The 113,244-nt window shown below is 40.4% G+C and overlaps 3 protein-coding genes across 6 annotated transcripts; all 3 read left to right on the top strand.

Moving 5' to 3' along the window:
• Window positions 1-1,734: 1,734 nt before the first annotated feature.
• trpa1b (transient receptor potential cation channel, subfamily A, member 1b) lies at window positions 1,735-19,302 on the top strand. Its single transcript, XM_085362410.1, has 27 exons — window positions 1,735-1,830; window positions 2,251-2,413; window positions 2,583-2,758; window positions 3,298-3,405; window positions 3,563-3,671; window positions 4,122-4,267; window positions 4,994-5,130; window positions 6,558-6,606; window positions 9,403-9,502; window positions 9,602-9,702; window positions 10,854-11,029; window positions 13,150-13,314; window positions 13,462-13,576; window positions 13,782-13,948; window positions 14,366-14,456; window positions 14,624-14,683; window positions 14,766-14,858; window positions 16,095-16,165; window positions 16,292-16,448; window positions 16,600-16,689; window positions 16,928-17,097; window positions 17,178-17,307; window positions 17,765-17,947; window positions 18,130-18,198; window positions 18,422-18,523; window positions 18,637-18,755; window positions 19,089-19,302. Exons 1-27 carry the CDS (start codon window positions 1,735-1,737, stop codon window positions 19,300-19,302), a joined length of 3,357 nt encoding a protein of 1,118 aa, XP_085218536.1.
• A 3,101-nt stretch (window positions 19,303-22,403) lies between these two features.
• On the top strand, window positions 22,404-23,134 carry msc (musculin (activated B-cell factor-1)). Its single transcript, XM_085362409.1, has 2 exons — window positions 22,404-22,826; window positions 23,057-23,134. The coding sequence occupies exons 1-2, from the start codon at window positions 22,404-22,406 to the stop codon at window positions 23,132-23,134; spliced, it is 501 nt and encodes a 166-aa protein (XP_085218535.1).
• Window positions 23,135-49,345: 26,211 nt separating this feature from the next.
• On the top strand, window positions 49,346-112,051 carry eya1 (EYA transcriptional coactivator and phosphatase 1). Of its 4 annotated transcripts, none has more exons than XM_085362954.1 (18): window positions 49,346-49,572; window positions 79,560-79,687; window positions 80,314-80,379; window positions 81,706-81,783; window positions 84,276-84,342; window positions 84,723-84,868; window positions 85,750-85,872; window positions 90,056-90,138; window positions 91,693-91,879; window positions 92,508-92,650; window positions 93,378-93,461; window positions 96,675-96,764; window positions 105,526-105,584; window positions 105,694-105,854; window positions 106,081-106,195; window positions 106,541-106,662; window positions 107,445-107,545; window positions 109,851-112,051. In XM_085362954.1, exons 2-18 carry the CDS (start codon window positions 79,564-79,566, stop codon window positions 109,929-109,931), a joined length of 1,830 nt encoding a protein of 609 aa, XP_085219080.1. In that variant the 5' UTR covers window positions 49,346-49,572; window positions 79,560-79,563; the 3' UTR covers window positions 109,932-112,051. The 4 variants fall into 4 exon arrangements, with proteins under 4 accessions (XP_085219080.1, XP_085219081.1, XP_085219079.1 ...); XM_085362955.1 differs by lacking the exon at window positions 49,346-49,572 and adding an exon at window positions 71,904-72,227 and having other exon boundaries at window positions 84,726-84,868; XM_085362953.1 differs by lacking the exon at window positions 49,346-49,572 and adding an exon at window positions 71,904-72,227.
• Window positions 112,052-113,244: the final 1,193 nt, after the last annotated feature.

Raw genomic sequence — 113,244 nt, 5'->3', positions numbered from 1 at the left:
GAAAATGTGTTTACCAGTGCCTATTAGTGCACTTCCTGAAAACCATCTGCAAACTAAATAAGCAAATCAATTAGAGAAACCAATGGCACTTATTTACCGCAGTTGCCGTGGGGTCGTTATCTAAGTCGCCAAATTAGAAGGAAATGAGGTGATGCTGTCTTGGACTGTAATATGATGTTTTATCAGGACCACAGACCACAAGACATGAAATATCAATGACTTGTATGGTAGAGGTAATGGACTCAAGTATTCAGATCAGTGAAGGTAGTGCTGAAATATTGATGGGCGATCATGACTCATAATGCAAACTGCAAATCTGCCAATAAATGCAAATCCAAGTGTTGGATGTTTCGAGCATTACTTTACAACCCCCAGAATAAAAAGTCTTCATTAGCCTTCAATTTCATAAAGAGACTAGTTTAGTATGTTAGTAGCATCTTTCATTGATTAAGTGCATGCGATGTTACTTTAGTGCTTTAGTTAAACACAAATTATACTCATGTTGTTAAAAATCATCACAGGTGGTGTGACATGTTTTCCAGAAACAGTTGCACTTACAGTACTTTTATGTATGTAAAGAATTTAAACTAAACCTTTACCGTGATGTAAATATGCTTGCGCTTTGGAATGCATGCTTTTTAAAAAATATTTGAATAATAAAAAAACAAAACAAATGCAAGTAACGAATAGAAGACCATATTATTAAATATGATTAAATATGCATACATATGCTAAGTGTGTCTTAAGTACAGCATCTTAGACACTCATCCTTTCATCCACCCATTAGTCCGGCTTGAAGCTATCCCAGCAGCCAAAGGACAAGAGGCCAGTCCATCACAGGCCTACGCGATTTAAGTGTTTATTTATTATTATATTGCTCTAATGATATATCAATAGCATACTAAGGGCATTATTAGTGTACCAAACTATACTAACTAAAAGCTGTAAATTAAATTAAACCCTATAAATAACCTATAAAAATTAACTCAGTGATCATTTTTGACTTGCTGATATTTGAAGTGGTGTCTTTATGTTTTAGTGCTTAAACTTTTGGATCAGGTTGTTACTGACTGAGCATTAGTCAGTGTGTATAAAACACCAACAAAATGTGCAAATCAAACAGTAAAACGTAGCTGCTGCTCTGACCCGAGGAACAACATCAGCGCACGGCAAATAACGTAGGTGAAGGAGATTTGCAGTGAAGATTCTCAATAGTAGTTTGCTCACCAGAAAAAAGATGCCATTTACTGTTTGGCCTTTCGATGGGACTGAAGGCAATAAAATTACAAGGTCTATCTCAATCTCACTCACCCAGGACCACGCGAGGACACCTGGGACTGGCTCAAACAAGCTGACCTGCAGCTGCGGAGGACATAATTGCTTTCTTCAAGTGCAGGGCTTCAACCCCCGCCACAAAGACTCAACGGATGTGAATGCCCTTCTGGGTAAAGACAATGTCCTGTGCCCATGTCCCCTCTAAACATTAGAAGCCTGTGCATTAAGGTTTTATTTGCGCTATCTATCACATTACGCTCTAAGTTCTTCTAGCTTGCTAAGTAGGCTTGCTCATCTGTGGCTTGATTGAAATTATGGCATATTTCTATCTGTGTTTTCAATCTGCTGCTGTCATGTGCATCAGCTTGCACAGGTGTGAGCGCTGGGGTTCACATGCACACATGTCACTGCTTTCTTTGTTTTTATTAGGGCTCATGTCCACAGAGTCTCAGCTAAGTGATGAACTTCAGCAGGGATGTGGCACGGCAAAACAGTTGTTATACATATGTGATAGAGGATGACGATCCAGGCCTGGCAAATCGAAATATATTTGAGGTGAGGGGAAAAAACTTACTGAAAAAAATATGCATGTCTGTAAAAAACGTTTTCAAAAACTTACTTATTTCTGCCACAAGTATTCACAATATGAGAAGGTTTATGTAACTCGGATTAATCCCAGCCCAGTGTATCCTTAAGGAGGAGGTTAAGGAGGCCTAAACAATTCTAGTATTACATAATAATAATATTACATGAGTTTTCAACGAATTGGATTGTAAAGTCTGTTTTTATACAAAACTAACAAATGGCCGTTATATCATACTCCAGTGATTATATCAGAAGGCACACAAGAATAGTTTGAAATGCCTTCTAGCATAGTGTGTTCTTTGGTAAAACACACTTTGAACAAACTGGAAAGCAGAAAAATCAACTGTTCTGTATTCTTTGTGTTATATTACTCTATATAATATCATCTAGTTGGCTGAGAAGGGTGACCTAGCTCTCCTGGAGAACCTAGTGAAGAAGAGCCCAGAGGTCCTCAGTGAAAAAGATGAATGTGGAGCCAGTCCCCTTCATCACGCTGCTGCAGGGGGACACATCACCCTCATTCAATTCATCTCCACTGTCACAGATGCACAGGGTAAGTGCACCTAAGTCATCGATCACAAGACGCAACACAACATGTTTTGTGACTCGGCGTAATTTCATTTCTAAAGTTACTGCATGGAAGAGGGACATTATTTTTGCATATTATATCTGATACATACACATACGAACCTTTCTGCATATGCTCTTGTATCGTCTCTTAGTCCTGAACAGCTGTGATGAGCAGGGCAATGTGCCCCTTCACTGGGCAGTGGAGAGGAACAAGGCAGAGAGCTGCAAGGCTCTTTTGGACCTGGGGGCTAACCCCAACATCCTCAACACTGCCCTCCTGTCCCCCCTGCACTTGGCTGTCAGCCATGGACACAGCAACCTGGTGGGGGTGAGAAGGCTGATACGGCACAGTTGATGTAATAATTTAAAGGACAGGAAGTGTGTTTTTCTCTTGAATTCCTGTAGTCAACAAGGTCAACGCAGAGCATTCTAGCACTTTATTATACAGCACTCAACTAAGGGTGTAAATCCCCTGTGATGTGATTAAATGTAATTTCTGTGTATGTTATTATATTTAGATGCAAATAGTTAAAGGTAGGTAAACTACAATAAACAGTAAAAAAAAATTGTTGTTTTTTTGCAGGAATTAAAGTAAATTTAAGTAGTGTGATAATTTTAATTACAGTATAAACAAATTTTAAAAAATTTAGCTGGTAATTTAGTCAAATAACAAACAATATTTTCCCACATTACATCTTATGTACTGTACTTTTTGGGGCATTGTGGAATGGCTAAACCTTGTCTTTTTGTGTCTTTATTTAATCTTTATTACGTTGATGTGCTTGATGGATTTTCTATTATTCAATTGCCCGTTTTTACTTATGCTGTACTTTAATTAGTTACTGTTTTTATATCTCTTTCATGAAGGTGCTGTTGTCCTACAGCAGTACAGACTGCAATCTAAAGGGAGACCTTGGAAACACCCCACTGATGCTGGCTTGTTCCCTTAATAACTGTGAGGCTCTTAGCATGTTGGTATGTACGAGGCTCCACATTGTACCGCGTACCTACACCTTACTGCAAATGATAACTGTGAACTCATCATGTAGCTTCCTTTTGCTGCAGCTTTGCTTCTGACAAAAGACCATGTCTCTTTGTTTTGCCTTCTCATCCATTCATATATCCATCAAAGTTAAAGCATGGAGCAAAGCTTTGCCAACAGAACAAGCTTGGCCATTTCGCCATGCACGCTGCTGCCTTCGCAGGTGCGAAGAAAGCCATGGAAGTCATTCTCAAGGCTGGTATGATGAAAGAAAAATGCTATCATCAAAAACTCAAAGTGCTGACAGCAATGAAAATGTTTTTTACAAGGCCAAGCAGCATATTAAGCTGGTAGATTACCCCCCCCCTCCAGATAAGCACTTGGGGTATTTTCTGTAGGCTAGACATCACAAATGATAGTATGTTTATCCACAGTGGGAGGTCTGTTTGGTAACTTTGGTGCTTTTGGACAAAGTTTAGCAAGACCTTAAAATATTTAGGACATTTGTGTGCTGTCTTTTTTTTTTTTTTTTTTGCACAGCCCATGTTAAATATACACATTACTCATTACATCTGCCTGCTAAAAACAAAACAAGAAAGCCACTAAAAGTCAAAGACGGAGTTGGTCATAAGAAACTGCCATTATGGACATTTTCACTGCATTTCACGTTCAAGATATAAAAACAATTTATTGAATTCTGTCCTGACAGGAGAGGAGTTAGGCCACTCGGCTGTGTGCCACATGAACTATTTAGACAAGACCAAGAGCAGCCCCCTGCATCTGGCTGTACGTGGTGGGAATATCGAGACCATCCGCCTCTGCATTGCTACTGGAGCTAAAGTTGACCAGCAACAGGTACTTCTATTATAAAAGATAACAAGATGTAAATCACTACATGGCCTTTTCATAAACCGTCTCAAAAAGACTGGGCATACATTCATTTGATTTTCACCACTGTTTTTACCTACTACTCAGAATGCCATAGCCAGATCACACATTTTGGTTTTCACTCCTACTCTGCCAGATTTGCATTGCTTTTTAAACAAACCTGGATTCCAACACTTGTAAAACACGTTGTCACCAGAGGGTCGCCTTCTTTGTACTGTTAGAACCCGTCAGTCTTATCACACCCATCTGGGAGTGATCGTTATGTCTTGCCCTGGGCTAGTGGCCAGAGCTACATCAGCAGTAGCGAGTACAGTAATAGCTTCGGTTGGCCAAATTGATACAAATTACATCCACTTACACTGTGAAGCTGAGTGGAGTGATCACTGGCCTCCTCCTGCCAGTCCTGGTTATCTCATTAAAGGCTTGTGTTACAGTCCCCAGTGTTCAGCCAAGAAGTCTGGGACTTACTTTGCTAATGTTACACAGAGGAAACTTGCAGGATTTCTTTGTGTGAATCACGCATGAGTATACTTATTCATATTCTGTTTGTGCCAGTTTACATCGCTGCAGGTTTATAAAAATCTCCGCAGGGTTTCTGTATGCAGCAGACATAACTGTGTGTGATGAACTTGTAAATTTGCATCATATTCCGCATTCATCACTTGTAATGTATCCATGTTTGTCGGACTCTAGAACGACAGGTCTACACCGCTTCATTTGGCCTGCACCCAGGGTGCTCTTGAGGTCATCAAACTGATGCTGTCTTCTGTTGAGCGAGTTGAAGATATCATCAATCTCACTGATGGTGCATGTCAGACCCCTCTACACAGGTGGGTCTCTCCTTGTCATTCATTTCCGATGCGGAAATTAGTGCACGGAACAATCCCCCCAGTGTATTTAATCAAATAATTAATCATTAAGGAGAATATACTCAGTATAAACTAAATCAATACTGATCAAGTAAATTTCATTTGACCAGATTCTTTAAGTCTAATGTTTTACATTGTACTTATGTAACAAAATTACATAGAACATTTAAATCGATTCAGATTATTTAAAGTCAGCATTTGGGGCATAAATATTTTTTGAGTGTGTTGATAAAACTTAATAATGCAGCTGCATGTGGTTATGTAGACTTTGTAGGCTGATAGTAGCCATCACAAACTGTCAAAGATGGGCATAGGCATCATAACCACACTCAGTGAGGGGTAGAAACCAAAGGCGCTCGGCCAGAAGACTGTGACAGCAACTTCTTTGCAAATTGCTTTTCTGTAGAATTCAAAATTGGTGCCTTTTTGAAATGCAAATTTCATTGTTGACAAAATGCAAAGCATCCTGACCATGCTGACCCGTGAGAGAGCAGAGAGTTGCTGAGACTCCAGAATGGAAAATAAACAATATCTTATTAACTGTATCTCAGCATTCAATTTTAAATTAATCTCCATAGACAAGAGCACATATATATTCTGTTCCTTGTGCTGAACAGTCAGTGACCGAGAGCACAAAAGGGCAAGTTTCCACTATTTCCTAATTCTAGTTCATAATTTTATTGGTGGACATTGTTTTAATTAAAATGATCTTTGTTGCGATACCAATGAAGTTGTGTAGATATGCAATATTGCAATTGCTACTCATTTGCTTGCTCATGCTATATAAAGACCACTTTATCTGCATCATATCAACAGTAAAACACATCTGCAAACAAGATAATTAGATATAAACTCCTTATGCTTGGCAACGACAAGCCTGAGGAAAGCGATAATGATATAATTACATAATAAAGATTTGCTTCCCATCCACATAGATTTTATCTAAAAGCTATTTGTGTTGGCACTGACAGTAGCAGAACAAAGGACAAAGGTCCTCCCTCTGTGTTTTCATTCTTATTTGGACGCCATTGCTGTGATGTGGAGTGAAATAATACCACAAAAGGCCTTTTAAGCACAATAGAAATATGTCGTCTGGTATCTGGATGATCAAGTATACTTCAGTCCATCATTTAGTTGTGGGGGAAATCATCCACATAAGTCTCTTTCTTAATGGAGAACACAAACACTTAGTCATTAAAGTGTGTCAACAAAGGGAAGCCGTACAACCCTGAAGATAAAAGTGTGACAATAAAGGGAAATCTGGCTATTATGTTGCCGAATGAGAACTAAATCATCCTCACTGCTTATCTGACAGCATGAGTAAGACCTTGACTCACAAAGTAGTGCGCTGAACGGCTGGTTTACAACAACTGTGTTTACTTTTCCAGGGCAACAATATTTGATCACACGGAGCTGGCGGAGTACCTAATTTCTCTGGTAAATAAGACACACATGAATACACACAAATGCCACGCAGCTGTTACACACATGACATGTCCGGTTTTATTATCAGATACAGTGGGGCAAAAAAGTATTTAGTCAGCCACCGATTGTGCAAGTTCCCCCACCTAAAATGATGACAGAGGTCAGTAATTTGCACCAGAGGTACACTTCAACTGTGAGAGACAGAATGTGAAAAAAAAATCCATGAATCCACATGGTAGGATTTGTAAAGAATTTATTCGTAAATCAGGGTGGAAAATAAGTATTTGGTCAATAACAAAAATACAACTCAATACTTTGTAACATAACCTTTGTTGGCAATAACAGAGGTCAAACGTTTACTATAGGTCTTTACCAGGTTTGCACACACAGTAGCTGGTATTTTGGCCCATTCCTCCATGCAGATCTTCTCGAGAGCAGTGATGTTTTGGGGCTGTCGCCGAGCAACACGGACTTTCAACTCCCGCCACAGATTTTCTATGGGGTTGAGGTCTGGAGACTGGCTAGGCCACTCCAGGACTTTCAAATGCTTCTTACGGAGCCACTCCTTTGTTGCCCGGGCGGTGTGTTTTGGATCATTGTCATGTTGGAAGACCCAGCCTCGTTTCATCTTCAAAGTTCTCACTGATGGAAGGAGGTTTTAGCTCAAAATCTCACGATACATGGCCCCATTCATTCTGTCCTTAACAAGGATCAGTCGTCCTGTCCCCTTGGCAGAAAAACAGCCCCATAGCATGATGTTTCCACCCCCATGCTTCACAGTAGGTATGGTGTTCTTGGGATGCAACTCAGTATTCTTCTTCCTCCAAACACGACGAGTTGAGTTTATACCAAAAAGTTCTACTTTGGTTTCATCTGACCACATGACGTTCTCCCAATCCTCTGCTGTATCATCCATGTGCTCTCTGGCAAACTTCAGACGGGCCTGGACATGCACTGGCTTCAGCAGCGGAGCACGTCTGGCACTGCGGGATTTGATTCCCTGCCGTTGTAGTGTGTTACTGATGGTGACCTTTGTTACTTTGGTCCCAGCTCTCTGCAGGTCATTCACCAGGTCCCCCCGTGTGGTTCTGGGATCTTTGCTCACCGTTCTCATGATCATTTTGACCCCACGGGATGAGATCTTGTGTGGAGCCCCAGATCGAGGGAGATTATCAGTGGTCTTGTATGTCTTCCATTTTCTGATGATTGCTCCCACAGTTGATTTTTTCACACCAAGCTGCTTGCCTATTGTAGATTCACTCTTCCCAGTCTGATGCAGGTCTACAATACTTTTCCTGGTGTCCTTCGAAAGCTCTTTGGTCTTGGCCATGGCGGAGTTTGGAGTCTGACTGTTTGAGGCTGTGGACAGGTGTCTTTTATACAGATGATGAGTTCAAACAGGTGCCATTCATACAGGTAACGAGTGGGGGACAGAAAAGCTTCTTACAGAAGACGTTACAGGTCTGTGAGAGCCAGAGATTTTCCTTGTTTGAGGTGACCAAATACTTATTTTCCACCCTGATTTACGAATAAATTCTTTACAAATCCTACCATGTGAATTCATGGATTTTTTTTTCACATTCTGTCTCTCACAGTTGAAGTGTACCTCTGGTGCAAATTACTGACCTCTGTCATCATTTTAAGTGGGGGAACTTGCACAATCGGTGGCTGACTAAATACTTTTTTGCCCCACTGTATCATCAATCCATCTTTGATGTTCTGGCTGAGGGACGGAGGTTCATGGCCCGGTCCATTTGTCCGTCAATGCAGTTAAATTGTCCTGTACCCTTAGCAGAAAAACCAAAGCATAATGCTTCCACCTCCGTGCTTGACTGTGATGTTCTTTGAGTCATACTCAGCATTTCTCCTCCTCCAAACATGGTGTTTATAGTTGATGGCATAGAGCTCGAATTTGTTTTCATCTGACAACACCACTTTCAATCACTAGAAAACTTAAAACGAGGCCATTCATGTAGCTTCTCGAGCAGGGGGACCTTGCAGGTAGTGTGTTACCGTTGATGTTTTTGGTGACTGTGGTCCCAGCTCCCTTTAGATCATTAACCAGTCCCTGATCCAGCACCTTTCTCGTGATCATCCTCACCCCACGAGGCAAGATCTTGCATGCAGTTACAGACCAAGGGTGACTGATGGTTATTTTATATTTCTCCCTTTTCTGAATAATAGCACTGATGGTTTTGTGGCCCATTCAGCCTTGTGCAGGTCTACAATCTTGTCCCTGATATCCTTTGGCAGCTGTTTGGTCTTGTCTATGTTGGTGGAGAAGCTGAAATGGAAGAAAGTAATTCTGTGGAGAGTTGTGCTCTATATACATAACGCATTCAGGAGTATCCGTAATTGTTGGATTGCTGGATTGATTTATTGTTGTTTTTGTGCCAGATGGGTGGCACACAGCCAATCGTATTGCACTCAGTTAGATTCAAATCAATTTATATCTTTTATGTTACTTGTTTGTTCTTGAGTTTTGGTTGATAGTTTGCCTCTCTCAATTAAAATGAGACTACCATCATTTCTTTGTAATTTACTTCATTTAAAATTCAGCATGGGATCAAATTGTTTCCCCACTGTTTACTTCTTCTGCTATCATTACAAAATATCACCTGTTGGTCTGATTTGATGAAGCTAAGTTAATGAAATTTGTTTAAAAGGACTTTTAAATGTGTTCGCTGATCCTCTTAAAACTGAGAATACTGTGGGGGTGTATTCATTGCTAATGTGCACACAATGCTTTTCATTTGTGTGCTAAAATTAAAGAGGTAACTTTAAAGCTATAATGCATTCTATCTTCAGGGTGCAGACATTAACAGCACCGACTGCAAGGGAAACTCTCCTTTGCTGCTGGCTACGAGCTGTGGAGCATGGAAAACTGTGGCTCTGCTGCTGTCAAAAGGTGAGCTAAAGTAAATGACTTCTCCACCAGTAGTGCTCATATAATTTGCCTGATAATAAAGGTTGTAAACACTTATGCAAATGTTAATGATTTTTTTAGGAGCCAACGTTAACGTGAGAGACAAATGTGGCTGTAACTTTCTCCACCTGGCCATTCTGCAGCCAAAGGGCCTGAAAAACCTCCCGGAAGAAGTACTGCAGGTACTGCCAATCAGTCGGTAGCTTATTAAATGCACTGAATGCTGCTTAAACAAAAATGTCATTAAGTGGCTGGAATCTAATTACTGCACTGTCCTTGATCAGCTTGCCTGGAGCCTTCAAAAGTTGCGTGCTTTCAAAGCCAGCTGATCGAAGTTCATTACACTCTCGCCAAAGCCATATAGTCCTTTAAACACTGTGAGCTTTTTCCTGAAGCTACATCACTGTTAAAGACATAAAGACAGACAGTGTGAGAATAGCAGATCACAATAATTTTGTAGTTTCTGTTCGAGTATGGATAACTGTCAATTTTGTCATGTGCATAAAATATAGCATTTCAATTTTTTGCATTGCTTAGTATGCACGTGTTGGCCACTTTGTTAGGTACAGTTTCTAGATTCAACAAGGTGCTGGAAACATTCATCAGAGATCTGGGTCCATATTGACATGACAGCATTACACAGTTTCCGCAGATCTGCTCCCTTCCTCTCACAAATTCTCGACTCTACCATCAAAATACTGCGGAAGAAATTGATATTCATTAGATGTTTTTTCACTCTTCTCTTGTCCAATTTTTGTTGAGCCTGTGTAAATTATATCCTCAGTTTCCTGTGCTTAGCTGACAGGAGTGGGACCCGATGTGGTCCTCTGCTGCTGTAGCTCACCTGCTTGAAGGCTCAACACAAACATACCTCACTTGTAACAAATGATTATTTGAGTTATTGTCACCTTCCTATCATCTCAAAGAAGTCTAGCTATTCTCCTCTGACCTCTGCCATCAACATGGCATTTTCTCTCAGAGAACTGTCATTCACCAGATATTTTCTCTCTTCTCTGTAAAACCTAGAGATGCTTGTGCGGGGAAAATCCCAGTAGTTCATCTGTCTCTGAAACACTCAAACCAGCCCGCCTGGCACCAAAAAACTCATTCAAAATCACTTAAATCACATTTCTTCCCCATTTCTGATGCTTAGTTTGAACTTCAGCAGGTTACCTTGGTCATGTCTACATGACTGAATGTGCTGAGTTGTTGCTATGTGGTTGGCTGATTAGATATGTCGAATAATAAGCAGTTGAACAGGTGTACCTAAGTGGTCGCCTGTGATTGTACAGTAAGAATGAAGTAGATGTGTTCATAATGCATTGGATTTTAGCTCAACAGTGTGAAGGCACTTTTAAGCTGTGAGGATAACGATGGCTGCACCCCACTCCACTACGCCTGCAGACTGGGAATCCACGACTCAGTGAAGAACATGCTGGGCCTCTCGGGGCAACTTGGACTCGCATGCAAGTCCAAGGACAAGAAGTCTGCCCTGCACTTCGCTGCTCAGTAAGACTTAACATAGCATAGATTTTCACTCAGTTACACAAACTTTGGAAATGGATTTGTTCAAACAAATGCAAAGTCATGGCTGTTGAAATTAATCAGATGATATTGACCACTGTATGATGGATGATGTGTAGCATATAAATCATTTCTGTTTGTTAATTTCAAGTACAATTTTTAGCTGTAATATCACCTAGTGCTGTGTGCCAGTGTAACTCCAGTGTTATTGTAAAACACTATATGCAGCTGTTACATCCACACAGAATTTCAAAGGTAGCTATCCATCCATCTGTCCATGCATGTATAAACAAGTATTGGCCTCTTTCCTGCTTTCTTAGTGTTTTGCATATTTGTCACGCTTACATGTTTCAGGTCATCAAGCAAATTTTAATACTAGACAAAGATCATTTGAGTAAATACAAAATGCAGTTTTTAAATAATGATTTTTTTATTAAGGGAAAGAAAAAAGGTATCCAAACCTGTGCTGTGAAAAAGTAATTTTCCTCTAAACCTAATAACTGGATGTCTGTGAAGGTTCTCAGTCATCCAGGTCATCGTAGTCAAAGGAGCTTGCTAAGAAAAGCATCTGGACTTTTCTTTGCAAGCTCCTTTGACTAATAACTGGATGTGCAAGAACTGCAAGAACTGTCTTTCACATCACTGTGGAGGAATTTTGGATCACTCTTTTTTACAGACCTTTTTTAATTCAGTCGCATTGGACACTACCAGCGCCTCGTTTAACTGTGGGTATGATGTTCTTTTTATCAAGTGCAGTATTCATTTTACATATGGGACAAAAACTTTCCAAGAAGTTCATCTTCTGTCTCGTCAGTCCTCAAATAGTCTGGGGGATCACAAAGATGTTTTTTGGCAAATGTGAGACGAGCGTTTGTGTTATTTTTGGTTAGCAGTGGTTTTCACCTTTGAAACCTTTTGCCCAATCTTATTGTTGAATCATGAACTCTGACCCTAACTTAGGCAAGTGAGATCTTCAGTTCTTTAGTTGTTGTTTTGGATTCTTATCTGACCTCCTGGATGAGTAATCAGTGCACCCTTGGAGTAATTCTATTAGGCTAGGCACTCCTGGGAAGATCACCCAGTGTTCCAGGTTTTCTCCATTTGATTGGCTTTGTATTCCTTTCCAAACTGAAGAAGTCAGTGACTTTGTTTCTTGTCTGTTCTTGAGTTTCCTTGGATCGTAGCATGATATGTTGCTTTTTGAGATCACTTTGTCAGACAGGCTCTCTTTAAGTGATGATTTGATTCACTAGTTCTGGCAATAATCAGTCCTGTGTGTAGTTAGGACAATTACTCTTTCCACACAGGGCCAGTTTGGTTTGGATAACTCCCCCCCCCCCCCCCACACACACCTAATAATTGAAATTATCATTTAAAAAGTGCATTTTGTATTTATTCAGGTTATCATTCTCTAATATTTACATTTGTCTTATGATCTGGAACTAAACATAAGCAAAAAACTAAGAAACTTGGAAGGATGGAAATTCTTGTTGGCAGTGTATGTCCATTTGATTTGTAGTCAATCAAATGGACAGACGGATAATAAAACACCATTCCTTACTGTTCAGCTGTATAAAACCTCAATACATTCATGCCCCTAAAAGCTTTTAGAAGATTAATTCAAGTAACATACCTTAAATATTATGTAGTGACCCAAAGGAGCTGTCACAGGAACAGCATTTAATTAGTGAGCCACATGTGAACAAAATGTTACTCACAGTGTTTAATGGGTGGATTTTCAACATTATTATTATAGATTTTTCTATCATGAACACCCATTTCATTAGAACTAGAGGGCAGATGAAGGCCATGCTATGATATCATACCTTAACTCTTACAGAAGCCTCATTCTCTACTGTACAGACAATACTGCTGACCTGCTTAAAAGGTTCAGAGACAACAAAACATAATCTCCCAACTAAATATGTCACTTCTACTTTGTTCTTCTTACCGCTCCTAGCATTTTAAGCCTTTATTGCTACCTAGCCTACAGCCACAGATTCAAACCTGCAACAGTTGCCATGAGTGTCTTACAATAAAATTGTCTACAGGTATGGAGCTCTACCATTTCCCGACAATACAGTGATTTTACTTTTTTTTTTAAGGTATGGCCGCATCAATACATGTCACCGATTATTAGAGTCCATTACTGACTCTCGTCTGCTAAATGAAGGCGATGAGCGTGGCCTGACTCCACTCCATCTGGCCTCAAAAGAGGGACACACAAAAGTGGTGCAACTGTTGCTGCGCAAAGGAGCTCTCTTCCACAGGTAAAGCCAAACACACGTTGTGTGCACAGAAGCATGTACATGTGCAAGCATAAAAAATACACTGCTCAAAAACATTAAAGGAACGTGATGGTTTGAGTGATCGTTTTTTACAGTATACTAACCTGTAGCGAAATGTCCTGTTGACAGTGATTACAAGGGCTGGACTTGTCTGCACCACGCTGCTTCTGAAGGATACACACAAACGATGGATATCCTACTGGCAGCCAATCTCAAGCTGCTGGATAAAACAGATGAGGATGGGGTATTGCTTCCTGTTACTCCAAAACAATTTCACTGTGATCTGTGATATTTATTCTTGAACTAATTAATTTGTCCTGGCGATTTTTATACTAGGGTTATTTTTCCAGTTTAAACGTTAAAACACAAATAATTGCCATTCACTCCGAATAAGTCATCCGCCCCACACTGTAATGAATCTGAGAAGGTGTGTTCTGTTGTACTGACAGAACTCGGCACTCCACATCGCAGCGAGAGGTGGACACGTGGCTGCGGTCAGGCTGTTGCTGGCCAGGGGGGCGGAGATCATCTTAAACAAGAACCACACTTCATTCCTCCATGAGGCTTTGCAAAATGGGAGAAAAGACGTGGTCAATGCTGTAATTGACTGTGAAAGGTATTTTGTCAATAAAAAAACAAATAGAGCATATTAAAGAGCAAAAAGCTTAAATAATTTTTTCATTTATCCGTGCAATATTTAACTCTTTCTTGGATCTGTAAAAACTATGAATCTCCCAAATGTCAGCTACTGATTAGTGGGTTTGTGACAATGAATTTTTTCAGATAGCCCAATCTAATTAGTGAAAGAGGTAGGATAGATTTCTCAAGCTATAAGGGAGCATTTAATCCTCAAGTGACAAACTCACAATCATCAATCACTATTAGGAGTCATGCCATGCCACACAATAAAATGTGGGTAGTAGTGTGAATTGCTATCTGCAGCTGCCTGCAATGTGCCACTGAGAAATATTAAAGTGACTCTACAATCCAGTGGTTATAGTCGTGTCTGTGATCTTATTATTTTTTCTTGCAGGTGTGCTGAAGCTGTAAGTCTGTTCAATCCCGAAAGTAGTCAGCGATGCCCCATACTAGACATGATTGAGTTTCTGCCTGAAACTTACAAGGTTTGCTGCTGGCAAAATAAAGAAATAATAAAATAAAATAAAATCCATGTCATAAATCACTGTATACGGTCATCATAACTCACATCTTTCAGCATTTTTGTGTTGTGTGATCTGTTGTTACTTACTAAAGATTTAATTCCTCGTCACTGTGCCGCTTCTGTCAACAGCATCTTTTGGACCGCAGCATGAGGGAATCTGATGATGACCACAACAGCCCCGATTACCACGTAATCACACAAAACACGCATTAAACATATTGTTTGAAACACTGATCGGGAAAAAGATTAAACAACTCTTTTTGTGGCCTAGATTGAATATGACTTCAAATGGCTCCAAGCTCCGATTGAAGTGAAAGGGCAGATTTACAATGGGAATAAGGTTCAGCCACTGGCCGCTCTCAACGTAAGCAAACCTTTTTGTTACTCTTTTAACAGCTTCAGAATCCAAATGTTGTACTTCCACATGATTCACAAGCACTCAAGCTCTATTTCTGTCATGCATCAGCATCTAATGAGGCTCTGTAGACTTCACCGCTTGCCTTGATAACTTATGGGATCAGGATTGGCCTGTCCCTCCTCAGGGGCAGTGATGACACTTCCTCTATTAATCATTGGAAAGTGACAGTGACAACTACATAGACGCAGTGTGTGGCCTATTCAGAAATGTTTTTAATTTCTCTACATAGTTTAGTGACGATGACACTTTTATAACGACGTTCATTGTGCCTTTTTCCCCCACTCTCTTCCTGCCTTGAAAAATCACAAAAGAACATTCAAGCATCCCTGCTGTGATGCCACCACCAGCACTCTGCCCTTAGCACTCATCAGGAATCAAACTTGTCTGATTGGTTGTTGGCAAACAAATAATAGGCTTCTCCTCTGTTCTTGCTACAACCTCCATGTGTTGTTAACATGGTTTCACCATTACAGACATTCAGCCCACCCTTATCGATATAAATATTGTGAACTAAAAGCTTTTGAGTATGTTACAAGAGAACAGGTCAAGAGAAACACTAGCTGTAGCCTCTAAAATGGCCAAAAAACAGTTCACCTCTGCAAAACATTTTCATCAGGAAACAGAAAATTGCCACCTCCATAAAGGTTGGACATATTATTACAGTGTTACATCTGCATCAATTTCAGCTCGTTGTGCTACCTAAATTGCCAGCAGAGGGTAGTTCAAGCGGGGTTTAATCTGCATGCAAATGTTCACAAATTTGGTGAGTGGCCAAGTCTACCGAGACCTAATAACAGCTTGTGGCAAATCACTGAAGCCAAGATACATTGTGCAATCTTTCCTCCAGTCCTCCGCACAGCAGCCACCCCTTCTTTTCTCGATAGCTTCGCACTATTTGGAAAATTACGACATCTTTCTGTAAATGTTTTAAAAAAATACAGCACCAGTTTACTCCTGCTGATGTCATCGTTTGTTAGGCCGTCAATAACTTGCTGTCAATAAAGAACAGTCAGGGTCAAGAGTCAAGTTTCTCACTGTCTCCGCCCTAAACCCAAACAACAGAGCGGTGGAGCTGGACTATTTCCAGCGCAACCCCTTTGGTTCTGCAGTGAGTACCACTGCTTGTGCAAAATGTGCTGTGTGTACTGACTGTGGGTCATTATTCTGTTACACCTCCTGCAGGCGATGGTGCAGTACAACCGCATCGAGCTCCTCAACCATCCCGTCTGCAAAAAGTATCTGGCAATGAAGTGGTGAGTATTCAGGAGGACTTGGCCCATGACCCATATTTATTTTTACAGATTTATTCACCCTAGTCCAGCTCCAGTTAACATTTTACCTTGACCGTTGGTCCATGGTGTCCTCTGTTTTGTCCACAGGGTTGCTTATGGGAGCATAGCTCATGTGCTCAACATGTTTCTCTATCTGTTGGGCTTGCTGCCCTTAACTCACCTTATAGTGACTCTGAGACCCTCCGTGAACACTAGTGACACGGGCGAGCACAATATCATCATGGTTCCAGTATCTTTCACAGAGGTACTAATGGCTGTTGTGATGAGTAATAATGACTCTGACAGCATTATGAGGAAATTGTGATTGAAAACAAATGATCTGTCGTTCAAATTACTAGAAAAATACATCTTTACAAATGTGCCATTCAAAGTACGTCTCAACATTTGTTTCACAGCAACGTGTGTCCTTGTCCTTCTGCATGGTGATGGTATTGGTTATGAATATCTACTCGATAGGAAAGGAAGTGGTGCAGATATCACAGCAGGTACTGTCCTCTTATGGAAGTGTCATTACCTCACATAAAACATGTGCCCATAAATCTGTGCAGCACTGGGTCTGTGTGGACACACAGGCAATCAAGTGTGATGAATGCGTGCCCCCAGATTTAGATTTACAGCCCCTACTGAATAGCAAAAAGTCAGAATGTCACCTCCATGCTTAAGCTTAGCTGTTAAATTTGAAAAAAAAAAAACCCTGATTTTATTCATCTCGTTGCTTCAAAGCGCTGGAAATACTTCACGGATTACTCCAACCAGAGCGACTGGATTTCAGCCATCTTCTCTATACTGTTCGTCGTCCCCCTCATGATCAATGCAGAGGGTTCTTTACACTGGCAAGCGGGGGCCATAGCAGTTTTAAATTCCTGGGTTGGATTTCTCCTTTATCTCCAGAGGTACTATTCACTCTGACTTAAATCCTCCACTTTCTCATAAAGTTGAGGTCACCAACCTGTTTATTCTCCTGATTCCTCAGGTTTGAGGGAGTTGGCATCTATGTTGTGATGTTCGGGGAGATTATGAAGACACTGGTCCGTATTGTATTGCTGTTCTTCTACCTGATGTTGGCTTTCAGTTTGGCCTTCCATGCCCTGATGCTCAATCAGGTATTAAAAGAACGCAGTGATGCATATAACCATACAATTCCTGCAGGATGAAAGGGTATCATCAGATTTTCAAAATTTTGCATGTATATCAATGATCTCCAGAGGATTCCTTCAGTAACACGCAGACCTTTTTAATAACATCAGGTCACAATTTTTGTAAGAACAGTCCCCTCACCCTTTCTTGTACCATCACACACACCTTAGAAAGCCACCAGAACGCTGTGTTCATGCACCACTGCATATTTTATTGACATGGCTGCTAAAGTCACCTAACTTTAAAACTTCACTGTTGTTCAAAGTTTAGGCCTGCACAAAACACTTGTGGGGATAGAACAATTCTTTAGTGTCCAGGCTGGGTACAGAAATGATTAAAACCTAGGCCATCTGGATGTCTGTTATAATAAAGTGTTTATTGCTAACATGCAATCACACGTTGCTGTTCTTTTTGTATCATTAGAGGGAGTTTAACAGCGTGCCGCTCTCTGTGGTACAAACCTTTGTGATGATGGTCGGGGAACTGAACTACCAGAACAACTTCCTGGATGAGTATCTGAATCATCGACTACCTTTTGGTATCCTGACATACGTCATTTTTGTGGTCTTTGTTCTGTTCATGCCAATCCTGCTCGTGAACCTGATGGTAAGCACACCCTGATCCCCAGCTGCATCTTAAAGTAGTTTATGTGGCTATACATTTGGCTTGTATGTTACTATAATAATTTCTGTTCTAGTGCTTTGACAGCAATTTTATCTAATCATGCTCTTGTCATAAGCTTTGTATTTTTAAAGGTCCTAACCAAAGATTCTTTGATTGTGTTGTAGATTGGTTTAGCAGTTGGAGACATTGCTGAAGTTCAAAGAAATGCTGCGCTGAAACGGATAGCCATGCAGGTTTGTATTAAACCAGGTTAATTTTTTTTAGCATAAAAATTACTTTGGATTTTTTTTTTAATTTGCCTTGTTCTTTTTTTGATGTTGTGGTGTTTTGCTCTTGAGCCATTTTAACAACATGCATGGAACACTGACACATAACAAGATGATATATATGATATCAATGATATATTCCTCGCCCAAAATCGAACCCTTGACTAAATACCAGCCCTTCTGACCCCAGATTGATCTGCACACCGCTCTGGAAGATAAGCTCCCTTATTGGTTTATGAAACGAGTTGACAAAAACTCCATTACCATCTATCCCAATCACAGGTGTTCCAGGGTAAGCTAAAAAAAAAAGAAGAAACAGATGATGTGCAACATGATGATTTATGTCTATAACTTATAGCAGCGAAAGTTTTCTCCTTTATTAAACCTTCACATTTTTGATTGCAGCACTTTCTGAAGAAATTTTTCTATGGTGAAGAGGAAACCAATGAAGTCTGGAATCATCTGCAAGCCAAATCAAAGGCATGCACTTTGATCGAGAATGAGCTCAAAAAGCAGAAGACCAGGTAATGCATGCACATGAAAGTCAGTTTTCATGTTTCTAAAATCATAAAAGTGTGCAAGCTTATTATTGAGGTAATGGATGAGTATTACAGGTACAATGATCTAGACTGTGCATGCTGAAAGCTAAAGTGGGAATTAAGAAAAAGTAGTTTTTGATGCATGAGCGACCCCTACAGATCCCACTCTGTATCTCTGTTTCTATAGTAAGCGCATCAAGTCACCCAGGAGTCTGACCTTCCAGCAGTCTCATTATAAATCTAGGCAAGAGTGAATGAAGTCTGTCACTAAGTGACATGAATTGATTGTTTTGTCTTTGTTTTTCTTTTTCCCTGCAGAATGAAAGAGATGTCATGCCTGCTAGAGAAGCAGCACTGCCTCGTAAAGCTCATCATCCAGAAAATGGAGATCGCCTCTGAGGCTGACGAATATGACGGCCCCGTGAACGTCAGAGGGAGCACGTGGCCCGCTTTAGGTCAGGCTAAACCAAGCAGAGAGACTACATCTCGGTGGGTCCCACTGATGAAGGCCATCGAGGCCAGGCGAAAATGAAGACGATGAAACAACACAAAGTGACAACTAAACTCACTGCAAAGTGAATTGTCTCAAAAGACTAGATCTATATGGCATAAAAAGATATTAAATAGGTATAAATGTAATCACTTATATTCCAATTTAACAGCAGCGTTCACTATTTCCATGTTGTAACAGTAGTAACAGTTAATTATATTGTTATTAACAGACTTGTCCTAACTTGTATGTGGTTCTTGAGACGTTAAATACTTAAAACGATAATATTAATGGTATTATTGCAAAATCCTTCATTGTTGGGTAAAAAAATAACATTTCTTGTCCTGTAGGCTACTTTTAAGTTATACCAGTGAGCTACTGATAAATGATTTTTATAGTGTGCAAGCAGTACTGGCATATTTCTATTACACACTTTTTGTAAAGTGGCTTGAAGTCCAACTCCTGTTCTTTTACTCTATAGATAAGAAGGTTCATCAAACCTAATTTAAGTCTAATTTTTCATTAGATTGACATAATAAACATAGAATTTGTAGCTACAATAACAGTGTGCTTGCATCTATGTATCGTCCATCTGAAATGTGTGCTGTTGCGCCATCTTCTTTGGCTTGTTTCTGTCATTATTATGATGCACTTTGTCACATCTGCTCTTGTAAAATGGTACACAAATAAACATCATGACATCAACAGAAGCCTACATCGTATATTTTGTCATAAAATTCCAGCACACTGTTGGGCACAACTTGCCAAATAGCATAAAACAATAATAAATACATAAATTAAAAAGGTTATAGAAGTTGATGGTTATAGTCTCTGATTTGTGCGCTTTTCACTCAGCAGCTTAATGTGCTGCAGGCTTCTTCAAAGGCAATCATGGGAATCATAAGTGGCTGGGAGGGAAACTGAGTCAGGCCTGTGACATCATGAGCCCGCACCTGTCTCTCTGGTTTTCCCAGCTTAGGGCTGTGATAGAGGTTAAGACCCCTGAAAGTCTTTGCTGACGGACAGATGCTTGCTCTCCCTTCAAGTCAAGTTTTCAGTGTTATTTATTATCGCTGGCCCTGAATCTGATTATTCCCAAGGCAAATACAATAACCATGTAGCCACTTATTTTTTGGACAATATGTTCTTCTTCTTCTCGCTTTCTTTCTTTTTATTGAAGCACAACATGCACAAAATGACAAACGAGCAAAGTTTTATCTCAACCTGTTTCTCGGTGACAGTGAATGAAGCAGCAATGTGAAATATGCGTCATACAGCCAATATCTTTCACTGTTAGTTTTTTTTTTTTTTTTTTTTAAAAAAAAGAGAAACACTGTAAAAAGAAAATTAAATCAGTCAGCAGGATCCTATAACTCGCACCTTCAAGAGTGTCACTCACCTTGCTGACGAATGCAGTGATGGAGGACAAGTTGGCAGCATGCCTGAAGCTCTGACTGTCATACCAGCACAAGTAGAACCTAATATTTCAGAGTCGTGACATATCCAAGGGTGTGCTGAGCAGAGGGATCCCTCAAAGCAGCAGCTGAGCTCTGCTTTTGTGAAAATTGCTTGGAAAAGCAGGATTACAGGAAGCAGAGGAATGTGTCCTTGGATTAAGGAAACATTCTTGCATTATTATTCTTCTATGACAGAGGAAAATTGTTGGAACTGGTAACAATCAATCATATTACAACTGAGGTTTTTAGTTGTTCAGAAAGGTGTGACTTGAAGCCAACATGCTGGAATAAAGCTTAACTGTCGGGGTACAAGGCGGCATCGGGCCCAGTGCCATACAGTAATTTCCTTATTTTCTCTCATGGCCCCTGGGTGGCTGCAGGGGCTGAGATGTATGCTTGGCCAAAATCAAGCATACATCTCAGCTGCTGTTAAGTAATCCTTGGCAATGCCTGGCTATTGTCATAAAAAATATAAAATTTCACACATATTACGTGGCGTAATAGCAAACAGGGACCTGGGATTTTCTGGGAATATCTTTCTTGACAGACAAAGAGACGGCGCGAGCAGAGAAAGTATGAATCAAAACTTGAAGAGAAAGTGTGGCCATTCAAGTTTCTTCCAAATATTTGTTTGCATTTTTGAAAAGTGTTTGCATCACACTGGAACACAAGTGGTCTTTTTAGTGTTGCACAAAAGACAGCTTCCCATGGGATCTCAGCAGAGACACTTCTGTCCCTCTTCCCCTCTGATCTACAGCTCAGTCCTCATATCACTGATTAAACCACCAAACCAACGCACAAAAGAAATGCAAATATGGCCGAGACACCCAGTAAAAATATTTGTGATACTACAAGAATGAAGATGGTGCCTCCTTGCCTCTGCCACACCCATGTCATGCCAACGCTCCAGATGTCATGGGAACCAATAACAGCTGGGCTGGTACACACAGGCTGCGTGTGAAGCGCTGCTCCATCTGCAGAAACCCAATCCCTCTGTGAACGCAGCAAAGGATTAAACACTTTTGATAAGGTCCTCGAGACCAAAACACATCTGTGAGACCACAAACCGGAGGACTTTTTACTGAATATAATGTAGTTGTAATTGTTGCAATGGACTGAACCTAAATCAGGGAATTCATGCTCTCCAATAAATTTAGAATGTTTAAGGAATTTGCAAAAAAAAAAGAAAAAAGGGTAAATTTATTGCACAAACAGCTTTGGATGAACTTCATTGCATCTTTTGCTTTAACTATCTCTGAGGGCAAATAGTTGACAGGACTTAACTTTTTTAAAAAAAATTAAGATGCAAATGAGCAACATGTGTCTTTAACAGTTTACACAACGAGATGGAGTTGTGGTCCCACTGAGGTCATGGTCGCTCGGACAAAAAAGGGGGAGGAGAAATGCTCAGCAAAAAAACTGTGCAGATGCCAAGTCCATGACACTTAAATTAGAGGGATAGCTAGGCCATGTCTCTTTAGACAGAGCTGTCTTTAGTTGGTGCAGATGGTACTGTAGTGAATCAAGGGTTGACGTTTTAGCGCTTCTGTGGGAAATAAGTTCCAGGGTTACCAAATGGAAACTGCAAGGAGGTGCTGACTTGCAGCTTCTCGTCATTTACTTCACTGTTGTCTGTCGTCCACAGTGCCACTCCGGTCTGTTTCCCCAGGCGCAGGTGGAGCAGCCATGTCCACTGGCTCTGCTGCAAGTGATGCCGAGGACGACGAGACACGCCACAAAAGGACTACCGCTGCCTTGGAGGCCACCGCGCGGAAAGTCACCTGCTATAATCCCAGCCGGTACTCGGAGGAGGAGTTGGAAGACGAAGGTGTTGAGGGGAGGATCAAGCAGGAGCACAGACTTTCCAAAGCGCACCAGAGGGAAACGCGACAGTCGCAGAGGAACGCGGCTAACGCCAGGGAGAGGGCGAGGATGAGTGTGCTGAGCAAAGCTTTCTCCAGACTGAAAACCAGCCTGCCCTGGGTGCCAGCGGATACCAAACTTTCCAAACTGGACACCCTTCGTCTCGCTTCTAGCTACATTTCCCACCTTAGGCAGCTTCTGCAGGATGACCGATTCGAGAGCAGATTTGCACACCCTGTCAGTCTGGTATGAATGCCAAACTTTTACAGCCATGACAGAAATCAACTTTTGCTTTTATACTTTTACACATTGCTTCAGCAACTATAAAACTAACTGTCCTCTGCTTCTGGCTTTCAGTATGAACCCTATTGTCATCTTTGCTGACATAACAGAATGCATGATTTTTCCAAAATGAAAGCAATTCTGAATTAACCATTGTCATTCTGAGCAAATGAATTTGTATTCTTCTCCAACAGACCTGGCCATTTATGATGACAGGAAGGTCAGAGGAAGACATCTCATCATCTATGAGACTTTGTGGAGCAACAGCTTAGGCGACACGTCTTCACCCACCAAGCTCAAGCTCTTCTGCTAAAACCTGAAAACAACAACAACAATAAAAACAAAAAGGAGGGGCATCAGTTTGACCCCGTTTTAACCACATGCCCTAAACAATGACTGTGAATTTAAAACTATTATGTTTTACTGTGTGCATGTTTGCTGAAATCAGTATTATGTCACATTTACACTGAGTGTAACATCTAATCTTCATTTATGCTTGATTTTTTTTGTGTGTAAAATTTGGATTTAGCAAACGTCTTTAATATCTTTCACCCCATCAGTCTGTGCACAGCATAAACTGTTATATGGCTGAACACACTTTTGATACATTAAACAGTTTCGGCAGCTCGGCCTGTGCATGATGTCCAGTTGCAGTTTGATTCTTTCATTCTGCTCTATGAGCGAATTTTAAAAAAACAAAACAAAAGACCTCACAACTTAAAATACTTTCTGCTTTTTGCTAGTTTGGCTTGACACTATGACAGTAACCACAATAATTCACCTGTATTGTAGATCTATTTATTGTATTTGTGTTTTAAAGTCTTTGCATTTGAGACAATGTGAGAATCTGTCTGCATTTATTGTTTCCATAGAAGTTCACCATTTAGCCATATGCATGTATCCATGCATTGAGAACTGCTGGATAATTCGGCACATCTGCAGGAGATGAACATCAGAAAGTGCTCACACGATAAAAAGTAAATTAGAAATGTGAATATCTGTGCTACTTGCGTAAACAAAACATGTTTTAGAAAGACATGAAAACCTTTTAATTATCAGTGTGTACACACTCTTGATAGATGCACTGAAACTATAAAGCCAGGGCAAATATTGGACCCGTCACACACATACAGGCTCTGTAATGAACTCTAAATGTGACAAAATCTCCAGCGTTGTCACAAAAGGTCCAAATAAGTGGCTCAACCAAACCAAAATGCTAAATTTGTGGTGGTCACAAGGTTAAAGAAATTCTTCTAAGTCCTCATATCAGCTGCTTGGAGCCGCCACACATGACTTCTCATTTTTGGCAGCAGGAGGTTGGAAATCTTGAACACCACACCACACAGTGATAATATTCACATTCATATAAGAGTGGTGAAAAGTTCAGCAAAAAAATCAATAGTCACTGGTAGAATTCCTCAGTAACCTTCTGCACCCCTCCATACATTGCATATCCCTCTTGCGGGAGCACACACACTCATCCAACTCCATGCTTAGTTGGCAGAGAGAATGGATAACGGTGATCTCTTGATCTGGGAGTCATTTTATCCAGTTAAACCCCCCAAAATGATGTGAGTACAGATGGGCTGAGATCCAAGCCCGGGCAGTCTGGTGGGACAGACTGACAAAACTTTTAAATGAAAGAGAAAGAGAGAGGGGAGAGGATGAGTTTTCATCAGGTTCATGTAGAGCTGCAGCTGTTGCTGCGTTGGTGAGTTTCCCAGAACTCTGAACTGCTCTCCTGGGAGAAACTGGTCACTCTCTTGGACCCGGACAGCTAATGAGCTGCCTTCTCACACTCACTCCGCCTGTTGTCGTACCATCTACTTAAAAATGTGGCACTGAGGGACAGCATCTTGTAAATGTCTGATGTGCAACTTGACTGCACTGCAAATGAGGTGCCATTAATCAAAGCGTGGCACGTCAACAGAATGATGATATTTGGGCAGTGAGCTGATTCCTTTCCTGAAGTTCCTGAAGGACTGAAGGTTTTTTGGGGTTTTTTGTGTGTTTTTTCACAAACCAAACAATTTGTCTCGGTTTATGTCAACACTGGCCAGAACAAATGAAGACGCCTAATGAGACTTAAGCTGTGTTTTAGAGCTCATGCATTTTGTAAATGTTGCATGAGTGGCATCTAGTGGTGAGGACTGTGAACAAAACACGCAGACGTTTAATTTAATCGCATTTATGAGAGGAAAAAATATTTAAATGTATATTTAAATTTCCATAACTTTGTAGATTGGGTATGAAAGACTCTTTTAGAAAAAGAAAGTCCACAGTTTCCAGGTAAAAATGCTTCTTCTATTGTTGATTTAAATTTACAACCATACACGCACACAGTGACAGTCATTTCTAAGTAAATGGACAATGTCAATTTGCTTCTTCTGGTTTAATATTGTTAAAAGAAGTGAAATGATTTCATCTCAGCATACAGGATTTGTACGTATTTTAAGAAAAGCAACTCTTTATTAAAGCCATGTCATCTAGTATTGGAGAATAGAATAGAACAGAATAATTCTTTAAGTTCCCACAAGGGGAAATTTGGTTGTAACAGCAGCAAGAAAAACACATATACAAACAAACAGGACACAGGACACAGAACAGAAACATGCACAATATTACATATTTACATCAAGGAAATTAGTTACCAAAAACAGAGTTCTGTACAGTTATTAAAATTAATAAAAATTTAATACAGATAAGAGGCAAACCCAGGTTGTAGTGTGAATCGGTTGATAAAATAGTGCAAGTTACAGTGCTGATGTAAACATGTATGTTTGTTGGGAGCAGTTTTGATTGTACAGTCTGACAGCTGCAGGAAGGAAGGACCTGCGGAAACGCTCCTTCATGCATCGAGGATGCAGCAGTTTGTCACTGAAGGAGCTCTGCAGTTCAGCAGCATTTGCATGCATGGGGTGGGAGACTGTCTATCAGAGACGTTATTTTGGTCAGAGTCCTTCTGTCTCCCACCATCTGCACTGGGTCCAGGTAACAAAAGCAGAGACATCAGGGAACATTTTTTGTATGGTGTAAAACTAGAGCTGTCAGTTATAACAATAGTGACAGGCTTTAGCTGCCTCTGCGTTGTGTTCATGCGGGCACTTGGGCTTTAAAAAGCCACAGTTAATACTGAACCATTTCTGTTCTATCTATTCTAATGGAGTCAGAAGAAGAAGTTAGAAGAGGTAGTTTGTACTTGTTTGTACTAAATCCAAGTGTGTAGAAGTCAATTAAAAAAACAAAAAACAACAAAAAAAGACCTCAATTTCAATCACCCCTAATTTAATAAAACATCCTAGAAACAGTTAAAGTGACAATACTTTCAATCCTAGAGTGTTCTCGGTAGTCCTTTGCTTTTATAGTTTTTTTTTTCAGTCTTTTCTTTTCTTTTCTTATTGCAAAGCAGGAAACCCTAAACGGTTCCTCATCTGATAAAGGGTTAAAAATCCAAATGTTGAGCTGTAAGGTCAGCTGAATCAGAAATCAAATGAGTCTACTGTCAATCAGAGACTTTTAAATGCATTTATTGTAAACAAAATGTTTGAATATTTATCACCAGCAGAGGTCAGCACATCTTCACGTAAGTCATCAGGGTAAGGCCAGACTGAAAGTCTGACTACCCTCCTAAAATTGTACAGCGTATTTAGAATGATGTTAAATTGATATTACATTGATTTTCAGTGATTTTTCCTTTATTGGTTATTTATTTATTTATTTTTAACAATAATTTGAATGAGAATACACCAGCAGCTCATTTCCTCTCTTGGTTCTCGTTTCCATTCTACACTGAAATATGTACTTCTTCTTTGTCTTATATATATATATTTAATTTAATTTATAATTCTTTAAAATATATCATTAGAATGAACACACTGTTTTGATATAAAATTACCTAATCAGCCATCAAGGCTCAGCACGATCGAGTTTTTTTCTTCTTCTTTTTTACTTTTTTTGTACGTCTGAATTTTTTTTTTTTATTATTTGTAGAAGAATTTCCATGAACAGGAAGGAAGTGTAGGTCCAAAGCCAACATCGGGGGGTTCAGGAAGGCTGCCGTTGTAACTACCCCAAAAACACTGACTTTAGGCCTGCAGACTGCGGGAATCCAGCCTACATGCTTTGACCTTTTCATAACCACAGTCAGCATGTTTGTTGTTCAGAATCAAGTACGCCAATACTGCTAATGAGAAAAGGCATATGCTAATCCCCAACTGTTTAAATCATGCTAATGTACCTGCTTCTCCATGGGGAGATTAGTTCCTCTCCTGTGTCCAAGCTTAATTTAAAAAACAAACCTACAATTGATTAGTTGAGGTGATTTCTGTAATAAAAAATTTAAAAAAAGTAGTATTTTGTATTATCGGTAATTAGTTCTTAAGATAACTTGCTGTATTCTCATTAGCTTTGATGGTATGCCTATATATGCCTACATCTCTATGAATACGGATGTGATCTCAGCAACTTCCTTTTTTAAGGTAGTCTCTAAAGTGAGGGAGAAAAACAGTGTATCTGTTTTCTCTGGTGCGTGAGTGTGAGAGATAGGGGCAGACGCAGCGAGGCGATCTGTCTGGTGCACAAGACTTCCTGTTACTCTGTGGAGATGACACACTCTTGTGTCAGATGATTGGGTTACAGCGCAGGGCTGGTAGACTCCTCTCAGGAGAGGATTCAGGCTCTTTGTGGCAAGACGAGGTGGACGCGCTGAAAGGGAAGGCAGACGCAAGTGAATAATAAAAGAGCAGAAGAACATGGCAGAGAAGATGCACAAACAAGGAGGGACGAAGAGAGCTGAAGGTGAGACGGATTGACAAAAAATAAAAACAACATCCACGCAAGCCTCCAGGCCCTTGCTTGGCCTGATTTGCCATTGTCTCCCTAACTGGGTGACAGGACAGGAGTATCAGCCTTGCACGGCTGTCTGTTGACTGGGTAAGCTGCTGAGCTTCTTGGGTGGCGTCCTGGTTCCAGTGTTCCTGCAAACAGGAGCCAGAAGAAACAGATATTTGCGTTTGCTCTCAGGGCATGTGAAACAGTCCAAGCCATGTTTACAAGGATTGGGCGGTGCCCCTCGGGCTTATTATCTTGTCCTCACCTTTCTTTGTCTCTCACAAAGAGATTCACACCAACAGGTTTTTCCCCCCCACTATGCTTGCTTTATGTTCACACTGACTGCACATTTTCACCCACTGTCTCTGAGTTCCTGCTGGTTTTGGTTCTGCAGATATGTAAATTACTGTGTTGCAATAAACAAGCTATGAATCACGCCATTTGTGCCCAGGTGCACATTAAAAAAGAATGAAAGAAATCCCAAATGCAAAGTTTTACCTAAACACTCTTTTTAGGTTGAAAAGAAAATCCATAAATTCATTATTAAATGGAATATAAATGACACAAAAACATGTTTTAAAAAGATGACTCCTTTGGCATTAACACATAACCCTAATGAAGGATTTGCACTAAAATCCTCGCCACTAGACCGAATAGCTTTCACACTTTCTAAGCTGGTACCATCGTCATTCCAGTTCGCCCTCCGGTGGCATATTCTCCCTGAGTTCATCTTCTGATGTTACAAAGATGGCCACAACCTGACAATGGAGATAATATTTTCCTTTACAATGGCTCCCACTATCTGCTCAGGGCGAGGGCTCAGTAAGTAGCCCGGGTTTTCCCATCCCTGTCAGACAGCAGCCCAGCCCAGTGGAGAAATGAGTCCCCAGGTTGCTTAAAGGGCTAACCTGTCAGCGGTCCAGAGGGATTAGCCATTCACAGCCTCCATATTGTTCTCGAGGCCACAATAGGCTGCATGGGGCCCGACCCTTTGTCATCAACTCTGTTGTGAACCTTTGCTGGGGCAACAAAAATGTAACACACCTGCAACTGTGGATTAGAACTTTTTTCCACATTCTTCTCCTCTTGTTTTCTCTTGTCTTTTCTTTCTTTTTTCTTCTTTCCGGGCACTTTGCCCGTGGCTGTGCTGTCCACATCAAAAGGCATCTTTAAGATGCCAAAAAACACAACCCCCAAAATCCTTAATTCACGAAGGAATAGTGGGGAATACAGGCAGAGGTTTTAAAGTGCAATTTCAAAAAGAGAAAATAAATATTTTGGATGATACGTATCTATACAATTTTTGAAATCATTTATATTGTTTCACAAAATTGCTCTAATGAAACCATTTACGTGCCCTGAGTGTTTTCACAAGATCAAATAAATGTCAGGAGGGCTATCTTTTTCAGGCATCAGTCTTATTTTGACATCCCTGCATCACCTTTAACCTTAAGGAGAAAATATTCTGTCAAGGGTCTCTGACTGCCACATCCCAGCAACTAAATCCCAAATCCAACCTTTTTTCCTAAGAGCCTTGAACTTTCCATGACCACATCAGAAATCAAAGCGTTTGCACGGTTATCATGTGGAACGTGATGTCTTAAAAAAAAAAGTGGAAGAGAAACATTTATTGTAATATTTTCTTCTTTAATGCCTCTGAGGAGGGCTTAGTCTGCACAGGTGCAACACAAAAGTTTTAGTTTTTTTTTAGAGAGAGATTAATATCTGAATTTTGTGTTACAGTAGAAGTACATTAACACAAAGCAGTGATAAAGTTGTCTCACTTTGTACTTTAAATGTTGGTCAAATTGTTTCCCATCATCAGCCAATTGTTACTCAGTTTTGAGGGATTTTTTAAAAAGTTTTTACACTCATTTAAATTTTGCTGAAGCTTTTTTTTTTTTTTTTTCAAAATAATAGCGTCTTTTCATTTTTTAACTTGAAAATTGATTCAGATTGGAAAGTTTTTCAAAGGAAACTCAGTTTGACTCTGAACTGGAACGTCAAATAGTTCCCTGTAACCAAATTATTCACATTGTATAAGTGCCAGAGATCTTCATCATCACCATACATTTGGGATCATTTTTTATGATACATCCAGAGCCAAATTGCTGGAGCGGGGATTATCATTACTGCACAAAATGATCTCTTTGGGCGAACCCTGGGGTCACCGTCATACATAAGACACAGCTGACAGTGACACTTGGCCAGTTAACACTGTGTGATTGATTACCTGTAGGCTTGCAAGTGCGCATGCAGGGTTGTCTGTGCGTGTATGAGATGCACGTGTGTCTATGTGAATGCGTGCGTGTCTGCAAACCCCCTCCCTACCCAAGAGAGCCTCTATGGCCGGATGGTGTATCAGATGGCACGTTAATTACTCAGCCTTCAAAAGGGGGCTGTCCTGGGTAGAAGTGAGTAGAGGACTGATGGCTGTGCGGTGGTCAGGAGAGGCTGCCTGTAGGGAAAAGGTGCAGAGATGAGGGGCACATGTGGAGATCTACATGTGTATCCCCCCGGATCACACAGATGGGTGAGTGCTTGCACAGGTGAGCGGTGAGGTTATCATAATGAGAAGACAGATGTGAAAAACTGCCACTCTTTCTCTCCCTGCTATGTTGTGTCTTTTGGAAATTGAATTGAGTGGTGGCAGTTTCAGAAATGTATGCAATACAGCTTGTGCTGGCACATATGACGTGTAAAGTGGCAGCTCTTTACACATCTGAACATCAGCAATTGTTATTTGTAGTACTTCCTTTACTACCCAACTAATTTTGGATCAAAAGTGAATTATTCTGCTTTTAAATGTGTTTTGGTTGCCACACCTACCAATAAAGAATACATGCAATGTGTAAATGTTAAACACTCTGCTATATTCACCAGCTAGACACTGAGTTTGTTTGAGAGTGCTTTAGAGATGGGCTTCTGTGGGTAAATATGATGATAACGGTATAAATTAACACAATTAACGGCTGGAAAACCAAAGTAGCAATTTGAAAGATGCTGTGGAGAGCACCTGGAAACAGGTGATCGTTCTTTCTATGTTTTTTCAGCATAAATCTAAAAAATTATAAAAATTATTGATCAAAAACACTTGTTTGTCTTTACATATTTGTAAGCACGTGTTTGTCTGTGCGCTTGAGTGTGTGCGAGAGCAGTCCACAGCCAACAAACAGGAGGACAGTGGAGATGGGCACTGGCCTTTGACCCCACCTGACCCTAACCATCCCCCTGGCTTTCAGTCTACTACCCCATCACACTCATAGACAGAGCTTATAGTTCCCAAAGCCCTCTCAGACCCCCTTCTTCTGTCGGTCAGATCAAAGACCCCGGGAGTTGAGAGGGACCTGACCCGTGGGAGAGGTGGAGGATCCTGCTGTTTGGCTAGTCGGTGGTGTGGAAAGAGGCAAACAGGCAGCTTCAAGGACAGACTGATGGAGCCCTAAATCCATAGAGGTTTTTCAAGGCCATGCATGACAGAGGAGCCCGTTTGTTCTGTCGTCATATAGAGACATAGTCGCAGACTTGAAAAGACACACAATCAGTGTTTCTCTCACTATCTCTTCCTCCCTCGCAACAACGGAAAGGCACCCACTCAGACGCTCACGCACATTCTGTATCTCAGCTTTCTCTTTGCACATGTAGGCGTCTTTCTTCATATTCTGGGCCTGTCACTCTGATTAATTGGTGCCTAATAACAGACACACAGCTAATATTAGGGAACCTGTTTTTATCATTTTCTGATGTGTCATATTTTAATTCTCTCATCTATATCAAAGCTCAGAGTGTAGATGCAGCTCAGCAATATTAAAACACAGTTCCCTCAAAATGATTATGCTGTATCTAAACTAATACATTATTATTTATGACTGAATGCTGATATTTTGGAAAGAAAGTCATGCAAAAGGCCTGCTGCCTCAGCCCGTGGCTTTGATTAATCTGTGCGATAATGACGACACGTCACAAACCCTGGTGGGTGTGTAATCACCACAATCATTTAATAATTATGTTGTATTCATAAGGACTGAATGTTTAATGATGTGTTTACTCACTTCATCCTCACTTGATTAGATCTAATAACACCTCAGAAACAGAGAGTAGTTCTTTTGTTTGTTTTTTTAATAATAATTACTTGCGGCTCTGGTGGATTTGTAATTGGCCTTTTTTTACGCATTGAAATGTACAAACAGTGATGGCTCATTTGCATCTATATTGCAAATGAGAAAACGTAATAATATCTAATGTCAACAATCATAGGCTTGAATTTCACAATCTCTCATAGCTGAGGACCATAAAATACAGTTTTGTAGCATGAAATTTCCTTTGAAATCCCAGTGACACCTGATGCTTGTTTGAGCTACTCCATGCGTCTCAAACCAGCCTCCTCCACGTTTTTATTAAGCACCCTGCAATTTCAGATCACCGTGTTCCCCTCCCGGTTTCCTCACCCTCTGGTGTGCAACAAAAAGACACACCGCAACGCCGCTCGCCGACTCCCTCGCGCTTCTCTGTCTCTCCTTTTTCATTTACAAGGTGACAAAGCTCGCTGCAGTGTCTCTGTGCAGCTGGCATCTCCAGTTAACAGGGAGCTCCCATGCGATCTATCTGCACAGTGCTCATGTTATCTCCAGCGAGGGCATTTAAAGCTCTATGTCTTTTCCACATGGCCCAGACTAGTTTAATTACTCAGCTTTGCCTCAGCTGTAACTGTTGCACGCCCACCCCTCTGTCTGACTGTGTGGGAACTAGAACGGAGGTGGACAGGGTCTGTATATAATACAGTGATATAGTACGTTAACATACAGGCATATAGTGTGCACACTAAAACAGGTGACTAATAAAAGGAAATCCACAAGTTGATCACTGCAATGAAGGAATCCGGTGGCTGTGGCTATGGTCTTTGGGGGGCATTTTTTCCACTTGTTCTGTTTGATGAAACAATAACTGCACAACCAACACAAAAAAACCAACACATGGGATGATTCCTATCCTCAAGGGAGTGTGGCATGCCAATGTTGCAATCTGGAGATCACAAGGGGTTACTGGATAATTTGATGAGCTTAAAAATGATGTAGATAATTCAGTACGGCCTTCACAGCAAGAGAAGTGAGCAGACTTCTCCCCAGCAGACTTCCAGAGACTCCAAGCATCAATGTGAAGGTGGCTCAACACTTTACTAAGACACTTTACAGGGTTTTCCCCCTTTATATCTCTTCCATTGGCGCCTTGATGGACAAGTACTTAGATTTTTATCTTCTAATATAATTATTATTCTAGTATTATTATTGATTTAAACAGTTCTTACTGAGTTACATTAAATCACTCTATGTTTTAACTATACTTCAAAAGAAGTTCCCACTCTTATTCTTGATTCTTCCACAAAAAAAGAAAAAAGACAGCTATGCCATTCATGAATTCTCCCAGCCCCATAACAGAATCTGACACTCTACAGCCCACCCCATAATTGGGGGGGGGGGGGGGGGGGGGGGGGGTGTCACTATGATCTAAATATGTAAGTTTTACTGTTGGCAGAGATGCACGCAGGGTACTTATTCTTTTTTAGATCTTTTCACCCCAACATGAAAGCATTTTTTTAACTGTTTATTTGTTAATACTCATCTTCAGTGATGTGCAGTAATAGAAAGCTTTGCCTTGTGACCAGCAACGAGATATAAATTCTGATTTGACCGAGTTTAAATTTAATCTTGGGTTATTCCAAGAGGTTATTCCCATAATTCAACATTGTATAAAATAATGTAATTTGCCCGTACAAAAACTAGCCAGAGTTGCGTTCATGTGATACTGCGGGCGGACTGGGTCAGGATTCTCTGGCTCTGAGCAGTGCGAGAAGTTGAGACACTCTGATAGGATCAGCTCGAATGACCTTTTCACTCCTCTCCTCTCCTCATCCCCCCCTTTGCTCCATTCCCTCTTGGCACCACTGGCGCTGGGTGGCACCCAAGAGCTGCTCGGCCCGAGGGGTAGGATTGCAACAACCAGGGCCTTGACTCACACGTTTTAACAATTTCCTCCATTCGCAGCAAAATTATGCAAATATTTTAGTCCAGTTTCCTTGAGTCTGGAACACCAATTAAGAGTGTCTGTTTGGTTTTCATGACAGCTGTTGAGGAGACTTGCAGACAGGCAGGCCCTTACGCTGGAGGTGAAGGGCCCCCCGGCATGGAGGCTTGGACCCAGATGTAAGACATGCAGATACACAGGAGGCTGCACACAGCGAAGCGCTACTGATGAAGTGAGAGTGGAGCATAAAAAGCAGGAGAGTATTGAGATAAAGAGGCTGAAAATGAAGTCTGAGAGGCGGAAGATTAAAGCTCACAAGTGGGAGAAAACATAGCAAAGACAGATAGGAAGATATTAAGAAGATGTTAAGATAATATAAGTAGGATTTCAAAGATATTAGTATACATGGTAGGGTTACTGTTATTTTCCAAAGCCAATATAGATTTTAGAAGAATAGCAGACCTTTGGCTTGGTATTTATTTAAAGAAAACCTCCTTTCTAACTTCCTTTTGGCTTTCAATGCACCAACATAATTGAGGCTTATCAATCTGTTGAGATGAACTTACAAAACTGCTCTTTCAGCAGCCAGTAAAGTCTAAGTAGTGTGCTATTCCCACCATTTAAAACTAACAACATCGGCAGGTCACAATTTTAAAATGAATTCAGTGCTTGTTTCTAATCAACCCTGCTTGCTCTGTGATTGATTTTTTTATGCTGTCCCTTATTTTCCCTTTCTATCTCTGGCACGTCCACCCTTAATATGCTTAAAAAAGGATACAAAGTCCACTCTAACGCTCTGGAAACCCAGCGTTGCTTTGAAGGAATGATGGCCCAACAAACTCTCCAGCATGGTGAAGGTTTTAATCGAGGGGATTGTGCTGTCTGGATAAAAGTTCCCTGTGCTCTCCAAGGGGGGGATGGATTGAGGTCATGGCATTAAAGTATCTCCTTCAGTTCAAAGGTGCGCATGAACGAGAGTCCAGGAGAGAGATTCATCTTGGTTAGGAGAAAACCTCTTGAAAGCAGGGCATGTAATTGCACTATGGGGCGTGACGGACCATATCGTTATTAAACGGTATTGTTAAAGGAAATAGGAGAAAGGGGTCAATTTTGATGTAAGTCACTTTATTGTGACATTTGATACGAGCCCGTCACAGATGCTGGTGATAGATTTAGGTTTAGCTTTGATGAGCCTATCAATCATTAGAAAAAACAACATGAAAGTTGATGTCATTTGGGGGGAAGGAGGTATTTTATATAATTTATGTGATATTGCTTTCTAAAAGGGTGAGATGAAAGGTCTAAAAACATTTTTTAGGTCAATATTGCTATTTTATTATAGCGGGATTTCCCTCAATACGCCATAACAATTAAACATTTTGGCACACAACTTATTTCTTTTTGTCTTTATCTATGATTGTGTGCAATTTACCTGAAAGGAGTTGCTGAGAGTTAAATGAGAGAATTAACATCACTCTCACATTTTCTCACAGTCCACCAACTGATTTATAGCTCAGCACAAAGACTGAAAAGGCGACAAAGGGTGTTACTTAGCTCTGGCCAAAGTTGTTTGTTTCAGCACACACACTGTTTTATTCCATATAAAACGATGTATACAGCTACTGTGATTCAAAGAGGTTGTGATACCTGCTGCTGGGAGAATTTGCTGCCTTCAAATAACGTTAGTGGTTTATCTCTTTCTACTAAGCTTAGCCAACTGGCGGCTACCTGGTTTTATTTCTCTTATCAAGTCTTGAGAGGACGCTCAAGCAAGTAAATGGTACAAAAATGTGCTGAGTATTTTAAAAGCCCACAATAGGAAAAGGTGAAATCATTTAGTGTCACCCGCCAGTTGTGTCTACTCCTTTTATCTCATTCAGAGTAATGGACTTCTTCATCTCTCACTCTGCAAAGTCTCCCTCTGTATTTTCTCTTTCCCCTGTTTCCACACTCCCCCCTCTGTGGTGTCTCCCAGAGTTCTTAGCGTGGCTGGGCCTTCCTGCTCCAGGTGGTCTGCAGCCAGCCACCTGTGTTGTCTTTGTGGCCCTGTCATCTGTCTCCGGGCAGGCTTTGTGGGCTTGCCAGTGTGAGGACAGGCCTGGTGAGCGCCGATGATGGAGATAGTTCTTTCTGCTGCTGCTTCTCCCAGATTCTCCCAGGACTCCAGTGTTGCTGGACACAAGGAGCTATGTGTACACTCCCAGCCAGGACCAAAGAGAAATCCTGGGAAAGTGTCTGAATTGTCTTCAATCTTCTAATGTTGTAAGGGATAAGTCTAAATGCTGACGTTCATCCAAAGGATGGATTCACAAGTTTGCACATTTAGATTTTAAATAATGGATTAAAGTTGATTTTGGGTCACCTCCGGCTTTATACAGTAAGTATCATTAGATGGCATTTTACTTGTTAAGATGGCCTAATCTGGTTTCTGTGAGTTTTTCTCTTTTAAGAAAGTAAAAAAACAAAATCAAGCTCTGACTCACAAGCTTTCTAAGCCATTGCCTTTCCATAACACTTGTATACAGGTACTAAAATAACACAGCATCAGAAACACAAGCTGTAATGTGCTTTACCAGGATAATGCAATTTTCTTAATTTCCAACTGAGAGAAACATGATTCAGCCTTGGCGCCTATTTTTTTCTCTCTCTCTCTACAAAACACCACAGAATAAAAACCCAGGTGAAGAGGAAAGAGCTTTGTAAAGTTTTATATGAAGCAATTCTGGTTTGTCTGGCAATTATTATCTCAGTTAACAAATTCATTTATTTATTAATCATTTAATAGCTGACAGGTGAACTAGTCACATTTCAACTACAAAAAATACAAAAAAAATGTTGTTTGTAAGAAATGTATTGAAATGGGCCCCAGAAAGCCATTAAACCCAGTCAAATGATTGTTAGTTCTCTCATGTACCTCTTTGATCAGGGCCGTCACACAGTATGGGCTTTATTGAAGTGGCAAAAGAATGCCGTTAATTTACCGTACAGTCACGTAAAAGTAACCAGGAAGGACGTGATTTAGGAGCAAACACTCAACAAATAAACAAAATAAACTGATGACTGCTGTGAGGTCATAGTTTAGTTACTTCTTTATTTACCATTACACCAATACGTATGCTCAACATCCCGGGTAACCCTCCCCACTTCTTCTTCCCTCCATTTCCCCTCCGTTACATATTCAGAGTTTTATTTACTCCTCATCCGGAGGGGAGAGTGTTGATAAATGACGGCGCGGCGCCCTGGGACTCTCCTGTTTAAGGAGCGCCGAGGCGATTTATGAGCGCGCTCTCGCAGGCTTCACCGTGATTAATCGACGCCGTCCTTCGCGGCCACAGGCGGGGCAGGGGCAGCCGGCCCTCCACTGTTTGGATAGGGAGATAACATCAAAGCAGCCTGCTGCTTGTGTTAAGAAAATACTACATTCTGGGTCAGTGCAAATGAATCCAGGAGGAGCCTGAAACTGTTTTTAATGGCGTTCCCATCGATATATTATCACTCTGCACAATTTGGGCGTATAGGTCCTTAAATGACATGTGCAAATGTCTTTGTACCTTCAACCCCAGATGGTGCTTGAGGCTAGGCTTGACTTTGATGATCTAACTGTTTATGGCATGCTAAATTTATGAGTGATGTGTGATTACCCTTAATTACTAAGTAATAATATATTAGGGTTTTTTTTAATAGCTAATTAGATTGTGGTCTAATAGTAATAATAATCTTAAGAAGAAGAAGAATTGAAGTGGTAATAAAAACATCAGTTAAATTTGCACACCTGCATCGTTGCTCAAAGGTCAGGGTGATGAGCTGGATGCTTCAGGGCTGCTCTTGCTGCAGCTCTTTTGATCTCTTCAAAATGACCTGCGCACCACAAGGCTAGAAAGCCCTCTTGACTCACGTTGGCCTAAAAATAAGAGTTTGTCCTCGGGAAATGACACTCAGTGCTGAAATCTCGGTTCACTAATTTGCCCACACAGAGACCACACATGAATCAAAAATGTTTTTTGTTTTTGAATGCAATGAATACATTAATTAGCCAGGTCTCTTCCACAGTATGCAACAAAGTAAAACAATCCCTGCTAAGTCCTCCTCTATTTCTTATCTCATTTACACATCAAAATAGTTTCTTTCCTTTCCCATTGTGAGAACACCGTACTCCTCAAGTCAGCTGGGAATCACTGGGCGAATTTCCGCTCTTTATTTTCTACTTCCAACTGCTTCCCCAAGTTCCTAAAAGGATGCCAATTTAGCTGAAATCGGGCTGAATTGAAAGGCGCACTGTTACCTGTCCGCTGGGGTAGAACCTCTGCGGTGGCTGCCCTTTCCCATGCTTCTACCGCAGGACCTCAACCGCAGGCAGACAGAGGGGACACCTGTTTCCTCAGAGAGGTTGGCTTGCATCTGAAATCTTAGTGTCGGCCCTGCCTATTGAGAGTGGGCAGTGTGATAAGGCCCTTGCACTGTGATGGGGTGGAGGAAACCTGAGGAGAGAGCAGGAAAGGGGATGCCTATAGCCAGATGAATCTGGTGCAATTTGCCAAAACACTGTGCCTCCTTCCCCAAGACGATTACCCACACTTGCAATAGAAAAGCCTTTGTCTGCTATGAGTCTCCACTTATCTATTCTTTATCGTAATGCAAAGGGAATAATGGTCTACCTGTGCTGCGGTAAAGGACAAAGTTTAGTGCAAAAGGGAGGAGGTGAAATTTAATGTGTCTGTAGCTGCTGGTGTAAATCAGCGCAGTTATAGTCTGGTAGGAAAAAACATTGGCCTCTTCTAGAAATACCTTTGACTCAAAATCATAAATTGTTGGCACAAAAAGCCCATCAAACTTTACTTTCTTTGAACTGTTTGTGTATTTTTGGCTCCACTCTGCCACCATTCAGCTCCTATAGAAACAAAAGAAGCACAGAGGTTGATTTGAGACCCAAGAACTCGTGCAACGGCCCATTGAACATACTAACTTTTTAAACATGTGGTAAAAACAGTGAAAGACTTGAAGATGAATGTGATCTCTGTCTCTTTTTTCTTTTTTCTTTTTTTAATCCCTCATGGTTACAGCATAAACTAAGCCCACTGCTATTTCCTGACTTTGTTCCGACTACAGCTTCTGAGCATCTTTTGTGAGGAAAAGCAACAACATCTTTCTTTCTTTCTTGACTGAATGTTGCCTGGAACATATGGGTCACAAGGGCAAACACATTCCAGCGAGAGTTTGTCCAAAATGTTTCCGCATGAGCCCCTCAATGAGGCTCATACTGCCTGTCTTCTCACACCATATATCATCAACCTTTCCCACTGAGCTTGTGTCACCTTCCCCACACCCCTCCCCTTTGATGTCATGAGATACTGGAGTACAATTTGTAATCACTGTTGAACCAAGCTTTGGCGCAGCCTCAGGCAGGCCCCAGTTGATCGCGCTATGTTTTTATGTTTTCTTTTTTCCCCCTGCACTTCCGTAATATCTCAGGGCACCCCCGCTGATATGCCTCAATTGCATAAAAATGTCATGCGCCTCAGTCCTCAATTATGTTGAAGATGTACCCTAAAAGACTAGATGGGCAACAAGGGGCTTATAAGAGAGGCCCAGGTCAATGTCTTTCTGCTGCCTTTCGGGGAAGAAGAAAAAAAAAAACCCAGCAGGCAGCTCTGCTAAAGGAAGTGAATAGTCTGAGGAGCAAAGATGCAGACTCCTGACATTTTTAAAGATTTATTTTTTGCCTTTGATTTTCACTTTTAAAAAAAGAGCACGGTGAGAATATTTTACCTTTAAACCACGGTAATGTTTAAATGATCGTTATGTTTGTGTATATATCTCATGGAAAGCACAAGAGGTGATTTTAAAGTAGGGCAGTTTTGTTGTTTCTTATCACAGTCTCCATAGAAGCTGCTTTTCGTGTACTAATGTTTAAAGAGCTTGAAAACAAGGTGACCAGACTTCTACAAGTTTTGTTTTTGTAGTTATTTATTTTGATTATGATTTATCTCTCATTGAAGAAGAAGCTTCAGTTCTAAAACCAAATGGTGGAGGGTCCCAGGTATTTAAACCCTAGTGGAGGTTGCCCCTTACGAGGTGGTACTGAAAGTCGTTGATCCTCTATTAATCATGTGTGTCACAAAATGTGTATTTATAAGCAGAGCTATATACACAAAGCTCCATAGAGTAGTGGTTTCCATGTTCACCTAATAGATGAGAGAACTCTGCTTCAGTTCTAGATGGAGCCACAAATCCCTTTGGGGTTGCATCAGGAAGGGCAACTAGTACCTGCTGTGGCAGCTTCTTGTGAGTAAGGGAACAGCTGCAAAAGTAATTGCCTCTGCCTGATTGCTTAGTTTTGTTTTGTTTTTTATTTCATATTTTTTACACTTGCATTTTTGTAGATCAAATAAATGTTAATATTAGACAAAGTTAACCCGTGTTTTGCAGGTTTTACAAGATAATTTCATTTATTAAGTGAAAAAAGATATCTAAACCTGCCTGGCTCTGTGTGAAAAAGTGATTGCCACTCTTGATAAATCATGAATTAAGGGTGATTTACCAGATTTTTTGGAACACTTTTACAAGCCACAGAGGCCTGATTACTGCCAGGCCAGTTGAATCAAGAAATCGCTTAAATAGAACCTGTCTTACAAAGTGAAGTGGGCTAAAAGATCTCAAAAAGCAACACATCATGCTACAATCTAAAGAAACAGCAGAGAATCAAAGTATTTGACATGTATTAGTCTGGAAAGGATCACAAAGCCATTTCTAAAGCTTTGGGACTCCAGTGAACCACACTGACAGCCATTATCCACAAATGGAGGATATTTTAATAGCAGAGAACCTTCCCAGGAATGGCCAGCCCACCAAAGGTTCTCCAAGAGTGCAGAAACATCTCATCCAGGAGGTCACAAAATAACTCAGAGCATTACCTAAAGAACTGCAGGCTTCACTTATGTCAGTTTAGGGTCAGAGTTCATGATTCAACAATACAAAAGAGATTTTATTTGCTATAAATTAAGTCCTGATGATCCCCAAGACTTCTGGAAAAACATTCTGTGGACTGATTAGACAAATGTTGTATTTTGTGGAGCGTTTGAGTCCCATCTGGCACACAACTAACAGAACATTTCATAAAGAGCGCATACCAGCAATCAAACATGGTGTTGGTAATATGATGATCTGGGGCTGTTTTGCTGCTTCAGGATTTGGACGACTTGTTGTAATTGATGGTAAAGCTCAAGCACACCCGGGTTATGCAGCAGGACCACCAGCAAGTCCATCTCTGAATGGCCAATAAAAAACAAAACGAGAGTTTTTGGAGTGGCCTAGTCAAAGAATGGACTTAAACCCAAATTAAATCCTCTGGCATGACCTTAAACAGTCCGTCCATGCTCGAAAACCCTCCAATGTATCTGAATTAAAACAATTCTGCACAGAGGAGTGGGCCAAAATTCCTCCAGAGTGATGTGAAAGACTCATTGCCATTTACTGGAAATGCTTGATTGCAGTTCTCGCTGCCAAGGGTGGCACAACCAGTTATTATGCTTAGGGTGCAATTACTTTTTCCACACAGGACCAGGTAGATTTGGATAGCTTGTTTCACTTAATAAATAAAATCATCATTTAAAAACTGTGTTTTGTATTTTAGCAGGTTATCTTTGTCTAATATCAAATTTGTTTGATGATCTAAATTTGCAAAGAATCAAGAAAGGGGCAAATTTTTTTTTTTTACAACACTGTAGCTGCTGCATACAGTTTTTTTTTTTTAAATTACATTTTAATTAATTATTTTCTCAGGTCATTATGGTAAATTTTCTTTTTGTACAACAAAAAATCAACATACCTTATTAAAAAATAACCCACATCAGTTTTACTTCAGGCTGAAGCGTGCATTAAAGCTGCACAAATAGCTCACATGTCTTTCTGTGAAAAGTCAGTATGTGTTCAAAGTCTTGGGTAACACCTTAGTATGGCTTCCTAATTTATTTCCCCACCCATCCTGTGGCTCAGGAGCAAATGGGGAAAAAAACCTCTTTTGTGAAAACAATAGAAGACGGCGTGTTATTGGGGACAGTCCGTTAAGCTGTCCTCACCTCTTCACCTGACCCGAGATTGCCTGAGATGCTTTCTGGCCGAGGCATCCTTCCTGCCGGAGAAGAGCCGAGGGGTGATTTATGGACCAACATGTTGAGAGGGAAGTGTAAGGGCACCGGTCGAGAGTTATTGATCCTGGGAATTATGAGTGAGGAAGAAGAGATGAAGAAACAATGAGAGAGACAGAGGCTGATAAAGAGAGGGAGGAGAGGGCAGCACTGTGTGCAGCTGAGGCCATTAGCCTCTTCCCCTGTGCAGGACAGACCAGGCAGTGATGGGTGCTCTCCTGCAGAAAAGGAGTGGAGCACAGGAGGGGCTCTAATAGGATAACTCCCCCATTAACGCAGGGGAGCTGCCTTTCAGAGATGCTATCACTCCAAGCCTATGTCTTGTGGAGCAGGGAAATTATTTTACTGCTATTGTTAAATAATCATCATTACCATTGCATTAATAATAGAATCTGCAGCATTAATATTGTATTCAGAGGTTTGAACAGTGTGTGTGTTTTAGAAAGAATAAGTTGCAGGCTGACAGGAAGTTGCAGAGAGTTTGCAGAAGGGAAAGCAGAAGTGAAAGCAGAGTCTAAGTTATTCTGAGCAGGTTAGACGAGGCTATTTGAATTACTAGGTTATTCAAATTGTCTGTTATACTTTTATATTCTTTTATTAAGCTCTTAGTAGAGGTTCTTGATTAAAACATTTATTCAACATAGTACATATAGTTTCAGTTAGGTTATTACACATAAGGATGAGCCTCTGGTCTGGTAAAAGGTCAGAAGTGCAACGGGTGAGATGAGAGGGCATGTAGGGTCAACACATACACACACACACATTAGTAGACTCATTTATAGGTGAGAAGTTGGTCATGTTTGTCTCTGGAAAGAGGAACAGCGTCTGGCAGGATGTGGGGCTCGTGTTCCAGACGAGACGAAGACAACGTTCTTTTAAACTGTGTTAAAAGTCATTGTGGTTTTGATATTGACGTATGTGTATATATCCTGTCTGTGACGCATGAAGGGGCGTCAGTAAATCAAGCCCTGACGGTATAAAATCTGTGTATGCTTTGAGGAAGTCGAAGATTAATTCCTGTCTGTGTACAGATTATTCTTCCCACACGTGTGTATTCATTAAAATCATTGTTTGACCAAGACCTTCTGGACCAAGGGTGGTTTGTACTCTCCCTCCTCAATTTTGAACCTTAACAGTCTCCATCATGCCTGCCTGTGTCGCCATGCAATACAAGAAATGCTGCATATATCTATCTTTCAATCAGGGAACATATGGTGTATGTCAAATCTGCCAAGGGGAACACATTAAAATGGAGCAAAATTAGCTTCACTGTAAATCTTAGATACTACAAATAAAAAAGCAAAGTAGTGTAGGTGGTAAGTGGCTGCAGACCTTTCTTCATATCTGGGTTCATGCCATTCTAATACTCACTATGTTTACAGTACAAGCATCTGTGCAGAGTTGCTAAGCACTTAAGGAATTGTGCATTTAACAGCTAAATGTTTTCTTAAAGTAAACATAATTGTCATGGTGACTGTTTTTTTTTTCTAAGGCAACTGACAGCATTCATAAAACTTCACACGATGCCATTGTAGCCCCCATTTGAAAAAATATGATGTAATCGGTGTCTAATTTGGTGTGTTTACTCTTCACTAGCATTCAGCGAGGATCTGTTTTTGCCAGACGAACCAAACTGCTAAAAAGGGAGGTGGGGGGGGGGGAGCTACTTTGATTGCGCAGTGAGAGAGAGAGAGAAAGTAGGAGAAACTGTTAAATCCAATTTACCATATCAGCATAACAAATGAAAAATACACCTTTTCTTGCCAGATATGTGAACTTGTTTTTCTTAATGTTGCAATGTTGGACAGGTTCTTTGCTTTTTGAATGCGGTACCCGCTTTGACTGAATAAGGCCGGCACTCAGTGTATGAAGAATGAGTGCCTCCGGACACCTTGAGTGGATAACCATATGCTGTCACAGTAGACCAGACGCGCCTCATATTGGGAGCTCTGTTGAACTGGGAATTGTGTGGGAGGTGGGGAGTGGGGGTGGAGGGGCACAGGGGACTTGTGAGAGTTTTGAGAGGTACAAATCAAGGATTTAACTGCTCTTGCTCCGTCCAACTCAGACTGGTATAGACCAATGTTCGATTTGGGGTTGTTGTTTTTTTGTTGTTGTCTTTTATTGGGCTGTCAGTGGCTCGCAAATTACTGACATGAACAGTAAGGAGAAGAATCAAGAAATCGTAAAGTACAGAGTCATGTGGTGGCTATGATGGTCTTTAAATAAAGAGAAAGAGTGAGAAAAAGTCTGAGGGAGAATCTAGGAGGAGACAGAGAATCGGAGGAAGGCAGATTTTGCACCAGCACCACGGCTCTTTATTGGGCCCACTCATTAAATCAAAGGCAGATGTTCATTCCCTTCGACCTAACCACATCAGCTGTCGCTTTCCTTGTTTCCTCCAGCCTCCTCAATTTTTTCTCAAAAGGGAAAAACCAAAACTAACTATCAGTAAACATGCAGACTCCTCAGATTCCATGAATGTCAAGCAGCACAGGAAACAAGTCAGTCGGCATCCGTTTGTATATAGCTGGGAAACCCCGCTCTGGTTCTGACGCAGGGGCTGAGTCTAGCACGCTAGTTTGCGGGGGGAGTGTTATTATGGTTTAACATGCCAGAAGTTCTCCCTCATCATGAAACAAACCCACCAGTCTGTCAAACAACTGTTGACTTCCTAGGAAAGCATGTTATCATTTGCTGCTGAAGTCCTGTTTGTGATCGGTGGAAAAGAATCACTTTTTTGTGAATAATCAACGCAACTGAGCAAAATACAAATGCGCCTTTGTAATTCAAAGCGAGCAGGCAGCAGTGTGCTGGAGTTAAGGATTTGCAACTTGGAAATGTGTCATTCTAAAGTAAAGAAAATAGATCTCACAGGCATTTGACAGCAGAGTGACGCTGCTCTATTAGAGGTGAACCGAAAAAACATGGCAAAATCTTTCACTGGTCCATTTCTGCTTTAAGTTTCATAGGAGATACAACGCGTTCCCTTTCATTACTTAGACTGTACATGAAAATGAAACATTTCAGAGTGATGCATATTCAGCCCTTGCTTGCCTTAATGGTGCCCAATCAGTTCCACCAGGTCCTTTCCAATGGGGTAGGCGGCCTCTACCCCTGATTACACTGAATTGTGGGTATTTCCTGCCTCTAAGCCTTGCATATGGATTGAGTAAGGCAGTGGCTGAGGGACTACTGTTTCTCTCCACTACATCTTCCTTTCTTTCTCTCTCACTTTTTTTTTCAATGGGAAAAGCAAAACACTTTTGTTTTTTCTGGCTCTGCTGTCAAAATACTGAGCTGGGCCTTGGCTCAGTGTCTGCTTGCATGTAGCCAAGGAAAATCCCATGAGACAAGTGTGGCTAAATGCAGTTTAATCCACATGATCACTATCCGTCTGCAGGACTCAGCCACACCTATTGCTGACCTATTGCTATGAGGCACATTTCTAGCCAGCATTTTTCCCAGTTTTGGATATAGATGTTTTCAGTACACCCAAAGTAAAAAGTTGATGTGATTAAGTCAGTCCCACCATATGTCTGTGGTCTTTTTTCGTCAAAAAAAAGAGAAAAGATGCATTTCCCACTCAAACGAAAATTATAATATAATCATGAAATACAACCTTCTGGCGCAAATGCCATGGTAGGACCAATAAGCGACTATTCTTGGAATTTACCAGTTATTGTATTAGCAGCACACATATGTAAGGCAAACCTGAAGGAAAATGGTGTCTGCATAAAGGAAAGGAGTGAGATTTAAGAATAGCACATCAGTGGAATCATATTATATCCAAGGAGAGTCAATAAGGTTACCCCTCTCTGGAATTCCTTATGACATTTTTAACCTTCAAGTACATTATTTCTTCCAAATGTGGTTTCTACTAGAAGCCAAAAAGACTCAAGGCAAGGTGATAATTCAAATAGGGTAACATATCTCCTCCCTGAGCTGGTGAAGTTTCATCTCTATATGATGAAACTTTGCCAGCTTTGGCAAAGTTTAAGAGATCCTTGTTTAATTTGAAAAGGATGTCTCATCAACAATCAAGGAGTAAATGGGGAGGGAGAAGATTTGGCATTTGTTGCTAGTTTACTTTATGACATATTAAAAAGAATCCGCACATACCAAATATTTGTACCAAACAGTTTTGGAGGATTTCCCCTGACTGCAAGTTTCCCTTACTTTATGTTCTTCCACTGGACCGCTGCTTTGTAAGCTCTTTCTGTGGAAGATTCTGGCATTTGATGCCAGTGCTTGTATGTTTGCCTTGAATGTTTTTTTGGAACAGACAGCTCATTATTTGGCACTGTGCTTTCAAACCCCGGGCACGCGTCTTCTCAAATAACGCCTCTGATAGAAGGCAGGTTGAACTGTGCTTTTTTTTGCATACTAGCAGGGGTATTTGATTTGGCAAATGAACAGCTTTTACATCGAAGCCATATCAGACACCAGAGCCATGAATCAAAGTATTTGGGTTGTTTATATATATATTTTTTTTTATATTTGGAGGCCGATCAAGTCCAACATATACAAATTCGCCGATGGCAATTAATTACTCTTTCTGGAGTACTTTTGCATGGGTGGTTGAAAAGCCTCTCCTCTAAAGGCACAATTTATGATCTGAAGCTGAAGCATGCAGGCTCAAAAAAGGAATTCAGTGATTGGATCTTCAATTTGAATAGTGGCTACCATATATTAGCAGTACCCATAGAAACCATGCACCACATTCCTTAGTTTTAAAGCATAAAAATGCATTGCTGTCCTAAACTGTGCATAAATTGTTACTCTTTTCAGTTATTTATAAAAACTGCAGGGTTTGTTCCATAATCTGATTTTGGGAGATTTCCAAAAAGGCATTTTGTTGTTTCTTCCTTCTGTGAACTCACCCTGCCGTCCTGTGGCTAACAAAAGAGATAGTGTGACACCTACTGAATTACTGCTGCGCACAGTGTGATTGATTGACTTGTTGTCGGCCTGCCACGACCACTGGAATGCACCTCGTGTGAAAGGTAGGTGCCTCCAACAAACACACTGGCGCATACCTCCTCAGGTTACCTGGGTGGCACTCGGGGTACTATAAATTTCATTGTGTGCTTAAAGGACAGAAGACAGAAAAACAAAAATCAAGAAAATGTGCGCTTTTCTTCAGGTGTAGGTTATTTCACTTTACCTGTAATCTGATAGGAGAATAATACAAAACACCTGACCTCAAAATGAAATGCTGCATATAATGTAATAAAGTACATTGTCTGATTGGTTATGGTAATTCTTCATTTAGTCACAATAGACCTAACCTCAACCGCCTCGCGTCCAGTGAAATCACTTAAAACAGATGTGGCTGACGTGCGGTTCTAGATGGATCCATGAAAACTGTGTCTCACAAAAATGAGGTTGCACCAAAAAAACCCTCAAAAACGGGTCCTCAAATGTGCAGGAGAGTGTCCCCGTGAAGACAAAGCACGGGTGCATTGTTATATTTTACAGTCTTGCGTAAATCAAAAATTATAGAGGTGCTGAGAATAAAAAGCATCTGACATTTTTAGCGTGACAGTTCCGCCATTCCTGCGTTTAAGTGGCGGTGGGAGCTTTGTGGCGCTAGGCCGAGATCTCCTCCTGTTAAGTACACATCCTGTAAGCTTTGTCCCATGGCAGTGACCTGATCCAGCAGAAGGAAGCAACCAATCAGGAAGATATTAGATCAGCTCCAGGAAAAATTAATAAAATTCTCTCAAGTCGGCCTCACCTACTGTACTGAGCCCTGAGATTCATACGCAAGACTGAAGGCGTTCACTTTATATGCTTTCATCAGAGTGACTCCATTAAACTCCCCTCTCTCCAGGTTCTAATGATCTATGGGCATCATGATATGCCTCTGGAAGGTGTTGTGTTCCTTACAGCTGATGTCCAGACAAGGGTGGTCTGTGCAACCGGATCCTTTGACATCACAGAGAACATGAAAACATGAAACATAGTTATTGATCACAGAGTCCACGCTAATCAAATAGCACCCTGGTTTGTTTGAAGTTAAAAATGGTTACAGTGGGTGTTTACCATTGCACTTCAGGACCCTCCAGCCGCACCCCTCTTAAACATACACAGACAGAAGTGTTATTTGTATTGTTAAATTTACATTAAGTCCATTTTAATTGCATCAACCCACTAAACAGATCTTACAATAATGGGCCTGACAGAGAAAATTGCAATCATCTGTGAAGAGCCTGTGGCGGTATAATGGACAAACCTGATTAATTTAATCTTGTTGCACTCCATTATAGCTGCACTTTATCATTTCAACAGATGGAGCACTAAGAAATTAAAAAATGCTCTCAAGGATATGTGGCACTCTCTCATCCACTCGCATCCCTTTATCTGAAGGTGTGTTGGCTGCTGTGCTAAAATGAAGGCCTGGACTGGAACCTTTGGATGAGTGCATTTTCAGACCCAAATGAGATTATGTGAACAGTCAATTGATGCAACAAATCATCAGAATTGTCTTGTGATGTATTGCTGAAGGCTGTTAGAGGCTGTCCATCCAATCATCTAGCTCAATTACTTGATATTATCAAAGTAGCAGAATGACAATCGCTTTACTATATGGAGGCTTTTCACGCAAGAATGAATGCCGCATTCATTCAGCTGCTGTTTCAAATTGAAACGGTTTTTATAGTGCAGGAAAAACATATTCCTGATATTGCCAGTGAACTGGAATTTTGTAACACTCAATTAAAAGTGAAAACTGCAGCAACACAAACAGAATAAAGAGCAAATTTATTATTATTAATTTACATTACAGATGTTTCTAGAATTTATCCTAGTAGTTTATACAATAAAGTTGTTTTTCTTTTTACAGGTGGCCCCCTTGATATGTATTCTTGTTATAGTGTATACATCCTCTATAGATTACTCAGTTTGACTTGTTTTACAAGCCTTGAAAGGAACAATATCAGAAGAAAAGAGCATAAATCAGTTTGAAAAGAAATCCTCATAAACAGAATTTGTTGTTCTTATTTCCTCCTCGTCATCGTCTAAAACTATGCTATACTAAAATGCTAAAAAAGAAAAAAAAAACTAGGAAGCATTCATACACACACTAACAGCCAAAAACCGATAACTAAACAATGGCCCCCGTAGGTGGCGCTCTAATTCATATCCAAAAATTGCGAGACATGAGGATTACTGTAACTACAAATAATCATATTATGACTCACCAGAGCAAATGTCATTTAAAAAAGTGGATTTTTGTTTTCAAAAGGCAATTGAATGATTTTCTTTTCTGACTAATTATAAAACTATGCTATCAAACCAAAATGGTGGTGTGGGCTAATCTTACTGATAACAACTGCGGTTAAAATATATATATTAAATTATATGACACCGACAAGTAACAGCCTCTTGTTGAAGCCAAAAGTGAAGTGAATTATACCCTGGGTAAGCTTTCCTCGTGCCTGCCACATTTGATACCAGCGAGCAGCGCTCGCGCACAGACGCATGCGGATATCTTGCCAATTCACTGGAACCTTCCGACTCCGCTGCCATGAAAACGTTTAGCTTTAATGACGGACAATGATAAGCATTTTTACGTGATTGAAACCCCCTCCCTATTTTCCAGTCAGCAAAAGAAAGAAAAAAACGTTGACGGGCCAGCCGACTCTGGCGTTAATCTTTATGGACATGGATACTTGTTGCATGTGGTGACAGCGGCGGTACATAACAGCAAGGTAGGCAGCAGTCAAACCACTCGTTTCGCCTCGTCTTTGTTCTGTTGGCCATTTCTGCGCAGTTGTTCGGTATTTGTTTGACTTGTGTGGCGAATTTGACAGCGTGATATTGAGCCATTTCCAGAATGGGCGGGGACAGCGGGGTTACTTTCAGCGGGGCAGCCTCACAGTCCTCTGAATCACAGGATCGGTGCTCAGTGAGAAATTAAAGCTCCCTAAACTGCGCCTTTTTCTTTTAGGGTGACTGTGAATCGGTTTGTTTATTTTAGTTACGTCATTGTAAACGTTTTAATTGCAATTCAGTGTTTTGAAGTTTTCTTTGAATTTCTTTTATTTCAAGCGGTTTATCCTTCTGTAAAATTGACAATGCGTCAAAGAGTATGAACACTTCTGAACTTTTTTAATTGAATTTGTAAAAAAGCAGCACCAAGCCACATTTTGCAATAAAGAAGACCTATGCCTGCCCCTGCACTACACTGTGATTCATTACATGTGTTGACTCACCTCAATAACATATATAAAAACGTGTTTTTACACCCAGAAATGCAGTGATCTACGTACCAGTTGTGTAAGAGACATTTGTCAAAATATCATTTGCTCAAGTTGACAGGAGCTGTACCTGAGTTTCGCTCTCATCCATTCTGCCCCAGACTGCAGTCATTTTTCTGCTTAATTATTTCCCCCTTTTTTTAACCGTGCACCGCATTTGACAGTGATGGATAACAGGTTAAAAATGGACATTTTCTCCTCACTTAGTGCATGTTGGATTGGCTCAAGTATGCATGGTGTTCTTCCCTCAGACCAAAAGTCCTTGGAAAGATTGTGTTCCCCCTCTGTTTTCCCCATTCCTGTATGATACAGTTTGTCTTCATTTTCTCATGCTTCAGAGTTTTTGTGATGTATGGCTGAATCACATCAGCAAGACAGAAGTGTAGGTTATGTCAAAGTTATGCCATCACGATTCAAATTTTGCGCTGGTAGGCCCTCTGCTAGCCCTGCACTGCTAATTAAGCAGCTCTCTGGACCTACTGTGTAAAGGCGGTGGTTCCCTGATTCCCACCAATCAGTGTCATGCGTGCAGGCTCTTGATGTTCATAATCAAGCTGAATTTCTTCACCAGTATCCTGAATTTTAGATGTTTTGTTGTATTTTAGCCTTCAGTGCACAGACATGAGCATCCATTTATTTCCAAACTTGGTTTTATTTTATTTTTATGGTTAAACATTAAACATTGTTAAACAGCATTAACATCATTTATGATGTGGTAAAAATGTTTGAACCAATACACAGTTAAACACTCAATATTTAGTTGAAGAAAAGCAGCAAATCCTCACATATGAAATAATAAAAAAGAAGTAGCATTTGGTATTTTTTGCTTCAAAATATCCTAAATAATTAAAACAATCAACCTGTTATCAAAATAGCTGCCATTCCTTTTGATTAATTGATTCATTGTTATAAGATTATTCTGTAATAGTCTTCTCATTCTGATTACGTCATTTGACAAAGCCACAGTTTAATGTTCCTTTCCGTGGACTGCCCTTCAGAAATATCATCTATTATAAGAGGGGTCTGGAACATGGTCAAAATCCACAACATTGTAAATGACATATTTATTGTGACTTGTGGTCAATACTTTTTATAGCTTTTTATATTTCATAGGGTGATCTCACATCCTCTGAATACCGTATTTTATGGACACATTTATTGAAATTGTGGAATATCTTGTTTTGTTTTGACCCAATTTCTTTTCTTTTCTGTTGTGTGTGTGTGTGTGTGTGTGGGGGGGGGGGGGGTGTATCCTCAGTGGCCTGAGGTGGAACAGCTGCAACCCAAAGATCTGAGTTCAGAAATCCATCACTTTTTTAAAGTGTGGCTGTGCAGTAGAAATACTGCAATGTATCATGTCTGCAGCAATGAGGAGAACAATTTTCATTCACACATGTACTAGATTCCCTACTGTACTGTACATATGCTTCACGTTTTCTTTAAGACTTGACTTCAGAGGAAAGTTCTCCAGTCTGTTCTCCTTACTTTTGAAGTTACATGCTCCTCCTATTACTGGGGCCATGCAGTCTCCCCCATGGTGTCCTTGGACAGCTCTTTGAGTGCCTGAAAATGTTGCGGACCATTAATTCTGGATTGTCTTCATCTGTTTGCATAATTTTTCCTCCGTAACCGTTTTCCTCCCTCATTTTCACAGTCTGTGCTCTCAGGTTTATATTATTCTCTTTTACATATGTTTGAGGCTTCGGCAGATTTCAGTTTTATATCATTTTTTTTCAATACCACTGACAGTTGTTAAAGTTTTACATGAGTCTGTTTTATGGTATACAGCCTGTCAGCTGTGTACTGTACACAGTATGCTTTACAGCCTCTGTGCTGATGCTGACTGTTGAAACTCTTCACCTGCCAGCAGATAGGTTTACAGATATCTTCAACAATATTTTTTGTTCTTTTATTAAAAATTTCCAGAAACATGTAAAAGCATGAGTGCAACAGAGCTGTCAGTAAACAAGCAGAAAAAAAGAAAAAAAAGTGGGTGTTCTCTTTAACTTTATATATTTTCTATTTTTTTCTGTTAGACTAATTTGCTGTCAGGCAGGAGGTTGTTTTTGCAACTCAGGCAGACTCCAGAAATTAATTTATCCAAATAACCAAGTCCTCCTGGGCCGTGGAGGTTGGGACACTGAAATGGCCCTGGTAGGCAAAGCCGTCTTTTGAAGTCTGGAATGTTTTGGCTGACTTAGAGCAGGCGACTGGAGTGGAGGGATCATTTTCACTGACCCATGGGATTTTTAACCATTTTCATATACCAAGAACAAAACAAAGTGAGGAAAAATGCCTGAGCTGATTTGCATTGACTTTGCTATCAAAAACCAAGGGGAAAAAATTAAGTGAGACTGATTTAGCGGGGCAGTAGATTTTCCTTCTTTTTTAAAAAAAAGTAATTTCTGGACTATGCTGGCGATGGTGTATGTTACTTCATGGCTTAAAAAGTTTGACATATATTAAAAAAAAGAAAATGTAACTTAATGTGAGATGCCTGGTTGTCATGTTTCCATTCGTTCCATTCCTTTTCAAGACTACAGACTTTTTGCTGGTGGGATTGTTCTGTGATTTATTAAAAAAAACAAAAAACAGATCTAATAACAATCACCCTTATTAATGCATTGCATTAGTGCTAATTAGGTGGTCATTTGGACCGAGGGCAGAACAAATACAGGGCACATCCTAATAATCCAAACACTTTAATTGTAAATAAATGTTCTCATTAAGAGCATGCACTGGCAGTAATTTATTATATCCATTATATGAAATCAGCAAAATAGTCACATTAATAAAATTAATTTCTGTTTTTATACTCTATCCTATTAAAGACTTTAATAACAGCACCTAAATGGTATGCTTTTATTTAACAAGCCCAAGAAAAGGGAAGTGCAGTAAACCAAGCGGCATGGAGTAAAGGGGCACTTGAGTTTCCAGAGTAATAAATAATTCACAGGTCCTGTGTGATGAGCTGCTGAGGACAGAAATCCCTAATGACAGCTTTTTATAACCTATGACTCAGCTCCCCATTATGCTTCTGACATCCCTACATAGACCACATCCCCTCTGCTTGCCCAGTGCTCACTCTTCTCTCGCCCTCCGCTGCTTCGTCTACTGCACTGACTAAAAGGAGTTATATTACACACTACTATGTGCAGTCACTTAATGAAAGAAACTGAAATGGGAAAACATATAATTTTTTTAGAAGCTAAATGTATGTAATTCATATAGCACATCCTAATGAAATTGTTAGCATTTAATTTATTTTACTTTATGTTGGAAACGTTTTTTGTTTGTGTTTTGGGGTTTTTTGTTCTTTCCCATATGCGCTGGAGTCACTTGCTAACTTCTTGAAGTGTAATGTAACCGTATTAGTCAACTGGCCTAATTAAATCTGTATGTGTATATTTTAATGTTGTAACAGTTATTTGTTTGTGTTCACAGGAAGAGAGAAAAAAGTATCTTTGTTGAATCAATATCTGCCTGTCTTGCTAGCTTTTTACTGAAATAGTTTGTCAAAGGATTTTAGTAAAAACAGCAGTTGTACTTGGAAATGTGTCCAAGTTCATGCGTGGTTATTCATTTCTTTCTTGTGCTTTGCTGCCTTAGGTGAATGCTGGAAGAACTAAGCTAAACTCAATACCCATTGCTACTGCTTTGTATGTGTGAGGTAAGAACCTGAATAATTGAGTTTCTCCAGTCCAACTTAGGTCTGTGACTTAAAGTGCTGCAGTGTGTGATTGGCATAATGGCACCATACCCCCCCAGGTAAGGTCAGTGCGAGCAACATCTGGCTCTATTGTGCATAATGCAGCTCCCAGTATGAAAGGCAAGGCCTCATATGGTTTTGGTTGATATCATTATTGTTATCATTTCCAAACTCCAGTTCTCACTAAGAATAGGTGGTTAATTTAGATGCAAAAAAAAAAAAAAAAAATCCAATTACTCAGACCTGCTTGCAGTTGTCCCCAGAGTTAGTGCATGGAAATAAATCTGGTGGCCTTGATTAAGTACCTGAGAATAGAGTTAGCACAGTGCTAGTAGTTTATAGTAACACAGTGGACATGGGCAATTAAGCCCACCAAGTAATTTACAGTACTGCTTGCAGGTGGTGACCAGGTACGAGCTGGGGACCACCTCAGTAACAAATTAGATCATATAGGCAAGGAGAGTAGAGGCTCTGTAGGACTGCCAAATAAAGTAAAGCAATCAAAGATTTTAAAAAGCTTGGCACGTATTTCAAATTTGTTATGATTTTGGTTTCTTTTTTTAAAGGAACAACATAGGGCACTGGGGTTTTTTTGTCTGTGATTTTCTGGAGAATGAATGATCACTTTTATACGTTGTTGATCTTTTTACGTCAACGTGGACTGTTCTCCTCTCACTGCTGCCTATTAATTATGAAATACTGTAGACCTTTCCCATTTAATTTTACTGCTTCTTCCTGCTGAACTTGGTGTGAAAGGCTGCTGTTCTTAAATAGGTGTATAAAAGTAGGAGCGGAGCGTTTCCCGAGTACCAGCTCTCCCCACAGCATTATGTCATCAGAGTCAAAAAGGCACAGCTAAAGAAAAATAGCTTGTTTCACACATAATAGACACCTTAACACGTGGAGCAAATGGAGCGCGTACAGAGCTACTTTTCTTTCTGGTCACAGGACAGACAGTGGCCGCCTTGATAAGAAAAGCATGTTTGAATGCATCAAATTTAACACTGCAGAAAGACGTGAATTTTGGAAAAAATAATATAAATTTTAAAAAAAATTTAACTCTAGGTGAATTTGTTCAGTGATGCCTTTATGATTGTACTGTACTCTGTGTACTCTATGTAACAGTGTTGAAAACAGTGCCCTCTTCTGCCTGCTTGCCAGTGTCTGTGCTGTTTGTCCACAAACTGAATGACTTGCTGTATTCCACAGTGCTGAGATGCACTCTGTGTGGCACCTTATCTGTCATTTATCAACCTTTTGTAGAGGTAATGACTAGGCTGTTCAGCCTTGGAAAAACTTCGACTACGTTGAGCTCTACTGTCAGCATCCTGGCCTTAGTGCGGGGGGATTTCATCAAGGCCAACACAGTATGATGGCCCTGCTCCCTGTAAGTGTCCACTGCTGGGCTGGTTTCCTCAGTAAGGCCATTTCACTTAACAGTCCAGTTCCCCCATGGCCCCTCTTATACTTTAGGTGTTTCATAAAACCCTCATAGTTGTATTTTTGTAGTATTTTGTGTTGTATTTTCGCAGCAGGAATAAAGTAGTAATAAAAAAACTTAGCTGCTTTAAAAAAAACTGTAAGTGATTTGCCTCTATTTTTATTTATATCTTTTAAACCTTCATAAATACATGTACATGTTTATTGCCAGTCATACCAAGCACAGTGGTTGGTGAGTAGCTTTGAAGGATGGACCATCTATTTTCATTTATGACCAACACCCTGCAAATAGTCTTAACAGCTAATTGGCATAAACTCCAATGATGTGAGCAGAACCCCAGCACCAGCAGCTGTGTGTGGTCCACAAATGCTTGCACAGCTATTTTAGAACCCCAGTCCAAAAGAAATATACAGTGTGTTCATGCTTCGCTTGCAGTGCAACTCAGAACATTTCGCCTTTTCTCCAAGCAGAGAAGTCTTATTTCTGTAATCTTCTTTAATATTGATATTTAAAGCATTCATCATGCAAGTAAGCATCAGATATATTTTTTAATGTGCATGTTCTCTTTGTAAATAAAAAAAATATCCTGAGTAGTCTTATAATAATAATTGATACTTTTAATGGAACATTTCCAAAGGTATGGGTTTGTTGGATATGTTGCGGGGCTACTGAGCAATAATTAGCATTTTGGCTGCTGATGTTTAATCTCTTATTAGCCTTCAGGTGACATGAAACAGCATCGGCTTCATTCTAGCGTTTGCCATTCAGATGCAGGTTGAGTGACAGCCACAGAACAGCACGTCTCTTATGTAAACCTTCCCTCTACTGCCACGAAATTAGAGTGCCTGTTGCTACACACTGCTGCCTCCTGCTTCTGCACAAATGAGAAGTAAGCACTGTGGTTCAGAAGTTCACATTTTGGATGCATGCCGGAACTACTTAAAACCAGTGACGTTTTCAGGGAACAGGTGGTCCGGGTGACATAATTCTGGCTTACTGTTATGATCCCTAGAAATTAGGTCCTGATACGCTGCCAGAAGGGTTATTACGCTGTCATTTTCTATAAGTTTTAGTGTATCTGTCTTGTTATTAATGGAAAAATATATGAATGCAAAGATATTGATACAAAATACTTCTTTGCAACTGCTTATATGCTTAAAGATATTAAATATCGCTACAGATAATTTGCGTACATGTCAGACATTAACACCCATCTTTTACATGTCTCAAAGCTTGGCTAAGAAAGCTATTTATTCTCATCCACTGTTAACTACTGGCACATATGCGTTAGAGTGGAATGCCATTCAGAATGCAGAAAATATATTTAGTTCTTGCCAACAGACAGCAAAAGGCACCAGTGGGTCTAGCCCCTGTGTGAGAACAGTTATTTCTGTCACAGTATGGACTTTCAATTACTGTAATCCGCTCCTTAAAGAACATTGATATGATTGATAAGATATGAATTTCAGCACATATTGTAAGTCAGTGGTGTCTAAAATCATAATGTAATGATTTGCAAATCATTTAAACTCTAGTATATTTAATTCATAGAATAAAGGCTATGTGTCATATACTGAAACTGAGATTTTTTTTAAAATACATGTGCTGTTGTTGCAGAACAGTGCATTTAGGTGCAGCCCTCGCCACTTTTATGCAGACATAGTGGGTGCAAGAGAGAGAAAGAATAAAAGAATAAGACACATCTCCCTGAGCTCGACAGGTGGGCTGCTGGGCCTGCATTTCAGAAAAACTTGGAAAAAAGGCATGTTTAACATTGTTTTGCATCGCTGCTTCTCTCAGCATTGTCTATTCTACATCTACGTGTTCAGGAGCTGTAGTTGCTGTAGTTTTGAAAGCTATAGCCTTTCTTCCTTCATACAGGATTCCAGCTGCTTTACATTTCAAAGGATCATTTTTTGTAGTTTTTTACTTCATCATCTGCCCGATGTTTTCTCTGGATTACACGTCTAATCTTCAGGCATGCCAATTTAGACTTAACCCAGACAATTTTACAATGGAACCATGCAAATTTAATATGCATTGAATGGGTTTGGCAGTGTCTTGCTAAAATGCGCAAGGTCTTGCAAAAAACATTGCCTGGTTGACACTAAACCACTCTTTATTGCTTTAATGGTGCCTTCACAGATATGTGGTTACCCATGTGCACTAAGCACTACCATATTATCACAGTTACTTTGCATTTATTACAAAACAGATGTTCCCTGTTTGTTTTGTCTCAGTCCATCTTAAAGAAGCTCAGACCCACAGAATGCAGCAACATTTCTTGATTTTATTTCTGTGTTTCTTTTTTAATTTGCCTCACACAGTTTTAACTTGGAATGAACTGTGTTCACTGGCAATGTTTTTAGTTATGACATTTATCACCGGTTGGAATTTTTATGTTCTGTTTTTGATTTTTATTTATTTATTTTTTATTAAATAGAGGATTTAGATCATTTAATTTGGTAGTGTTTATTTATTTTCGGATGCAAGGTTGGCAAACTTTTATTTTTACATGATGGTTATCCGTTACACTGGCTTCTTGGGTGTTAGTCTAGGATATTGTGGAGTGAATATTTTGGGACATTAGAGCGTATTGTACCCTTTGGCTTTGTTGCTATCTGCATGCCTGCTTTTGGTTTGATACAAAATGACTGCATTAGAGAGATTTTAACAGTCTGACAGATCTAAGTTATTATTTTGAGTTTCTGTAAGCCCATTAATAGGTAGGCACTTATGGACGGTGGAAATACCCCACAGCTGCAGTCTGGCTGTTGCTCCATATGTTTCCCCCAGAAGAGCCTCAAACTTCAGTGTTGCACAGACATGTGTCCAGCAAACAGTAATACAAAGAGAAACAGATGTCTTGTTTTTAGTCACAATCAAATTAATAGAAAACATAGTTAGAAATCAGCTAGTATTTTCCATGCAGATGTGTAGTAATCCTTAATGTTTAATTTATTATTGATATGCATGTTTACATGTAACTCCATGGTGTTACATGTAAACATTTTATTTCAGGACACACTGTGAGGTCTGATAATTGGAGGTTTTATCTAAAACCAAGTCTACCAACAAAGTCAGGTGATTCAACAAGGGTTAAATGAGAACAACGCCCTGATAAGTGAATTACTTTCCTGGTATGAACACACAACAGTATTGTCCAAAAGCCCTCTGTTTATATTAGGAAACTATTGACCAGCTCAGCCAAACACTACCTATCCTGTTTAATTGGTAAGTAATTCCTGCAAAGTTGTCTTATACAAACAGTACAGAGCAGTGTGAATGGTTGCTGAGTGGTAAAGTGCTGCCTTCGTTAGAAAGGCAAATAACTGTTGGGTTGAGTTGTGTAAATATTTTAGAACCGAGCTGCACAACTGACTATTGCCCATCAGTGCAGTTGTGTATGTAACACCAAGCCCTATGGCCACTCATGTATAAAAATACTGTTTTATGGATGATTAAGCATGTTAAAGACAACACTGCTGTGTAATACTACAAAATACACTGTTTTTCCTTATGAAATTTTCCAGAGTTGCCTATTGTAACCAGTTTGTAAACCTTTTTGATCAGGGAAATAATAAAAACAATTTTGTTTTTGTCCAGGTTTTCACAGGCTCATTAATAAGTATTTTCAAGCATAACCTGATTAATGTACCTCATTAATGCCCAAATGACTGCAAAGTGATGATTCATTCATTTGCTAATTGTTTGTTTAATTAATTCTCATGTTAGCTTTAAGCACGAGATAACTCTGATATTAAAAAGCAAATTTATGCCTTCCTTGTACAGACCTTTAAGACCACTTTGCAATCATCTGGATATTAATAGTAGTAGGAAACAACGTCCTTGCTGCAAGTCAGACTGAATATTGGATTAACTTTATTATGATTAAGAAAACAATCTTGCATGATGGCAAATGAAAAAAGCTTAAAATAAACATGCAGCTAATAGCTGACATTACCACCATGGAGCCATTTATTTAATAAACTGTAATGAATAACCTGAGCAGACACTTCATTGGTGTCCGTGGCTCTGCATTATTGAAGTAATTCACTAACGATAATCCATATGCAAATGAGGATTATATAAATGAAAACTTAGATATGCTGTATTTGTTTCTCAGAGCAGATAACTGTGTCCTCATCTCTGAAAAATAATCCATGAGGTTTGACTAAAATAATCAAAAATAAGTTCTTTGGTCATTATTCTGATTTGCTACCATGAGTGAACAATACCTTTACCTTCTTTCAGTACTCAAACTTTTTAAATGTCCTAGAGGAGTTCTTGTTCGAGTCCCAAACCTACTGAGATCTCTAATGAAGGCTTTACCTTCCAGGCAAGCATATTTCTCCAAATGACAGTAATTTACATATGATGTATTTAGAGAAGGAGAGGGCAGGCTAATTCCATTTGGAGAGTTTCCTTTGTTTTAGGAGTCATTAGCAGCTAGCTCAAATCTAATTTTTACAATTTCATCAGGCCATCTTGGAAAGCCTCTGTGAGCTCATCAGAGAGGAGCATTTATTGCTAAGTGTTCTCTATTGCATTAGCACACAATAAAGCGGCCAGGGACTGCTACAGACGTTTATGGGGAATCCAGTTAACACTCTGGCAATTCGTTTTTTATTGGGACACAATCAATTTTTATTCATTTTAAAGCCAGAATGCTTTCTTTCATTGTGTGCCTACCCCAGCTTATTATCCCCTAAACTAATTACTCAGTTGTTTTCACAAAATGCTAATATTTATGTTAAAGATTTCCTCTTTTAAATTCAGACATGGCGTGCATATACATGCACTTCCCGCTAAGCTTTAAGCATAGTAATTGCATTCATTTAATTTGTGTAAGTCCTATTTTAAAGTATTACAGTATTAATCATTGAATCTGGCCCCTGGGTCAAATCTGGCACTCGGAGTCATTTGGTCCATCTTGGAATTTGAATTTTACCATTTTTAAACTGCAACAAAACTTGTACTAGCAGAAATGTGTGCATGTAGTGGACATACCAGGGGGGTTGAAACACGTTTTGCCAATATTACATATTCCATAATTATAATTAAACCAGAAGGAATTTCAGTTTATTTGCTAGGAAGACACTCTGCCCTGGCTTTGGCAAAAGCAAAATAAAATCATATTTTCACCACTCCTTACTAAAACCTATCCGGCATTATTTTGCCAAACTCTGAGTGACTCTGTATGGTTTCTTTTAAAGGGACTCTTTAGCTTTTTCAGTGCCCAATGTGATCTCTGCATAATTAGAAACCAAGCTATACTTTTTAAGAGTCGCTATTTCTATCCTTGATTTATGTTGATTTTCCACCATGACTTCAAATGGTATCCTTAATCACAGACAAGTCAAGCCCTATCAGATAGACATGAATGTGACTCTACCATACATATTTATGCAGTATATTGTATTTAAAATTAAAGGTACTATTTGCTTTACTGGTTGTTGGGTTGCTGTTTGTGGTGTGAGCTAGATGAGTACGTCATCATTGATAATGTTTTGTGATCAGTGCAGTATAATAATTAGATGCCTGAGTGTTCCAGAAGTCGAGACGAGCATGGACCCCTCTTCCTCTGCAGTAGTCTTTTCTCTTGTTTACCAAGACCATCTTTAAAGGCTCCCATTTGATGCTGATATTGTTTGTATCAGGTGTATATCTTGCACCTTTCAACTTTTTGTACCGAAGCAATCTTACCTCGTCGTCCTTGATCCACCACTGCTTTCCCATCAGTAAAATGCACAGACACAACTAGAGAATATCCATAGCTGCTATTAATGTGTATGTGTTTGCAACTGTTTTACTTTCTATGTGTGTGCACGGATATTCTTTTCTTTCAGTTTTGGGATTTGTTCTGCAGTGGCCTCTGGAATGCTTTCAACACATTGATGAGATGACAAGTTATCATTGATCTGTCCTTACTTAGTGGGATCTATTAAATAATGTATGGGCTCCCGTGCATTACCAGGACAATCTCCTGTCCTCGACCCATTAGAGGAGTAGGGCATGGGGCCCTAGTGGCTCAGGGCCCTCAGAGGTCCTTGGGCTTTCATTTAATTAAATTATCCTATAATGAAAACTCCCATAAGGAGATTAATTTTAATTATTTATCAGCGGCCGATTTGAGGGAGAGGCTGCATTAATAATGCATGAAAGGGCTAAACATTTTTCAATTCATCACCTTTTCCTTTTGTTAAAGGTGCAATTTATTAAGTGCTCTGCAGCTGCTAGAGATATTGGTGGTGGAGATGTGGACAGCCAGTCCCAGAGGTCAGTCAAAGGGGCTGCTCAAGTGCTCAAATGTCATTTGATAATGTTCATATTTATTGGTCAATTAATATCCCTAAAATTCTTCTGTAGTATTAAGTATTGTACTAGTGTCTTTGCATGCATTTGTACGTGTTTTGAAAGATTTATCCACACTGTGAAAAAGAAAGTAACACTTTTCCTTTCCTCAAATATACAGTAATGTTTTCCTCTGTTTCTCAAAGCTTGATGGATTTTATATTAATACCTAAGGCAAGGAAGTAATCAAAATTATGCCGGTAGTTCTCTGTTGATGTTTGTATATCTCCATCAGATTGGCATGTTGATTCCCCTTGTGTGAGCACATTAGAACGCTTTGGTGTCTGGCCAACAGAATAGGGGAAGATTGTCGACTGTCGCACTGTGTGAAACTGTAATTAGCTGGCTTGGTAATGTACTTATTTGGGTCCCCCGGCTGCAGAGATAGCAGCACAGTTGAGAGCTGTAAGATGATACATTGCTGAAAACAGCTGCCTTTTTGTGTTATAAATGAACAAAATCCACATTTTGCTAAGTTTTGTATCACGGGAACATACAGGCAGACAAAGTGGCAGAAGTGGCTCAAGGCAGGAGACAAGAATGTCATTGGGATGGTGAGCGGGGTGCATTTATCAGCCTTCATCAATAGTTAATAAATAATTCAGGCAGAGTCTGGGGCTTCTTTAGGGCAGGGTTTCAGCTAGCTTGTAATTTTGTAAATTGCATAGTCATCATGCAATGGATGGGCCAGGCTCCTCTGAGAGCTACAGCTGTGAATCTAGAGCTGTATTTATACATGTACTGCAGCCCCAAATCTTTCTAGAATCACAGAGCTGAATGTCAAAATGCTAATGTCCAAATCTTGTAGAGTATGTGCTTCAGGTAACTGTCCATGTCTGCCCAGATACAACCTAAACCACATGGAGTAATTTCATTGGGAAGAATGCAAATAATGAGGGATATCTTCCATTGTTTGCAACATGTGAGAAAGTGCAAATTTGGATGATGTGTAGATTAGATTCTCCTGAAATGGTCCAGAGTTCATGTCTTTTGAAGATGCAAGAGAAAGATAGTGTTAACCAACTTTGTGTCAAAAATACCTACATTTTAAAGGTTTTGTTGCCCTCAGTATATCTAAACTAGAATGAATTTCTAGACGTAACTATAGATAAAAGTTTGACACTCAGTACTTTGGGTTGAAATTTTCCCAAAGCAGATCCACAGTTTGCCACATAAGCTTGGCTACAGCATGAACAATTTAAATCAATATTCAGAAAGTTGCTTTTTGTTAAATCATTCTCCCATCTTTAGACAAACTTCCACCAGATACTTGCACCAGCTCGCACCAGAATAAACAGGCATTTCTTCCCATTGTGAGTTGTTCAAATTGTCTTAGCCCAGGTGCGGCTTTAACAGAACAGTCCATGCCCATTGAATGACCAAAGCCTTCAATTACTCAAAGTCAGCCTTCTGATACTCCTCCTTCAACAAAATAGGCCTTCTATTTGCCCCGACAGGTATTACCAGTTCTGCAACCAATAGCACACTGTTCTTCCACATTGTTTCCTAGGCAACTGGAAGTTTTGTGACCTATAAAAAGTTGCTACTCCTGTAACTGATCCGAGCCTTTGCGGTTGTTTGTTTCCATGGTAGGCTGCTGAGCTATTTATATGTCTGTTTAGTTGGTAGTAGTAGGCAGAGAAAGTTTTGCTAGCAGTTTTATTCATTTATTTATTTTAGGCAAAGTTTATGTTGGTGTTGATAGTCTGAGAGTTGACATGTGTTTAAGAACAAAAAAACACCTGGGGCTTCAGCAACTGAGTCACAAAGTTGAGAGGAAGAAGGCTTAACACTCTCATCCCGGTTTTTCCTCTGTATGCTCCTTATAACAAATAGTGTTTATTTTGGAGTCAGAGGCAAAGTCCCGGTCGGCCAGAATTTCTTTGTTGTGGCTTTGTTAGCAAAGACATGCAGATCTGCTGGTATTGATGAATCATGTGTTCATCATCAGAGGTTACTAGCAGTTCATCACACTTTCCCCTTGTGATGTTTGACTATCAAAAGGTTTATCAGGGATTCCTCATTATTAAAGTGATTTATCTCTGATTCACAGGTTTGAAAAGGTATATTATTTTTCAAAGGTGCCATGTACAGAGTTCAAGGAGAGATCTCCCTGAAGGTATTTGGCAGCTGTAGCAAGCTGAACTCCAGTTTTACTCTTGTCTCTTTCACTCCCTTTACACAGCATGCAAAAAACACTATAATATCACTTGTTAGAGAAGTGTACCACCATTTTTCTTAGTTTTGTTTCAACTCACAGAGACATTTACACAGATCAGCCACGAAATGTACTGTCCCAGACATTTGTGCAGACCAGCACGCACCTATGGCAGCAGGCTCCCTCTGTGCTACAGTACACCCAGCATATCTGTTCAAAGACAACTCAAGGAGTACAAATGAGAGCTGAAGCTTCAAACTCTACTGATCCCGTTCTGTTCAAACATTGTTACGGAACAAGCATGATCCACCAAGGCCCCCCCACCTCCACTTTTCTCCCACTGCAGCTCACAGTACCCAAAAGATTTGGTGCCAGTGTCCTTGTGTCAGACACAACAATACAATTGCAGAGGTCCTTTGTTTATGTCCGCTACGGGTCAAAGAACTTTTGATGGCACGAAGGAGACCTAAACAATAGTAGACAAGTCCTGTTAATCCTGTGGCTGTGAATATTGTACAGTTGTTTGCTTTATATGCATGTTGTTGCAAAATTTTTTTTATGCCTGTGACAGCATTTCTTTTTTTTAAATCAGTTCATCATCTGTAGCATTGTCATTTAGATTACATATATGCAATGCAAAAATAAGACTGCTACTTGGTCACTTATTTTGAGATCTCATAAGAGTGGGAGGATATTTGTTAGATGGATGTTTACACCAGGTGAACTATCAATAGGAATTCATGTAGGTTATAGTCTCAATACATTAATTCAACTAACAATCAACTACTGCCATCTTTAAAGCCTTTTACACTGCGTTAATCTGACCTGGCAAAACATTTCCAGGTACTGCACACTTTTAATGCCATTCTTTTGGTTACATGTCTGCTGTAGCTGGTTTGTTGCTTTACGATTTAAATCCAGCTGTTACTTCACAGTCTGAGTCATTTGCATAAGAGAAAACTTGGCACAGGCAAACAGGCAGACACCAAATCTATTCTTTTCTGCAAGAATTATCTTTTTACCCTTACCTTCTGCCTGCAACAATGTTTTTTTTTTTTTTAATTAAAGACTGGCAATAGGATTGCGGTGTTACTGTACTTAAGTTGATGCTAAAATACACAGAAATACTGCACACTAACACGAGCCATATTGACAGAGAAAAGCGTAAATTCTGAGATTGTTTTTCTTTAAATCAGTTATACCAAAAAAAAAAAAGAGAAAAAAAAAGAGAGACAGAGAACATATTTTCTCACAAGCACAAAGGGAGAGTGTTCTGAGTGGAGTGCATTGCAAATTCCATTTCCTCATAAGGGAAGTCACCTTTTAGAGGGGCCACTGCTGCTCTGAACACATCAAGAGGAAACAAACATGGCATATCATTGACTTTTAATGATTTCATTCACAGTGTCTGTAGAAAATGCACTGCATCTCAACTCTTTACTGACTTTTCAGTAAATTATGTATTCGTTGATTCCTCTTGGTTTAAACTGTTAGCGCTTCTCCTGGCGGTGCCATCTTTGTTTTTTCATATGTAAAGTAACTTAGACAGCTCTTCCTGTCTACTGGATATTGATAGTGCAGCAGTAGTACTCTAAGAAAAACAATAAATGAAAGGCTGTCTCCCTTACTCGTGATGGCTGCAGCAACAAGTACCAGACACATGCACAGAAGTCACCTAGAAGTACTTTGAGGGGATATATTAGTAGAAGAGTCAGTGCTCCTCCTGCATTGTCTGAAACTATAATTAATGCATTGCTTATTTTGAAAATCTGGAAATATTTCACTAGCTAGCTGCTGTTTGTTAACTGTATTCACAACTTTATTGTGGAGCTCAGTGTGTTTCTTGCTCCTGTATAAAATAAATGAATAATCTACGCATCAGCCGGCCGACGTGCAGAGTATGCAGATAAACCCAGCTGTTAAATGTGTCGAGGAGTTAAAAATTACTGAAAGCTGGTGTCCAGTGGCGGTGCTCATTCATCACTGGAAATACCCAAGCTATGTTTGCGTGCACTTGTTTCTTTGCGAACAAATGTGGATGTAGGCTAAATATAAGTTATTGTCCGGTCTGTGCTATTTCTGTTTATTTGGGACAAATACCTGATTGATAATGCCCCTGGCTTAAATCCTCATCTGTGCTCTTGTATCATCCCTTGGCAAATATGGCACTGCAACTTGAATGTGGAAGCATTTTCTGTTAGTAAGACAAACCGCTGGCTTGCACAGCAGTGCCTCTTTTGTAACTGTATTTAGTCACTGAGGAGAATGGCACAGACCCAATCCAAGTGTCTTTCATCTGGCCAATTCAAACAGACGTTTGACCCCAGACATTTGCCTAATGTGTTTTTGTTATGTGGACTCCTGGCTTCACAAATGTCACAGTGGTTGGACTAGTGGGGGTTTGGTAAGTGAGTCAGAGAGGAGGACAGAGTTTGCCTGGAGGGGTGGGTTTGAGAGGCAGCAGTTATGTCTATAATGTCTGCATTTTGCACTCTAACCAATTGGGAGTTGGTTGGTGGTGAACATAAGTTCCACTGATGACCTGCCCCCCCCGCCTCCTTGCGGGCCAGACCCACTGCAAGCCTGTTGATCAGTGGCCTGGCCTCTAGTGCTTTGCTGACCTGGGCAGCTGGGGAAGAGACGGGGAGTGCCACATTTCTGGCCGCCTGGGTTGCACAAGTCAGAAGTCTGTCCGAGACAGTTGGGGCAACCCTGACAAATGCTGCCATTAAAGGGGTGGTGAAAATTTATTACCAAACATATTGGTATTTTAGGGTGCAGCTAATTTAGATTTAGTAGTGTTGCTGTGAGGCTGTATAGTTAAACCAGAATGCTAGAGAAATTCTAAAGTCTTACTCTTCATTATCACAACAGTTATTAATATCTGCTAAACCTACTGAGGAAGAACCCTCTTTACACTCAGATTTGTTTCTGTGCTTGATTGCAAATTTTAAAATGATGTGACAGCTATAAGCAGATCCCACAATTTGTTATATCAAGTGAAAATGTGCTTTTGTGTGCATTGCCAAAGAATTGCTGCTGAATGACAAAAATGTGCCACTTCAATATGTTTTGATTCCTTTTTCTGATTGTTATTGCATTTGCGGGGAAGGCATCTGAAAGCAGTTATCCACTGTGTAACTTTTTTGCATTAAATTATGAAACTTTTTTGGGTTTTGGTAAAAGCTGATGGCGAACGAGGGCCTTCTATTTTAAGTCGATTTCAGACTACTGAGGCTTGGCAAAATTATATCGATAAAAAAGACAAGCGACTGCAGAGGGTGAAATTGTTTTTCCCTGCTTTCATAATGGAGCCGTTTATGAGTAACATGAGCACAATAAAGAAACAAATACAAAAATAGCCGTTTCATCATTTTTTAAAATTATATTTCAATGCTATTATGAAGGGTTGTTAGGGTATAAACAGCTTAGATAAAGTGTACCTGTTTCGTGGTTAATAATTTCTCCGTAAAGCCATGCAAGATCAGTTTTCAATGCGAACTTTGTTTCTAATATGGACAGCAACATATAGATCACATTCATGACTAGAATAAGCAGTTTAGAATATATCCGTCTCTAAAATTTTATAGCCTTATATTTCAGTGTTTTTAGCTTTAGAGATTGTGATAAGAGCAAACTATAGATCATACTGTCATAGCATACCATTGGGTTGCACGAGCATTAAAGCTGGAGAACATGTTGATGTTCCTACTCATCAGTTCGTAATTACATAAGTTCCCAGTATTCATAGGTTGGACTATACTCTTCTTTAATCTAGTTTTTGTTCTTGTACAGACATCTATAAAATGTTTCACTGAATTTTGCAAAATATGTCCACCGAAAGATGAAAACAACATCAATTACACAAATAGGTATGGTAAAGCTTTTTCTTGCATGTTCATATATGTTAATGTCAGCTGCAAAATGTGTGTCTATATTTGCAAGGAAAGTTAGGTCATTGTTAAGCCAAATTCCAAGAGAGATAAATCAAAAATCCACATTTCACTTACTTATTAGAACAAATGTTCTATTAAAGATTTCTTTATCTTTCAGCAGGACGTATATTATGTATGTAATGCCCACAGTGATAGCTTACTTCCAGCCCTAGCAATGTCTTATTCTGAGTAATAGGTCTCTGAAGTGTGCTTGTTTGGCTTTTTTGGGGCCATTGGAGACCAATAAAGTATCTGTCTGAGGATTTTCAGGGTTCCTTATAGACTTTCCCCAGGTGTGCTTCACTGGTCATAAACTACACTTGTCTCTTATGGCGTATTCATGGACAAATGTGTCCATGGAGAGTTTTTAACTACATGCCAGTTAGCAAGCACCGGGGCAACTACAAAATATAGTAACTGCTTTTGTAAATTCTTAAATCTGAATAAGATTGAGTTAAGTATAGATATTTCATATATATTTCATATATTTCATATATATATATATATATATATATATATATATATATATATATATATATATATATATATATATATATATATATATATATATATATATATATATATATAGTGTGTGTGTGTGTGTGTGTTTTTTTTAAATGGCATTTTCTCATAATTCAAAACATGTTTCTTGTATTTTATTTGGAATCAAGATGACTGCAACACTAAGGTCACTCTGTTCATTTAATTTTGTGACGTCCACTGAGGTTAACCATTTCCTTTGTTCCTTGCTTTCTGGAGAAAAGTGCTAGTGTATTTTCATGTCGAGGTATGCTGTGTTTACTTTTATCGCTGCTCCTCAGCGAGCCAATCCAACCTGATGTTTGTTTATAAGGAATTCAGGCTTCACTAAGAACTTTCATTCACCACTTGAAAGCACTTGAGTTGCTACTAATTTACCTTGAGGGATTTCAAAATTATCTGTCTGCACTGTCAAAATCTTTTTTGTGGTGGCAGCTTATCATCATCAAAGATTCTCTTTGGATTTAATGAAAAGCCTGTTAGATGGGCAAATGTTATATTCTGTTTACTTGAATACTGGATGCAGAAAGACATTTTGAAATGTGTTAACATGTTTTTGGTCATCAAAACGACATTGGTTTGCTTTTTGTTTTTGCTTCGAGTGCTGGAGTTGTCATTGTTGCTAGGAAAGTTGCTTTTAAGTCTACTATTACAGAGTTCAGAAGAAAATCCATGCACTCGAAGAGAGAAGGAGTGGAATGGTATTGAAAGTGATCTTGTATTTCCCTTGGTCATCAGACTACTCTTTCTTTACCAAGGATATGTCGCTCTGTGTTGCTTTGTTTTGAACAGGAAACTTTACACATTGAACAGCTCAGGAATATCCAGCAACTAGCACTTACCAAGCTCCCTGACAAATTGCGATCCGGCAAACTTCACGTCACACTTGGGTCAGGGGCAAAGTTAGGAGTGGGAGGTTTGTATAGTTAAGGGTTTTTTTTTGTATTTTCTCCATAGTTAAAAGGTGAACACTTCACCCGGTAATGTCTGTATAAATATATAAAACTGTTATTTTATCCAAAGTTATCCCAAGTTCAGATTTCTCTTCTTGGGGGATGGTTTTGAATGTAATGCTTTGCTGAGACGTATGTCAAAAAAGGAACTTGATCCTCCAACGTGTGACATTGTGCAAACACTCTAGTAGTTCTACCCAAACAAGTTTGCAGCATATGCATATGAAAATATTGCAACTGTGTCACCGGGGTGTTAGCATTTTGTTTCATCTGGACCACTTGATCCCTTGTCACACCGTTCCTGCTCCCTTCACACTGTTTATATATTCTTTGTCAAGTTAGGTAAACTCACTTTACTGAGATGTTCTCCTTTGTGGAACAACAGAGTAAAAAAATTGCCACAATTACTTGAGTTAGATCTATGTTAACTCTTAATTCTTTATCTGAAAAACTGCATCAGCCAGTTGGAATTGAAGTCTCTCTTTCCATGTGTGCAAGAAGCTGAGTGGATAACCTATTGGCAGTGGAGGACAGTGCAGATCTCTCCTCACTCTAAATTGCAGTTAGGCATCCCTGCAGCCCCTCATGAAGACCATTGAGTCCCATCAAGATAATCCTTAATAAAGAACGGCTTCGCATTTAATCTTAGCTCTCTTCTCAAATTTCTTACTTGATATAGTTTTTGGCAAGTGGTGTTTTAGCGCTGATGTCAGTCGAACAGTATCAGTGCATCTTTTGTTAAGCTTCCATCTGGCAGATGTAGAGGCACTCTTAGTTTTTACAGTTCCACAAACGATTATTTTATTGCTCTAATCTGCAAGTTTTTTTTTACTTTGAATATGTTGAGTCCCCCTAACTGCGATAGTGTATCGTTGCTCTTTTGATTCTGTGCAAAACTTCAGTTTTAAAACTCATAATATTGACAATTCACTTCGAAGTTCAATCTGCTATTTTCCGTAAGATAATTTTCATTTATTGACCTTAAATTTAATACTCCGTGACATGAACATAGTAGTTTAGCAGTAAAACTGCTAGATTGATTGAAACTTCGATTCACAACATTCAGATGCAGGATGCATGCAAGAGTGTAAGAGGAAAATCTGAGTTTAATCAATGAGACATAAACAACTCTGGATAATTATACTGTACAATTTGAAAATAACTCACTTGCAAAATTACATCTCAATCTAATTTTACACAGCCACTTAAAACGGAGAGTCACTGAATGAATGTAGTATCTTAATTGGCATGTGTACCCGTCTGCTATTAGAACTAGTTACTTGAGAGCCCCCAAGCATCTATTAGTCAATTTAGCTATTAAGAATCTGTTCAATGTGCAATATATTTCGTGATCTGATATTGCAATGTGATCCTGTGGATTTACCTGTGGGCTGAGGGTTTGGAAAGGCAGGCAGCGCTTGCATTTCAGGCACGTCCACATTATTACTGCACTGTGTTTAAATCAGGAGTAGTGCAGCCCGGATCTATTTCTGTCAGCTCCTCGTTGACTACTGCTACACAGAGGCCGGTTGGTGGCGACCTGCTTTCAGTATGGGCCTTGAACACTACAGCTGATCAGGTGCAAACTGATTAACTCATTTTCATTAATATTAAATAAATACTATCATAATCATATAGATTTGAACGTGCTCTTTCGGTGACATGTGTGACATTATTTAATTTCTTATCATCACCAACTGACTGGGAGTTAACAAGATCTTCAAGTAGCACACAAAAAACCCAGCCACTAACACAGCACGCTATTCTTCTGGCAGTGGGTGTTCTTTTTCTCTCACCACCTCTTTACCATAGTAAATGTATGGTTTCCTCTTTCTTGGTAATCATTTGTCAGTACTACAGTTGGTATTTAACCCACAGCTTTATTTTGTGGAAATTAAACATATTTTAAACGGTTCATTGATATCTCAGCCATTATTTACACAGACTTGATATTCTTGAAAAAAAAAAAATGTCATGACACATTGAAGCAAAATCTGTACACGCCTCATCACCAGCCTGAATAAATCACCAGTTCAAGCTCATCAGTAGCAGCGTGGCCTTGTGTTGCTGCTTTGCGCAGTTGAAATAATAACCTGGAGCAGACAGAAGGCAGTCATTACCTTGCACACAGATGCCGTGTGTATGGGTTGACGGAGGACTTCCACTAGAGTGCTGTGGAGATGAACAGAGCCGAGTTTCTTGGCCGCTTTTAAAACCTCTGGCTTCCCATCACCTTAGCTAATGACCTAGCCCCTTGTTTACTCTCTGAAGTCCTTCTGTGACAGAAAGAAATCCAGCAATGACCCAAGGCTCACAGGAGAAAGAAAAAAATGTGGTTTGTGGTGGAAAAAAAAGAGCATAACAAAAACAACAGAGAAAGGGGGGAGAAGAAAAGTGTGAGCCCTGAGGGTTGTGAGCAGAGCAGTGGACAGACAGGGCAGTGGGGAGATCAGCCTTTTCATTGTCTTAGTCTCCACTGATACAATCTGGAGAGGACTCTATTGCTTAAAGCTTTGAGTTAATGACATATGGGAAGCTGGTGTGAGGCACAACTCCCCCGTGCCTCCTCCAGACCCAAAGTCTTCCTGTGAGAGCACCGAGCAACTTTTCTGCTTTTTCAAACGGCAGCAGCCTCCCTCTCCTTCCCTCATTCACTGCCTTTTTTCCTCCCTCCCTCCCTCTCCCTTGCTCTCGCTCACTCTCTCTCTTTTTTTCCCTCTTCCTCAGACACTCACTAGTCACTGCCTGAAGCAGTAATCGGACAACTCTCTTTCTCAATGGGACTGAGTCTCCTGAGATACCGCGTGGGGCTCAATGGGTTCCAACACCTAAAATGAAAAAGAAAAAAGTAGTTTTGTAGTTTACATTTATTGTGCTACAGGTTCTACGGACAGCTGAGACGTGTTTTAGAAAGTTTGCCACCCGCTCTGCTGGACTGAACGATCTTTCTCAAGAAGATTTTTTTTTAAGGAAGATAAAGAAGGGATAAACACACAGTGATTCAACCATAATTCTAGTGAGTATGACTTTAATTTCTGTGCGATAATTATTTGACATTCTGGTTTACTAACTGTCTTGACATGATCAGTATTTCTTGAGTCTTATAGTGTGTGTGAAAGTTTGTCTTATTTCATACATTTCTGTCAGTGTTTAAGCAAGCATATAATACTCAATTAAAGCATTAATGTCAGCAGAAAGAGTGACAATTATGACTGACATTATCTTTTAAAACAGCACCTATGACAACCCTTAATTTTGCAATTTAAGAAATGTAATACTTGAGTGCATCTTACAAAAATAATGGTAAACAAACTCAAAAGTAAGGCTTTAAATTTCACGCGGTAGCTGCAGTTTATTAATGATAAAGATAGATAGCAAAAGTATTTAATTATATTTTACGTTAGTAAATCCAGCTAATATAAAATTAAAAAATTACACAAAATCATACACTAAACTCTGTTTTTATACTACATACAGTCCGGCTGAGTTTTACAAGTTTCCAGTCAAATATGTCTACAAAAATAATAATTTATTGATGTAAATTACCAGTGTAAAACAGATATAATTTTTTTATAGTCATTAAAAAAATCGAAGTTAATTTTTTGACCTTCGAGTAAAAATATATTTGAATTTTTTTTAGAAAGCCCAATGACTTTAGTGGCATTCAAAATAATACAAAGACCGTAAATACATCAAAATTCACATTTGAAATATGGGAGCCTCTTTTTTTTTTCTTCCTTAACACACTACATTTTGTTGAAGTGTGGGAAAGATGCTGGACTGTCGTTGTTCCTTTTTTTTTTTGTTACTGGCGGAACAAACAAAATGAGCACAGTCAAAGCAGTTGACATCTAATGCCATCTGCTGAAGCGAGGAATGTTGCAAGACCTGAGAGGCTCACAGCCTCTAAACACGACAACAGACCCCGCTTCTCGGCCGTGCTGCGTCTCTGCTCGCCAGTGTTTCACGTGTAGCGAAGATGACTCACCCACTGTAATCACTAGCCTCTCTAATTGAAGGATGTTCTGGTTTAATGTTCTGCGTATGATCACAGGCTTACATCTCAAGTCGAGGAATTATTGTATGGTGTGTGTGTGTGTGTGTGTCCGTGTGAAGCGCATTTCATCTTTCTGAAATTTTTTTCTTTTTCATCCTCTAATTCTTGCCATTTTCAAACGCCTGCCCTTTTTTGGAGTTTAGAAAAGGTGTGTGCTGATGAAAGAGAGGAAATAGAGAGGTTAGGATCGCCTAGTGAGCCTCCGCTCTATGTAGACAAACATGACAGTGTGTTTGACTGCCTGCTGCAGCCATTCATTCACACAATAACCGTATTTATCCAATTAACAGATGATGAGCAGGCTGATTTGGGGCTGTTTACACTGTGTATTTGCTTTACACAGAGAGAGATCAGGGTCTCTCTGCCTGGCTGCAGTGCTTCATGCATGTGTAGAAGCAGTGTTTATAAGCAGGAGTGGTCGGCGGTGATGGTGGCATTGTTTGCCCAAGGACTGATGCCTTCCGTATGGATGTGTCTAGCCGGCCAAGCTCTCATCCTCTTCTCTCAGAGAGGAGATTGAAAATGGTGAAAGACACAGACTGCTAATTGATCGAGCCTCACTCAACTGTTAGGGAGGAAGATGGAGGGGTGGAAGAGAGCTCGAGAGAAGGAAGAAGGTAATAGGAAAGCACCTATTAAGTAGCCCATGCTGGGCATTTAGTGGAAAGGGGTTGTTTACTAAATACTGTGGGGTGTTGTTTTGTTAACACACCCCTGTTTAGATCTGGAATATGTGGTTGAAAGAGCAGGAAATGGGTGCTCCGAGCCTTTTCTAAGCTTTCCTGATGATTGCTATTGCAGGTCCTCAACCACTAATACCCACTTTCGTGCCTTTTGTGTGTAAAGGGCAATATGTTTATGCCGAGTCAGAATAAAAAAGCAAGGTGCTGAGAAAATGTATTTCATTTCAACTGCATTGCACAGAATTAATTTAATTTATTTATGTTTTTGTTTTTATAAAAAAGATATTGCTAAAACTACTTTGCAACCTTTGGCGTTGTCAATTTGAAGTCTATTTAAAATGTGTATTGTTTCCTATTCTGTGCAAGTACTAATTTTTCTCAGTATAACAAATTGCTTTTTCAGGATTGAGAAAATTAAAACGACGAGTATTAAAGCTTCATAATCATTCCGATTTGTCCCTGGACTTTCTTTCACCTTTTTCTCGTAAAGCCTCTCTCATTCTGCAGCGGTCACGGTGGTAGGCAGGTTGTGATAAAATGTCCACCTTAAATCTTGTTTGATGGCCCCTCAAAGGCAAAGTGGCCTTCTGGAAATAATTTTGAGGGTTGAAGAGCACAGTATTAACAGATTTAATGTAGCCATTGAGCGAATTGCTGGAGCACAATGTCATATTGAACCAAATGAGAGCGACAAATTGCACATCAACAAACAGCACATCTGTTAATAATTGTGCTTTTAATTGTAGACAAGTACAAAATTTAAAATTGCATGTCAAGCACCATGCGCTTTCAATTGTCACTGCACGTCGCACACATTGCTAAAATATAAAGAATACTCCTCCATTATATGTATGCATTAAAAAAAAACAAAGTAATTTATTATATTTTAAGTAATAATAATAATAATCTTTAGATTTGTTTTTTAATAAGATATATGGGCCATGATGAAGTCGTAATAAATAAAACAACAGAAATAGTTTTTCTTGTAAACAAAAAAAGGATATTAAAAATACAACAGTATTGAACTTCACTTGTCACTTCATTTTATCAGAAATGTGCAGTGCTTATGTAAAATTAATAACACTGACAGGGTGAAAAAGCACCAGTGTATTTAATGTTGCATTTGTTGGCAGCCGGCTTTTTTTTTTTGGCCTCGTATGGAGACACAAGTGAAGTGTAGCATTTTGTAAACTGTGCCTAATTCCACTCACATCTGTGTCCAATTGTTGTCCACATCTACATTCTTTGCGAGTGGATTTATTTTTCCTGGGCCACCATGTGGATTCAGCTGACCAGCTTAAGTGGGGATTAGTTGTTTTAAAGTTAGATTTTGATTAAAGCATTGTTTTGCAAAAGTTGTAACACACAACACATGGCTTATATACTCTGTAAAATACAAAAGACTTTGTGCAGATTATAAGATAAATATGTATTAGAAATGACAAAGGGGCTATTGACTGAAAAATGCCACTTTTTACTTGTCTTGTGCATTTTTTAAATTTGCATTAACATCTTAAAATACTAAACAAATCACAATTTTTATGTCAGTGCGTATATGAAAATAAGCAACCCTTGCTTGTATAATAACAGGTATATGCAGCAAAGAAGAAGAAACAGTGTGTGCTTGGTCAGGCACCCTGCATGCTCAGATGATCTAGCTAAAAGCTTGGCTGTAGCTATATTTATCTTTGGAAATGCAGGTCTTGAAATAAGTAAAGCGTAGTAAAAAAAAAAAAAGAAGCCTGCTAACGGCTCTGAATGAAGCATGTTGTGGCACTTCTTTTTTTTTCTTTCTTTTGATGACACTTCCAACGCTTCATCTAGTCAGGCTTTGTTCTTGTTAGCTTCAAAGACCTGGCAGTTCAGGTTGAAGTAAAGAAGCACATCAAAGATGCTAAATGCAGACCTTTTTTAAAGAAAAAACTAAATGTTTAGCGGTGATGAAGAAAGGCATGTTTTTGCTTTTAAATCCAAGCCCCCTCCCTTCACCTCTCCCATCTTCCCTGCTCTCCCTCACCCCCTTCACCTGGCTGGTTTCACCTGCTGGCAAAGGCTGACACACCACTATGGTAATGGCTTTATTGGCATGAACTGTTGAAGAGAGAAGCCAGCCACCACACACACCATACCACATCAGCCCACCACAACACTCTCGCTTCACAGCTTCCCCCAACTCTGTGATCTCTCTTAATGTTCTGTGGCAAAATGTGTTTCTCTTTCGTCTCCATTGCTTTTGCCTCTTCTTTCTGTTCTATAAATATAGATTTTACTCATGTTGTAATTTTTTTCATCCTTTTTGTGTATTTCAGTATTAAGAAATTATTGGAGGAAGAAATGCTGTTGTCTGTGCTTTGTGAAAGTAAAAGTGAGGTGTGAGAATGAAATATACCGGTTATTTTTGCTAAGATGGCTGTATCGTAAGCAGTGGGAGAGAAGGCAAATTGTAAAGCTGGAATGGTGTTCATGAAGGCTTTGCCTCGGTGTGAAGAGCAAAGCCTGTTGGGAAAAAAAAGAAAAAAAACCTTAGACCATGGAGCTCAGGTTACCCTGGCTCATGTAAACAGTCAGCCATTAAAAAATCATGGCAGGATTTTTGAAAAAAGACTTTATACATCTTTCGCTCCATCTCTCTCTCTCTTTTTTTTTTTTTTTTACCTGACCATATGAATACCTTTGACCTTTTTTAGACCCTGTATTCCCATGGTGGGCTGGAGTCAGGTCTAATATAGTGTTATAGCCATGCAAGTATATGGCTCTGCTTGATGTTTGCAGAGAGACAAGCAGAGTGGGAGTGGACAGCAAAATGTAACTGTCAGCTAAAGGAGAGTAATAGAGGCATTCGTAGCGTCATAGGAAACATATGTGGCTCCATATGCTCTCCATGTTCTCCTTTCCAGTCTCTTTCATTGTCTGAGATGCACCACTGATCTGAGGGCCTCTAAAGTGCTCTGTGTGTGTGTGTGTGTGTGTGTGTGTGTGTGTGTGTGTGTGTGTGTGTGTGTGTGTGTGTGTGTGTGTGTACGCCACTCATCTGGGGGCCTCTGTAGTGCCCTGTGCATGAGCGTGTGTGTGTGTGTGTGTGTGTGTGTGTACACTTGCAGACATACAGAAATGAGTTATGTGTCTTTGTGTGCTAAAAAAAAAAAAGACATAAGCATGAACCTTTGTGTTACCGCAAAGAAAGTGTGTGTGTATTTCTCCCGTTCTTTTTTTCATGGCCATTGTGAGTCGGCTGTGAAGTTGTGCATTTTTCTATTGTGCCCCAGGCACAGGCAGGCCTAGGGAAGACAGCCCTGATGGTCATTAGGACCTGTCAGTATGCCTAGAGGAGGAGTGCTGATAAATTTCAGATAGTGTCAATTGCAGATGAAAGATCTGCTGAAGATGCTAGGGGTGTCACGCTTGACTTGCCACTGCTCAACAAGTCCCATCTTCCTTCCAGCAGCAGCAAGCAGGAAAGTAGGCAGGCTCTCCCACCCTTTACTGGCCCTCAGCCCCCTTCTATCCACAACCCCTCACCCCTTTGCCTACCTACACTCCCTCACCCCCTTCCCCACACCCCATCACCCCCCTCCACCCCACCCCTTCCTGCTTACCTTGGCTAAGCCGCTTTGCATGTTGATTGGGGGAGGGCTAATCCAGTTTGCAGCTGTCGTAGACCAATGATGAATCACCTTTCCGTCATTTGGCCATGCTCCCCTTGCTCAGGGAGGAGGGAGGACCTGGAGGAGGAAACAACAGTGGAGCGGGGCTGCGGCTCAGAGCGAGACAATGTGAGCCTCTGTTCCCCAGCTAGCCCTCTCTTCCCATTCTGCTCCAGAATAACAATAATGTTTTCTCAGACAAGCCTTTTTGTGTCATGGATGGCTCCGGACTGTGACATCGAGCTGCAATAACAAGGAGTGACATTGTTTCTGCTGGGGCAGGTGGAGGCAGAATAAAGAAAGGGAGTGTGGTTTGAGAGGACTCAAAGCCATCTAGGTCCAGGTAAGAGCACAGTTGTGCCAGTGCCAGGAGCATCAGAGACATGTAGCTCTCTGTGTGGCATCAGAGATTGCTTTAGAAATTCTGCTAAAGAACTGTCGGCATTTCTCGGCTTGACTGATTAAAGATGGGAGGCTTTTTAGCCGTCAGTTAATGACAAAAAAGTTTGGCAAAAGGAAAAGAAAACAGGATTAAGCCGTGTGTGCAAGAAATAGGGTCAGTTTATTCTGGATCATCCTTAAGAGTATGCTTAGCGGGTGTGATATTTTTAGGGGAGGAGTAAATTAATATACCTTTGGGAAAAAGGCAATGCAGCTTCCATTACTGGAGCACGCGTGAAGAAGACTGACTTGGACTTTTGTGTTGCTGTTTTTTGTTAATTATAATTACCTTTTTGGTGTGTACTGTTTTGCCTAAATGTATATATATATTTCCCATAAATAATTGATTTGGATTTAAACCCCAAGAAATGACTACATCTGCCAAAATCTACTGGAAAGTATTACAACATAATATCATTGCAATGTTATTTTAAACCCAGTGAATGCATATCATAATTTAATGTTTTTATCTCATAATTCTGTTTCTTGGTGGCATCTGATATCACTCAGACTACTCAGAGTTGCTTGAGCATTTATCTTTGTGGCCTTTTGTAAAGGCCGATGTTTGTCGATAGCAGAGATACCCCAAACCCTGCAATATAATTAAAAATGACAGTACAATGTACAAAACATTTTATCCTAATTTCATTAACTCACTGTTGCAATGGGAGCAGCGGCAGAAACAAATGGGGTGTAGAGTTTGTGGCCATACTTTTTCAAATCACTCGTGCCTTCTTTTAGCTCCATTGTCTGTGCTCAATCAGATCCTTTGAGCGCACAAATGAGAAGAGAGAATAAGGTTTTCAGTGCCGTGGTCTTTTGTATAAACACAGAAACAATTAAGGAGCTTGCCAGAGCAAACACATGCCTCATGAGCTTCTCATCTGCCCATCACTGAGGCATAGACTCTTATAATCAAGCAGAGTGCTGCGTTTTTAACAGGCATGCTGTGCGTTGCTTCCAACCAGCAAGCATCTGTTAACAGTCTTCATTATCGCACAAAACGATATATACTTAAGGCCATTTTTGTTTCAAGAAGCATCAGACTAAATTAAGAGTAAACATTTTGCGTTCACATTACGTTAAATTGTGACTGCCAGTGAGAAATCTCAAACTGTGCTGTCAAAATGCTTAACAGTCATTTTATCACTCTGTTCCACACAGTTTTTTTTTTTTTGTGTGTGTAACATTTTGTCTTGTGTACTTCCTTCATTTTAATCTGATAATTTTTTTTTTCTGGGCATTTAGCACAGCCTAAAAATTGCTTTATTTAAAGTAGTAAAGTAGAAAAATATCACATGCAAGATAGAAATTAGTAAACTTGCATTAAATTGTGTATTTTTCTACTGTAAGTGCAGTGGAATACACTGTGCTTTTTACTCTCTCATGTTCACCATTTTATACCGTGCACGAGGGTGTACACAGAATTCTGCATGAGAGCTCTGCGCCTTCCCTGAAACCAGACTATCTAATTTGATTTGATGTGTGCCTGCGTGTGTGTGTGTGTGTGTGTGTGTCGTCAGGTCTATGGAAATGCAGGATCTAGCCAGTCCGCACAGCCGAGTAAGTGGAAGCAGTGAATCTCCTAATGGTCCCAACCTTGACAACTCACACATCGGTAACAATTCCATGACACCCAATGGCACTGAAGGTATGTGTGCAGTGCTGTTGTGCGTACATTTACCTTTCTCTCTTTTAATGCTTGCTAAAGTTCCTAAAATAACTGAAAATTGTGACAGTAAACCTAAAAGGATTTTATCACAGTATCGATGCTTTACAGCAATAAAGCCAGCGTGAGTGTTGAACTGATATTTAGAAGTTTTTTAGGATATATTATCAACACTTTTGCTGTAATATAGTATTAACAAGATACTAAAATGGGGCGTGGATTCATTTGACATTTGCTGGTTCTCAGCCTTAACACAGTTCAGTACCTCTGTTGGTCGTTTTCTCGTGACTATTAGCTGTTTATTTAAGCACCCATGTAATTATTCAAAGCCCACAAATGGAAATGATGGCACTTTGCATTTGGTTTCTACTCTACATTGTTATAGTCACTCAGGCGATTCACCTGTGCTTCAAATCTGAGCCTTTGTTTAGTGAAGCAGTCGTCCCCAAATCATAAAACATCAATTTATTAAAAGAACCACATTGTCAGATAAGCTTTAGAAGTATTTTTTTAATTTATTATTTTTGTTTGTTTGTTCATGACACACAGGACCTGTAGTCATGATGTAGACTGTCATGTGTTCCTTTGCCATTCTGTCTTTCCCATAGGTGATAACATCACAATGCTTACCACTGCAGACTGGTTGTTAGGTTCAAACTCACAGTCCGCTGCAGGTTTGTCTACTGTTGGTGCCAATGAAAGGACAATACTTGGTGTTTTGTGTTTTTTGTTTGTTTCAACTCAACTGAAAGCACGCATTGTAATTTTGAACCATCTACTTGACTCATGAAGAAATTTGTATTCTTTAAAATCTCCCCTTAAAATTATATTACTATTTACCAGCTGCAACATTATAAAATCGCCTCAACTATTGTGCCTTTCATTCAGAAACTCTGGTACTTGTTGTTATTTTTTGTGGCATTCTGTTTCAAGCATGGTTTGACACAGACTTGACTTGAGTTCATTGTTAGTGATTGGTCGTACTGTGAACTTGCATATAAGCATTATAAGCATTATAATTCTTAATTTTTTAATTTGGTTGTTCCATGCTGATTTCCTGAATACAGTGGTTATTGTGTGCTCTGTGACCTGAATGCTAGTTTATGCATGCATTTACCACTATTTTTCATCAGTGTGCTGTTGAAAAGAACTACCCTTTGTCAGCATATGTTCCTGCACTGAGCAAGCATAGTGGAAACATGTAAAACATGACAGCAAATGGCTTCTTCAACCATGAGGGATTCCACTGAGCATGACTCCTTTGCCCACATTGTCAATCTGTTTTTCCAAAAAAGGAAGAAAACAATCCTTCAGCCCGCCTGAAGTGAAATGGATAGATTTCAAAGAATCCTGAGCTGTCAGATAGCTGTGAAATTGTCTTTGCAAATCTATTGCTGAGCTGTATAATAGCATCAAGGTCAAACAGCGTTCCCCACCCTCTTAAAAAGATTTTATACACCATATATTTCCTTGACATTTCAGTCGTACTTGCGTATCGCTTTTTATCAGCGACTTTAACGCACATCTACTGCACTTATTTTCATTCATCCCACATCTAAGTACTGATATGTCAGGAGGTTATTTTCTTTAAAATAATAATAGAAAGCTTTAGTATTTTACATTTACTAGAATCCACTCTCATATGAAAGTTTAATTCATGGTTCTTTTTTAAGTAGATAAAAACTTTCCTATTGCGGTTTTGATCTTTTCTATTTTGTCACTCTGAAAGATAAATAACAAGAGATCAAAAGAAAATCTAGCTACCAAAAATAATTAGACAATTCAGTAATACATGTACTTAAGACTACTGCAAATGTATTGTGCATTTAAATTAGCTGACCTTATTTTACATGCAATACACTTATTAAATGTTATTTTTTTCCAAAAAAGTATTTTTTGTTTGTGAAAATGTGGAAGCCTAATGTAGTGAGACAAGATTTTCCTTTTTTCCTGACATTGATGTGGTGCTCTTGCTGAGAATGTGTCTTCTTTGTTTGCAGTTAAAACAGAACCAATGAGCAGCACCGAAATCGCCACCTCAGTAGCAGACACCTCTCTAGATAGCTTCTCAGGATCAGGTGAGACGTTTTGGTGTGTGTGTGTGTGTGAATGTGTGTGAATGTGTGTCCGACTGCCTCTCTCTCATACACACAGCAGATGAGCATAGAGATGACTGACTGATAAGCCGGTACCCGGGAAATGTCCCTCCAGCTAAAACTACATTACAATGTGTGTTTTTGTGTGATAGTGTGTTTAAGAACAAGGGGATCTACCTCAACTGTCAGCATATATATATGCTGTGCTTGCTTGCACCTGTGTGTGTGTCCTGACTCCACTGGTTCCCATGTCAGTGAGGACTGAATTATGACCTGTAATGCACTGAGCTTGTCTGTCCAGTGGAGTGACGCGCTATCCCAGTGGCCCTCGATCTCCACGGGCTGTTACCCAATCGGCCTATCGGCCTAGGCTTTTCACACCTTCCTTTCAGCAAGGAAATATCTCACTCACACACACACACACACACACACTCTAACATAAACACATTGTTAAATAAAACAAAGGCCGCAGAGTATGATAAGCATTGTTGGAACTATCATAGGAATTATAACTATTTAAAATTTGGGGGGTTTCTTTTTCCACCATCTGCAGTAAATCTTTGCTGTAAACATTTGTTAATAGCACTACGTGCAGCTGTACATGGTATTAACCTGCTGCTAATTTGCCTTTATTTCCTAAGCCGTTTAACTAAATGCTTGATACTATATGCTCGGAGGACATAAATCACAGCATGACTTTTGTCTCTGACAGTATTAATGAAATTTAGTAATCTTATACCCCATATCCTCCGTGGGGGAAACCCAAAGCGCTCTTCAGAAGAGCAAGTTTTGTCCAGTGGCAGGTGCTACTGATGTGGGAAAAGTGTTCAATATTAATAACGTGTGTGAGGGGTTTGGGCTTACAGTTACATACAGTTAGCGCCCCCCCCCCCCCGCAACCAAATCCCTTATTTTACATGTCACGACCGATTAGACAGATGTTTTAAAACTGCGTCTCCGGTACAGTTAAATGCCGAGACTGAGATTGTTGCTTCCCCGAATTATTCTGGTTTTAAACTAACTGAATAATTTTGTCAAGCTTAACAGATTTTAATTTATACAGCTATCTCTTGCATTTTATTAGCTTATTTTGATTTCATTCAATATGACTAATATTGTTTGCGTTTTTTTAACATTTAAAGTTTAAATTTGCAAAACACCATTCAAGGTAGCTCTTCCACTTTGACTTTTTAAAGATTTTCTTTCTATTCAGAATTATTTACCAGAGTCCTATAAGTAAATTTATATTTTTTGTTAACGTACACGTGCTCTGTGGGTTGACATGGGTGCACATGCACACACGCATCAGCAACAGTAACCGGGAGGATTTTCTACAAATAATCAAATTATAGATATTAAACTACTTTTGTGACTGTTGTTATTTGACAAGCTGGAAAAATGAACCCTGTGCTGTGAATGTGTCAGAATGCAAAGTACATTTTGAGTTGTTTGACTTAAAACCGCACTAGCTAGTTTAATTCTCAGTTTAATCTGAGCTTGCTAGCAGCTTTGTGTTAAAGTTGCCTGTCTTATCTAAAGTAGGGCTTTGTGTTGATCAAAAGGCATATTTAAAAATCAGCATCTCTGTGATTTACCATGAATAGCAGTCTGATGCTTAAAAAATGTTTCTGTCTCAGTTTATTTCTCAACTTTGCACCTATCTACCTATCACCTACTCTCACCTGCACAGTTTGACTGAAGAAGGGGTGATCTGTGAGGCGGCTTTGGGAGAAACCCTCTAACACTATATAGGAAAATGGAGTGAGACAGCTGATATTGCACAATTTTACATACCCCACAACTATAATTAGTGTAGTAATTTTAGAACTAATGTTACAAGTGAATGCATATTATAGTTATTCTGATGAAGGCGGGGAATTGTACAAATATGTACAAAATTGAAGATGGGTGGAGTGAGTTTGAGTGTCCCCTGATTATTGCACAGAGAGCCAGAGCCTCATACAGCATGACTGACAAAGGCAATCTAGAGTTAAATAATTTTTTCTGCACTCAAAATAAAAAAATCTTGTAAAGTTGCTTGTATTTCAACCTTAAGAGCACCGGTGAAGCATATACTCATCAGTGATGAAACGAGTAGCACTCATTAGCTCCAATCAGTGACGTCACTTCAGATATGGCTGTGGCTAGAAAGACCCAAAGCATCTTAAGCCACAAGCCGAGACTGATTCAGGCCATCGTGTGTGTGTGCTTACACCAGTGTTTGTCATAGCGGCTCAGAAGTATCTCAGAGATACGTGGGTCAGCAGGAGGACCTGATGTTTTTACCTGATTATTTTGCTTCATTATAACTCTCCGGTTTTCAACCTTAAATAAGGTTACCAAAATAAATAGAGTAATGCAATGTAATTACTGTTTCCTTGGAATCCAGAAGTTCTGTTGGCAAAAGATAATATTTACCTTATTTCTTAATGTTTAAATATGTGCTTGCCTCTTTTCTTTTTAACTCTCCTCAGCTATTGGAACCAGTGACTTCAGCCCAAGACAAACGCACCAGTTCTCTCCACAGATTTACCCTTCCAAGTAAGGTTTCTTTTATTTTTCTGTAAAAAAATAAGCAGCATCCAACTTCATTTCGTTCTTTAATTAGATCCTTCTGCTAGATGGGGGTTTTCTGACTGGCTTTGTTTGCATGGGTGTCTGTAGCCAGCGCACTCTGAAATCTGTTGTAATTATTATCTTGCAAAAATTTCCTTTGCCATTTATTGTTCTTTCACTATGTATATGAGCTTTGCTATGCTGTCTATCTTACAGCTTGGCTGGCTGTTTAGAACGAAGTAGCTCAATCACAAGGAATTTCTCAGTTAGCAAAGTTTGTGTTATGGTTTTGGGGGTAAAACACGGGCCTCACTTTTCCTGCCTTCCTTTTCTCACTCTAGTTTCTTGTTTCTTTTCTCAAATAGCAGAACATATCCGCATATTCTTCCTACCCCTTCATCCCAAAATATGGCTGCGTATGGACAGGCGCAGTACACCACAGGAATGCAGCAGGCCGCAGCTTATGCTAGCTACCCCCAGCCTGGCCAGCCCTATGGCATACCAGCTTATGGTAAGATTAACACAAATGATTGCCTCCTCTTGCTGGAGAGAGTCTGTTAATAATGTCAGAGTTCTTGAAATTGTATTAACCCAAAGTCTTGAAAATGCACAACTAATTTTTTTTTCTTCATGAAGTTTAGGAAAAGTACCTTGCTCATGTTCCCAGAATTCCTCCTGTACACCAAAACCAACAGAGATGCTGAGTTGTTGTTTAGTGCCTGCATATTCTCTTGCAGTGCAGTAGAAGAAAATTTGCTTATGAAGCTGTTCAGATAGATCAGAAAGATTACTGATATAAATCTGAAAACAAGAACTGGTTTCCTCTGGCATCGCAAGAGAAGCATAGAGTACATCGCTTACTGTAGACTTTATTTGTCCTAAGTCTTTGGAGTGTTTTGACCCCACAAGACTCTCCAATATGTGGAGGAATTTACACTGTTTATTTGAATAAAGTCCTGCAATCTGCCGTCGCATAGAGACTACATTGTGACTGACTCAGCCAAAACAGTGGTCAGGGTAGCTCACAAACACGGGCAGAATGTTTTGTTACTTGTGCATCTTTTCATGTGACCTTTGCTAAATGATAATAACAGTTATTAATAAAATCATAAAATAAAACAAGCCTAATCCAAACATGCGTTTTGGTTTTCGAGCAAAGTAGTGTGCTGTTGTGCAGAGTGATGGAACTCAGCGCAAGATAAAATTTCCAAACAACAAATGATGAAAATCAGTAACAGATAATCACCAGTCATCCACTGTGATTAGTGTGTTATGCTAACAGACAGAGGTGGTGTCCCTTTGCTGTCCAGTGTAATTTAAAACTGTGTTGACTGTTGTCTGTGCATCAAACCGATCTGGTGTCACTAACTGATTTAGGTCCATTGTGGGCAGGCATAAAGACGGAGGGGGGGTTGAGTCAGTCCCAATCCCCGGGACAGACAGGCTTCCTAAGCTACAGCTCTGGCTTCACAACACCACAGACAGGACAGGCCCCCTACAGCTACCAGATGCAGGGTGAGGACATCATTGTGAATTCTTTGCTTTTTCTCCCAATTTTTTCCAAAGTTTGAATTTGTGCGTTAGAAAACACACCACAAGATGAAATACATTTTACTTAAACCCAACAGCATATGAAATAGATGGCAAACTTCTTTTTTTTTTTTGCTATTTCTGTAGTGGGTCTCTTTTTGGATGTAATGCACAAAATCCTGTCTTTATATTCAGCCCTTTCAAATAAGGTTTATTTTACTTTTTTTTTTTTTTACATTAGAAGACTTATTCACAGCACAGCCCTCGCCCTCACCCTTGATAGTGGTTGCAACCCAGCGGTGTTTTGTGCAGCCACAACGGCTGCCTTCCTTTCCTCTCCTCTCTTAAAAGTATCAACACAGATGGAAAAATGGCAAGCACTTAGGAGGCAGCAGCCATGTCGCTCCCCAGCCTTTGTTTTTTCTCTCCCTGTGATCATATTTTCATTTGTTTAAGAACTGAGAACACAGAGATTTATGCCCTTGAAACCGATTAAGATGAGTTGTGCACCCTACACTCCCCCTTTTTGTGCTCTTTCTCTCCAGCCATGCAGTTTAAATGTAGATCGGGCCTAATGCCCAGTGGACTGTATCTGTTACACTCTTTCTGCTTCTCTCTGGTTCAGAAAGCCTCTGCACTGAGCAAGCTAGCTGCTATTGCAGTCTTTGTATTCTCTCCTGTAATATCTAAAGTGTGACAGTTGAAATATCTCCACATGTTGCTGAAAAGCCCCCAGAACATCCCACAATAAATAACACCAGCTCAGCAGCAGATGTGGCAGGGGAAGCCTCTCTTCCACGCCTCTTAACCAAATACAGTTGGCCACATTCAGAGATTTTGGAGCACACTTCACACCTGAAAAAAGGAGAGGCAGAAAGAGAACGACAGGAACAAAAGTCAGAGCATGTGCGGCAGAGTGCACAAGCTGCTATCCTGCCCTTAGTGGTTTAACTCATGATGACAGTATTATGTTCCCATTCATCTTCTAAGTATTATGCTCTTACTCTGTCTTTCTTTTAACCTCCGTCTATCTCAGTCTCTCCCTCACTCTCTTCAGCTATCTCTGCCTATCTTTTCCCCCATGTTAGCGTTAAGTGCATTAGTAATTGACAGCCATGTAAGATGACAGATTGACCACTATTCTGGCCCTGGGTTCTCTAACTGTGGCTCTGGCCCTCCGCCACACCATCATCATTACTCTCTCCGGCCTATTGATCTGCCTGGGCAATGTGCCTCAGGCCTGGGTGTCCCAACCAAAGACTCCTTTTCCACATCTGATACTCCCCTTTCTTTCAGTGTCGCTGCCACCAGCCTGTGGCCAGCTGTCAAGGCAGAGGACGATTAGATTAATGTTTTTTGCTCTTTGCTTTCATCTCTGATGCGATCGAGCTTTGTGTGGTTGCTAAAGTCAAGGTACCAAATCATAAAGTGGACACTTGGGGCACTTTTTTGTAGGGCATTTCAGGGAGTACCGAAAATGGCAAAAAATATTAGAGGAGCGTAAACAGACAGAGGCATTGTTTTTATGGTGGTGCTGAGCAGATGCTAATTAGGTGAATAATTGGGTTCCAGCATTCTGTCCCAATGGTAGTGCGAGCTGAAGAAGCTGAAGCCTTGGTTGCCTTTTAAAAGGAGAGCCCCATCTGGACTTGATAGGCTATTCCCAAGTGGGGCATACAAACTTCTGCTACAAATATTGTGCACTGATGATAGACATAGCCCATGGCAAGGGACTGATCAAGCAAAGCAAATGGACTTCCAATTGTGGAGCCAGAAGGCAGGAGGGAAGGAGGAGAGGAGGGAGGGATGATGTCTGGTCCTGAGTGAGTGAACTAACTGGAGCAGGACAGGGGGAGGGAGAGAAAACATGCCCCCCGGGGAACCACAAGGCCCTTTCTTTCTCTCCCTGCTATAACCAGCACCACCACTCCAAACAGCATGGGCTCATTCTCACCGGGCTAGCGGGGGTCCCCTCAGCTTTTATGTGGCTCCTTGTTCTCCACAGAGCAACCCTCAAACCTGCCAGCGAGAGCTTTTATGACTGTTTGAACTGTGCATTAGGCTAATTTGTTGTTCTTTGCGGCCTTTGCACCTTGTTTTTGTCTTATTGTTCAATTGAACCTTCGCAGTATTTTGAACTTTCTTCAGCGAACACAGGAAAGTTTTACGTATCTCCTTCCCCTTAAAATATTAAACAAGAAAAGAAAGAGCAACGCTGATAATTACCGGGATGTAAAACATGCTGGAGGTAAAAACTGCACATGCTGCACAAATAATTATTAAATTCTGGTAATTTAAAGGTATTTCTTTTTATCTTTTAGCCACTGTGCTGCAAGTGTAGCTAACTGACAAGTCAAAACTCAATGTCTTCATGCTGCTTTGGATGCACTGCCATATCACCCCCGCACCCAAAAAAAGACACACACACAAAACACACACACACTCCCCTCCACTCACACAGAAAAACTTCCCTAATCATTCCCCCCTTTCTGAAAGCTGCTTCATGTTTGTCACGGTGTGGGAGGGCCCTCCTGATGGGGCCAATGACCATAGGATGAAAGGAACTCCCTCTGTTTGTGTCTGACAACAAAGGTGTAATTACGTCCTCATTTAGGAACAGTAAATCTATCTCCTGCCTCGTTTTCACTGAAGCTGTGGGATACTTTCTTGGCCTTGGTAGGATGACTACGGTTATAGGTAAAGAAATTGTTTAAAGAATATGGCGGCGCCCTTTTTGTGTCCCCTACGGCTATGTGGACAAACAAGCTGCTTTTGTATGGACAGAAATGAGGTACAAAGCCCACTGTTTTTTGGGCTCAATGTTTTTTAACAATTCATTTGGAATTAATTAATTAAAACTGAATCATCTGTCACTGAGAGTGAGAGAGAGTGACCAGAACTGACCAAAACCCTCGATTTTTAGTTTTGTTTATTTTAATGTGTGCATTACACTGTTGGCAGAATAATTTGCTTATACTAAACTCCACAAGTAATCATTTCTTAATTGCATTATTTTGGATAAGAATGAATTACACTTGAGTTGATGAGAAATCTGCACATAAAAGTCACATCAACACATCGTGGCCCCTACTCACAGCTTTTCCGATGAGTATTTTGCAATGAAACTTCTTTATAAACACGATTGTTGCTCATTTGCTCAAATGGGAATCCCCCTCACTACATCTTTATAATGGATAAACCAGTTTTACTTAGTTGACCAGTTCGCAGTCATTGTTTGTGATTAAATAAATATTTGAGTTCAGTTTAATGCTGTTAAGCCTTGGGCAATAAAATCTGGCAAATTCTCTTTCTTTCTTTTCCTTTTTTTAACAGTTAGAAGTAACATTTATTAATTAATATTAATTTGTGGATCGAAATATGCAAATGAAGACAGATTCAGTTCTTTAAATCGTCACAATAACTGTTATCTCAAGAATTAGGATCTGGTTTCTCTACCAGTGTATGACCCCTTTAAACTGTCCCTCCTGCTGTTCTCTGACTTGACATGACAGTACAGGTGGATGGCCACTGAGGAGAGATGTTGTGTCCCAACAGCTGCTGCTGTCCTATGCTACAAATCATAGCATGTATGATATTAGGGCATTAGATACTATTGACCCTTTTGAGTGATTTAATTACCCAGAAGAACCATAGTTTGAACAAGTGGAAAGGAGAAGCATACATATTCATCAGGGCTGGATTTCAGTAGCACACCATGCCAGAGCTGCTCACCCCAACTTCAACCCTCTTTTCATATACATCTCTGTCACTATACCCCCACCCCCCACCTCCTACTCATGTCCCGTCCAGAGTGCATCCACCGTTTCCACCCCCTTTACTCAACGCGCCACCCTTCGGTAACTCGCACACAACAGTCTCTTGTGTTCTTCGCATTGTGCGGGCTTGGAAGCAGGTTTTCCCCCCCACCTCTGCACTGTCATTCATCAGGCCTGATCCAATCACAGATAAGGGAGGAAGAGCAGAAAGATAAGGCCACTGTTTGGAGCTCTCCCTGAGGCCTCCCTCTGTTCACCTACTAAAATAGTTGTTTCAAGATGAATCTTTTTTCCCCCTCCTAACAATGCACCATTTTATTTACACTGCTGCAGATTTAATTTTGTCTTTTCATGTAACATAACTTAAAGTTCCAATGTTTTTCTCCTCATAGGTGGGACTTTCACAACAACATCAGGATTGTACACAGGAAATAACTCCCTGACAAACTCAACTGGCTTCAACAGCACGCAACAGGTAGCTGCGGATTTCTCCCTTATCTCCTTATTCCTCTAATCTGGTATCAATTTGCAGCTATCATTTTATACTTGAGGTTTGAACTGATCTTGGAAATCTTCATGAAACATGCGTACTCAATATGCTACATTTCACCCATGACACATTCAGACATAAATCATTCACAATGTCAAAAGCTTTGTACACAGGCTTATCTACCGTACCTCCTCCAACACATGTATATTATGCCACAGAGGAAAGGAGGAGGGGAAAAAAACAAGACAGATCGTTGTCCAGATGTAGGACAGAACAGAACATGTGTTTGCATTTATTTTTTGGAATCTGCACTGTAAAGTAGCAACACTGGTGCAGGGCATTTCTCAGATTACCCTGCCAAACCACCTAGTTATTTTCTTCAATTCTGCTACCTTTTGTCTTTCTGTCTGCCTCTGTGTTTTGATCTAAATCTTCCCTCTAACATCGCATTGAACATATCATTCCATTTGACTCTTTTTTTTATGTATCCCTGCTCAGACATGCACTTCTTCTCTGAACATGTTGACTTTGTGTCTGAGTGAGCACCCTGGTAATACTTATGTAAAAGTCACGATGGCAGTATTATGACGCTGGTCCTAGTAAGGATAAAATGGTAAATGGCCTGTATTTGTATAGCGCTTTACTAGTCCCTAATGACCCAAAAGCGCTTTACACATCCAGTCATCCACACATTCACACACTGGTGATGGCAAGCTACATTGTAGCCACAGCCACCCTGGGGCGCACTGACAGAGGCGAGGCTGCCGTACACTGGCGCCACCGGGCCCTCTGACCACCACCAGTAGGCAACGGGTGAAGTGTCTTGCCCAAGAACACAACGCGATTGAGCCATCAGATATCTCCATTTGCATTTGCAGACAAGCAAATGAGCCATTGTCTGGAAAGCAGCTTAGAAATAAGTCCAGCCTTTTGCATGCTTGGAACTGGGCAGGCTTTTGGACAGAAACTTAAGAAAAGGGAATTTAAGAAAAGGATTCCCTAAAAGTCATGAACTAGCCATGGAGATGATAATGTTAAACAAGATGCAGTGAACTTAGGACAAATTCTTCAAAGAAATTTTGAACATGATGTCTCTTTTAACTCTGTCATCTCCATTACCACAGCACCATTTCCACAAACCATGAACAGAAACTCCAGTGCTGTCCAGTTTGGAGTGTATGACATCATGTGTGTAACGTCTCTTTTCATCACTATTGGGAAGATGTCTCAATGAAACCTTGAGGGACACTGACACACAAGTGACCTACAGAGTTGTGTCAAATTAAAGGAAAAAGCTGAACACTAAACCCCTACAGTGCTCTTAGAGGGAAAAGTACAATAGGGGTTAATAAAAAGTTGTTCTAAGTAATCGTCTGTATCCTGAAATGAAAATCATGAGTGTTCTTCCCCTGAAAGAATTCAAGCAGTTTTTGGTTGCAATTTACTCCCTTACATGTGTCTGACTAAATGAAATGCCATCACTTTAATCAACTAATTAAAAGTTATCAACTTTTTCAATTTACCCTACTCACTCCACAGGACTACCCAAGTTATCCAGCCTTCGGCCAGGGCCAGTATGCTCAGTATTATAACAGTTCACCCTACACTTCACCCTACATGACAAGTAACAACACCAGCCCCAGCACGCCCTCAACCACCACTACCTACACCCTCCAGGAACCACCCACTGGCATCACCAGCCAAGCCCTCACAGACAACCCTGCAGGTAGGAATTAAACCTCAGCTAGACCTGCCTTGTATAACCTGAAGATCACCAGTTTGATTCTGGTAAGAGGTGTGTGTCTCTTGGAATTTGCTCTCCATAGCAGAGAAAATGTTCACTTCCACTACATAAGAACAGGACAGTTTGAGCCACTACATCTAGTGGTGAGATAAAACAGAAATCAGATGTAAGATTTTCCATAATTTCATGTGACATTATTGCATCATCTTGCAACTGAGATTGTATATTATAAGCCACTCAGAATTTTATGACTGCATTTGAAATTGTCATCATTCACGCTGAAGACAGCTGGCTTTAACTAAATATAATTTCATACTTCCATCATTCAATTTAGATAAAGGACATTTTAGCTATTTCCAGTTGACATGCACTCCATTACCTCTTGTTTATTAAATCAGTATGGCGCACAGTAGCCTTTATTATTTGTTCTGCATCTGATTTATGGCATGCTTGTTACCTGCAGTCTTATAAGTTATGTCTCCTGCAGGATGCTGTCTGTCCTCCATCAAGACAAATAGTCCCTTTAAACATCTTTTCTAAAAGCAAATAGAAGCTCGTCTTCGGTGCGCTCTTTTAATACTCCCCTTCCTCCTTCTTTCCTTCCTTTCAGGAGAGTACAGTACGATCCACAGTCCATCAACCCCCATTAAAGATTCAGATTCAGATCGATTGCGCCGAGCCTCGGATGGAAAGTCACGTGGCCGTGGAAGAAGGAACAACAACCCATCACCGCCGCCCGACTCTGACCTTGAGGTAGGGTGAACCCGCTACCTTGGCGACAGACAGCCTCGCCCTGTCTGAGACACATGGACACTAATCCACTTACTATATGGCTGCCACACCAACTTTAACACTTGATGGACATTAATACTTAAAGACATGATTCCTTAACTTTAAATGCATTATTAATGCATTGTGGAATATATGAGTCATCACTAAACGCATATCATCTATAAAGAGCTTTGTATATCGTATAAATAAACAATAAGGCATGTGATTAAGTGAGTCATCACTGATGAGATACGTATTACATATATACCACGCACTGAAGACTGCTCACTAGCTGTTGCTTACAGTGGTGTTATTGCCCACTTTGATAGTGACCATGTGTCAAAATAAACTTGCTGTAATTTCGAGGACTCTTCATTAATATGTTATTAATTTGACTGAGGATAATAGCAGCCATTAAAACACTGACATCATGGCATGTTAACATATCTAGTTAATTAGTTTGTCACTATTGATTACTCTAATGTAAAGGACACGGGGTGGAAAGTGTGTAGTGGGGTGGTGAGAGAAGTGTTGCGGTGACCAACCCAAGCAAATGGATCCTGGTCCCTGTGGCACACGAATACGCTCCTGGCCTATTGACCAGGAGGATCACCTTGCAGCCCTACAGAGTGCACCATTGATTTTGCCTCTTTTTTTCTCTGTTTTTCTTTGTTTCTTTCTCCCCCACCTCTGCCCCCCATCTCTCTAGCGAGTTTTCATCTGGGACCTAGATGAAACAATCATCATTTTCCATTCCTTGCTTACGGGTTCTTATGCCAACAGATATGGACGGGTGAGTGACATCAGACTCTGGCAGTAGCCATTCACTTTATCAGCAAAATGCATGAATATTAAAAGGAGGGGGGCAGAGGATAGATTTCACTTTGCTCTAACCCCACAGTGAGACGATAGAGCAGAACTCAATGTATAGATAATTGCTTCTTCTTATTTTTTTAAACGAGTCCAATGAGATCTGACAAAAACCTGACTGCTCTTTGCAGCTGTTGGGGGGCTCTGCATGGCCCGTCCAGGCCCGGCTGTAGGGGCTCACAACAGTTGCACTCTGGATGTCTATTGACACATCTTGAGTGTTCCTTTCTCCTTCAGAAATGCCACATTGTTAGTTTAATTAAGTGCTTCTCAATCCATCCTTCTCAGGCAGGGATCTCCCTGGAGACCCTGGCAGGAGAGTGAGTCCACTAAATACAGCCCAGCCAGAACTCAAACTAGAGCTTAGAAATTCTGCCAAACCTGGCTTAATTAAGACTCAACAAATATGTATGTATTAACAAACATATTTTTATTATTATAGCGAAAGGTCATTTCTATCCCATGTAACTTTGTGTGCTCATGAAATGAAGAGTTTACTTTTCCAGGGTTTTCTATTTGTTGTTTCATGTAAATTGCTTCTCTAAATTTAAACCTTCAAAACAAATAATTTGGGAAATAAGCCAGAATGCTTTTCTCATGGTTATATTGAGGTCATAGGTTCCTTTAAAGTACATCATCCTGTCTGTTTTTCCCCTTCTAGATATAAAAATTGACTTTAATATGAAATTCATAAACTAATATGCATTTTATTTTAATTTTGTTTTAGAGCAGTGTTTTGTTTTTGTTTTTTTGAAAATGACATATTACTCCTCCTATGTCAGAGAGCTTAGCGTCTGCAGCCCATGCTCTGTGCCTTTGTTCTGGTATGAGGGGTGTTTGATGGGGGTAGTGTTTTGTTTTGGGGGTGAAAGAGGGCTGCCCCACGACCCTTTACTGTTTATTTACTTTATTCCCAGCCCTGCCTGCTGCGTAAAGAGAGAGCTAAATGCTTAGGGAGCTGTGGCTCCGTCATGAGGGTCTCTTGCACCATGCACACACATAATCACACATAGGGTCTCCAGTGTGCTGCTCTGAAACTCCATAATGGCCCATTCCATCAGAGCTCATATAGGATGCGACAGCTAACTAGAGCCACTCGCTCTGGATTTTTTCATTTGTTCTCTGTTTTTCTTCCTCTCTGCCCATTTTACTCACTTTGTAACCCATGATTTTGTCCCTCTGCCATGCCCTTATCTGAAATACAGATCTATAAACTCCCTTAGAAAAGAAAGTTAAGACTAACAACCAACACAACCATTCCACCCCCTTCTCCTCCTTTCTGGCTTTCATTGATGCCAGGCATAAACAAAAAAGATACAAAACAGTTTTCCCTCCTAGCTGCTCTAAACTTGCTATAAATAGATGTGTATCTGAGTGAGTGCACATCCACACTTTCGCTCACTCTCTGTGACCTCCCACCCGCGCGCTCTCTGACTTTTTTCTCTCTCCCTCTCTCTCTCTCCCTCATACACATAAACACACTGCTGTTCTTATCAGCTCTTTTAATTGGCATCAAGGCAGCTCACCCCCATAAAGCTGATGGTTAAGGCCAGCTGTGCTGGTACTGGGCTGGCCAGAGCGAGAGCTTAAAGTGGGTGGGGATGGGGGTTGTTATTGGTAAGGGGCTTGAGGGTGGAGGGGGAGGCTTGGCGTCCCCCTAAAGCCACTGACATCTCAGGACAGGTGGTGCTGGAGCAGTGACCTGCTTGTATTCTTAACTCCCTCACTGACTGATTGTTTAGATTTAATTGGAAAGGATTCACTTGTGCAGAAAAGGCAGCCTTTTCCCACCAAACCAGTCCATAAGAGTGAATCACCCAACAGCGCCAGAGGTTGGGAAGAGGGAGCTGGTAGCCTGTTCATGTGGGAGGCTAATTATTTTTGATGAATTCTTACTGAAAGATTGGTTCAAACTGGGAGGTTAAGAGGAAGGAGAAAGCCTCTAGAAGTGGGAATTGAGCTCTCCTTGTGTGGTTTGTACTCTGTCATTTTAGAGAAAACATAAGCATTGTGGGGTGTGACAGCTAATCAGCAGAAAGCTCAGGTGTGTCTTTAGGTGGTTTAACTCTCTAATCCCTGCTTCTGGTCCTGCCTGGCTTGTCTCTTATACAAGTCTCACCCAGCTGCAGGAAAACCTCCTCCACGGGAAGCTTTTGTCTTCACTTTGTCCTTTACTTGCTGAGGACATTCTGCTGATTTGAGACTTAAAATGTAAAAGGCATTCAATATGTATGAAAACAAACAAGCACAAAAAAAGAATGTAAACATATCTCTCAAGTTATTTAATTAATAGTAATATTAATATATATGAAAATCCAAAAGTAAAACAACAATAAACAATGGACAATTTTATAATCATAAGAAGTTTCATTACAATTACAGTCATTAGGGTTTATAATTTTGTAGATGTTCATGTGAGAATGATCTGATGACATTTTGCCTATACGTTAACCTTTTAAAAGGAAAACTGCACACATTGTCACATGCTCATTAACTATTTACAGTGTTGTTCACTCCTCTCTTGGTATTATCTTACAGACAGTGCAGCCATATCACCATTGCAGCACGTGTCACATTGCTGACAGAGATCACAATTTAAGGAGGAATTTGTAGTTGCGCCTGATATAGGGATTAATATAACTGTTGAATTATTTTGCAGTTTTAATTTTGAACAAACGGAGTGACTGTCGGTTAACTAAAGAACCTTTACAGGGAATCGTATTTTATCATGTAGAGAGCAATCAGATGATGCATCTGGACAACTATGTGGAGAATGGGCTATTTACGATGAGGCTGTGACCCCGGCTCTTCCATTTAACTGCCCCTCCCAAGAACAGGCATGGTTTTACTCGGTTCATTCTGTCTGTCTGTGGCATTTCTGATGACTATTCTGGTCCCTTTCAGAGGGTCGTAAACAGAGACTGAAACTTTCAAGTGCGCCTAATGTCTTCTTTTATGGGAATACCTTGCTGTAGAATTTAAAGGGATTTTTGTGTTAATTGACAGACTTGCAGGGAACTTCATTATTTACTGTTCTGCATTGCTTCATCTGCTTCTTCAAAAATACAGTGTATACACACACACTTATTTCAGAATAATTTGGTTTGATTTAATTAGTTTTGTCTGTTTTCTGTAGGACCCGCCAACATCTGTATCGTTAGGCCTTAGGATGGAAGAAATGATCTTCAACTTGGCCGACACGCACTTATTCTTTAACGACTTAGAGGTGAGTCTGTTTGTGTGTGTTTTACTCTGGTATGTTTTGTTTCTGCACAATTGCCTTCTGTTTACTTTCTGATGATTTTAGTGGCCAGAGGAGTGGATGTGCTGGGTGTGAGAATTTTTTAGTAAAAGAAGCAACTGTTACGTAGCGTAGATCCTTTTTTACTAATCTCTTAGTAATCTATCCCATAAGCGATGGCATGAATTTTACATGCGCTGTCAGTCTCCTGGGTCACCAGCCCTGCCCCCCCACCTCCACTGTCTTCCCACTCCCATGGCAGCTAGTCCAATTTGTCAGGCTCTAGTGTTTCTGTGGCTGCTCTGTCTGTGTGTCATGCTGTGTGCTTGGTGTCGCTGTCCACCTACACTACACCACAGACCCCCTCCGTCACAGCATGAAATCCCTGCCACCTCCCCTCCCTTGCCCCCCTGATTCATGTACAGTTAGTGTAAAATCTTCCCCTGGGGCACAGGAATAGAAGGATCAGGCGTGGAGAAAAATGTGCGTCACATTTGTTTCAACAAATGTGACGCACACTTCATGCATGGGTATGAAGCATACCCTGTGTGCAGATTCAAATGTCAAACCCAACTTACAAGCAACTGTCCACAAATGTATCGTATTTTTTATATTTGCAGGTTTTTTTGTCCACGCCTTAACAATTTTCTCCCGGTGAATCTGATCCCACCGGCCCTGCTTTTTTCCTCAGAGTCCTGCTTTATGCTGACCTCACAGGAGAGGAAATGTTTTGTTTGATACTTAAGTGTGAAGAGATCTGCGGCCGGCCTGCCAAGTCTCATTACTCACCACCATGTTCGGCTGTGCTACATGAAGCAAGCCCAAGAACGAGCAAAAAACATGGGAGACAGAGAAAGAAAATATGCATACTCCCCCAAAAAGACAAGCGACTGAGATCCCAAGTGCAGTCATCGTGATCAAAGTTAATTGGCTACAATTGGCTGGTTAAATATTTCCTTATGCCCTGGCCATGTAGAAGCTGTTGTAGCTGCACTTTATTTAATAGATGTGCCCCAATCATTTGAAAAAAATGGCACTTTGTGACAATGCTTAAATGTGGTTTTGCTCAACATCTGTCCCGTGTTTTGATCCTTTCATGTGCTTTGAAAGTGTTCACAGATGAATTGGCAGCTCAGTCTACTTCAAAACTCCAGCACACACATTTCTTCTGCTCTGTCTCAGCAACAATATTATTTGATTTTGTGTTTAGGCTTTAAGGACTCAATTTTTGCAGCTTAAATTGGTGTAGTATGCTTAGGTAGGGATGCTTTTTACAGTGTCCAGTGTAAAGACGTCTCTGCAGATTCTGCAGTAATTGTCACTAACAATGATACCAGAGGAGGAGTGACATTCTCTTGAAGGCATATTGATCTCTCCTCTTAAGCTGAGCAGGGCCAGTGTGAGTGTTAAGTGCCAGGTCTCAGCAATGCCTAACCAGTTGTATTTCCTCTCTGCTGATTTACGGTCCTGCATCTCAGATAGAGCCAAGTAGAGTCCAACTATAAATACCACAGCCAGCAGCAGTTATGTATTTAAGCATGTGCAGAAATGCATATGGTCCATCTAATTTGGTCTAAGCCATAAAGGGAGACCCCAGAGGCTGTGCAGAAACACAGGTGCAGAGTTAGTGGCCTGACGGTGTGTGAGTGGTCCATCTAAGTCTTAACACTGTTCTGACAGCCACTGCACGAGGATATTAAATATGAGCTCAATAAAATTTCAAAGTGTGTATAATTCCTAATTGTTTTAATTTGAATATGGTTTCTTTAAAAAAAGTAGATTCAAAGTTTTTAAAGCATTGGGCTGCTTTATAGGACATCTAAAAACCACAATTAAGCATAATATTATACTGAGTCTGCAGAGGCCACATGCCACAGGCCACAGCGTATAATGCGTGTTAGTGTGTGTGTATATCTGTGTGTGAATAGAGGCTGGACTGTGTTGATAGAGCTGGTGAGTGACGATTCAGGGGAAAGTCATAAAAAGAAAGAGGGCATGCCGAAGGGGTCAACAGGGATCAGTTTCCCCCTTATGTCTCTCTCTCTCTCTCTCCCTCACCCTTTTTCCTCCAACCATTTTTTTCTGGATCAGCACTCTCTTGTTTTTGTTCACTGTTTTTTATATGAGTCCCAGAAATACTGAAGTTTCACTAAAAGACCTCCCTTCCCAACTTGCACGTGCAATTCTCTCGATCGATTGTCCCACACAAGCCATTTGTTATTAAGCTCTATTATAAAGGAAGGGTGTATGATTGTATGAACAGCACGATCTTTTTTCTATCATCAAAAATGCTCAGTATAGAATAATCCATACTGAGGCGATCTCAGCTCTATTAATTTTTTTTTATTCTGGTTAGAAAAATCGTATTTCAGTATTTACAGAAATAAGCAAATGCTTACTTTATTACAATTTGTAAAACAGAACAAATACTGGTTGTAATCAGTTAATAATAATATCCAATGTAATGGGGTTTTTTTTCAGTATCATACTCTGACAATACTAAACCTGTTATCATCTTTGAAATATAGCAGATTGGCCTCACTGAATGCCTTTGTGGCAGGGGATTGCATGTGGAGTTAATTGATGGTCTGAAGTGATGTGTATAATGAAGTCCACTGAGGCTGAGTGCATAGAGAAGACTGACAGCTCTGCTGTGGCTCGGGGTGTGAGTTTACTGTAGGTGTGCTGCTCTAGGCCGAACTCTAATGCTGAGCAGTATGTGGGAACCAGGGGCCTCTTTCTCGCTGGCCGAGCCCCCTGTGTTCCCCTCTCAGTGGGGTACGGGGGCTGCCGTCTCCCGCCTCCTTGGGTGAGAAAACAACCCTCCCAGTCTGGAGAATAAAGGCCATGGGGGCAAACCACTCACAGGGCAAGAGAGGGGGAGAGGTCTCTAAAGGTGGGAACATTTTAAATTAGTCCACTGATGCCTCTTTGCTCTGTGCAGTGCACGCTCACTCACACACTCTAAACACATGGAGCTATACCCACACACATATGGAAACGCATGCACACTGTACGTAAGTGTATAATCAAACGCTGACATTCGCACACACATGCCTGTGTAACAATCCTGTAACACTGTAAGCTGACTACCTTTTATAGCTCCCAGCCTGCAGTCACAGGGTTGAAAACTCCACTGTCACTTTCACCCAGGGGCTGCCTGTTAATGAGAGATGCTGTGAAACACACGGTTACCTTTTCCTACTGGCTGAAATGGCCCTCCAGAGCCTCTTATTGTGGAGCCTTTCTGTTGGTTTTATGTCCCACTTTAGAAATGCAGTCCTGTACTTGCAATTCTATATGACTGGTAGCTTTATTGTGTTTTTAGTGATAGTTTATTTCTTGGTGATTTTATTCCTGGGAAAGCAGGACTGTGATGCTAGCTGTGATTTTCATTGCATCACAAAATTAAGTCACCAGTTACCAGTTAGCACTACAGCAGAATTAGTGATTATTTGTATATTCATAGGAAATCAAAAACACAACACTGTCATCATGTTAGACACCTTTACAATAGCACATAAATCTGTGAAGATCTGCACCAGTAAAAAGCTTGGAAACCAGAAATTACAACTTTCTTTTCTTTTTTTTTTAATTTATCAACTTTCAACATGCTGCCGAAACCAAACTACAACATTTTTATATGTGGTATATTTTGTCAGATGGGCTTCTTTGGGTCTGCGTACAGTGATGTGGTTATTTTAATCATTTGCTTGGCCACTGATGCTGCACTCAGACATAACTCCATCAGGTTTCAAGGCGGGGTTGATGGTGTGTTTTGGGAGGACTACAAACAGAAAGTGGTGGTTTCAAAGCCATCCTGTCAATCTATGCTCCACAGAGGTCCACATCAACCCCATCCTCCACTATCCGCAAACAGCTGATTCATACACCACTAAGGTGTTCATGGAAAATATAACATTACAGTCTGGTGACAAATGAGGAAATTTTACAGATTTCTAGTCTTGCGTTAAAAAGAAAGATGCAACACCTGCGCAACGTAATTTGTGTAGGAAGAGATAGGAAAGTGCACAGATTTGTCCAAACAACAGACCACTCGGCAGGGATAAACTACTTCACTACGGATTTGTTCATTGCTGGGGGAAAATGCTGAAATGACTGAGATTTGATATGGCATTTAATGTTGCTCTCCTTGAGGTGCGGTTTGGATTTGAAGTGCCAAAAATAAGAAATAATGAGGAGCAGCTCATCTATCACACAGAACTAATTTATACTTTCCGTTGCCTACCTGTGGGGTGTGCCTTTTTTCCTTCTTTCTTTTCTAACTGTAAGCTACAGAGCTCTAAAAAACATTTTGTTAAAATGCAGTTTGCTTCCCTCTGTGCCCCCTTTCCTGGTTGTTGGATTTTTTTAAACCAGCATAGACTTACCTGTGCTTTGTTTGGCACTGCTGTTTGAATTCCATGACTGTTCAAGCACAGATTGTGGATTGGAATGAAGTGGGTTTGAAGAACTCTCCCTTTGTTACCCACATCCTGTGTTTGACCCCCAGATAATCACAGGCCCCCCTCCCATCTGCACCCTCCTCACCCCCCTAGACAGGGGTGCCTTTGGTGGGAACATAGAAGGAAGTTGCTGGGGGTCACAGACCACTGGGGGGGGTGACAGCCTCTACCGGCAGAGTGTTGAGAACCTGCGAACCATGGATGAGCCTTTTTCACATGGCATTAGCCTGTAGGGTCACAGGGAATTTCGCGATGATGGCTGTTATCGCTCACACTGTGGTGTGGGGTGGGTGGCCAAAACACACAGCTCACCTGAGAGAGAAGATGAGATAGGGGGAGAGAGGGGGCGGCTTGGATCTAAAAAGTGGACCCTATTGTGTGGCAGTGACCTAGACCTTCATCGGGGGGGAAATGGTCAAAGAGGGAGTAAACATGGTCCTTTCTGTGTTTTGGTAGCATGCATTGCAGAGTTACCCCGTCTTTCTTCTCCCTACCTCTGACTGCTGCAGTCACCACTCTGAGCTCGATCCAGGGCTACAGGAAGACTCATGCCGTCATCGCTGATTGCTTAATGACAGATGCCAAGGGAACAAAGAGGGCTCTGATAACTTCCTCCCCAGTGAAAGGTTTTCAGCAGACTAGTGGAAAGACAGACAGAAAAAGGAAGAGAGAGTGAATGATGCCGAGATGGAAGCATCCTGTCTTCAATTCGTTTTTTTTTTAGTTTGTGTTTTCTTCTTTCCTGTACAGATAAAAACTGCTCGGTAGCTGAATGAACTCTGATAAAAGAAAAGAACGCCACTGATGAATTTCACAGAAAGACTTGGTGTTTGCATAAGGAGCAATTGCTTCTGGTGGAGGGTCTTCACTTCTTAGTACAGTAGGAACATCTGGTGTAAGTTAGCAGTGATTGTAGGTTTTAGAAAGACCACTGTTTGCTTGGTGAGGGAAGAACGGGGGGATTCAGTGGAAAAGAGGTGTTCAAAAGGTTCTAAGAAATTCTGACTGCCCCTCAATGTGCCACCGTCATGAAAGCCTGTCAGTCTATAGTTAGGATTATACAAACAAAATATTTTTCCTTCTAAGCCTTCAAGCGACAGCAAGTTCAAGACCCTATAATTTATTAACTTTATGAAGTCCTGCACAACTGCAAATAAACTGCTCCTTCATAATGTGGCAATATATAAGTCATAAATTATTATGGTCATGTGATTAAGTACATTTTTTTATTTGCCCTCTTTTGACTGAATTTCCACAAACTATTGTAAAATCCACAGCCTGCTAGTGTTTCCTTCGTTCTGTCGTCTTCGACCTGCTCTGTTCATGGCCCTGTGGTGTTTATGAGGCCTTCAGAAGTGGCTCCTAATGAGTATGTGTAAGAGTTACTGTATGACATTACCCACAGCAACCTCCTCTATTAGCTTTCCCAGAGAGCCAGTGCAGAGGTTTATGCCAGCCCCAGCTGGGAAACGTAATTGTTGAGTTGAGTCTTCTCATTCATCCAGCAACCCAAAATACACACACACACACACACACACACACACACACACACACACACACACACACACACACACACACACACACACACACACACCAAAAAAGCCTTTTCATCTATTAATAAAGCATTGTAACATAATCAAAAAACTATGTAAACATTTCAGAAACAATGAAGCTGAAATGGTGCAGACATTTAAACTCCAAAACCCTGTATTTTTCTTGGCCCCTTTGAATGTTTAACACTTTACATTTGTTGGGGTTTGATGTGTTTATTAGGTTAAATATTTGGACCCATCCATGAAAAATCATTCGTAATCAGGCAGCAGGTACAATGGCTCCAGTTTGGCTTAATTACAGAGACGTATTAATGTGCTTCATGGCATAGTGAAGTATCGCTTGTACGACCTAAAATAGCTCCATTATTAACGTGCTAACAGTGTTCTCAGATATGCTTTGATACACGCTCAGTGTCATACTCTGAAAGAAAACATTACAAGTGAAGAATATAGGGAGCTGTTTTAAACAAGGCTCAATAAATTTGGATAGAATTTTGTAACCAACTCAGTGAAATTGGTAGCAGAAGCTGCTCATCAGCCTATTGTGTCTGCTTCGTGAACAGATCATTACTAGATAACAAAAGCATTCCAGTCACTTACGTCGAAATGGGAGGTCTTTAAAACGAAGCTTAATGAGGTGCTTAACCCAGGATGCTGTTTTTGTTTTCTGAAACAAGCACACACGCCTCTACTGCTTACAGAATTACGTGGAACAATATGCCTGGGTTGAGAGCTATTCTCTGGAAAATTTGGGGATTATTTGTGAACACAAATTATCTACAAGTTTGTTGGCAACAGACCCTCAAGCTGGGACAAATTGTCGAGTTCTTCAACTATTAAAGATCTGCCAGCGAGTGTCTGGAAACAGATTAGGCCGACAGAGCAACAACTCCCCACTTGCAACCCATGTCAGTTGGCAGTTCATCTTCTGAAACACATTGCTTCAAACTCACTCCATGTGAGGTCACTTTGGACTCTATCCCCCAGCCTTTACCCGTTTCTCTTCTCCATCTCCACCTCTCTACCCTTCCACCCCCTTATCGGGGTGCCAGAGCCCCAGAGAGGAGGGGAGAGGGTCACAGGGTCAAAGTCTTTTCCTCTTTGGATCTCGGGGCTTGCTGGGAGAGGCTTGGCGAGAGAATGGCTGCATTAGAGCTGGGGTTGGGGGTCAAGATTTTAATTCTGTTAAAGAACAGCTGGTTTGAGTTTTTCTTCACGTCGCTCTTCCCTCCCTCTCTCCACAAATCCAGGGAGATGAAAAATTTGTTCAGATGGGAACCAGTAAAATAAAAAAGGTTTACGGTCCAAAGCCCTTACCCTTACCCTGCTCTAGCATTAGGGAGGAATGTAATAACGTCAGCATTTGGCCTCAGTTAGACTGACTTAAAACAAGGAAGTCCTTTCTAGGTTTTGGTGTCTTAACAGCCGGATGAAACTTAATTAAAAAGCTCAAAATGTTTGAGGGATTTTTCATACTTGAGACCAGAGGAATTCACTTCCTCGTGTTTCATTTTTCTTGAGAAATTATTAACATAACTTTAAACAGGTGAGACAAACTTTTTTGGCAATTGCGTAACCACTTTAAAATCCTTAGCCTTCCTAAAAAATGAGAAGACAAACTAAATCATGGTGGATCAAGTGCTCTCTGTGTTATTCACACTGGATTAAAACTGACTGAAACAAATTTAGAAGTAACATAACATGAATTTCAAACCTTTTTCCTCTTATCTAGGCTATTGCTGAACCTCCTTATGGCAAAATTGCTAACCACACAACATCAAAGAAAAAAAATAGCAGCTGAGCTACTTTGTTTTTCTTTGCCCCACATGTCATATGCTTATCTAGATGCCAAGGCAGGACTCCCTCACCTTTCGCCACTGATGGGGTGGAAAGAGGGCAGGAAGGAGGAGGCACTAGAGGGCTCCCATAAATGGAAAACTAATAACAGATTTTATTTTAGTCTGCTTTCTCCTGCGCTCTTTTACCGGTTGGCTGGCTCACTAGCCCCAGGGCTGTGTTGGTGTGTGGCGCAGCAGCAATCAGAGGTCATAATTTCATTGGCGGTTAGCATCAGGTTCAATTTTTCTAGTAGGTTACATTTACCAAAGTCTGGATTGTGTTACTGTGTACCGGTAGAATCAGTGCAGGGCTGCAGAATCCTGCTACCTTTCCAAGAGGAGCCAGGCAACCCCAAAGGGGAAAAGGAGTGTGCGCATATGTTTGGAGATGGACACACACAGAGACACATACACATGCACAAACCATTAGTGCCAAGATGCTTGTACTAGCTAGCTCTAGTCCTTCTACTATGTAGAGTGTGTATATATATATATATATATATATATATATATATATATATATATATATATATATATATATATATATATATATATATATATATATGTATGTATGTATGTATATGTGTGTGTGTGTGTTCATCTGTAATCTTATACATAGAGGAGGAAACCTGGCGAGTGTTTACAGTTTCTTGATTGAGGCTTATTGGTTATGTGCAGGAGTGTCCACATCTTTAGATGTCTTTCAGGCTGATGGTACAGTTTATTTTTATTTAGACCTTTGAGCTGCTGCATAGTAAATCAAAAAGGGGAAGAGCTGATTCAAAAGGAAATGGGGAGGCTGAATGTCTACAGGGAGTACAAAAAATACTGGGAACATACAGGAAGTGTCCCGCATTACACAATTAAGTGATTGTTTTGTGTATTTTAGGAATGTGACCAGGTGCACATCGACGATGTGTCCTCTGACGACAACGGCCAGGATCTAAGGTACAGCAGTGATTCATAGTTAGTCAACAAGAACTGCATCATATGCTCGGCCGCCACGAACAGTGAAACAGGCTTGTGCTAACACATTCTTTCTCTGCCCTTATTTTAGCACGTATAACTTCAGCGCTGATGGTTTCCATGCAGCAGCTACCAGTGCCAACCTATGTCTGGCCACAGGCGTACGGGGAGGCGTGGACTGGATGAGAAAGCTGGCCTTCCGCTACAGACGAGTAAAAGAAATTTACACCACCTACAAAAATAACGTTGGAGGTAATCCCCGGCAAGCAGAGCTGCCCTGTACTGATTTTTTGAGTAGAAATGACTTTGCACATGTACGTTCCCTCATTATGTGCGTGTTTGTGTGAGGGTACGCTCATGTTGGTGCATGCGTTCTAAAAGCACACATGCCCCCACCACTTGGTCAGGGTAAATTTTGAAAACTTCGCTGGTATTCGGGGGGCCCGTCCAACCTAAACAATGTTACCCTGCGTTTCAGGTCTGCTGGGCCCGGCCAAAAGGGAAGCCTGGTTGCAATTGCGAGCAGAAATTGAAGCCTTGACGGACTCCTGGTTAACACTGGCACTGAAAGCACTAACATTAATCCACTCAAGGTAGGACTCCAGTGAGGAAAATTTTACACAGTCCCATACCGCACATATATAAATTTGTATGTGGTGTGGAGTACCCCATACTCCCACATTATTAGAAAAACAGCAACGCTATGCATTTGTCTTTTTTAGACAGTCTTTATCTGCTCGTTTAGAAAAATACGTGTGCTAGGAGATCCGACTTGAAAAAGGAGCTGAAACGCAATCCTTCATTGCAGGATACTATTTAAAGAACTGATTCATTGCAGTGTCTTTATTTTCTGCACACTGTGTTTTCTTTTGTCCTCCCACAGAGTGATTTTGAATGATGTCACCTCTTTTTCTGCTCCTCTGTCTTTGTTACTGCAGGTCAAACTGTGTGAATATCTTGGTGACCACCACGCAGCTCATCCCTGCCCTGGCTAAGGTCCTGCTCTACGGATTGGGAATTGTCTTTCCTATCGAGAATATTTATAGTGCAACCAAAATAGGTAAAGACTGCATTCTGAAATAGTTTGTTTGTTTTATTTTTTATGTGGCTTTGAGACACAAATGTCTATTTATTTATTTTTACCCCGGTGAGGTAAAAACAGTTACAACATACATGCTGCTAAAGTGACAGGACTGAGGCACGGACGGGGTGGGAGATTGAGTCACCGGAGAGTGTTGATGTTCTTGTGTGAAGGAGTAGTCCCAATCAGCCTAGGATTATTTTCTTGGAGCTGGGCCTGTGCTGGGCCTCTTCAGGCCTCTCCTGCTCAATCTCTGCATATGAAACCACTTCTGCACATTTATGTCATTCCAGCGCAACAGGGCCCCGTCCTCTTCCTCCTCCTCCTCCTGCTTTTACCTCCTCACTTTCCCCGTTTTCTTTCTTTCTTTCTTTTTTACTGTTTTAAATGCAAAATAAACATCAAGTTTCACTCTTGCATCAATATCTGACCCATCAGCTAAGAGTTCAGGGAGAGAAAGAGACACAGTGGTCTTCAAAACCAGACCCTGTAGCAGGACTGATTTGCCTGTTTGTTCTAGATTTAAAGAAGAGAGGGGCAAAGTTAATGCTTTTAAGATTGTCTTTATCTGGGGGACAATCTTATCACATCTCCTTCCTGAACCCACTGTTTACAGTCTTCCCTTCTTTGTAAATTTGGTGTTTTAAAGAGGCTCTTGTCACCCTCGGCTTCTAAATCAACTTTGAGCGTGTGTGTGCCTGCATATCTTTTTTGCATCCACGTAATGCTTTACTAAGAAACTGCCCTCAACTTCTTCACAGGAAAGGAGAGCTGCTTTGAGAGAGTAATTCAACGGTTCGGGAGGAAAGTTGTTTACATTGTTGTTGGAGATGGGGTAGAAGAGGAGCAAGGCTCAAAAAAGGTAAGAGGTTTTAAAATAATAGATTAAGTAAACAACATGCACACTTGTATGTCTTTAGGGTATATTTACATGGTGAAAACAACCATGAGAACCACATAAAGTGTGGAGCAAAGAACTCGTGAGTAGTTTTCATAAGGGCAGGAGTTCATTGTGAGGGAACACCGAACATACCTGCCATACTTTTCCAAAGAAAGGAATCAGCGCTCCGGCTTTCCTTCTCAAGAGTCTTTGCTTTGCTTTCATTTGTTTATCCTCTTATACGGCATCCAAGCACAAGAGAGAAAGTCTGTAGTGTGTAATCAGCCCTCTTCCTCCACCATCTCAGGTTTACAGAGCAGGGGAGGGGAGAGATGGCATAATTATATATTCCTGCTTGGTGCTCTGAGCAGTGTGAATGCTGTATGTGTAACGCTAGACAAGCCCTTTCAGGCATGTTGAAGGCGCATCGTAAATAGAGCGCACATAAAGGCGACTTAAATCATTGTTGATGAAATTAGAATATTTACTGCAATGACAAGCCTGTTAGCACGAGATGGATCAAGGAGGGCTCGCTGCCGACCTCCGCCCACGCTCTTGCAGGAAGCATGACAGTATCTGTTCAGATGAATTTGATGTCTCGCTGTTTTTTTTCTCTTCCCTATTTTTTATGTTACTTGTTGGCTCTTGCTCCAGATCTTGTGCATTCAGCATTCCTGTCAGGTTTGGATGTAAAGCAAATGCTGCATGTGAGACTCACACAGCAAACACGCTCTTTAGCAAATGAATCAGCGGCTCAGGAGAATACTTCCCTGACAGTTATGATGAGCTGCCGTGTCACGCTGAAGACATTGAGTTTCCCTTTGAAAGTCCTCCAGCTCCTTCTTCACCTGTTTCTCCGTAAACAGAGCAGAAGCACGAGGACCGACGCAGAGCGATTAGGCAGCTATTAGAGAGAAGTAAGAGCCTTTACCCTGGATAAAAGCGTAAAGCAATAGCTCTGTGTTATGAAAAGCGAACACGCCCTGGGAATGTGGTCTTGAGGGATGATTGTGGAAAAAGATGCAAATATTTTTACTCAGCTTTGAGTTGTTGGAGAGTGACATTGATGGAAGAATAAGGTGTTTTTTTTCTCCTCCATTTGAGTGGTGCAAGTCCCGCGACATGCCATGCAGTAAAAGGTTTCTGTGTCAACATCAGAGAGAAGGTGAAATAACACAACAATTTCACCCGTCAGGAGGCGCATATCAGACGTGACACATCGTGGAACTACAAAAGCAAAAGTCTGAAACTTCTCCCAGTTCTCATTCCTTCACTTACAAAAAAAAAAAGAAAGAAAGAAAAAATTCACAATCCCTGTCTTCAGTTATTGCCTTCGCTTGGGAGAGACAGCAGAGATAACATCGCCTGCTTTTAAACTTAAAAGCAAAGACAATTTACAAAACAAAAAGCAAAAGAGCTTTTTAAGGGTCAGTGCAGGCTCTCCTAAGCGGAACATACGCCTGGGAGAGGCCATACCTTTGATAAGGGGAGGGTAATGGGCTCCACACACTGAGGAGCTGAGGACTCTACCTGACAAGCTCCTTTCATTCTCTACGACTCAGGTTTCTTCCCCCATCCTTTGCCTGGGAACAACAGCTCATTTGCACTGTCCTAAACACACACTGGCAGGCAGGAGGTTCATTCAAAAGACACTGTGGGGAGTTCATTTCTGTTCAAGTTAAAGACAGTCAGTGCATTAGTCTGGTGGTATAAAACTCCACTTTGATGCAGCAAAGAAATTAGTTACAGGTACAGATGTACAATTTGGCTGCACGGACTTATGCACAAGGGAGCAAGAGGAGTAGGTGGGGTGCGTTAATGATATGATTGCTTTTCCTGGTGAGTGGACCAGGCTTGCTTCATTCACTAAACATATTACCGCAGTATAAAGAATAAGAAATCAGTTTAGAAGGCCTGCAAGTGTTGGTCTGTCCAATTCTAACAGTGTGTGTTCTATGTTAAAGGCTGACTAAAAAGTATATATTTTGTCCATAACATATTCCAAAATTAATTGATATGATTTGCAATCATGAAAAGAAACAAATGCACTCATCTTTTAATAAATAACTAAAAGGATTGATAAATATTTTGCTCATTAACATCTAGCAATTTTACCCTTTTATACTCTAAGGTGCATTTTCCTGATTGGAATAGAAGTCATTTTTATTCATGTAAATGGCTAAAAAGATAATTTTAAAAAACCGATTAATTCGTTTTTTAATTAGTTTGAGAATTTTGAGTTTTGTGTTTAATAAAACTAAAAAGATGCTTTCTCTTCCACCCACAGCACAACATGCCCTTCTGGAGGATCTCCAGCCATTCAGACCTCATGGCCCTCCACCATGCTCTAGACCTGGAGTACTTGTAGCACCACACCACCAACGTGTACCCCTGCTCCGCTTCGGCACACCACACAACCTTTCACCTTCGCCCTCCAGCCCCATCCCACGCTTGCCACGGACCCCACAGCTCAGAAAAAAAAAAGACAAAAAACCCCAAAAAAACCAGCCGTGTTGCTGTGCTGCCTGGCGTCTGTCTGTCACTACATAGGAAGAAAAGAAGGGGAGAACGGAAAAAAGAAGACTGAGCACACGGTTAACGTGCTGACATACGGTCACACATCGTCTTAACCCTAAACTCTTTCCTTCTTTCTTTTTTCCGGCGAAGCGAAGGAGAGAGAGAGAAAGAGGGAGCGAGGTGAATTTACGGCGCTGCAGCTGCTTGCCCTGGTTACTGTGAATTGGCCGCTTTCTGAAGCTGTCAAAGTGTTTTACGGCCCCCTGTTTGTGCCGGGACTCTGTCAGGGTTCACACCTGTGAGGAGAGCAGAGCTACTGATGGCCTCGCCTCGCTTCGCCTCACTTCGCCCCAGAACTCAGTTACAGCGAACTGCAGGGCCCACAGCTACTGGTGGTGACTTTTCTGCGTCCGTCTGGCTCGCCCCACGTCTGCTCTTCGCCTCCGCTTTATTTCTGTTCCTCTGTTCACCCACTTCGTAGCCTCCCCTTCGCTGTGGGGCAGAAAGACAAAGCAAGTGCTCCTCTGTAAAGCGTCGGCCTGGGAGCTTTGTGCTTCTTATTTATGAACAGACACTTTGTGAGTGGCACCGCGCCACCGAGAAGGTACCTCGATGATAAAAGACTCGTGCCTTTTACAAAGTACTATTGATTTCCACCGCAGCGAGAGGAAGACTTTTATGGAAGAGAGAAGAAAAGGGGGTTTTCTAATAATTTAAGAAAATTACAAAAAACTTTATTTACAATGCTGAGACAATCATGTACAGAGGAAATCTTTTTGTGTGTGTGTGTGTGTGTGTGTGTGTGTCTAAGTTTGTAATCACTGGACTATTCCTTCCTATATTCATTTTAGGTACATGCTCTTGAAAGATGGCAATGCTTTTTCATTGAAGTTTAAAAAAAAAGGCATCCCATCGCGCATAAGCTTGTGCGAGGACGCCTGAAAGTGTTGATGTGTTAAAGTTACGTTCGATAAACAAAATGTGTAGATATTGGGATTTTGTGATAAATTGTTTTGTCAAGACCAAAAGCATGGATGTCAAGTGTCAAGGACCTTTCTTTTCACTCTGTGATGTTTTCTCGTCCTTACAGGAAACTTCAGTCACACACTTTATATAGAACAACAGGTCTCTTCTTACTATACGTCCTTCTCGGACACATATATCAAAGGGAAAATATACATTGTTTTTTTTCTTTAGTTATGCAGGAAGGTAGCTCACAACCTTGCGTCCTTATGGCATTTCACCAGCTTGCAGCCCTGACCCCATATATTCAAAGGCAAACACAATTCTGATGAGGGTTTTGGATACGGCAGACGGGAATTTCTGAGAGCCATTTTAATGTCAAATTTGAATAAATCTGATGTTTGAAAAAAACAAACAAAAAAGCAGGCTTGAATAGGTTTTATTATCTTTTATACAAGCACTATAACAACTCTTGTACAGCAAGCGTAATTTTGTATACTGTAGTGTTTTTATTTCGACTTTGAGAATACATTCTGTGTCCCTCTTTGAAGCAGCTGAAGTACACGAAGCCCTTTTTCGTAGCGCTTCTGCATCTGTGGACGGGGAAACCATAATTAGCATTGAGAGAAAAGCCACTAACTTCGAGAGGTTTGTGAACATACAGGACATGTGCTATCGACTGTGAATTTCTTAAACAGAAACCGACTCGTTCTGTTTCTAATTTCTTTCCCTCCTTTGCACATGATCACTGTTGTCCTTTTACATTTCAATTCAAATCCTTCTCTCTTCTGACGTACCCCTCCCCCCCCCCGCCCCGGCAGTCACACGGGGTATCTACATATTGCTGCTAGATCAAGGTAATGGTAGGTAAATAGAGGAAATGTTTTATAGATTCATACAGCATGCTTTTTTTTTAATTATGTTGCAATCATAAATGCAAACTGGAAATACTTTACACTACATGGGCCTCATTGTGGAAAAAAACGCAAAAGATTGTCGTGTCTGCAAATTATGTGTACAGATGTTTTTGACATTATTATTTGATTGTGTTTAAATTAATAAAACTGATTTGTGAACTGTTACACGTTGCTGACATTTTGTCCCCTTTTCTTTAAAACTACAACATAAAATTTAACATTTTTGTTTTTTTGAAGAGCAACATTATTGCCCCCCACAACCACCATGACTAACCACCAGTGTCCAGATTGACACAGATGCCATAGGGTTCAGACACTAATCCTACCAGGAAGTAAACAGAAACTGGAGCTCTTACAAGTCTAGACCAAACAACAGCCCATACCCTTTACACACACATGCTAATCACATCCCTTTATTAATCTTCCCAATGACTACAACAATAACTTTTTTTTTTTTACACATCAAAGCCACATATGAATTTAGACATGTCTTTGTGACTGTTAGATTATAACATAACATTAGGATTCTCTAAATGCCTGCGTCTTAAGTGTCTCTTAAAGCATTCTTTACGCTGTTTTTGATTGCATCTCTGTTAAAGGCACAGTTCAACCCCAAATCCAAGTTATATATTTTTCTGCTGAGAAGAAGAAAACCTGTATAAACTGTCTTACTTGCATGCTTTGTTATGTTATTAGCACCTTAATGTGGGAACTATTGTCTGTATTCTGTGTACAATCCACTGTAGTGAAGGAGGATAGCAGAGGATTGGTGTGACAGAAGAGGATGCCAGAGATAAAATAGATGGATGCAGATGATCTGCTGTGGCGACCCCTAAAGGGACCAGCCGAAGGAAGAAGTCTACATCCACGATCCATTACATCTCAGTCAAGGAGGGTCCCATTCATTTGTCCGTTCTCAGAGCATTTGGTCACTGGTTCCACGCTTCCTGTTGCAAAGTTCTTTGGTACGCTCCCTCTCGCAGCCTGAGATCATCTAATCAAAGGCTGTAGTTAGTCCCACGAACTCGTTTTAAGACCAGAGGTGATAGATCTTTTAGAGCGGTGGCCCCCAGGTTGTGGAATGCTCTCCCTCCATCATTACATTGCCTTGATTGTATTTATTCTTTTAAAAAGCAGCTTAAGATTCATTTATTTAGGTTGGCTTTTAGTTAGATTTTTGCTGTATGTTTGATTATTAATGTATTCTATGTATTTCTGTTTTATATTACTGTGAAGCACTTTGTGGTTTTTATCCTGTGAAAAGTGCTATATAAATAAATTGAT

Source organism: Diplotaxodon limnothrissa, linkage group LG9 (genome assembly GCF_057381915.1).
Source record: "Diplotaxodon limnothrissa isolate DT_005_m linkage group LG9, D_limnothrissa_male_GT1.1, whole genome shotgun sequence".
NCBI classification, from domain to species: domain Eukaryota; kingdom Metazoa; phylum Chordata; class Actinopteri; order Cichliformes; family Cichlidae; genus Diplotaxodon; species Diplotaxodon limnothrissa.
Note: the sequence above shows the minus strand (reverse complement) of the source record. Positions and strands in the feature narration are given on the sequence as shown.

Bases quoted from the DNA above. Each gene is read 5' to 3' on its own strand.
- trpa1b (XM_085362410.1), top strand. From the start codon at position 1,735: ATGAACTTCAGCAGGGATGTGGCACGGCAAAACAGTTGTTATACATAT. The intron at 14,859-16,094 runs GTAAGCAAACCT...CACCTCCTGCAG, and splicing joins AGCCACTGGCCGCTCTCAAC to GCGATGGTGCAGTACAACCG. The intron at 17,098-17,177 runs GTACTATTCACT...CTGATTCCTCAG, and splicing joins TTTCTCCTTTATCTCCAGAG to GTTTGAGGGAGTTGGCATCT.
- eya1 (XM_085362954.1), top strand. From the start codon at position 79,564: ATGGAAATGCAGGATCTAGCCAGTCCGCACAGCCGAGTAAGTGGAAGC. The intron at 84,343-84,722 runs GTAAGGTTTCTT...TTTCTCAAATAG, and splicing joins CCACAGATTTACCCTTCCAA to CAGAACATATCCGCATATTC. The intron at 107,546-109,850 runs GTAAGAGGTTTT...TTCCACCCACAG, and splicing joins AGGAGCAAGGCTCAAAAAAG to CACAACATGCCCTTCTGGAG.
- msc (XM_085362409.1), top strand. From the start codon at position 22,404: ATGTCCACTGGCTCTGCTGCAAGTGATGCCGAGGACGACGAGACACGC. The intron at 22,827-23,056 runs GTATGAATGCCA...CTTCTCCAACAG, and splicing joins TTGCACACCCTGTCAGTCTG to ACCTGGCCATTTATGATGAC.